Below are 144,179 nucleotides of genomic sequence, written 5' to 3' on the forward strand. Positions count from 1 at the left end.
AAGCTGCTGTTTCACCTCAACCTCGTGCTCTGTGGATTTCAATCAACCTGGACACCCTCCGCCGAGACTCGTGGTTCCAGACCGTGCTGGCGCGGTATTGTTTATTTATCTCTTCTCTGAGACGTGCGTATGCTTCCTACATAGACACACATGCATGAATTTGTTAAGTCAGATTTAAATTTTTAACTGGCCGAGTCACTGTTCTGCTGTTGTGAAGAGACACCATGACCAAAGCAACGCTTTTATTTTATTATTTCTTCATGTAGCTCTGCCTGTTCTGAACTCGCTCTGTAGACCAGGCTGGCCTCAAACTCACTGAGATCCACCCACCTCTGCCTACTTGAGTGCTAGAATTAAAGGTATATGCCACCACTGCCTCAAGAAAACACTTATAAAAAGAAAGTATTTAACTGGGGGCTTAGGTTTTCACAGGTTTAGTCCATTACCATCACAGTGGGGATATCAACGGCACACACGGTACCGGAGCAGTAGCTGAGAGCTACATCCTAATTTGTGGCTTATGTTGTCTTGAGTGGATCTCTATATTACAATTGTCTCCTTTTTTAAAGCTTGGCCTTATTAAGGCCAGACATCATATTTTTGCTATCCTATCAGAAAAGGTTGAAGGTCACTAATTCCTACAAATTGCTAATTTCTAGGTTATAAATTTAAGGCTAGTGACTTTTGCGTAACAGTACTTATGCTTTACCTATAATAAAGTAAGTTTATGGAATCTGATAATATAATCCCTACCTATCCTGTTTAAATCCAGTTCAATACGTTAGCTTGTTGGGTGAGTGAGCTGCTTGTTGGTTCCTGCTGCCCAGAGTTAAGATAATCACACAAAAACTATGTTAATTAAATCACTGCTTGGCCCATTCGCTCTAGCTTCTTATTGGCTAACTCTTACATATTAATTTAACCCATTTCTATTTATCTGTGTATCGCCATGTGGCAGTAGCTTACCAGTAAAGTTTCAGTATGTCTGACCCTGGCAGCGGCTCCATAGCTTCTCTCTGACTCTGCCCTTCTTCCTCCTAGCATTCAGCTTCATTTTCTTCACCTAGCTAAATTCTGCCCTGCCATAGATCCAAAGGAGTTTCTTTATTCATTAATGATAATCACAGCATATGGAGGGAATCCCACATCACCTCCTCTTTTCCTGTTTAAACAAAAAGGAAGGCTTTAACATAGTAAAATTGCATACAGCAAAACAGGTACCAAGCAAGAATTACAGTTACAATATTTATATATACTTTATCTTCTATCATAATTAAGAAAAACTATAACTATAAATTCTTCAACTCCATCAAAGACTCCAAAAAATATAATATTACCTAAGTAAACATGAAGTGCATTGTAAGCAACTTCCAAAATTCTAGAATTGACAGAGACATCTCGCTGCCAGGACAGTCATCCAAAGTTCTTCTGTACCATTGGTGCATCCACTGTAATGATGGCACTACTATGTGTACTACGGTACTATACGTGTAGTGTGGCGCCTGCACTACAGGATCATTTGCGAATTGGGCAAGGGCCTGGAGATTTAAACACACAAAGACACACAGACAGAGACACGGGTCATCCTTGAAACAAGAATGCCAACTTTATTGTGTACTAGAGTCTATTATATATGGATCCTTAACTGATAGCCATGCCCCAGCCAAACACACCAGAAACCGCTCCCCTGCCATCAGGAACTCCTGAGGGTCTCGTGCTCAGAGCAGCTGCAAACACAGGAAAACAAGTTGTTTTGCTCAGAGCAGCTGCAAGTATAACAAGTGAAAGACCCCAAAAGTCAAGGGGGTCTCACTTGGAGCCCTCTGCCCAAGAACAAGTCCACTGGATGCAAGAACAGGAGGCAGTTTATTGGATACACAGGGGCCTGCGGACGCTACAGCTACCAAGTTACTGAGCATGCCGGGCTGAAGGCACATTATGTATTTACAGGGATTTAAGAGTTACATAAGAGGCTGCATAGCAACAAGCATTTCATTGGTTCCCAAATTGGGGGGCTTAGCTCACCCCGGGAATGGCCCCCTGTCTATTCTCAAATTTCCCCGAAAAACCACAAAGCTAGATAGAGAACCCTGCAGCAAGTTGACAGTTTTGATAGAATGCCTCAAGGGTGGGGTACTCCCTCTCCTCAGCCTAGTCAGCGAGTCTACAACCCATAGATATCCTGTTTCAGCATCGGCTGGGAGGGGGGAACTTTCCTTCTATGGCCCAACTAAATTTCGCAGAGTCATTAGCTGAGCCTGGGGGCTTTCTTTCTATGGCTCAGTTAAGTTTCAGCACAATTTAACATAGTATGTGGACATGGGGGTCTTTCAAGTATGGAGGGCCCTTCACAAGTTGTTTACAGGAAATTCAGAGTCTGGGGCCACAGTCCCCAACAATACATCTTCAGCCTACAGGCCCATAGTATCTGGCAGACTTTTCAACGAAGCAGGAAATCTCAAAGACAGTTCTGACTATATTGACAGTTTGTCAGTCACTTTCTTTTGTGTCCTGCAGAATGTCTGGCAGACTCTTTCATGAAGTGAAAGACCCCCAGTGTGGGGTGACACTCACTCAAGTCTCGGGATAACACAACACCTCTCCCCCCAGTAACTCACAAGAGACCGTCCTTGCTGCAATCACAGGAGGTTTAATGACAGGAACCAGTGCACTGGGGCTGAGAGTCACAACCCACACAGGGGAGGAGTTCGATCCCAAGTAAATGGGAGAAGGGGTTTTTAAGGGAAGAAACCACAGCCCAGTAATCCAAAGGGGTAGGGAGGGCATCATAGAAAATTCCAAAAATATCAATGATAATCACAAGGGGGCAACTCCCTGTTTCTCAAGATTATTCTCAGGATTACAATCTAACTTTATCTCCAGCTAGTTCCTGAAACTGAACCGGCTAATCCTAGATTTCTGATTCTTCCCTCCCTGCTTAGATTTTTGGCTCTATTTTTTCCTGCTAGGGGGATCCGGATTTATCCAGGTCTTTCAGAAGCAGGAACCCCAAGGATCATTAGCCATCTAATGTCACATTATAAAAGTATTTTATTTTGTGCTTCATTCATTTTAAAAATATTTTTACATTTTTATTTTTAACAGGATTTTCTAAGATTTTTATTGTGTGGGATCCTTACCCCTATGCTCAAGGGGATGAGAAGGAATTTCCTAGCAGAATATTTTAAAATTAGAAACCCAGACTAGCCTCATGTTCCAAAGAAAGATAGTGGCTTTCCCTTCCCCCCTCCCACCTGGGAAATTCCAAAGCACAAGGACGCCGGGCCACCTGGTGGTAAAGATGGCAGGGTGACCTTGCTCTGAAAACAAAGAACAAGCTGATGTAGCAGGATGGAAAGGAGCAAAAGATTTTGCACCCCTGCCAAAGCAGCTCGGAAAGGCTTGCTTGTAGTTCTGCCTTTAAAAACTAGCCCCATAGAGGGCTGCTAACTTCTCTCTCTCCCTCTCTACTATGGGGAGTTGGAGATGGAAGTTCTGAGCTAGGTTGTACTTGCAATAAAAGAAACCTTGCTTTTTGCAGTCTGGTCTTCTCTGGTTCCTGGTGGTTTCTCTGAGGGTCGTTATCTGTGCACAACAATTGTTGGATTCATGTGTATATGCCTGCATGAGTCTATGTGCATCATAGGTTTCCTCAGGAGCCAAACAGAGATCGAGTTCCTGGAATGGAGTTATAGGCAGTTGTGTGCTGCCTGATATGGGCGAGACGGGAACTGAACCTAGGTCCTCTGCAAGAGCAGTAAATGCTCTTAACTACCCTATTTTAAAATTTCCAATTTTGTGTGTGTGTGTGTGTGTGTGTGCATTTGTGTGTGTATGTATGTGTGTGTTCTGTACGTGAGTAGCTTCAGGAGAGGTCAGCAAATTCCCTGGTGTTGTAGACAGTTGCTTTTGAGATACTTGATGGGGTACTGGAAACCAAACTGGGGTTCTCTCAAGAGTAGATGTACTGTGGTACCAACCCATCTCTCCATGCCCTGCTTTGGGTCTTGATATGACCTTTGTTGTTATATATTTATAATATATGATAGTCTTTAAAATAAATGTTGAAGAAAGTTTTAGAAGATTTCTTTCATGGTTCAGAAGTAATAAAAGTAAGTTGAAGATGGTGGCTCCAAGCTTGTAATCCCAGCCTGTGGTAAGATGAGGCAGGAGAACTGCCCACTAGTCTAAGATCAGCCTAGGACACCAAGACTCTGTCTTAAAACATAAACTAATGATCTCCAGCAAACAAGATCATGACTGCCTCTGTAGAAAGTCATGTTGGCACTCTCCCCGCACTTGGGAGGTTGAATCAAGGGGATCCCATGTTCAAGGCTCTCCTGAGCTACACAGTAAAAATCCATGTTAAAAACAATGTGTGTGGTTATGGTACACACAATGGTAGCACAACTGTAGGGTGAAAAGGACCAAGGAAAAAACACCCTGCCCCTGACTTGACCCCAGGCCAGTGATTGAAATCCCACCAAATCCTGAGTTTGCCCCAGAGCCAGGCTGCAGAATCCCACCAATCCCTAAGCATAAAATCTCACCAATCACTAAGCTTGCCTCAGAATCAGGCTACAAAAATCCACCAATCCCAAACCATTCTGCAAAGCTCCACCTCCACACCCCCTGCAAGAAACCCTATATAAGCTCTGTAACCTGTATAGTTTGCTGCTGCTGTAAGGACATGGAAAATTTTAAGAAATGTTGCTTGATCAGGAGCTGGTTAAGGCACTGGGCTAATCTGTGCGACATCAAGAGCTTGTCAAAAACAGCAACCTCTGCAGAAGTATAAACCATGAAATGCTCCTAGCAGCTAGCCACCTGTCGACACCCAGCTTTGTGATCTAGACAGAGCAGAGGTAACTGCTTGGTGGGGGTGGGGGGGCAGTGGCATGCACAGAAGAAGAAGTAGCTGCTTACAGGAGGAAGGGGAGGAAGGGGAGGAAGGGGGTATGCAGAAGTGGTCCACACCCTTTGTTTAGCAAGACCAACCCCTTTGACCGAAAATAAACCTGGCTTGCAGTTTTTGTCTATATGTGTCAACCCCAAATGAGGAACGGGAGCTCTCCCCACTGTGCTGCTTCGTGAGTGGAGGCTTTGAGCTCCCAGCTAGCTGGTTTGAATTTTGCACGCAGAAATAAACCTTACTTTTGCATTCTGGACTCGACTGGATTTTGGTGGTGGACTCTCTGGGGATCTTAACTTGGGCACAACACTGCTTCTCACCATAAGGCAGCCACCCTCCCGGATTCTTCCTTCCAAATAAGTCTCTTGAGTGAGGTTTGTTGTACAGTGTGACATTTTCACTGAAGCTGAGACAGAATCAATCAACTGTAACACCTTTGCTGGGGAAACCTTTCCCTGACAGAGCAGAGTTGCTACACTTGAATTGGAAAAAAATCTTTCCCTGGAGCAGAGACATAAACTGCTAAGCTTACAATGACTTTGTGGTATTCCTTGGCTCTTGACTGCCAGGATACCTTTCCATCCAAACTGCAAAGCTTACACTAATAGTAAATGAAAACAGTGTAAATTCCATAAGTGATATAATAAATCACAAAGAAAATCTATACAGATATGTTGTGTAACAAGACTTTTCTTGGGGAAACTAAATACACATGTCTACTAATCCCAATAGACCAAAGTACATGGATACCACCAAAGTCCAACTTATTGAACCGATGACTTTTATTGGGATTATTTGTAGGAATATGGGTGAACGTACAGGAGCAGAAATGACTCAAAGACAGCTGTATCACAAAAGCACATGCCAGCATGGGTGACAGCTCACAAAGCTGAAACCTGGAGCATACTATACAGCCTGCAGGCAGCTCAATAGGCTGGAGAGCAACCTTTCTAGGTGGCCTAGATAGCCTAAACCTCTTCCTAGTAGCTGGTCTGGCCTGAGAGCTGGCTTTGCAAATTGGCTTGTTTGCAAGAGACTCTCAGCAGCCTTCAGTGTTTACTCTTGGGAGGAAGGGACCTTGTGAATCTGATCAGTTTCAGGAACTTCCTGAAGCTATTTTGAGTTTGCCTTCTGTCTTAAGAAAACTTCTCTGCAAGATAGAACATTTCAATTACCGAGGAAACAACTACACAAAAAGATACAACTAACTGCATTAGTATAAATAAAACTGACAAACAAAAAGAAGCAAGTCACAAAATATAAATACTATGGGATTTTATTTATAAAACTAGAGTTTGGAAAGATGGCTCATCATTAAGAACACTGGTTGCTCTCCCATTTAAATAACTATAATTACATATACAAAGTAGTTTTTTGAGTGTATGCGTCATCCTCAAAAAATGAGATTATTACAAGCAACAGACTAGGACTTAAAATTAGAATACGACAGAACAGGGATAGTAAGACTGAAAGAAAAATACAAAGAGGGATAGGGAATCAGCAGGCAAATTCTCAGAGATTCATGCCTAAGAAGGAATAGGCTGTGTGTTTTGTTTTTTTTTTATAACCGTGTGGAAAGTTGCTTGTCCTGATTTCCTGTGACATTTATGTGGGGTCCTTACCTATATAGATTAGGGAGCATTTCATTCTCTGTTGAGCATTACCACGCCAGCACGGCAATTGTAGTTCTCTGAACCAGGGACGTCAGGATTAACACACAGCACAACTTCAGGTTCTGCAGACAAACCTTTATTCACTTTCTCACACTGTATATATAGCCCTCAGCAGGGAAGGCTGAGCCAGCAAAAGCAGGAAGCTCATCACCTTAACTCATATCCCTTAGGGGTAAACATCCTTAAAAAAATTGCTGAGAACAACGGATTGTTCCTGTTTTTGTTCCTGTTTTCAGAACAACTAACCACAAGATTGCAAAACAGATCAAGTGGGGGTATGAAAGCCTGTCCTTGAGGGAACCAACAGAGCAGTAAAAATTTTATAGCACCAGCTGTCTTTATTTTTTTTAAACAATTTTTTTAATTTATTTGTTTTTATTTTATTTGCATTGGTGTTTTGTCATGGGTGTCTAGTCCCCTGGAACTGGAGTTACAGACATTTGTGAGCTGCCATATGGGTGCTGGGAACTGAACCTGGGTACTCTGGAAGGGTAGTCAGCACTTTTAACCACTGAGCCATTTCTCCAGCCCCTAGTACCAGTTGTCTTTAAGATTAATCACTTGTGGCAGATCTCTATGAGTTCAAGGCCAGCCTAGTCCACAGAACAAGTTCCAGAACAGCCCTGGGCTACACAGAAAAATTCTCAGGACTGCCAGCATAAGCTCTTCTAAGGTACAGAAGTGGCCAGGCCCCTCCCCTGCCAGGACCTCCAACTGCCAGATTCCACCACAGAGCGCTCTAACTGCCCTAACAGCTGGACCCTGACTCCATCCTACAGAGTAAAAAGCCCAAGTTCTGGACTTGAAATCCTACCAATTCCCACCCATAAAACATCACCCTAGAAAGGTCTGTCCCACTCCACCCTCCAAGAAAAGGCATATAAACCCTGTCTTCTGTTCATTTCTCTACTGTTTCTCCTGAGGCAGAGGCAGCCACCCTCCTGATTTTTTCATTCCTAATAAATCTCTTGTGTGAGGTTTGTTGTGTGGTGTGACTTTGCTTGGCTCCCAAATGCCAGGATACCTTTCCATCAGAGGTGTAACACAGCCAAGGCTGAGTTACAGAACACCTTGAAAACCCCAAACCAAACAAAAACAGCATTGACCATTTGTAGGTAGAAGTAGGAGCATCAAGAAACCACCAAACACATTCGAACTCCATGAAAGGAAATAGCTTTAATAAAAAACAAATGAAAAAAACTGCCATGCCTCTTCTAACAGTAGAGAACAACAACCCCGCTGAGAAAGTTTGATAGGTTATATAGGGGCAAACAGAAGAGGGGCACACAGCTCAGATGCTGGAATAGGTGGTTATCTCGGGGAATCCGGAGACACACCTGTTGTGGGCAGGGTTCCAGTGCCAACTGTCGGAATTGGGAGCCATTACCATAAAATACATCATGACAGCATCACTCTGTCATTTGGGGAGCCCTGTCTTAGAGTCCTAATGGTGGTAAGATTCCATGGGTCATTAGGAGTTAGCCGCTAGGCACGTCCAACCTGTGGCATACATCCCAGGATAACTATTAATGTGGCTCAAGATATTTGCAGTCATGTAGCAATGTCAAAAGGTTAGACACTAGCTGGTGAGGTGGCTCAGTGGGTAAAATACATTCCACCCAACCTAACAATATGTGTTTGATCACTGAAACACATAGTGGAAAGAGAGATCCAAGTCCCACAAGTTGTCCTTTAAACTCCATAACATACCATGTCACAAGTGTACACATACACACACACACACACACACACACACACACACACACGCACTGTAAATGTAAAAAAAATTTAAGATGGTTGGACACGCCTGCTAGATGTTTGTATCAGACATAACAAATCATGAACTGGGTCAAACTCCAAGTAGTTTCTGTTTGGGGGGAATTTCAGTGTTTTTGTCTTTACAGATAGGTTAAAATTGGTCTTTACAGGTCATGTAAAGTTGGCATTTTCATTGTGGAAGGCAGAATAATCTAAAATCAACAAGCAGAATGAGGAGGATTTTCCCCCTATTTTGGATTAAAACTTTTTTCTATTTTTTTTTTTTTTTGCATATGGTATTTTGCCTTCCTGAATGCAATCTGTGCCTGGCATCCAGCAAGGTCAGAAGAGGGTATCAAATCCCCTGACACTTGAATTAAATACTGTTGCGAGCCACTATCTGGGGGCTGGAACCAAACTTGGGACCTCTGGAAGAACAGTCAATGCTCTTAACCACTGAACCATCACTCCAGACTCTTGAGACAGGGTCTTTCACTGTAGCCCAAGATGTCCCAGAACTCACTCTGTAGCCTCAATTCATGGCAAGCCTCCTGCCTCAGCCTCCCAAGCTAAGCCATTATGCCTGGGGTAGTTTTCCTTCTGTTTGTGTGAGTACATGCACATAAAATGAACATGATCATTCTGTATATTTATAATTATTATATATTTTCCATGTATATATCATATATTTAGTTCAAATATTACATGTATTACACTGAAGTGGTATTTCATTTTTATTTTAATAAAGTTTGCCTGGGGATTGGGAGAGTAAAACAGCCCCTCTGGTCAGTCTTACAACCAGGCAGTAGTAACACACACCTTTAATCCCAGTAGCCACACTAGTTGCCATAGAAACCAGATGGTGCACTCCTTTAATCCCAGAACTAGAGAGGATTATAAAATGGGAGGAAACAGCTCTCAGACACAGTCTCATTCTGAGATTCCTGGAGGCAGGATCACCATTTTTGGACTGAGGACGAGATAAGGGCCAGTGGCTAGCTGCTTTCCCTCTCAGGTCTTCAGACTGAACCCCAATTTCTCTCTGAGTTTTTAATAATGGTGCTTCATTACACTATAAAAAGCATACTTTAAGAAAAGTAATTTTGCTCATCTTATATAACCTACTAGAACAATAAAGTATAATAAAGTTATTTTCTTTTTTCTTTTTAAGGGTTAAAAGTTTTGCTGGGCATGGTTGTTTACATATTTAATCCTAACTCTTGGGAGGCAGAGGTGAGCAGATCTCTAGGAGTTCAAGGCCTTTCTGGTCTACCAAGTGAGTTCACAGGCTATACATTGAGACTAAGAGAGTTTAAACATTTTTATCAGCGTAGATTAATTACATTATCATTTCAGTCTTCACTGATGTTTTCACACACGTATATAATAAATTTTGATCATTTTCACAACCCCCACTCCCATTATCCTTGTCTCCTACTTCCACTGATTCCCTGCCAAGCTGACTTTGAGCTGTGGCCAGGTTCCCCACCCTTTTGCTCCTCAGAGAAATCTTACAATAGCAAGGGATTCTGTCTCCCTTGCTCTCTATTTCTCGGGTTGGCACACTCCCCATTTTGTAGGTACACCACCAAGCTGTCCTGATAGATACTGCCATGCCAGCAGGGCAACTGTAGTTCTCTGAGCGAGGGAGGTCAGGATTAACACACAGCACAACTTCTGGTTCTGCAGACAAGCCTTTATTCACTTTCTCACACTGTATATATAGCCCTCAGCAGGGGCGGCTGAGCCAGCAAAGGCAGGAAGTTCATCACCACAACTCACATGGCTCAGGGGTAAACATCCTTAAAAACATTGCTGAAAACAACAGATTGTTCCTGTTTTTGTTCCTGTTTTTGGAACAATCAACCACAAGAGTGCAAAACAGATAAAGTGGGGGTACAAAGGCCTGTCCTCAAGGGACCAAACAGATACCTCTTTTATTTAAATCCCCCTCTCCTTTCTCTTTGTGACCAGTGAGTTTAACTAAGGCTGCTTGCCAAGAGCATGTGTGAAAGGTTATTCACAGGAGCGTGGGCAATTTACCAGTGGGTATACCACAAGAGAAAATGTCTCTTCTTCCTCTAGCAACCATTAACTGTCAAGTTGGGAACATAGACCCCAGCCCCTCACATCTATCTCAGCCCCCAGGCTTGGTCTGAACTCCAAATCCCAGCAGGCCAGGTCCTGATACCTCCCTAGGGGTGGGGTCAGGACCACTTCCCCAGGGTATTTAAAGACGGTCCTGAAAGAGGAACACATGGTCCCCCTTTCTTCCTCCTGGGGTTGCGGTTTTTTTGGTTATTTATTTATTTTTTTTTTTGCAGCTTCCCTGTTTCCCCCTGGGGGTGGGGGGCACCCGAGAGTGCAGAACTCCCATTAAACCTAGATATAATTTGACTTGTTTTGATTTGGCTTGATTGGGAGTTTTGCGTCGACAGGGAGCTCACGTTAGGAAATATTCCTAACATTTTGGAGGTCCCACCATGCTAGGGCAGGCTCAGGGATTTCTTGAGTCTGGTTGTATAGCTTGGGCATGAGCTACCACCACCCCAAAAACATACCTGTCTTCACACCTCCTCAGTACTAAAACTAAAGGCATGCACCCTACACTGCAATAAGGTTTTCTTTCTATTGTACCAGTTGAAGAAAACAGAGAAGGTTCAAAGGGAGAAAAACTTACAGCAATATGGGCCAAACAGAGAGAGAGAAGAAAGGAAAATTGACATCTGTTTAAGGACCCTAGTCCTGACAACAAGTCCCTTACTATCCTCTAGAAGATTTCTAATAACCTTATATTCCAAGATAAACCATAAATAACATGAACTTTCTAAGGGCTTCCACTAACAGGAAATAATCTCGAGACAACTCACAACAAACAGTGTCGGGGGCCATGAGACCCAGGTGGCAGCTAGTGTTGAGATGTCAGCCCACCAGAGGCATAGTTATCTGATGGACGATTAATCCTGTCCAGACAAGGTTGTAGGACCATCGACTGTGAAAACTGTTGCTCACTTTTACTGAAGCAGCTTTGTGACTCCCAGAAACTTGCATTGTAGTATGTAATCTCATGTGATGTGTTTCCAATGTAATCCCATGATTGCATCTCAATCTTACAGGCACATATATCTGTGAGTGGTCAGAAGGATGACCTTTATTTAGTTATATAGTTTTGATATATGAAATATATACTGGGACATTCTTCATAACTGGATCTATTTGACCCACAAGGACTGTGAACACTGAAAAGTCTGCCTTGTTCTTTTGCTTAGTGGGTGACTTCCCTCACTCCACGAGACGAGACTTCGGTGAGAGAATTAGTCACACAGTCAAAAACTTTGATTATCGGCCTCCGCCAGCCATCCCAGCTTCCATCCAGAAGGCCTTCAGAGGGAGTCTTCATCTGGCGAAGGACGGCGATACAGTCGGAGACCCACATTGGAGCACTGGACTGAGCCCCCCGAGGTCCAAATGAGGAGCAGAAGGAGGAAGAACATGAAAAATGAAATCAGTACTGCGAGGGATGCTATCACCCACTGATACAAGGGAACGGATCTAATGAGAGTTTACCAAGGCCAGTTGGACTGGGACTGAACCAGGACGTGATCTAACCAGATTCTCGGAATTTGGCCGGATTCTCTGAATGTGGCTGGCCCGAAGTCTTTCTGAAAAGCCATTGACTATGATACTGGGACCTGTTTTCTCTGCATATACTGGATTTTGGGGATCCAGTCTGTTTGGATACTCACCTTCCTGGACCTGGAGGGAGGGGGGAGGAACTTGAACTTCCCACAGGGCAGGAAACCCTGACTGCCCTAAGGGACGAAGAGGGAGGAGGAGAGGGAGTGGGGGGAGTGGGAGGGTGTTGGGAAGAGGGGCGGAAATGGAAACTTTTATAATTTAATAAAATTTACTTAAAAAAAAAAAAGAAAAAAAAGAAAAAAAAACCTTTGATTATCACAGTCAAATCTCCACTTTGATCCCTGAGATAAACTTAGAAGCCAACTCAACTCTCTGCGACTATCTTCCATTTGGCAGGACATGCAATCAGGAAAGGAGTCTTTCATACAGATCACATTTGGAACTTTCAAAGATAAATGGGCATCCAAGCTCCTTTGAGATGGAGTGTCCTAATTCTCCCATAGCTGATCTAGGAAAGTACTAACCTCAGCTGACCCTCAGCTCTAACCCTGAAGAAAAGCTACTATCCTTCTACACCTACCCATTTCCCCTTTACATTTACTGACCACTAACCCATAGCTAATCAAAGCACACCCAGAAATGTGGTATTTTTACAAAACCCCTTTAGAATTTAGAGCCCATGAAATCAACCTTTCTGCCTCCTAGTGCGCTTGAGCATCTTCCTAACCATGCTGCCCCAAACCACAAAATGCTGAATGTGTCACCCAAGACAGCTCCTATCTGCCTTATGATGCTGAGAGAAACATTAGATCTGTAACCTTGAGATTACCAGAGAATTGCCTTTGTTTTGTGAGTGTACAAAGGAGAACAGAAAAAGAAGAATAAAAATATGATTCGAACAGCACAAATGTGAGCTCATTCACCTTTTTTTGTTGTTGTTGTTTTGTTTTTTAAGATTTATTATTATGTAGTGTTCTGCTTGCATGTATGCCTTCAGGCTAGAAGAGGGCACTAGATCTCATTATGGGTGGCTGTGAGCCACCATGCGGTTACTGGGAATTGAACTTGGGACCTCTGGAAGTGCAGCCAGTGCTCTGAACCGCTGAGTCATCTCTCCAGTTCATCAGCTACTTCTTAGACAAAAAATTTTCTAAGTCCTTCACTAAGCTGAGGCAACTGAGCTAAACCTGAGCAGGGAAGTCAGTAGGGCTGGACTCTGCTGGCCCCTGATAAAGCAGAACATCCTGTTTTCTCTGTCAACAGACAGCCACAGCTGGTTTTTATCCAATCTAAATCGTTAATTGTCATCTAAACTATAAACAAGTCATTCAATCTGATGAACCACTTCTGAGAGATTATTTTGGAAAAGGCAGTAAAAATGTTTCCTTGAAGTCAGGCAGTGGTGGCTTTAATCCCAGGGCTTGGGAGGCAGAGGCAAGAGGATCTTTGTGAGCAAGTAACAGGACAATCAAGGCTTCACAGAGAAAATCTCTCGAAAAACAAAAACAGGCAAACCAAGTATTTCCTTATGTTCACATTCATCTGTGAATTTTATTTTAACAAAAAAAAAAGCTGAATTTTGAGCAGCTGGTATGGTTTTATCCCAGAAGTATCAAGCTAGTTTTATAGATGGTGACATATATAGTCTTATGATCTTAATGTCCTTAGTTTTAATGTTCTATCATCACTGTGAAATGCAAAAACTGGCTTGTTTGTTATTTGTTTGTTTTTGGATTTTCTATGTGGTCCTAGTTGTTCCGAAGATTGTTATATATATCAGGCTGGTCTCACAGATCTACCTACCCCTAGGTTTTTTGAGTGATGGGATTAAAGGCGTACACTGCCACACCTGGCCTCAATATCTTTTAAAAGAGAGTTCCCCAAATTATATTGCTGATCTTGCATGTATGTGCATTAGCCTCTCTCGTGTGTACCAACAGAGCTGAAAGAGTGTGGTCTGGGGATTCTGGCAGATCTTTCCATTTTGGAAAGTGTTTAACTATTATTTATAACATATTATACTAACCTCATTTAAGAATTCATGAGATCATGGAAAGATTTTCTATATTTGGTACTTAGATCCTTCGTAAATAATAGCTCTACATACTTAGAAATACAGCTATGTCCTTGAGCAACTGTTCTCTTCTCACTGTGTCTGAATAGAAGGAGCATTTTCCCAAATAAAAATATCTGCCAGAGTCCGGGTTCTTTCTACTCTATTTGGGTACCCATGCATCCACAATCAGCAAGAAAACTTGGACATCCCCCTTTCAACAAGTTTATGGAAGTCTCTTTCCCATGTAAAACTTTAAGACAATTCTGGGTTTTTTTAAAAAGATTTATTTATTTATTATGTATACAATGTTCTGTCTGCATGTATGCCACCAGACCAGAAGAGGGCACCAGATCTCATTATAGATGGTTGTGAGCCACCATGTGGTCTCTGGGAATTGAACTCAGGACCTCTGGAAGAGCAGGCAGTGCTCCTAACCTCTGTGCAATCTCTCCAGCCCTTAAGACAATTCTGAAGCCATTTCTGAACCCTCTCAGTACTTATCCTCCTCCCCTGGGAACCAAGGACATAACAGCTATACATGCACATACTGAGAAGTTGGGAACTTTCCATCTCCCTGAATAGGGGCAAGATAACCCTTAGGTGTTGACTCGGTTACTGATGTTTTGACTTAGTCCCTGGGAAAGGGGCAAAATGACCCTCAGATGTTTTCCCTTACCTCAGCTGATCTGGCAACCACTCTCCAGCCAATTATTGATAATAGCCCTTTTGAATAAGCCAATCATAGTAGTTAAAAAACAACCCCCAGACACCCCTTCCTTCTGTGGTTTTTCCCTTTAAAAATAGTCTGTACCAGTCATTCAGGGTCTTCTAGTCTCCCAAATGCTGGAAGACCCTGTCATGACAGAATTAATAAAATCCTCATGCTTTCACATCAGCTGTGGTAGTAAGAGACAGTCGGGGTGGGGGGTGACTCCTCCTCAGTGTTTGGACTCTAGGATCCAACACCCAGAAATCTCCATCAAAACTCACTCCACATGTAGTTTCAAAATGAGTCCCTTGTCCGTGTGCCAGTTGTGGAACCAATCCTGTGTCTGAAGGTATACCATGATTTTGTTGTTGTTTTAGGCCTGTTCTTAAATTCATGTTTTCAGTTCCCGATGGCTAACTGTTCTAAAGTGAAAGATTCCAGAAATAAGCAATTCATATATCTCCCCTAAGCTAAGATCTTCATATATAGCCCACACAGGCAATAGAGCATGTAGCCCAAGATAGCCTCAAATTTGTGACAATTTTCCTGCCTCAGCCTCCCAAGTGATGGACTGATAGGCTTACTAGGTGATGAATATCCATGCTTGTACACAGCATAGATATGAGACAAAAGGAAGTTCATATCCCTGGCTGGCAGGATAGCATGAGTCTGAGAAAGATTCTATGTCTCTACCCAGATTAGCTTTCCAGCGGTCAACAGTCATGTGGGTGCTGGGAACCAATCTCTGGTCCTCTGTAAGAGTAATGAGAACTTTTAGCTACTGAGTCACATGTCTAGCCCATCTCTTACTTATCTGACAGAGAAAAGGAACCCACCTCCCGTCAGTATCCATATTACATTATAATGTCACTTCAGTCATTTGACTTAATGATGTAGGTGTAATGATTGTCCTGTCTCTTTAAGAGACAAGCCATGCTCACTCCCTCCCCCATCCACTGAGGCAAGCTGATCTTCAGCTTTCAGCCTGAGTTCTTGCTCTCTCTTTTCCAGCTTCCTCTCAGAGAGGCAGCTTTGATCTCTCCTCTCTCTCTTAATCTTTCTCTCTCTCTTTTTCTCTCTCTCCTTTTATCCCTCTCCCCCTTCCCTTCCATACTTCCATAATCCACTAAATAAATATCCAACCCCACTCTGCATGGTGTGCCTATCTGTCTGTCTCCCGCTGGCCGCTGCCGTCATGTCACATGGCTTGCCGCCAGGGATCAGCCACCTTCGGAGACCTGCAAGCATGGTCTCATGTGCAGTCACTGCCTAGGACTGGCTGCTCTTGGGACCCCCTGCCCACTGACTGCTGCCGCCGGGGATCCTGCAGCAAGCTACTCAGGGATCCGCAGCAATTTTTAATAATCCATTACAGTAGGTATTGTCTTACCCCATCACAGAACAGATGAGTGCAATAAAGTGTTTGAGAGAGACTACATTACATAGCTTTTAAATTTTCATTTTACATGTGACACATGCTTTTTGTTGTTGTTGTTGTTGTTAAAGTTTTTACCAATATCTTTCCATAACAGAACACTTTATCTTATTTAAGTCTGTGGTTAGTTGAGGTTTGGAGTCCTGCACACTCCCTTCTTCACATCAAAGAGAATGCATTTGTAGGTAGCCACATACTCATTGTTATTGTCCAGGGTAGGCTGGATCTGCTCCCAGATCCCAATAGTGCACTGATGGGAAATGTCTCCTAGCAATCTTTGAAAGTCATTAAGAGTCTGCAAACCATCTCTCATAATTTGCACCTTGGGGTGTCTACTTTTTGTAGAAAAGTTAACCACTTGTTAACCACTTCAGGCAAAGCATTCTGTGGAGGCCCAAAAAGGTCAAAGGTCAGAGAGTTGGACTTGTTTCTAGTTCCTTCAAGGTTATTATGCTTGGACAAAGGTTCCACCTAGTTGTAAATCAGAGAGTTTGGCTCTCTCAAGGTTATTCTCCAGGAACAGAGAAGCAGACCTGTTCAGACCTACCCAAACAAAAGTCTAAGAAGGCTCCAACTAAGTTCCAGTTCCCCTTATGGGAATAACTTGGGATTCCACCCAGGGAGTGGTTTGCCTTCAAAGTGTTTGGCCTAGTGTGTGAGCATGACTTGTTTTGTTCTAGCAACAGAATGTTTAACTGTGAATGTAGCCCGAGATCTTCAATTGGTAAGTTCATTTCCTTGTATCACGTCTTTTGTCTCACACCTACCTTTTGGGATCAAGGGCATTTAAAGCAGTTGGAAATTAAACGCGGGTGAATTTTCCATTACTCACATAAATTCCCTCCCGATACTATCCCATATGTTTCTACGTTTTATTATTTTCATTCATGTCTTCATATTTTTTACTATAGTTCTAATTCCCACACCCTCACCGTGGCGAGAAATAATTTTGCTGGTCCCCGATACATTCTTAGAGCTAGTGGTGCATCTTAGTGAAAGACCCCCGAAGAGTGTCTTCCCTCTGGAGAGACCCTTCCCAAGGATCAGCGAGACCACCGTTGCGGATGTAAACTGCAAGAGGTTTATTTCAGATACACAGGTACCTGGGGCAGCAGAGTCTCTTGGAAGACTTGCACGCCCTCAGGCTGTGGTAAGGGGTTTTTATAAGGGCAGAGAGCAAAAAACGCGGTTACAGAAGCAGATGCCATGGTTACAGGGATTTCATTGGACAACTTAATTTAGGCCAGGTTAAACTGGGGACAAATTCCCCCTTGGTACATGGAATCCAGTTAGGGCTGAGTTGGCCCTTTCATAACTGGCACTTCCCATTCTTGCCTTGCCTTAACGGCTGACCACAGATATCCTGTTTTGCTACCGACAGCCCGTCATTCTGTTTTGCAATGTATAACTGTCCTCTGTCTGAATTTCCCAAAAGTACAAGCCTTGTATAAAATGGCATTATTTTTAGCTATGGCTGAAGCGGCAGCAATTTGGGCTGGGGTCTTTCATTAGTCAGTAGATTGCTTTCTTAGCAGGTTTAAGGACCTTGGTTCGATCCCCAGCACAGCATAAACTAGACATGGTGGCACAAGACTATAGTCCCAGCACTCAGGAAATATAAGATCAGAAAGTTTAAGATCTGCATTCTCTGGTAAAACAGCACAATTCATTGCTTGAAACAGCAGCACTTTCTTCATGTTTGCAGGTTTCTGGTTACAATGTAAAATCACCATCTGCTTTTGTATGTTCATGAGGAACATAATTCACTGGAGTCTACTAACAACTGTTCTTGGGGCAATTTCTCAACATCTGTTTCCACATACAAAGACTCTTCATTAAGATCTTTTTTTTGGAAGTTGCAATGTAAACAATTCAAAGAGCCAGGCAAGATACATCTATTGGCTTAGAGTCAGCACTTCTTGCTAGTAATTGTTGTTATCGTTTCCTTTCACTTCTTTTCAATTTTCTTTCACCTTACTTTCTTTGTCTTCTCCTTCTATATGTTCCTTTGTGTCAGAACAGGTAGCTGTTATTGGTAAATAACATCACATTTCAGAACCTGTAGAATTAGCTTACAGTAGAGTACCAGATGAGAATATCTTTGCTTCATTCTAATTTGAATGTCTCCTTGAATTATAGGAATTAGAAGGTGTTCTTAAATTCTTTCTTCAGTGTAGTGTTGTCTTCTCTCTCTCTCTCTCTCTCTCTCTCTCTCTCTCTCTCACTGTAGTGTCATTTCCTTTGTATTTTAGTAAGTAAAGCTTGCCTGAAGATCAGAGAGTAAACTAGCTCCACTGATCAGTCTTACAGCCAGGTAGTGGTAACACACACCTTTAATCCCATTAGCCACACTAGTTGCCATAGAAACTGGGCCATGCATGCCTTTAATCTCAGTCATAGAGAGGATTATAAAACGGGAGGAAATAGCTCAGACACAGTCTCATCCTGAGACTCCTGGAGGCAGGATTGCTATTTTGAACTGAGGTCAAAGGTAAGAGCCAGTGGCTGGCTGCTTTGCTTTTCGGATCTTTAGGTTGAACCCCAATATCAGTCTGAGCTTTTATTAACTATGCTTCACTCTTACTCTTTCTCTCACTCTTTTCTGAGAGAGGATTCTTCTGTACAGCCCATCTGTTCTGGAACTCACTTTGTAGACCAGGCTGGCCTCCATCCGCTTGCCTCTGCCTCCCAAGTACTGGGATTAAAGGCATGTATCACCACTGCCTGGCTCATTGTAGTAGTTTCAACCCAACATCTTTTCTGCAAAATGCTTTCTCCTTTAGAAGAGCAACCCGTAGCTTAAGGCATTCAATGATTTTGTCTGCTCTTTGCTCTTTTACTCTTGTTGTCATTTTTGCTAAGAAATAGCAGAAAATAATGATGCAACAGCTGCAGAGCGCCTTCTTGTCTCTGAACTCTATACCTGTATACACAGGATTGGTGCTTCCTCCTGGGGACTAATTCTAATTTTCCTTTTTGAAGACTCCAAGAATAAGAATATAAAAAAACGTAGATTCCAAAAATAGGAATGTAAAAATAAAGAATATATAAAGTTGTAAGCCTGGGAGAATGAGAACAGGCTGTCAGCAGCTTTCTCAGTAGCTTAAGGGTTAACTATTAACAGTGGGCTACTCTGCATTACAACCCATAGCTCCATTTACAAGGCCAAAGCATCTCTCTACAAACTGAGAGCTAGCCTCAGATATGAGCTGAGTCAACTTTTAGGAACTAGATATATGGCCTCTGGGTTACACATTATCCCTGCTATGTGAAGCTGGCAGCATCAAAGGGAGGGCTCAGGGCTTCAGTAAACACTATCTGGAAGTACCAAGGAAGGCAATAGGTTAAGCACAAACATTAGTTTAACTGAAAAATGAAGATTGTAAAGTAAGGCAATCTGTATCTGAGTTTTACCTTGAGATTGTGTGAGAAGCTTTTTGCTGTCTTCTAAGTTCCCAGCCTAAGAACCAATTATTCTGATTTATTAACCTTCTGATACTACTAGCAGTCCCTTTTTCTGACTAATTGCTAAAAACATGTTTCCTTGCAATTAGTGGCTTTCACTGTAATCTCCTCTGGAACATATTTCATGATAGCTGCCTAGTTACCCATTGATGTTAAAACCCACTCCCTTCTTCCCATTACCATATATCTACTCCATTTACTCCCCTAATAAACAGGACTTGATCAAAATCCTGTCTTGTCTCCATCCCTTGTCTCCATCTCTTGTCCCTTTCAATTCTCACTCCTCCCCCTTAGGTCTCCGTTGACTGACCAGTGTGATCCATAGGTCAGGGCAAGGGGCAAGATTGTAAAAATTCCTTTGTTCAGACCTAATGCTTGGTGCATAAAAAGACGGGTTCAGAAACCGGCCTTTTGCCACAGCCTAACAAACACCATCTCTGGCTGTGGTCTCAGCTAGCTGATAAGCTTCTATGCCCCACGGTGTTTTTTTATTTTTTATTTTATTTTTAAGTTTGCTTCTGGTTTTCTTGGAATCTGGTTTCTGGAATAAAGCTTGCTTCTGGTTTACTAGACTTTGGTGGTCTGTCCCCATCTGTGCCCGATTTCCCTGGACCCAACACTTCTTTGTCTAAGGGAAGCGTGCACTACTGAACGCTCAGCACCCAACCCAATCCTGTGCCCTCATTCAGTATTTAATAAACATGTTGGTTAGCTAGGGTTATGCCCTGGATTCAAGCCTCAATATGAGAAATATAGTACTGAGCAGCATTCTGAAGAGATGCCTGTAATGGTTGCAACATTCAAGGTGTTACAAAGGAAGCTCTGATATAGGACCAATAAATTACTCCGTAAGAAAGAATGAAAAATAGCATTTAAAAGCCGCAAGTATTCTACAGCAGAACTCTAAGAAGAGAAACCTACCTAGGGGAGCCAGGCCCCTTTCATAACCCGTTTTGAAGAGACGGTCTCCCAAACAATGACATTCTGAGTTTATGTGTTGGTATGGAGTGTTCTAATCTGAAAAATAGGCTAAACAATTTCAATTTAGAGAGATTATAATGAATATGGTTCATTCCTGAAATCACACAAGAGTGCATGGCTCAGCTCTTGCTTTATGTGTACTCAGTGGAGATGACCACAGCATCCTGTAAAACTTGCGTTTGACATCGGTGGCATTCGTATCTGACTGGAGTCTCAGTGTGTATCACGGAGCTCCGGAACCTACTAGCAAAAGCAGTGACCTGCCAGCAACCTTTGCCTGGACAGTTTACAGAGTGCAGTTCGCAGGAGGAACGGTACCCGGCAAGCGCGGACAGGAAGAACTACAAGTCCCAGGAGGCGTATCGCGCAGCTCTCAGAAGCTCCGCCCCCGAGCTCCCTGGGCTTTCCTCCTCTCCAACCCCCAGACCCGACTTCGTGTGACGTCATCCGGGCTTCCGCGTCCTGCACGGCAGGAAGTTGGCTGTGAAGTCCCGCGGCGGTCCCGGCTCCAGAGGGCGGCCGCGATGCCTTCGTCGCAACTGGTCAGTCAACTGCTGGAACTGTGAGTCCGCCCCGGCCCCTCCGTCCATCCGTCCGTCCGTCCGTCCGCGCCAGCTCCCAGTCCCTTCCTTCCCTCACCTACTGTAGTCCTGGGCCGGGATGGGCGCCTGGTCGCTGAGGACCGTGGTGCACCGCGGAGCGGGCGGCTCCACCCGATGGGCGCTGAGTACCCAGGCAGAACAAAAGAGAGCACTAGCCAGCCGGGCTGGACAGACCTCAGCAAATGCGGGCGCGGTTCGCCATCTTTGGGACCATGGACAGTAACCTAACGCTCCCAGGGCAGGAGCGCTTCCTAAACTGCGGGTAACAGTTGGGCATGGCAGTCCCAGCCCTCTGGAAACAAGAGGGTTGCCACGAATTCGAGGCTAGTGGGGTTATGTTGTGAGACACTGTCCCCCTAAAACAAATAAATAAAATTTTGAAAATTTGTGTAATAGTACCTATTTCAGGGAGCCTTTGTGAGAAACAGCTTAATTTATGTAAAGCCCTTAGGAAGACACTGGCATGGTGGCAAAGACCACTTGGAGATGAAAGAGGATCACAGGTTCAAGGCCCTCCTCAGTTATCTAGTAAGTTAGAGGCTGGCTTCAGTGTTAGTTATCGTTTCTATTTTTAAAAATAGAAATAGCTTTGTTAAAATACAATTGAAATGCCACTACTACAGAAAAAAAGAACAAGAAAAAAATACACGAGCAAATGTTTTCTTGCCTAGGTTCCAGTATTTTCTTCTGAATTTCTTTGTTGCTATTTCCCCCCATGAGATAGTCTCATGGAGCCCATGCTGGCCTCAAACACACTGTGTAGTCAAGGATAACCTTAAACTTCTGATCCTTCTGTTTCTGTTTTCTGAATGCTGAGATTACAGGGATACACTTCTATACCCGGTTTACTTAGGCCTCCTGGGCACTAGATAAGCCTAACACCAACTCAGTTACATCCCCAACCTCTTCTTGAGACGGGATCTCATGTAGCCCAGGCTGGCCTCAGCCTCACATATCAAACTGACTTTGAACTCTTAAACTTTCTGTCCCAACCTCCCAAGTGCTGAGATTACAGGCTTCAGTTATCACCACCACCTTGTGTTTTTTGTGTTTTTTGCTTTTGAGGACAGGGTCTCATGTAGCTCATGCTGTGGCAGAGGATGACCCTGAACTTCAGATCTTTCCTGCCTGTTCCCACAGAGTGCTGGGATTGCAAATATGCATTGCCACACTTGACTGTGTGGGACAGAACTTAAAACACTATTTAGTGAAAATGAAAATAAAAGGATGCGCTCATGATCTGCATTGTCTTAACTAGATATTGTTCCTTTTGTAAAGGTCGTCTTTGTCATTAGGTCTAGAGTTTGCACCCCTTTGGGAAGGAAGTACAGCCTGAAACTAACAGTTGGTCAAGGAAGTTGTTTCTGATTTATAACAAAGTAAGGATCTTCTGTCAGAGTAGCATTCAGCTGTGCCAAAAAGCACAGAAGTCCAGCAGATGAGACTGTCTATGAAAGAGACAGGGCTTGGTTTCCGTCCTGCCTTCTGCTCCCTCCCTCCTCCCTGACCGGCAGCTGGAGTGTAGCACTTCTTAGAAGAACCCTTAGACCTGGCATCTGGTGATGGTCTTTGAATAGAGGCGCCAAGGAAGGAGAAGAATCATAAGTCACCTTCAAATTTTGAGCTTTGATCAGCTAGAAGGGGAGGGCGGTAATGAGACTCATGAGAGAGGAAATGTCTTAAGGGGGATATATATTACAACAGCAGGTAGAAGTATCAAGGAGACAGATGGAATATAATTTTGAATCTGAAAGAGAGTTGGGGGTTGAGACTAAGACTGGATTTAAATCAATATAGATGATAGGTAAAGGGTCAGGTATAAAGGGAAGAAAAAACTCAAGGACAGCTGAGTTTTTTACTTTGTGGTACTGAAGATCAAACCTAGAAACTTTCACTTGATAGTGCTCTGCTACTGAGCCACATCCCTACCCCGCAGTAATTTTTGAGGCACAAGACTGGCAAGCAGTGGTAGCTTCAGCATAAGACACATTCAGCTTTTTGTCTGTGCCCAGGTTATAATGGTGGATGCATTGCCCTTTTTGATATGAAGATGAATCTTGGCAGAAATGGCAGCTATCTAGATGGTGCATACTTGATGAGTAATGAGTTTCTAGTCTTTTCTGTTACGTGCATGTGTAATTGTCAGTTCCAGTTTCCATGGTTCTGATACCTAAGGAGGGGGTCTTTAACTATTGACTTAGTCTTTGTTCCTCTTTTGGCAGGTGGTGTAGTCTTTGTTCCTGTTTTGAAAGGTGTTTCAGGTTGCTGTTGGGTTTCAAGGCCTGAATGGTGCTTCTAACATCACATCAGTTGTGCTAAGGCCTGAGGACCTGTTACAGTCCATCTTCCATGTTTCTGTCAATATTCATTATCAAACTGTCAGATCTGGGATTTAGCTTATGTTACTTACAATAATAGGTTAGATTTTTACTTTCATAGAGGTTGGCAGAAGCTACTCTTCCTAGATTAAAGAAGAAAAAGTGTATTCTTCATAGCACTCCAAGCCACACAGGTGTTAGCTTGTTCCTAGAACTCATGGGGTGACACAGAGCCCAGGTAAATACCTGTACATATTGGGGTTTATTCTTAGAGAAATACACTTAAAAAAACAAGATGTGGTTTCACTACACTGGGCAGCAGGAAACATATTTTTGCCAAGCTGTATGCTTACACTTAACAGAATGACTGGCCCTTTCTGTTAGAAGTGATGTAGGTGGATTTTTCTGTCCCTCTTGCCAGATTCAAATCATGACAAGGAGACTTATTGTTAATTAGGGAAATTCAGCCAGTAGCTTAGGCTTGTTTCTAACGAGCTCTTGTAACGCAAATCAACCCATATTTTTACCCAACCTCTTTCTGCCTAGCTATTGACCGTTTAACTCTTTATTAAATCAATGAGAACAACACATCTTAACAGTGTACAAAAAGATTGTTCCACAATAGAATGACACTTAGAATTGCTTGGTGCTTAAAAGGATCTGTGTCCAAAGAACTGAGAGCCACGGATAAGGAAGTAAAGCAGGAGGATGAGCATGGGCGGCCGTCCTGTAATCACAGCTCTCTGGAGGCCAACAGGAAGATACTATGAATCAGAGGCCAGCCTGAGCTACTTAGTGAGCTCCAGGGTAGCTAGGGCTACATATCAAGACCCATCTCAAAGACCAAAAATATTTTTAAAATTAAAAAAAAGACAAAGGTGCCTATTGTTATTCAGCATCATGCTAGCAGTCTTAGCCAGAGCTATATGACATGGGGGATGAAATAAAAGGAATACAAATGGGGAAGGAAGAAGTCACATTATCCTCATTATTATTATTGGCTGATGGTAAAACCTTTACTTAACAGGCCTGAAGGACTCCACCAGAAAACTTTCACACTTATAAACACTTTCAACAGAGTAACAGAATCCAAAATCAACACATAAAAGCCAATAACCAGTTAGTGCAACTCACGAAGCAGAGGCAGGCAGATCTATGTAGGTTTGAGGATACCCTGGATTACACAGTGGATTCCAGACCTAGTCTGACTATATAGTGGGAAGCTATCTTTAAAAACAAGGTAAACAAAAGTAGCTTTCTATGTACCAGTAGCACCTGTGGTGAAAAAGACAGTGGGAACAGTCTCACAATAACCTCAAAAACTTTGTAAAACAAAGACTTCTCTTACCCATGGATTGACAGAATTAATGAGAAAGGGGCTATACTATAAAAACAAAAAGCAATTTACAAATTTAGTACAGTCTTAAAAATTCCAATGACGTTGTGGTTTGAATGAAAATGACCCCTGTGGGCAGTGGCTCTGTCAGGAGGTGTGGCCTTGTTGGAGCAAGTGTGTCGTGAGAGTGAGTTTTGGGCTTTCAAGTGTTCAAGTCAGGCCCAGTGTTGCCCTCTATTCCTGCTGACTGCTGTTCCTAATGTAGAACTCTAGGCCATCTCTCTAGACCATGTCTGCCTGCAGCTGCCATGCTTCCTGCTGGGATGATAATGGACTAAACCCCTGAACTTGTAAGGCAGCCCCAGTTAAATGTTCTCCTTTATAACAGCTGTCTCTTCACAGCAATAGAAACCCTAAAATAGGCGTCTTCATAGAAAAAAAAAATCCAACTAGGCGGAGGTGACGCATGCCTTTAATTCCAGCACTTGGCAGAGACAGGTGGATCTCTGAATTTAAGGTCAGCCTGGTCTACAGAGACTCCAAAGCTACAGAAAAACCCTGTCTCAAAAAAAAAAAAATGCTAAATTTCTTATAGAAGCATAAAAAAACCCAAAAGCCAAAGCTGTCTTGAGGAAAAAACAATGTTGAGGGCAAGGGAGATAGCTCAGTGCCATGCAAACATAAGGTGTGTTATTTTTGTGTATGTTGCATTTGTTTAACACTGTGAAGCTATGATTCTTTGCCTATAGAACACCTGATGGTCTAATAAAGATCTGAACGGCCAGTAGTGACACAGGAGAAAGAATAGGTGGGGCTGGCAGGCAGACAGAATATATAGAAAGAGAATCTGGGAGAAGGAGGAGGACGTTAGGGACCTGCCAGCCAGCTACACAGCAATCCACGGAATAAGAGTAAGGTTTACAGAAGTCAGAGACAAGGTAAATGGACCAATTTAAGTCAAAGCTGGCAATAACAAGGCAAGCTAAAGTCAGATGTTTCTAACTAAGAATAAAATTCTGTTTGTGATTGATTTGGGATCTGGGTGGTGGGATCCCCCAAGAGCAAAAAGAGTACAAAACATATTACTATTACAATTAGTACTACCACAACAACAAAAGCCAGGTTCAGTCTTGCTGGCTTCTAATCCTAGCACTTGTGAAGGCCAAAACAGGAACTGGGGCTTCCTGAACACCCAACCCAAACGCACTGGGAGACAACAGACTAATTGGAAACCCTGCCTCACAAAACAAGGTAGATGGCTCCTGAGCAGGGACATTCAAGGTTGTTATCTGGCCTACATACACAGACCTGTAACATGACGGGGCTGGCTTTTTGGGGTTTCTGTCCTGCCCGGTACCCCACAACCGGCAAGTCCCAAAGAAAATCAATCACACAGAGATCTCTATAAGATTATAAAGCTGATTGGCCCATTAGGTCAGGCTACTTATTAGCTCTTATAACTTATGTTTCCCCATTATCCTTATCTACGTTAGCCACACGGCTCAGTACCTTTTCCAGTGGGGCAGTTTACATCTTTCCTCTCTGGTGGTCTGGGCAGAATTGCGAAGAGACTTCCTGCTTCCCAGAATACTCCCAGTCTCTTTGCTCCACCCCTACTTCCTGTCTGGCTTTCCAGCCTATACTGCCTGCCTGGCCAATCAGCATTTTATTAAAATACATGATTGACAGAATACAGATAATTCTCCCACACCACAGACCCTTAATTTTTGGCAAAGGTGTCTTTGATGGCTGTTCTTGATTTTCAACTTGACTACATGTGGAATAAACTAGAACCAAATAGATGGGCACACCTGTGACAGACTTTTTTCTTAATTAGATCATTTGAAGTGGGAAGACCTGTTAGATCCTAGAGTCCAAACACCGAGGAGGAGTTGCCCCCAGACACTACTCCTCACACCACAGCTGATGTAAAAGCATGAGGATTTTATTAATTCTGTCATGACAGGGTCTTCCAGCATTCGGGAGGCTAGAAAGACTCCAAATGGCTGGTACAGACTATTTTTAAAGGGAAAAAACACAAAAGGAAGGGGTGTCTGGGGGTTGTTCTTTAACTATTATGATTGGCTTATTCAAAAGGGCTATTACCAATAATTGGCTGGAGAGCAGTTACCAGATCAGATGAGGTAAGAGGTCACTTTGACCCTGTTTCCCAGGGGTTGAGTCAAAACATACATGTATAATTGTTCAGGAACTGAGTCAACATCTTAAAGGTTATCGTGCCCCAATTTCTGGAGAACATTCACAAAGACTCAGGGAAATGGAAAGCTCCCAACATTTCAGTAGCTGTTAGGTCCATGGTTCCCAGGGGGGATGTGGGGAGCATTACCGCTGAGATTGAGAGGGCTCAGAATTGTCAAAAAATGGCTTCAGAATTGTCTTAAAGTTTTACAGACCCACTTCTAATCCAGATCTTCTGAGGTAGGAGGATCCACCTTTAGTCTGGGCCATGCCTTCTGCTTATAACCTATACAAAGGGTGTGTAAGAAGGAAGCTGGATCCCTCTTTGCCTGTTGCTTGCTCTTACTCTTGCTAGCAAATTTATTCCTTTACTGGCATTAGAGCTTACTTCTTAGGGATCCCAGTGTATACCAAAGACCAGCTAAGACATCTACCCTCATGGACTGAACAACTACTGATTCTTGGATTCTATTGATAGACAACCATTGTTAGTCTAACTGATACCCTGTGATCATTTTAATAAATTTCATGTATACACTGTAATTTCTGTTCCTTTTGAGAACCCTGACTTTACTGGGTAGGTTTTGTTTCTCAGCTTGACACAAGCTAGAGTCATCCAAGGAAGGAACTTCAGCTAAGGAAATACCTCCTGTAAAGCATTTTCTCATTTAGTGATCGATGGGAGAGGTCCCAACCCATGGTGGGTGGTGCTATCCCTGGACTGCTGATCCTGGGTTCTATAAGACGGTGGGTTAAGCAAGCCATGGGAAGGAAGTCAGTAAGCAGCACCCCTCCGTGGCCTCTACATCAGCTCCTGCCTCCAGGATCCTGCCCTGTTTGAAATCCTGTCCTGACTTCCTTCAGTGAAGAACAACAATGCTGAAGTGTAAGCTAAATAAACCCTTTCCTCCCCAACTTGTTTTTTGGTCATGATGTTTTGTCACAGCAATAGAAACCATAACTAAGACACTAACTAATACAAATTTTGGTGCCAGGGAGTAGAGTATTATTTGACAGTCTTGGTCATGCTGTTTGTTGGAGAAAAATGGAAGATTTTGAGACTTACTAGAAAAGTAAGTGGGGGTTACTGGGCTTAGTCCTGGTAGGAACATTGAAGACAGTGCTATTTGCAGGCAGTTTGAACTCTGGGGTGCCCAGCAAGAAGTTTCAGTGGGGAGGGATATTAGTAAGTGGTCTAGAGACCATTCTTAGAATATTTTGGCAAAGAATGTGGCTGCTTTCTGCCCTTGTCCAAAAAATCTGCCTGAGGCTAAGTTGAGCTTTAGCAAAAGAGATTTCAAGACAGCCTAGTAGTATTGATATGTCATATGGTTATTATAGATGTCATATGCACGTCTATAATGAAAAAGGAACAAGCTGGACAAAGAGAAATACCAAACATACAGTTTGAAGAGAAAAGGAGCGCCAGGAACTGTCATGGAGCTAAATCTGATCCTCAAGGAGATAAAAAGTTTAAGGAATAACCTGGCACTAAACAATAAAGAGAGTGCTGATGTCGGCAAGACCCCACTCACCCAAGCTTCCGACTTAGGAACGAAAGGAAAGCTTAAGCAGTGAAGGAAAGCATCCACACAGAAAGCCCATGCAAGTCATTGAAGTAGCCATGTTCTAACCCCAGCAAGCAGAACTCCGCAACTTCAGTCACGTGCTTCCGGCTTCAAGGATACAAGAAAGGAGTAATGGAATCTCCCTCTGTGGCCAGGTCACTAAGGCCAGGGGTGTCCCTGCATGGAGGGCCAGAGAGGCCATTGTGTAAAACTGTGAAGATGAAGCCTGGATTGTTTTGGAGACACCAATACATTATTGGACAAATGACAAATCTGTGAAATACCTGCCAAGAAAAGCTGTATACCAAGTGTGGAACCAGCCTAAGAAATAGAAATATGTTGCAGTCAACAAAGCAGAATTTGGAGTTTGCCCTGCTGGTTTTTGGTCTCAAGTTAGTCCAGTATTTCCTCACTTATGCTCTCTTTCTTCCCCTTTGGAATGGTAATGTATGTTCTGTGCCACTGATGGATGTTTGTTATCTGCCTTTTGACTTTGATTTTACAGGGGATTACAGTTAAGAGATTGCCATGAGTCTCAGAAGAGACTTTGAACTTTGATCTTTTAAAAGGTGTAGAGACTGACAAACTATAGGGACTTGTGGAGTTGGATTGAATGCATTTTTACATTATGCTATGGCTACAAGCCTATGGAAGCTGGGAGTGAGTAAGAATGGCCCCCATAGGCTCATAAAATTGAGTATTTGGTCACAGGAGTGGAACTCTTTGATAGAAGGATTAAAAAAGGTGTGACCTTGTGGGAGGAAGTGTGTCACTGAGGGGTGGACTTTGAGGTTTCAAAAGCCTAAGCCAGACCCAGTTGACACTCTCCCTCTCTCCACCTATGGTCAGGATGTAGCTCCTCGCTACTGCTTCAGCAATTGCCTGCATGCCACCATGATAATGGATTAAGCCTCTGGAACTATAAGCAAGCCCTAGTAAATGTGTTCTTTAAGAAGAGTTTCCGTAGTCATGGTATCTCTTCGTAGTAATAGAAGTGACCAGGACAGGCTCAAAAACACACACTGGAAAAGAAACAGTCCTTTTGGCAGCTGGTTCTGGAAAAGCATATAGAAAAATAAAACTGTATCTGTTTGTGCGATGTTTTACTCTTCTGGATTTTTGGGGGTCCCACCACCCAGCTCCTAAATAAATCACATATGGAGGCTTAGTTATGAATGTCCGACATTAGCTCGGCTTGTTTCTTGCCAACTTTTCTTAACTTAAATTATCCCTACTACCTTTTGCCTCTGAGCTTTCTCCTTTTCTTTTGTATATCTCTTTTAAACTCTGTGCCTGGCCCCTGACATCTTCCTCCCCTTGTTCTCTCGCTGTTCCTTCTCTTCCTGGTTTCTCCTTCTATGTATACATTCTACTTCCCAGCCCTGCCTGTTGTTGCTCCTGACTTGCTATTGGCCATTCCGCGCTTTATTAGAACCATCAGGTGTTTAAGACAGCAAAGAATCACAGCCTCCCAGAGTTAAACAAATGCAGCATAAGCAAAGTCACATACCTTAAAACAACATTCCCCAACATACATCCCTATCTTCCCATATAAAAATCAGCTCAGAGTGAATCAAAGGCCTTAGTGTAAGACCCAAAACTCTGAAATTACTTAAGGAGAGCATAGGCGTTTTAATGAAGTGTCTGAAAATGAGTGCAATATTCAGAGAAATAAATCCAGGAATTAGCAGGTCGGAGTGCATGAAACTAAAGAAAAAAAAAAAACACCTTTGCAAAGCAAAGGAAATGGGAAGAAATAGTTCACAGAATGGGGAGAGGATCTTTTCCAGCTGAGCATCTAATATTGAGATCAGTATCTAGAACTCAAAAGAGAAAAATATCAAGGGCTGGAGAGATGGTTCAGTGGATAAAGATGCATGTCTCCAAGCCAGTTCAATTCCTGAGAGCCACACAATGGAACAAGAGAAGTGCCTCTGGTCGTCTGTCCTCTGATTTCCACCTGTGTACCATGACAGGCATACCCACCACATATATTCACTCTGACATGTACACAAACAAATGTGTGTTATCCTCTTCCATAACCCACTGAATAAATATCCAGCCTCAAAAAAAAAAAATGTGGGTTAAAAATCTTTAAGGAAAACAAAGGTTTTTTTTTTCTTTTTCTTTTGGTTTTTTGAGAGAGGGTTTCTCTGTTTTTAAGGATAAATACTTTATCTCTTAGCCAGGCAACAATGGTACACACCTTTAATCTTTTAATCCCAGCACTCAGGAGGCAGAGGGCAGAGGTAGGCAAATCTCTCTGAGTTCGAGGCCAGACTAGTCTACAGAGTGAGTTCCAGGACAGACTCCAAAGCTACGCAGAAAAACTCATCTCAAAAAAACCAATGTAGAATATATATTGGTTTTCTATTTTATATATATATACACACACAATACACACACACACACACACACACACACACGTCTTACCCATAAATAATCCAGTGAGCCAGAGCCAGTGAGTAAATGGGTTCATCTGGGTTAACCTGGGTGTGGTGACACTTGTCCAGTCCTTAGGAAGCTGAGCCAGGTAATTTGCAAATACGATGCCAGACTGAACTTTTATAAAACAACAATAACAAAGGAAGTGCAACCAAGTGTGGTTGTTCTTGCCTATAATTCCGGCACTGGAAATACTGAAGCAAGAAGATTGTCCTGAGTACAGCTAACCTAGAGTACATAGTGAAACCCTGTCTCAAAAACCAAAAAGAAAAATAAAGTAGGGACTGGGGAAAGACAGTGCACAGTAAAAGAGAAGGGTATTCATTGTTTTTCTAGTAGTGTTGGGGAGTAGGAGATTTGCAGCAGTAGTTGCCTTGAAATTGAAACATTCCATCTTGCAGGGAAGCTCTTAAAACACAGGGTATCCAGAAAGTCCCTGAAACCCACCGGATTTGCCGTACCCCCCTAACTCCAAGAGTAAGCAGCAAAGATAGCTGAGTCACTCTCAGTTAAGCCAAGCTGCACAGAATTTGAGCCAGACCAGCTGCCTGGAAGAGGGTCAGAACACTAACCAATCGAGCTGCTTGTAGACTCTGTACTGTGCTTCAGGTTCTCAGCTTTTGTGAACTGTTATCCATGTTGGGGTGGGCTTTGTGATGCAGCTGTCTTTGAGTCATTTCAGCTCCTGTAAGTGACCCCTCACCCACATTCCTGTAATCCCAATAAAACTCATGGTTCTCTGTAGTAGGAGACTGCTTGTTCATTCCTGGCTTCCCAGACCCGAAACAATCACACAGAGACTATATTAATTACAATGCTGCTTGGCCAATAGCTTAGGCTTCTTATTAACTAACTCTTACATCTTAAATTAACCCATTCCTATTATTTTATATATTACCTACCATGAGTCTCATGGTTTACCAGTAAGGTTGTGGGGGGGGACACATCTGTCTCCTTCATAGCTACAAGGCATCTCTCTGACTCTGACTTCTTTTCTCCTCTATTTCTGTTTGGAATTCCCAATTTGATCTATTCTGTGCTGCCATAGGCCCAAAGCAGCTTCTTTATTAACCAATGGTAATAAAACATATCCAAAGCATACAGAGGGGAAGCCCACATCAGTTCACCAAGTTGGGCTTTGGTATCATCTATACTTTGGGTTTTTCATGAGCTCCCTATCTGGGGTAAGTTGTGTTGCATCTCCCCAGGGAAAGTTTTGACATACGATAGTAGGGAAAATGGTCATACATGGAAAAATATTCATTGCCAGAGGGATGCAGAAGAAAAGAACCCTCTAGTACTTCCAATAATGATATAGTTACAGATCTTAAAGAAATCTGACAGTATTGTTACCATACCCCAGAACAATATGGATGCTTTTCAAAAGGCAAATAACCAAATAAGATATCTACTGTGAGTACTGAAATGCCTTGAAGGGTTTTCACAAGAGATTGTTGATGAAAAAGAAGATATTGAGAAGAGAATATCCTGGGATGCTGTTCTAGGTAACTATTATACCTCCCTTCACAACACCCTTTTATAAGTTTGTGTGGGGTTGTGTATACAAGCACAGAGGAAGAAAGACTATGTCCTAGATTAACATAAGACACTAGTGGAGATCAGGTAATGGCAGAAAGGGGAAAATGGAAATAACCAAAAGAGGAAAGGAAAAAATTTTCACTAAAAAATGATAACAAGTATATGATCATTGTCATTCATGAATTAAAATTCTGTATCTATAGTGGTATTTGTAGACAGAATTTGTGGTTGCTTGACACAGGTATGAATTTATTAGATAGCTAGAATTTGAGGCTATAAGTCATGTTGGTCATATTGTTTTAAAAGAGGCTAAAGAAGTCCTCTACCCATCCTAAAGAGTCTTTATTCTTTCAGAGAAATAGCCAAAGTGGAAGGCTTTAGCACATTTCTGAAGAAGAGCAATAATGTGTAAAGGAGAGCAGGACAGAAGGCTTTGACCTAGGCAGTGGGAGCCTTAAGTGGGGGATGTAAAGTTTGCATGGACTTTGGCAGCTACACTGCCACTGCCCGGGCTCTAGGGTTAGGGTTATTTCTGGACATGGTTCAGGGAAGGCTTCCTGCTCAAAGGGATTTCTGTGGTTTGCTAGTGTAGGAAAGGATAGGTCAGAGAGCCCTTCCTGCAATCTGTGTTTATCAAGTGCATTTATCCTGAAATAATGTGACAAAATGAAAACTTTATTAAGTTGTCCTCAGCTGCTTCAGGGTCTTAGTTGTTACCACTTCCCATAACTGCATATGCAGGTAACTGATCTGTGCTCTCCATAGAATCTCTGTGGTTATAGTTTTTCCTCTAGTCATTATTGCTCACATATAGTCTTTGAAAATTGTTTTCTGTATATGGGTCGGGTGCTCAGTATGTATGTGTGTCAGTGCATCACATGCATAGCTGGTGTTTATGGTTGCCAGAGGAGGGCATAAGATCCCCTGGAACTGTAATTACAAATAAGATTCCATATGCATTCTGGGAATCAAACCCAGGTCCTCTGGAAAAGCAGCCAGATGAACTGTTTTTCCAGTCCTGGTTTTGGTTTTTTGAGACAGAGTCTGATTTAGCTCAGGTTAGTCTCCAACTCACTGAGGATAGCTGTGAACTCTTGATCTCCTACCACTTCCCAGGTGCTAGTATTACAGGCGTACACTAGCATGCCCTCCTTACAATGTATTTTGATAAAGTCAAGGATGGTGGCAGTATGCCTGTTACCCTAGAATTCTAGATGTAAGGTAGGCAGACTGGGAGTTCCAGGCCATCCTGTGCTACAGAAAATGAGCTGGAGGCAAGCCTAGGCTAAATGACACTCTGTTTCAAAGCAAAATTTTAAAATGCATATTGACAACGGGTATGCAGAGGTAAAGTGCTAAGGAAAATGTCTTATATAATTTTATATAGGCAGTGATTATGAATCTTGTCAAGCTAAGTTTGTAAATGTTAATAAAAATACTGTTTTATGAAAGGACTAACTGCAGACAAGCAATATTGATAGGGTTAGCTACCAGTGCAGATGCAATGTAATTTATTATACTGTGTTTTATATTTCAGATGTCTTCGGTGCCTAATAATCAATATTTCCAGGTACATCTCAGATATTAAATATTTGCCTCCCAATATCAAAGATAGACTGATTAAAATAATGAGCACACGGGGCCGGATAACAGATTTCAATATAAATGAGGTAAGAATGTACAACTATAAAATTTTACTTCATTGTTCAGATTTAATTTCATATTTTTTGAACAAAAAAGGAGTATATAGTGAGATTGTTAGTCATTTTAAAATAGGACTCTGATTGAGAAGTCAGTAACCACCCTTGGATGTGTACTATCTTCTACTATCCTTCTCTTGCTTTTCTTCTCCTTCCCTCCCCTTCTCTCCCTACTCTTAAGTATATATTAAAACCATTTTATTGTTGCCGCTTTTGAGACAGGGTCTCTCTGCCCTGGATGGCCTTGAACTCATGAAGATCTGCCTGCTTAGAATTTAGGCCATTATTTATTGACCTCAAGGAAACACTGAACAGTAGCTCCCCAAAACAACGGACATGTACTAACTACTCCAAACAATGAAGGACAGATGGACATGGTAGATTATGTGTTCCAAAATTCAGGAGTCAGAAGCAGTAGATTTGTTATGAGTTTCTAGTCAGCCTGGGCTATAAAGTGAGTTCTAGTACCACGGCAGCGGGGGCTGGAACCAAGAATCTCGGCGAAGGGTGTCCGGATTGAATGAGTGCACAGAGCACGAGGTTGAGGTGGAACAGCTTCTTTATTGTTCTGCTGGGGCTAGCTTTTACACCATGGCACCAAATGAGGAGGGGGCTGCGAAGGGACTGTAACCTGACCCCAGCAGGGATCAAGGAAGGGTCACTGTGCACTCAAAATTCCTTCCCTGACTCCAGGAGCAGAGGGAATTTATTATGTTTTCTTTGCAGATAAGCACCTCAAATGGGGGCAGGGATATCATAACTCAGGGCTACTGTTCCCACATTCTAGGCCAGTATGTCTCCAAAAAAAGAAAAGAAAGAAAGAAAGAAAAAGGAAATGGAGAGATGACTCAGCAGTTAAAAATGCTTGTGACTTTTCTGGAGGTCCAGAGTTAAGTAACCAATATCCACATCAGAAGCCTTACAACTGCCTGTAACTCTAGTTCGTAGGGATCCAATGCCAAGCCTCCTTAGTCACATATACATTAAAAAAAAAATCTTAAAAAGGCATGGTGAGGGAGCTGGAGAGATGGTGCAGGGGTTAAGAGCACTGGCTGTTCTTTCAGAGTTCCTGAGTTCAATTCCCAGCAACCACATGGTGGCTCACAACCATCTACAGTGAGATCTGATGCCCTCTTCTGGTCTACAAGTGTACATGTAGGCAGAACACTATATATAATAAATACATCTTTTAAAAAAAAAAGATTAAAAAAAAAGACATGGTGAGGCCAGGCATGGTGACTCACACATTTAATCCCAGCATGTAGGAGGCAGATCTCTGTGATTTTGAGGCCTGCCTGGCCAGGATAATAAATTCCAGGAGAGCCAGGGCTATGTAGAGATCCTGTCTCAAAACAACAATAAAAAGTCTTGGTGGTATTTACCTAGAGGTTGAGGCAAGAGAATCAGGAGTTTAAGGCCAGTCTTGTCTAAATAGTGACTTTGAGGATAGTCTAAGTTACGTGAGAGTGTTTCAAAAATTCAAAAAAGAAGCTGGGGTTCAGTAGAGGGAAACACTTGCCAGGCAAGCCCAGTGACCTAGATTCAGTCCCCAAAACCCACAATAGAAGGAGAGAACTGACTCTGCAGAGTTGTCCTCTGGCCTCTACATGTGTTGTGCCCAAGTTGAGATCCCCAGAGAGACTACCACTGGAATCCAGTCAAGTCCAGAATGCAGAAGCAAGGTTTATTCTGCGTGCACATAATCCAACTATCTGAGAGCTCAAAGCCACTACTCAAGACGCAGCGCAGTGGGGATAGATCCTGTTCCTCATTTGGGGTTGACACATATAGGCAAAAACTGCAAGCCAGGTTTATCTTTGGTCAAAGGGGTTGGTCTTGCTAAACAAAGGGTGTGGACCACTTCTGCATACCCCCTTCCTCCCCTTCCTCCTGTAAGCAGCTACTTCTGCTTCTGTGCATGCCACCCCACACCCCCACCAAGCAGTTACGTCTACTTCTGTCTAGACCACAAAGCTGGGTGTCAACAGGTGGCTAGCTGCTAGGAACATTTCGTGGTTTATACTTTTGCAGAGGTTCCTGTTTTCAACTAGCTCTTGATGCTGCAAAGTTCTTGAACCCAGTGTCTTAACCAATTCCTGATCAAGGAAAGTTTCTTAAAATTTTCCATGTCCTTACAATGTACTATCACACACACACACACACACACACACACACACACACACACACACCAATAATAGTAATAATAAATTATTTTTATTTTTTAATTTTTTAAAGATTTATTTATTTATTAAGTGTACAGTGGTCTGCCTGCATATGTCCCTGCAGGCCAGAAGAGGGCAGCATATTTTATTACAGATGGTTGTGAGCCACCATGTGGTTGCTGGGAATTGAACTCAGAACCTTTGGAAGTACAGCCCACTGTACTTAACCTCTGAGCCATCTCTCCAGCCCATAATAAATTATTTTTAAACAAAAGACTGAAAAACATGTTAAAAGAAGTAATATTAGGCCCAGGCATGGTGGTACACACCTTTAATCCCAATATTAAGAAGGCAGAGGCAGGTGGACGGCTATGAGCTCAAGGCCAGCCTGGTCTACATAAGAGAACCAGGTCAGCCAGGGCTGATACCCTGTAACTAAATACCTTACCTGTAATATCTAGTACCTAAGGACAAATGTTGGGACACAAGAATTTATTTAGTAGCTAAAGAATGAAGTGGGTGTTTTGCTCACAAATCAACTTCTCACCTGCAAGGGATAACAAGAGAGTATATATATTTTCTGGAAATAGGCAAAGATATTCCAAGAACTCAGGTGCCATCTCTTTTTGTTCCTTTTATGATCTGGGATCTCTGGTCATGGTGGCTGGTGGGCATCTTTAGCCCTCAGTAGGTCTGAGGAAAGACTAGACAACTCTAGGTCAAGTTAACCCTGCATTTCTCAGATGTTCAACTTGTCTGCATACAGAACTGTGTAACAAAGATGAAGGCAATAAAGGAGACAGACATACTCTGTAAACAGATATCAAGTGTTACTGAAAGACCACCCAGAGGGTGTCTTAAACACTTGGAGACCCTCGCCCAAGAACCAAGTCCGAGCCACTGGATGCAAGAGCAAGAGGCAATTTTTATTGTTCACACAGGACCTGTGGGTGCTACAGTCACATGGAGAACTGAGCACCCGGGCTGGGTTTTGGGGCAGATTATATAGGGTTGGGGTAGGCAGAAGCGAGTGTACAGAAGCAGATGCATGGTTACAGGGATCTCATTGGTCAGTTTGAATGAGGCGAGGGGTGAATTTGAGGGCAGGTCCCTTGGCCCCCTGGCCGGGATCAAAAAAACCAGATATCCCTTGGCCCCTGGCCGGGATCAAAGAAACCAGATAATAGCTGACCTGACATATATATATATATATCTCACATATGGTTTTCCCCGAACTTTCCGTTCCCCTCCCAGGCCAGGTGTCTGACCATAAATCTCCTGTTTTGCAGCCTGTGAGGCTGCCCTCGCCCTGACCTTCCATTATTTCTATTTGTTTGTGAAAGAGCCTTGCAGAATGGTGTTACTGCAGCTAAAGCTGGGTTGGGGTCTTCCATTACTTTCTGTTCCACACACCCATCAGAAACTTGTGAGCAGCAATGCTTGTCCAGTCCCTGCTCTGTAATCTAGGTGACTGCTAGCACAACCCACAGGGCAGAGGTGTTATCTTCCTCAAGGCTAGTGGTGTGGTGTTTTCTACCTCTTATTGCTCAGCTATGTGACCTCCAAAATTGGTAAATTTTCACTCAACTAAGAGCTGGCAATGCTAGAGGAATGTTTAGGTTTTTCAGTAACAGTAAAGGAGAGATATGTATCCGAAAAGGATTGGTTATCCCTGTACAGACTGCCTAACATTAGGCCATTTGACTGAAAATGGTTCAGAGGAGCAGGTCTTTTTCTTTGGAAGCAATACCTGCTGAACAGAACTGCATAGGTCCAGCTGAATGAGTTGGAGACATCAGTAGAAGATACCCAATACTGTGGCCTCCAGGGGTCCTTTCTCTGCACTAGCATTCTGTTTCAGCATTGAAGACTTTAAACACTGGATATTACAGTTCCAGCTAGAAGCTAACTTGTATTTTGTTATTTGTTTTTCCTGCTTTATCTTCTACACAAAGATTAAATCCTGTATTTTTGGCTATATTTTCCATCAGCCACTTGCCTGTTAGGATCATTAGATCACTAACTGTGGAATGAATGTATGTTTACAGAAAATTTAATTTGGAAGCTAGAGAGATGACTTAGAGATGCAAGTCTTTTTAAGAATTTTTTTTCAAAATCATATATTTGTTACAGGTGCTACATCCTGAAGTCCAAAGGCTAGATCTCAGGAGCTGTGATATCTCGGACTTGGCTCTCCAGCACCTGTGCAGATGCAGAAAACTGAAGGCACTAACCCTGAAATCGTCCAGAGAACATAGAAATAGCATAACTTCAGAAGGTATGTTTATGATCACCAAGTAATGGGCCACTAATGCTTAGTACCTGATACAATTTTGGAGCAAAGAAGAAAAAACATCTTAGAGGAGAATATAAAGGCTCCAGCAAAGTGGGGAGAGGTTATAATTTGAGAATATGAGCAAGGTACAATGGTATATATGTATAAAAATGTTAAAATAAAACATTATTTTGTATGTTAGTTAAATTTTTTAAAAAGAGAGATAGGGAATATGAGCCAGGCATATAACTGTAATTCCAGTCTACAGAGTGAGATCCAAGACAAGCTCCAAAGCTACACAGGGAAACCCTGTCTCCAAAAAAAAAAAACAAAACAAAAACAAACAAACAAAAAGAGTTTAAGGGACTTCCTGCGTATCTTGGCTTCCTGCGGAGTTTCCTCCCTCGTTCTCTCTTTGCTGCCAGACCTCCGCCATCATGGGTCGCATGCACGCTCCTGGGAAGGGCCTGTCCCAGTCGGCGCTGCCCTACCGCCGTAGCGTCCCCACGTGGCTGAAGCTGACGTCTGACGACGTGAAGGAACAGATTTACAAACTGGCCAAGAAAGGCCTCACTCCCTCCCAAATAGGTGTGATCCTGAGGGACTCTCACGGTGTGGCCCAGGTCCGTTTTGTAACTGGTAATAAAATCTTGAGAATCCTTAAATCCAAAGGCCTTGCCCCTGATCTTCCTGAGGATCTCTACCATTTGATTAAAAAGGCAGTCGCTGTCCGAAAGCATCTTGAGAGGAACAGAAAGGATAAGGATGCTAAATTTCGCCTGATTCTGATAGAGAGCAGAATTCACCGACTGGCTCGTTACTATAAAACCAAGCGGGTACTCCCACCCAACTGGAAATATGAGTCATCCACAGCCTCTGCTTTAGTGGCATAAGTTCCCTTGTGTACACGAGCAATAAAATCACTTTGAATAAAAAAAAAAAAAAAAAAAAAAAGAGTTTAAGGCAAGCCTGAGCTACATAGTCAGTTTGAGATCAGCCTGGAATACAATGAAACTGTCACAAAAACAAAACAAAAACTATTGTTTTGGTTTTTAGGGTTGGGTCTTAGTATGTTGCTGTTGGCTGGCTTGGTATTCACTTTGTAGAGCACCTAGTTTATCCTGGAACTCCTAGTAATCCTTTTGCCTCAACCTCAAGCGTGGTTAAGGTACTTGGCTAGTTATTCATTTGTTTATTGCTTGTTTGTTTGTTGATGGGTTCTCACTACCTAGCCCCAGCTGGTCTCAAACTCACAGACAGCCTCTTGCCATCTGCCTCCTGGGTGCTGGGAATAAAGGCTTTTACCACCACTGTTTTGATGCAGTATTATAATAGAAACAATCTTCACTTGAGAGTTGAAGACAGAGAGATCAAGAGATCGATCAAGGGCATTCTCAGCTACATACTGAATTTTAGGCCAGGTGAACTACATGATACCCTATCTCAAAAAAAAAAAAAAAAAAAAGAGAGAGACAGAGAGAGAAAGAGAGAGAGAGAGAGAGAGAAATCAGATAAACTAGGCAATCTTTATAAAACCAAAAATCTTAAGGAGGCTTTGACTTGAGAGATGATTCAGCAGTTAAGAGGAACCAAGTTCAGTTCCAGCACCCACACGGCTGCTTCCATTTGGTAGCTTCAGGTCCATAGGATCCAATACCTTTTTCCCACCTCTTTGGGTACCACATACTGTACACATGCTGCACAGACATACATGCAGGAAAAACATCTATACACATAAAATAAAAATTAAAAGATGACTGTGCAGTATGTTTTGTATCCAAACCATTTTCTTAGAATATTTACATGAAATGGTGGATTTTTATATTTGGTTAAGTTTTTTTTTTCCTAGTATAAATCATTTTTCAGTTTAGGATTTGAACTTTTTCCTTTTTCAGTATACTAAAGAAGTACTTAGCTGGATCTGGTAGCACTCACCTATAATCCCAACACTTAGAAGTCTGAGGCAGGAGGATCTTAAGTTCCAGGCTGGCTTGGCTGTGCAATGAGATAGTCTCAAGCAAACGGAAGGCAGGGAGGAAGGACTTCTCTGCATAAGTAGGTTTCTGAATAATTGTTTGGCTAGTTGACCGTATATCTCAATCATTTTGGTTATCCACTTGGGATACTCATAATACTGTAAACAAACATAAGTTTTGAAATGCTTACATGAAAAATAACTCATTAAAAAAGAGCTCTAAGAATGCATAGCCATTCTGATAGTAAATGAATATGTTTCTCTATACTCTCTGTATACCACCTAGATTTTTTTTTTTCATTTTTAATTTATTTCCTGCCTGTAATGTCCCTGTGGAGGTTTAGAGGACAGCTTGGGGGAGTTGGTTCTTTGTTCCCACATTCTGGATCCCAGGAATTCGACAGCGAGAATGTTTGCTTACTGAGCCATCTTGCCAGCCCCAGTTGTATTTCTTCTTATCATTTAATTCGGTTCTGTCCTTCCCTACTTGGAGTTAGTATCACATCCCACAGCTAAGTCTGCCTTGCAAGACTGTCTCCAGTTCATATGCCAGCCCCAAGTCCTGGCCTCCAGTAGGTACTTCTGACTAATCAGTGATATAAAATTTCTTCAAGTTATTCATTGTGACAAGGCAAAGGTTCCTCCATGTTGTCTCAGCTGGAGCCATCTTTGGTTTGACTGACCCCAGCCCCCTTTCTTATCCCTGTATTGGAAAGTAACCAATCCTGTTCCAAATTCAGAATCAAAGTCCCCAGCTAACTGCATGTTTCTGGCTTCTGTTAAACTGCTTGCTTGCTTGCTTTACTTCCCCCTGCAACTGCCAACCAGACTGTTGTTTTTCTATGATTTTTCTTTTTTTCTTTCTTTCTTTTCTTTTTTTGCCTTTATAAGCTTTAAAAGTAAAATGCATTTGAGAATGCTCTATGAGGACTGTTTCTCTCCAGCTAAATAAAGACTCTCCATTTCAGACTTTGGTGGTACTGAGTGGTCTCTGGGTCTCAACCCTGCAACATTCCTCAGAATTCAATAATTTGTCACCATGGCTCACAAAACTCAGGAATGCACTTTGCTTTGTTACAGTTCATGTGAGAAAGTTACAGACCATCACTACTATAAGGCCAAATAAGAGTCTTTTATTTAAGCCAGAGTAGGCTCCTGTCACAAAGAATTCTCAGCCAGAAGTTCAGGAATACACCATTGATACACACACACACACACACACACACAAAATAGCATTGTGGGAAACACCCGAGTCTGTATCACCACCCTCCTGGTATGGACCGCGGCTCCATACCACCACGAGTTGGACAAGGTCCTAGGGGTTAAACACAAGACATACACACAGAGAGAGTCAACCAAGAGGTGAATGCCAAGTTTTATTTTGTTTTCGCCAGGTTAATATACCTCTTTCCCCAGAAGAGAAGGACCCCCTCCCAGCCAAGGATGAGATCACAGTGTTGAGAGCCTGGCGCTGAGGGCAGGTAGTTCCCTGGCAGGGGGTACCGGCCTGGGAGCTGTGACAGACAGTTAAGGGGAAGATCAGGCACTGTGAGAGCTCCTCTGGGCAGGTGGGAAAATTACCATAAGATAAAACAAGGCCCTAGGTTAATTTACCAGGCTAGCAGAGCAGAGCACAGAATTTAGCAGGAAGCTTTAGCTGGTTAGTGTAAACAGTCCTTGCATTGTACCTCGAGAAGCAGGGGAAAGCCTGGGATCCAACAAGCATCATTGTTAGGTGGAAGAGCAGATAAAGAGGTTCAATAATCCCAAATTTATCTTCGGGTATACTGACATCAGCCTAGGTGTAAGTAGAGAATGAATTAGGGCAGGATAGCAAGATGTATGCCTAATTAGTCATCCTGGTCAAGGTAAGGTTCCACCTACCTCTGATCAGTTCTACTCTGGTACCTCAAGGTAGTTGAATGGTTAACTCTGCTATAACCCAAGGGAACCAATCTGTTCCCTACAACATGGTCACTTCCCCTATGGGATGAACCCTTCATGAGTACTTCTATTCTCAAATAGTTTCCCTCTGAGATTTGGCTCTTCTTTAAATCAAAGATGCCTGCAGGTTTAGGGCAATTACTTACTACTGTACTTTCAGTGTTTCAAGTAGGTCGGAGTCAAGTGTTTACAGATTCTTGGTCTCTCATTCAAAGAACTGAATGCAGGGGACAGCTCACACAGATTTGCAAAAGAAAGAAGTATGATAATTTTATTCAGAATGAAATCAAAGTACAAATTTTAGAGGGATATACCTTCAAGACTGACTATGAACCACTGAAGAATATTTAAGGGACCCAAGCTATAGCCTAGAGTTTCTTTTTATAGCGATGTAAGGGAAAGTTCCTAGGAAGAGCCACACCTTCCACTGCATCTAAACACTTATTAACCGATTAGAACCTCGGTGATTATGCAAAGTTTTGAATGTTGTACATCCAGAGGTAAATTACTCTTAGCTCTCTTATCAGACATTTATTGTCTTCCTCTGTGTGTGATCTAAAGATCAGGCCTTTGGAATGTAAAAACAGGCTCCTTGTTTCCAGCAATGAGAAAGCCGAGAATACCAACAGATAGCATCTGAAGCCTATAGGAATAATTTCCTTTTTTTCCCCTGTAACCACCTACATAATGTGTCCATCAGTGTATTTAAAAAGTATCCTAATTCAGGATTTTCTTAGTTCTATTACTATAAAAAATACTATGAAACTGTTGACTTGGAATGTGGCTTGGGAATAACTTGAGCCAGTGTTCAAGGGCCATGGTCATTCATATCATGCTCTAGAATAAACTATTTCATACCCCTTTGAGGTAAGAGTAATATTTTTGCATCAATTGAACCTAAATAAGGACTGATTACTAAAGGGCATAGTTTAGGTGATTCTCTATTTTGTTTGCTAGATTAAGTCATATATTGATTTTTTTCCTATTGTGCACATTCCTTCCCATAATTTCTCTTCTGTGCCCAGTTATGCATAGGCACAAAATGGTAAATAGGGGATTCTCCCTGAAAAGGAGGACTAAAGAACACAATTTTGCCTTACGGTGATATACCCCAAACCAGTAGTTTATCCTGAATTAACCCTTCTATTATTTGTACCTGGATACATTGGAAATACATATGTTACTAGGGTCTTGGAGAGGGTCTGTACTATTTTTCAAAGGTGGGCATACAAGTAGCCTGATGGAGGTTCTGAGGCTGCTAGATGTATATGTGCACAGTATGTGCAGATGAAGGAAGTAGGCTGCCAGATGTAGACATAAAACAAGGGCAAAGATTTTAGGCTTATATCCTGCTTTAGTTGCCTTGTCAGTCCAAGTGAATGGGCAATCATTTTTAACAAAAACAGTTTTAACAAAAGCCTATTTCAATATCACTAGAAGAATAAGTAAATCGTCCTAAGTATCTAACAGGGCTGTCCTTTGGATTTGCCCTCTGCTTCTTTTCCCTTTTGCCTATCCATTCCTTTTACCATTTGCTGAAAAGATGTCAATTGCCAAACCTTTCTCTAAAGCCTCAGAACCCAGAATATCTAGATTTCATAATGTCCTTCCTTAGTTTTTAGTTAATAATTATGAAACTTAACATACAGAATATGTCTATCTTAAGACAGGAAGCCAGTCATGCTGACTCACATCTGTAATTCCAGCACTCTAGAAGCTGGACAGGGTGATTGTTGTGAGTTCAAGGCCAGCCTGGACTACACAGTGAGTCCCTGTCTGAAAAACAAGAGGAAGGGGGATAAATTAATGAATGTATAAATAAAAGAAATAGCTACAGAAGGCCTATGTCCATTGTAATTTTCTGGTCAAAGAAAAAGAAAGAAAACACAGGATGATGCAGGATGACAAACACTCCCGTCCCTCCCTATAGCCTGTAAGTTATGATGCTCTCTTGAGGATCTTACACTTCCTGTGTGGTAAAACTTTATCCTGATTTATTACTTGGTCTCTGAATTCTTTGCTAGTGACAGTAACTTGGAAATACCTAGTAAAAGACTTCATCTGGGCTTTTACCTCTAAGAATTCCCCCATCACTCCTAACAAAACTGCAACCTCCACACATCTACATTCCTTGCCTCTACACTTTGTTCCAGATATACTTATCCTGTTGTGGGATAGACTACTTTAAAAATGACTAACATACAATTGGTTGGACTGGAGAGATGGGTCAGCGATTAAGAGCACTGACTGCCTTTCCAAAGGTCCTGAGTTTAATTCCCAGCAACCACATGGTGACTCACAATCTATACTGAGATCTGCTGCCCTCTTCTGGCATGCAAGCATACATGCAGACAGAACATTATATATAATAAATAAATAAAATCTTTAAAAAAACATACAGTTGGTTATTGTTAAAATAAAAATCTATCCTAGTCACATTTCTTACACACACATACACTCACACACAATACAGCTCAATGATAGTGCAGGTGCCTATTTTATATGTTGCAAAATAATGGCTTCACTTGAAGAAGATAAGAAAATATTTTATTCAGAACCAAATATGGGTAACCTAAGACACTGTATCCAATTTCCCAGAAAATAGTATTCCAACATAAAAGGAACTGTAATGAATTTTTAAAATATAGGACAAAAATACTGTATAGCATTGCATCCAGTGACTACATTTCGTGGACATAAATCATATTGCTAATCAAGATAAAGCAAGGAAACTCTGACCATTGGACTTAGATAGCATCTTACTGCATTCATAGTGTGGTAAGTAGTACAGTCAAGTCTGGAGTCTATTCTTTGTCAAGGTAGGTATGGCTAACATGCATCCACAGAGGTTACCTAAAAGAACAAAAGACAGCCTCTGGAATCTATTCCTGCAGGCTTCCTGTAAGCCTGCCTGTGTTTATAGCTCAGAGAAGAAGTCCTCGTCCATCTGATGCTTAAAGAAATTCTATTCTGATAATTTTGGGGCATTTTAATTTTGTGATAATTTATAACCATTTAGTTCACTGATAGTAACTGTGTTTCCCCTAGGAATAAAAGCTGTAGCTTCTTCCTGTTCCGACCTCCATGAGATTTCTTTGAAAGGATGCTGCAGTGTCACTGATGAAGGAGTCCTTGCTCTTGCACTCAATTGTCAGCTGCTGAAGATCATTGACTTGGGCGGCTGCCTAAGTATTACTGATATGTCCTTATACGCACTAGGAAAAAACTGCCCATTTTTGCAGTGTGTTGACTTTTCGACTACTCAGGTAAGTGAGATATAACTTGACACAAATTATGTGCTGTTTCTATTATCCATGACTAATCAGAATATCATAATTAGTTCTTTTATTATTGTTGAGGCTGTTGATCATCTCGTGATACAGGCAGTATGAGAATGATTTTTCTGGAATGCCTCTTGTAGCTGGCCTTCAGACACAGAGCATTTTCCCGACATGGTAGCCAATTTAGTCATATGCTTTGAGATCATCTAAAGCTATATACTGTGTATTCAGTTTAAATGTAACTTACCTTTAAGAAAAACAACATAATCTTTTTTTTCAAAGTTTATTAAATTATGAAAGTTTAAAACAACATAATCTTACTGTATTTTGTACTCTCCATGTAACTCAACTTTTAAAAGCTAAGGTGAACACATAGCTTTGATCTCAAACTATATTTCTTATTTCTTACCCATAACCACTCTATGCCGTAATTCAGAATAATGTATATGTCTCCCTTGTAATCCTTCAATGTCCCTAACTCAGAACAACGCGTGTGTGTGTATAAGGTATGATAACATGTTTTATGGTTTTGCTTGCTGTTCTGAGTCTATAGGGTCAGAGAAATTACTTCTTCCCTTGTAAAACTCCTGTAAGAGATAAAACAAAACTCACGCCTGTGTCATGCTTGCTGTGCTTCTCAACAGACAAGTGCGGGCCTTTGTTAGCAGGCGCGAGCCCACACTCAGACAGCTCCAGGAGTCAGTTTCTTTCATGCTACACTGCCACAGCTGGTTATAATTGTGCTAGAATTCACACCTTTCTGTTAACTACTTTAAGTAACAAAGATGGGAAGGATATGTGGCTAAAATGCATGTTTGCTGGATGAGAGGCAATGATTCTTCATGATTAACGCACTTGAGGAATTCTGTTGTCTCGGTCACAGGATGTATTTCTTTTCCCTTTCGTTCAGGTGTCTGACAGTGGTGTGGCTGCACTCGTTAGTGGACCCTGTGCCAAACAACTAGAGGTAATTTTTAAATTTCTATGAAAATACTAAAGTTGATTTATCTTCAAGAAAAAAGTTACAATTATTGGCGGGCAGGTGCCAGAGAACAACTTTGTACATTTGGTTCTCTCCTTCTGCCCTTACAAGGTTCTTCAGGTGTGCACGCCAGGCCTAGCTGCTGAGACATCTCCCTCTGGCCCTTTTGTATGTGTGTGTGTGTGTGGGGGGTGTTTATTAGAATGTTTGCTTTTTTTTCTATTTTGAGCCCACACTGGCCTTGAACTTGAAGCAGTCTTCCTGCCTCAATCCTCCCACAGGTAAAATTGCAGCGAGTGTGATTCCATTCCAAGCTTTGCATCCTATTTTCTTTCTTAAAAAAGTATTTGTGTTCTGGGGCTGGACAGATGGCTCAAAGGTTAAGAGCTTTGGTTGTTCTTCCAGAGGACCCGGGTTCAGTCCCCAGCACCCACATGGCAGCTCACAATTGACTGTAATTCAAGTTCCAGTGGATCCAACTTTACACAGACATACATACAGGGCAAACACCAAATGTACATTTAAAAAAAAGTGTGTTTGTGGTGGCTCATGTGCTTTAATTCCAGCATTTGGGAGGCAGAGGCAGGCAGATCTCTGTGAGTTCAGGGCCAGCCTGGCTTATACAGTAAGTTCCAGGCCAGCCAGAGTTACATATTGAGATCCTGTCTGAAAACAAACAAATTTATTTTTATTTCATGCAAATGGGTGTTTTGCTTGCATATGTATCTGTGCACCGCATGCATGACTGATGCTTGAGGAAGCCGGAAGAGGATATCAGATCCCCTGGAACTGGAGCTGAAGGCAGTTGTGGCCCACTCTGTGGATGCTGTTAATCAAATCCAGGTCACCTGGAAGAGCAGTTATTTTAGATTATATTTAGTTTACATAGACATCAGTTATTTTGGTTAATACATTTGGATCATGGTCAGAGTACTGGAAAACCCCAAATGTGTTGCCAAGGCAGACATGGCTGTTGGCAGGGCAGAGGGCTGAGAAGTGTCTACGCAGACACAAAGTGGAATCAGGACAAGATGAACTTACATTAGTCACCTTAGTACTTTTTTATATAAAATTATATTCCAGACCTTTTTGTGCTGTTATTATACATCTAGTTTTAATTTTTTTCTTTCATTTTGTTTTCTCTGTAGGAGATTAACATGGGGTATTGTACAAATCTAACCGATAAGGCTGTAGAAGCTGTCCTGACTGCCTGTCCTCAGATATGTATACTTCTTTTCCACGGCTGCCCCTTAATAACAGGTCGGTCTGACAGGTAGCTTGTATTTAATTTTGACTTCCTCTTTTACCAACTGTAGAATCTTGAGAAAATTCCTTAGTCCTTCAATTCCATTATTCATTGTAAAATGATGCAGCGATGTACCTCCTTCATAGGCTTTTACTCGTGGTGATTATCTGATCTCTCGGGGTCGCAAAACGGGTACCAGTCATGGCAGGGGTGGTGGTAATGGTGGTGGTAAGGCTCAGTGCTCCCTACAGAAGGATGATGATGCCAGCAGTGGTCATGAGTGCAGTGTCAGGATGGTGGTCTATGTAGACGATAAAAAAGTCAAGCTTATTACATCTATTAGAGACGCTAAATGACCAGTTGACTGCTGTTTCCTCAAGATGTAGAAAGTGAGATTAAGAGCAATTTAACAGTCAGGTGTTGGTTTATCAACAGCACAGTGACTGCACCTGAATCTACTACTGTTTCAGCTACTGGCTGCAGCTCCACCATCACGGCCCGCTGCTCAAGCCGAGGCCTGGCAGAACTTCTGCAGCCCCTAGAACTGTCTCTGCCTCTGAAGCCAAATATAGTCTTTAACTAAGTCTCTATCACTCTATTTTGCCAGTAAAGACTTGGGAGTAAGATACTGGGGTGAAAACCTGCTAGCTCAAACCAGTTGGCCTTCCTCCTTAGCTGTTGACCCAGCAAGAGATTATCTCTTCTGCAATCCCAAACCAAAAAGGACCACCACACTCTACTTCCTGTGTGTTTATCTATTTTCCAGACTCCCTCAAACTGTCGGTGACTGCTTCCGTCAACTAGTTGTTGACTCCATCTCTTGACTCAGGCTTTTATTTAATTAATGCAAACTTGGGGTTCATAGTGTAATCGAATAGCCCACAACAGAGGGGGTGGGGCTGGGTGGAGCACGCCTTTAATCCCAGGATTTGGGAGGCAAAGGTGCTGGATCTCTGTGAGTTCCAAGCCAACCTGGACTACAAAGTGAGTTCCAGGACAGCCAGAATGACACAGAGAAACCCTGTCTGGGGTGGGGTTTGGGGGAGAGCAATTTAACCAGGCATCATGATTTATCCCTGTAATCCCAACACTCATAAGGCGATGTAGGGTGGATGGCTTCTTGTCCAAGGTTAGCCTGAGCTACATAGTAATTTCTAGGCTGGCTCAGGCTACAAACACCCTGTCTCAAATATCACCATAACAAAAAGACTTTTCGGTTGAAAGCTGAGGAGATGGCTCACCAGGTAAAGCTGAGGAGATGGCTCACCAGGTAAAGCTGAGGAGATGGCTCACCAGGTAAAGCTGTTGCTGCACAAGAATGGGGCCCAGTGTTTGGATCCCCAGATTCCACCTGTGGTTCTAGCTTATGCACACACAGGAGGCAGAGACAGGGAGTCCCTGGGAGAAACTGACTAGCCAAACCTGGTAAAATGGCAACTCCTGGAGCAGATACATAAGGTGGAGAGCAATCAGGAAGACACCCAGTGTCAACCTTAGGCTTCCATACACATCCACCTACACACACACACACACACACACACACACACACACACACACACACACACCACATATGCAACAATAACCACAAAAAATCTGTCTTTCCATTGAGTTATGTATGCACTTGTCCTATTTAATGAATAGGCAAAGGTGCTTATAAAGTAACTCCTACGTCTCTTGTACACTATTATCATTATGATTATCATTGTACATATAATCATTATGATTATCATTGACCCTAGGCTTGTCCGGAACTCTAGACCTGGGGCAAAGTAGTAGAGGGCATTCTTGTAGCCCTCAGTCTAAGGATTTGCTACCTAGGCTTTCTGTGTGATGTGACAGCTCCACAGCAGTTCCCTTCTGCCTATGGGAAATCTACGCTCGGATTGTAAGAATGTAGGTATTTCTCAACCTGGGTCCTCTCTTCTTCCTAGACAGTATATAAGGACATACTACCGTCTCCAAGGGAACTTAGAGTCATTCTTAATAGACTTCAGGTAAAATAAAAACACCTTCAGAATTCTCACTAATACTCCAGTCACAGCTGTCTCCAGGGCACTGGATCTCCTGACTGGACCTGAAGGCAGCTGTAAACTCAAGTGTGTGAAAGAGCAGCAAGTACTCTTAGCCTCTCCAGCTCCCTGATAGTTCTGATATCAGGAAGTTCTGATACTTCCCTTACTTTAAGATCGATGAACTCCTGTGGACTCTACAATCTGAATGCTGAACAAGAAGACTGGCATCAGATTGTGAATGAACTCTGTGGACAGAGGTTTCTGGTTTTCAGCTGTTAGCTGAAATAGCTCTGTCTTAATATGCTTTGTCTAGGGGTAGCTTGCATATACAACATGTTATAAAATTCATCTCTGCTAATTCTGATTTAAATATTGCTCTGGTTACGATCTGGAAATAATCAAACTGGTATTTTCCCTTCTATTTTTAATAGAAACCAAGTCAGGAAAAATATATACAGTCAATGAGGAAAATGATTTATTGATTTGTGTATGTGTTCACATGCCATGGTAGGCGTGTCAGGTCAGAAGGGAACTGCTGGAGTCAGTTCTCCCCTCCGGCATATGAGTTCAGGGGGTCAAACTCTGCCAGGCTCTTGGCAGGTGGCAAGGAAATTTATTCATTGAACCATCTCACTGGCCCCCAACAGCTTAAAATAAATTCCATACCAAGTAGAGAAATAATCCAATTATGTGACAACCTTCATGTAATAAAATTGTGTTTAAAATTTAAAAAATGAAATAAATATCGTAACACTTAAGAATAATGAAAATGTTAAAAGTGTACTGCCTGTTGGAGAAGGACACTCGTTGGTTCCCAACTGCTCAGCAGCTCAGCCTCCCAAAATAATCACACAGAAACCATATTATTTGCAATACTGTTTGGCCAATAGCCCAAGCATATTTCTGGCTAACTCATATCCTAAACTAACCCATCTCGATTAATCTGTGTATCACCACATGGCTGTGGCTTACCCGTTAAAGTTCTGATGTCCATCTCTGGCAGGACTACATGGCTTCTCTCTCTCTGCCTTCTTCCTCCCAGCATTCAGTTTAGTTTTCCCTGCCTAGCTCTGTTCTACCCTATCAGGCCAAGCCAGTTTCTTTACTCATTAATCAATAAAAGGAGGAATACATAAGGGCAGTGGTGGCATACACCTTTAATCCCAGCACATGGGAGGCAGAGGCATGTAGTGATGAGCTGCGGGCAGGCCTGCTTTTCATCCCACCCGGCTCCCACACAGCTAGCTTAACCCCGGAAATAACAACACACAAATTGTATTCATTTAAACACTGCCTGGCCCATTATCTCTAGAGAGTTAGTTACTGGCTAACTCTCACATCTTGATTAACCCATTTCTAATAATTTGTGTAGCACCACGAGGTGGTGGCTTACCGGGAAAGATTCAGCATGTCTGACCTGGTGGCTGGCTCCATGGCATCTGCCTCATTGCCCTCTTCCCAGCATTCTGTTCTGTTTACTCCGCCTACCTAATTTTCTGTCCTATCAGAGGACCAAGGCAGTCTCTTTATTAACCAATGAAAATAACACATAACAGAAGGCCCACTTACATCAGAGGCAGGTGGATCTGTGAGTTCGAGGCCAGCCTGGTCTACAAGAGCTAGTTCCAGGACAGGCTCCAAAGCTACAGAGAAACCCTGTCTTGAAAAAAACCAAATAAATAAATAAATAAATAAAAAGAAAGCTACACATAGACAAAAGGACCTCCCATGCCAACTACCCAAGGGTGTGAGTGGTAATATGCTTGTGGAGGTGAAAAAAAAAGGACTACCCCCATCCACCCAAAATGAGTTTGGAGACAAAAAAAAGTACTGCCCCCTTTTTGTGAAACTGTTGAAGTTAAGCCTGCGTTACATTGGAGAACCCAAGATGTTAAAGGGACCAGAGCTGCAGACAGAGTGGAACCAGCCCTTAGAGGGAGAAATAAGTTGCAGGAAGCAAGGCTAAAGAGATGGAGCCATCTAAGCCCTGACACCTGACATGGAGCTACAGGATTTGGAGTTGTCCCTCTTTGGTCTAGTGTTTCCCCACTGTGTGACCATTCCTCCCTTTTAGAATGGTAATGTATATTCTGTGCCATTGTAAGTAAGAAGTATAAAATTTACTTTTTTATTTTATAAGGCTTACAATTAAGAGTATGATCTAGGTGCACAGACCTTTAATTCTGGAACTTCAGAGGCAGAAGCAGGAAGTTTGAGTTTGAGGCCAGTCTGGTCTATATAGCAAGTTCCAGGACTTCAAGCACTGTGTAGAGAGGCCCTGGAAGGGGTAGGGTTGGGAGATTGCTTTGAATCTTAGAATTGATTCTGGCCTTTGAACTTTTAAAAAGTGTTGATACTGAAAGACTGTGGAGATTTTTGAAATTGCACTAAAAATATTTTGCATATGATATGGTCACAAACCTATGGGGCCAGGAAGTGGAGTGTGGTGGTTTAAATGAGACCGACACTCATATGTTCATGTTCATATGTTTGAATAAGTGAGCCCCAATGGGTGGAAATGTTCAGAAAGAACTAGGAGGTGTGGCCTTCTTGAAGGAAGTGTGTCACTGAGGGCAGGCTTTGAGAGATTTTTGGTTTTGTTTCTTCAAAACAGGGTTTCTCTGTATAACAGCCATGGTTGTACTGGAACTCACTTTGTAGACCAGGCTGGCCTATCTGCCTCTGCCTCCCAAGTGCCAGGATTAAAAGTGTATGCCACCACCACCCAGCTAGGTTTCGAGATTTAAAAGACACCGTTTCCAGGTAGACTCTAACTCTCTGAACCCATAAGCCCACTTAAACACTTCCTTTTATACGTTGCCATGGTTATAGTTATGTCACACCAGTAGAAATGAAACTAATACACATCTTATCAATAAAAGACAAGACCATCTCAACAGAAACAGAAAAACCATTTGAGAAAATTCAAGCACACATAATACTCTATATCCTGGTAAGAGGCATCTGTTAAAACACACACACACACACACACACACACACACACACACACCTAGTTAACAGCCAGATGTAGTGGCACAAGATACTGACCACTTCCTGCTGCCTGTGAGTCAGGAACTCTCCAGCTTCCTCTCTAACACCATGTCTGCCTGCACGCTGCTTTGCTTCTCACCATGATGTTAATGAACTAAACCTCTGAAACTGAAAGTGAGCCACCACAGTTAAGTGCTTTCCTTTATAAGAGTTGTTATGGTCATGGTATCCCTAGCAATAGAAACCCTAACTAAGACAACCCCTAGCAGAGGTGAGAGTAACTGAGACATCATTTGTCTGCTTTTATCATGTTCTAGTCTGTACTTCCAGAGGACACCTGAAAGTTGCCAGTTATTGTTCCAAAATTCCAGTCATCTTGGATTCCAAGAAAAACAGATTTCTAATGTTGAAGTGTTATTAGTGACTTCTCCTTACACCTTCCAAAAGGAATTACAGACAAGCCAGATGCTAATTTTAGTCTAATCAGACCCATTTTAGAATACTGTCCTTTAAAACTGTATAATAATAAATTGAAAATGAATGAAATTTATGCCCTTAGCAATGCTAAAGAATGCATGGGCAGCAGTATATGGCGGGTCTGTTGAACTTGTCCATATTGGGTTTCAAGATCTAAGTTGATGAGGACAGCTGACCAGGTCAGTGCCTTCCTCAAGAGGGCGCCAGATCTCATTACAGATGGTTGTGAACCACCATGTGGTTGCTGGAAGTTGAACTCAGGACCCTTGGAAGAGCAGGCAGAGCCATCTCTCCAGCCCATAATAATAAATTGATGCTGATTTAAACAACTGAATTAGGTGATTGTTAGAGCAGCAATAGGAAACTAATACAAGATAAAAATATTGAGTTTTCAAGTTTTCTGATGTTGAAACCCAGGCAATCAAGATATGTGATCCTTTTTTAGTTGCTAGATTTGGGTATTGAAGGTTTTGTTGACAATTTTTGAGTCTATATTCATAGGAGATCTTGATTTGTTTTTTTTTCCTTCCTAACTTCTTTTCATCCCTTCCTCTTTTTTTTTTTTTTTTTTTTTTTTTTTTTTCGGTTTTTCAAGACAGGGTTTCTCTGTGTAGTTTTGGAGCCTGTCCTGGAACTCACTCTGAGGACCAGGCTGGCCTCAGACTTACAAAAGTCCACCTGCCTCTGCCTCCCGAGTGCTGGGATTAAAGGTGTGCACCACTACCACCCAGGTCTTTCTTCCTTTCTTTTGTGATGTCGTTGACTATATTTGATGTCAAGGCAGTAGTGGCCTTGAACAGAATGAGCTGAGAAGTGTTTCCCTTCCTACTACAAAGTCTCTCCAGCTTTGTGCAGTAGCTCTTTGCATGCTCTATATTTGACCACTTCACTACTTATAACATGTGCTTCTGTTTGTTTGTTGGGGTGCTGGAGTTGCACACAGGACCTTGCGCATGCTAAGCAAGCATTGTACCATTGACTTACACCCCTAACCTGTAATCTGTATTTTTTCTTTTTAATTTACATTTTTAAACACGTTGTGTGTTCCTATGTGTGAGGTGCACATGTGTGTGGAGGGTATATGTACATGTTTGTGTGCCTGTGAAAGCAGGAGATAGCCTCAGTTGTCCTTCAGGAACCCCAGGGATCTTCTGTCTCCACCAGCACTGGACTTAGAAGTGTGCAAATCTTTTTTTTTCTTTTTTTAAGTCAGTGTTTCTCATTATGTTGCCTTAGCTGGCAGGAAACTTAATATGTATACCAGTCTGAGCTACACAGAAAAGAGCCTATCTCAAAAGAAAGAAAAAAATAATCCCATTGCTAGACGGGCTAAATCTAATGAAAGTGAAGAGTACCATTAATTAATTATTAGAGACTTATTCAGTTGTATACTACGCTTTGCATTTTAAAAGTACATTTATTTACCAGAGCTGGCAGTCTAGCACTGGCTGCTATTCCAGAGGAACCAGGTTCAATTACGAACATCTGCATGATGTCTACAACTTCAGTTCCAGAGAATCTGATGCTCTCTTCTGGCTTCTGTGGGCACCAGACACACAACTGGTACACCAGGATACACTCAGGCTAAGCACATAAAATTTAAAGTAAATAATCTTTTGTTGTTTGTTTTTCAAGATGGGTTTTTTTTTTCTTGTAGCCCTAGCTTTCCTGAAATTCACTCTTTAGACCAGGCTGGCCTCAAATTCATAAGAGATCTGCCAGCCTCTGCCTCCCAAGTCCTGGGATTAAAGGCACACTCCACCATGTCCAGCAAAATAAATAAATTTTATAAATTATTTATTTATGTGTAGATGTGTCATCTAATGTACGTGTAGAGGAGGTCAGACTATTTGTGTGTAGATGTGTCATCTAATGTACGTGTAGAGGAGGTCAGACTATTTGTGTGTAGGTGTGTCATCTAATGTACGTGTAGAGGAGGTCAGACTATTCATTCTGCCATGTGACTCCCAGGGATGGAACTTGGGTTCTCAGTTGGCAGGAAGTGCACTTCCCTCTTGAGCCATCTCACCAGCCCCACTGCACTTTACAGTTCATGTTATTCTTACTCCTGCGAATAACCCTGTAATGGCTATCATCACACCTCGCTTTTGTCTGTCTTTTCTTTGTTTATGCTAAGAGCATCTTATGTAGCCAGGCTGGCCTTATGAGCTGGATCTGCCATACATTCCTGACTCCCCTACCTACACCTCTCAAGTACTAACTTACAGGCATGCATTATCACACCCAGCTTACATCCAGTTTACATATGAAAAAACATGAAATATCTTTTAGTATTATAAATTGATATATTGTCATTGTTTTCTTTTATAGATCATTCACGAGAAGTCTTGGAGCAATTAGTAGGATCAAGAAAACTAAAGCAAGTGACTTGGTCTGTTTATTGATCTTCACTGAGGACGATTATAGGAGCCTTTCCAGGAACTTATAACACTAATTTATTACTTTATTGTCTTAGGTAAGCTGTAACTCCCAGAGAACCAGTTCAATCTTAATGTGAATGTTTGTGCTTTTACGTTAACCAGACTCAGCATTTAACACTCCTATCATGCCGTATTTGTTTGGTGAGCCATCTTTTTATTTTAATGGTGACTCTGGTGTGAACTGTATTTGATCGAGAGGAGGCTGGGTTTGTTTCTTTAATAACAACAGTTTCAAATGATTCATTTCCCTTTATAGTCCTTTCTCTGGTGTAGGTATCTGAGCTGTTGAATTCTAAATAAAGATGCTTTTAAAGGTGTAATTACCTTCTGAGTTGATTTCTAGCTTTTACATGCATGAAATGTTCAGCCAGAAGCAAGTGGAAGATAAAGCCTCTTCACAGAAACAGATATACCTGTTTCACTGCAATCAGTGGTAATAATTCACCAGTTAAAATGAGACATTCAGCCACAGCAGTGACTCAGTGGTAGAGCCCATGCCCAGCTTGCATGATGCTAGGGTTGAATTGTCAACACCAAAAAATTAAAATTTACAAAAAGAGGCACAGCCATTCAACATATTCACATTACTGAGGCTTTTGCTCAGACGCTCATTTCATTGATTCTTACCCCCCTCAGTTCTAGGGCTTGGTCTCAGGGCCTCATACATACTAGGCAGACATGCTACCACCGAGCTGTATCTCAGGGCAACTTCATTGGGTTTTACAGCTGCTCTTTCAAAGAATATTTTATCTATGAGCTTCTTCCTTGGCAAAATCGAATTCATAAACGTGTGTGTGGTGTTTTGCTGAATATTGAACCTAGGGTTATGTGCATGCTAGGTAGGTACTGTACCATTAGACTGTTACCTCCAGTCCCATAAGTGTGTAAGTGTGTAACAATTAAATATGACAGACCATTATAGACCTGGGTGTGGTAGTTGTAAGTATGTAACAATTAAATACGACAGAGCATTATAGAGCTGAGTGTGGTAGTTGTAAGTGTGTAAGAATTAAATACGACAGAGCATTATAGAGCTGGGTGTGGAAACTGTAAGTGTGTAAGTGTGTAAGAATTAAATACAACAGACCATTATAGAGCTGGGTGTGGTAGTTGCCCATCTTTAATTCTAGCTCTCAGGAGGCAGAAGCAGGCAGATATCTGTGAGTTTGGGGCCAGCCTGGTCTACATAGCATGTTCTAGGCCAACTAGAGCTACAGAGTGAGACCTGTCTCAAAAGTAAATAAATAAAAAGGAAAAAGGACCATTACAGAGATTGTTTACTGAAGCTCTATTGATTTCACATCATGAAATACACAGCAAGTTCATTCCTAGCAGTGCCCTAGCAGGCAATAACCAGACCACCCTTCTTTTTTAATCAATTATTGATGTGGGATTCCCCCCTCTGTATGCTGTGAATACAATTGGTTAAAAAAGGAACTGTCATGGGCCTGTGCAGGGAATAGAAGAGGTAGGCTGGGAAAACTAAACCAAATTATGGGAAAAAGAGTCAGAGAGAAGCCATGTAGCCCCACTGGACCAGACAGAACTTTACCCAGTAAGCCACAGCCATGTAGCGATACACAGATTTCTAGAAATGGGTTAAATTAATATGTAAGAGTTAGCCAATAAGAAGCTAGAGCTAATGGGCCAAGCAGTGGTTTTTTTAAAATACAGTTTCTGTGTGATTATTTTGGGGCTATGTGGCTGGGTACCTACAAGTGGCTTCCTCCAACAAGTTATAGTATTAATCTGTAGTAACTGCCCCAAACTTGCACTGAAAGCCTAATCCATCCCCAATGCAGTGATGTTCGTAAGTGGATCATGAGGTCTCTGACCTCACCAATGGATTAGTTCATTAATGGATTCATAACTGAATGGACTACAGCAAAGACAGGGTTCGAGAGAACAGCCCTGAGCCAATTTTTCACACCTCTTTTATAGGGCAAAACTGCAGGGTGGGGGATTTTGCAAGCAAGCACTGTTACAGAAGCAAGACTAGGCAGTTGGCCCCTTCCTCTCTCTGCTTCCTGGCCACCATGTGGGAGGCCACTTCTACTGCACAGTTTTTGCCCTAAAATCCCACCTTGCCTCCACACAAAACAATGGAGCCAGCAGACCAAGGAGGAGCCGAAATAAACCACTTCTCCTTTTAAGCTGATTTTTTCAGTTATTTTGTTACAGTAACAGAAAGATAACACTCCAGATCCTTATCTTTCCAGAGATATTTTATTAATACTGTAGCAAATTGTATATGTTATATCCATACATATAAGATATACCTTCTACATAATCAGTTGTGTGTGATATGTATTCACATTATTTTTGCTTAGAGTATTTTGTTCTTATAAAATCCTGCCAACCTGGTATGTGAAATGGGAGCATAACCATTACTAACTTTAGTAAACCATACAGAGTTATTCAAGGTGGAATAGCAAAGGAATGTGAAATTTTCTTTCTTTTTATTTACTTACTAATTTTTACTTGTTCATTTTGAGACCAGGTCTCACTGTGTAGCTCTGCTGTCCTGGAACTCACTCTGTAGACCAGGCTGGCCTCAAATTCAGAGATCCACCTGCCTCTGCCTCCCATGTGCTGGGATTAAAAGCGGGCACCACTATGTAGGGCTGAACAGAGAAATTTTAAATAGTTCCCTCCATTAGAGTCTCACTATGTAGTTCTGGCTGTCCTGGAACTAATTCACCATGTAGACTATTCTGGCTTCAAATTCAGAGAAATCAACCCACCTCGTCTCCCAAGTGGTGGTATTTAAGCCTCGAGCCACCCACCCTCACTGAATTGCATTCTTTAAACTATGTCCTACAGAGGAAATTTTTAGAGTTTAATGCAAACACTTGAAAGCACTCTGACAAATCAGGGATGAAAATCCCACACTGCACTTGTGGTCAGTCCATTGTTATCCTGCTGAGTTGGCTCTGGAAGTGTGTATTCTTCTAGTTGGTGCAGCTGATGCTGAATGCTGTGTCCACTGAACTGGGGCCTCCCAGGGTCACCAATCAAAATTCGGGCTCTGTGGGTCCAAAAATACTTCTCCAGCCACAAATGAAGATTGTTTGCAAGGTCTTCATCATAAAACATATCTCCAAGAACAATGAGATCAAACTTACTTGGTTGCATATTCAAAATGTTTTTGGTTAAAATGGGAAACGGGTTCAGTCCATTTAATTTGCAGTTTAGTGTAATCGCCATTCCTGCAACTTTACAAAACAGGATAAATTGGTCTATAAGCATATATTAGTAAGCTATTTAATTTCTTATTATTTAAAGACACATTTTCCCCCACATAAGCTCTATATTTTATTTTCTGTTTCGGCCCAAGCTTTCTTAAAAGAGCAGTATTGATCAACAATGATTAATATGAATTCTGCATAAAGAGTTGAACTTGGCTTAGAAACAATTTTATTATCTTTGAATGAGATTAAAAACTTTAACAGACAATATGCCTCTTTCTCTACTCCTTAGGCAATCGTATTTAGAATTTTTTCCAATTTAGTAATTATTAATTTATTAATTATTAAAAACTCACAAACACATCCTGTAACTCCATGATATGTAAGCCTTGTGTACAAACTCTGTATCATTTGCTATTTAGACTTCTTAACCGAGACTTTAACACTGATGAGAGAAGTAATGTGTTGCAAAAGGTCACCTTTTTGGGAAAGAGAATGTCTTTCATATCATACCCACAAACCTTGCATAAATATTTGTATTCCCAGAAATTGCCATTTTTATGGATTGCAAAAGTCATAAGTCTGAGTTTCTGTGGTTAAACACCTTTTTAAATCTAACAATAGGGGCCAGTGAAATGGTTAAGATGCTTGCTACTAAATCTAACAAGAGTTCAACATCTGAAGGCCAAGCATGGTTACACACTACTTTTCAGCACACAAGAGGCAGTGACAGGGAGGTCTCTGTGAATTTGAGGCCAGCCTGGGGAGTTCCAGGACACAGGGAGTTCCAGGACAGCCAGAACTACACAGAAAGAACCTATCTCAACAAATCAAACAGAGTTCAAAGCCTAAAATACACATAGTGAAAAAAGGGAGTCAAATCCCACAAGCTGTCCTCCTCATATCCCCATGTGGTGTGCACTGTGCACACACACAGATGAATAAATAAGTAACTGTAAAAATAATCTTATACTTACCTTCTTTGTTAAAAGGGATTTTTGGTTGAATTTAATTTAACTTTATGTGCACTGGTGTTTTGTCTGCACTCGTGTCTGTGTGAGGGTGTTAGATCCCTGGAACTGTAGTCACAGACAGCTGTGAGCTGCCATATTGGGGCTGGGAATTGAGCCTGGGTCCTCTGGAATAGCAGCCAGTGCTCTTAACCACGGAACTATCTCTCCAGCCCCTGTTGTTGTTGTTTTTTCAGCAAAGAAGTCCAAAGTTTATGTCAATATAAACTATATACTGGCTGGGCATGATGATGCATACCTCTGACTCCAAGATGTGTAGGATCTCTGCAAGTATTAGCCAGCCTGAGCTACAAAGGGAGGTACCAGGCCAGCTGGGTCTACATCAGAAGACCTTGTCTCAAACAAACAAACTAAAAACAAAACAAAGAAGCTGTGTGTGGTGGTGCATGCCCATAACTGTGGCACTTGAGAGATCAAAAATCCAAGGTCATTCTTAGCTACATAGGTAGTTGAGGCCATCCTGGGCTATATGAGACCCTGTCTCAAAAAAAGAAAGAGGGAGGGTGAGAAGGGGAATTGGTCTAAGAGAGATCAGGTTATCCTGATTCCATACCCACCTCCCAGAACTACATCCTGCTAGACAGAGCAGTTTCTCCCTTCTGAGAAATCAAATGATGCTTATAAAATGTTTAACAGATCAGTGTTCCTTTTTCTTTGCTGGGAAATGATCCCTTGTTTAAAGTAAAACTCCCCTAGCCTGCACCTGGTGTGATTCAATTGTGGTCTTTTATCCTTATAAATTCTGTAGTGTTTAATATAGGGGCCGAGAGTTCGCTGTGACGAAAGCCAGCTCTTAGACGCTAGCTTAAATAAAAGACTCTTATTTGATCTTATATTCATGGTGGTCTACTGCTTTCTCACGTGGATTATAAGGAATTTTTTAAAGCTATATAATGAATATAGAACAGCAATGGTAGGATATTTAGGAACACTTTCTGGTTATTTTTTTTGTATGTTTGTTTACTGTAGACAGACAAAAATGTTGAACTTAAGTTATAACTGAAACCTCTTAATAAAATAAGACTCCTGGAGGGCTCTACCCTAAGTGAAGACAGGATCATGAAAAGAATCAGATAAAATAAAAGCTTACTTGTCACCACGCAGGCCTTTGTTCGCCCTCCCTCCCTTGTAGCCCTAGCTGGTTCAGAACTCTGGAGTCCACCTGCCTCTGCCCGTACCCAACAACTTGGGCAACTTTGGTCCTAATGAAGTAAAAAAATATCCACTAAAGACACAAGCTTATCTTTACTTGAATTTTGTGTCAAATAAACATTACTTACACATGTCAGGGAATTCTCAACCAAGAAGCTAGCATACATGTCCCCACGTTTGTATCCTTCTGCAAACACATCAGATCCTCTTGGGGAGATGCACTGTCAGTTAAGACCCCAGATCATGCCCCACTGAACATACCTCACAATATCAGATTACAAACAAGGTAATAAGATATCTCGATATATCCTGAAAGGGAAGTGGTGAGCTTTACATGTTTTAAAACGCGCAGTCCTTACGGGGGTCTATGTCATTGGCCAAGATCTCTGATGCTCCGCTCATCTTAGCAGCAATTGCTGTAGCTCCACATCCACTCCCAAGATCTAAGACCGACTTTCCTCAAACAACATCAGGGTTATCCAAAAGATACCTAAATTAGAGAGAAAGGGAAAAATACCTAAAGGATGGAAAAGGGCAGTGAGGAGTATGAAAAATAATTAAAAAGGCGAAATGGTTCAGCAGGTCAAAATGCTTGCTGCCAAGTCTGATGACCTGACTTCAACATAGTGGAAGGAGAAAACCAATCCATGAAAGTTGTCCTCTGACCCTTCACATGCACACCATGGAATGCCTGTGCTATCACACACAAACACGCAAAGCAATTAATTGTAATTTTTCCCCAGGGTATAGAACATACCTGACCTAGACCAGGAGTAACAATACTATTCCTGGGGAACAGGAATACCTTTTGTTTGACCGCTACATCCCCTTAAGACATAACCAGATGAAATCATGATCATTGCTACAGCAAAGTAGAAGTACTTGCCTTTGTTTCAGCTACTATTTCTTAACAAAAAGCCCAGTTACAGCTATATGAAAAACAAGATGAGAGAGCTTAAAAATGAAGATTCAAACCAAATGCAGGGTCCACCTAAGATGTCTTTGAGCTGCCATAGAGAAAACCCCAACCACTCATACTTCCTGTGTCCCGAAGAGGCAGTTCAAGGAGAGGGTGGGGCTTACAGTATTAATGCAGGATCATTGAAGGGTTGGGTCTTTAGGATCCACCTAGGAACTCTGTCCTAACTGATGATATGTACGTAAGGCATATGAATCTTTCATGACCAGGTAGGTTCTTTAACAGCTGACATTAGTTTCTTATTGTTGTAATGAGAGGATTGTTGTAGTGAGGGGCCCGCTTGTTCATCCCGGTCGCCCGGCTAGCTTAGCCCCAAAAGAACCACACAGAAACTATGTTAATTAAATCACTGCTTGGCCCATTAGTTCTAGCCTCTTATTGGCTAACTCTCACATCTTGATTTAACCCATTTTTATTTATCTGTCTATCACCACATGGCAGTGGCTTACCGGGAAAGATTCTAACCAGCGACCGTCTCAGGTGGAGGATCCATGTCTGTTCTCTCACTCCGCTTTCTTTCCCCCAGAATTCAGTTCTGTCTTCTCTGCCTACCTAAGTTCTGGCCTTTCAGGCCAAGGCAGTTTCTTTAGTAACCAATAGTAGCAACACATAGAAAGAAGGACCTCTACCATCTTATAGGGTAGATGCTTTACTTATGGATATTTTCCTTACTTATCTTTACTTATGAATGTAACATGAGGGGGCTGGTTTGTTGGGGTTTCCGTCCCGCCTGGTACCCCACAGCTGGCAAATCCCAAAGAGAAATCACACACAGGACTCCATAAGGTTATAAACGGATTGGCCCATTAGGTCAGGCTTCTTGTTAACTCTTATAACTTATGTTACTCCATTATCCTTATCTACATTAGCCACATGGCTCTGTACCTTTCTCAGCTGGGCAAGTTACATGCTGCCTCTTCGGTGGTCTGCGCAGGAGTGACGGAGGGAGCTTCCTGTGTCCCAGAATACTCCCAGTCTCTTTGCTCCACCCCTACTTCCTGTCTGGCTTTCCCGCCTATACTGCCTGCCTGGCCAATCAGCGTTTTATTAAAATATGATTGACAGAATACAGACAGTTCTCCCACACCATATGGATACTTAAAAATCTTGTGTAAGTGTAGTGTTATTTTTTTCATATTTTAATAAATAAAGCTTGCCTGAGGATCAGAGTGCAATGCTAAACTACTAGGGGCCAGGCAATGGCAGCACACACCTTTACTCCCAGGACTCAGGAGACAGAGGCTAATGGATCTCTGTGAGTTCAAGGATCCCTTGGGCTACACAAAATCAATCCAGAAACAGATCCAGGTGATAGTGGTTCACATCTTTAATTGCAGCACTAGGGAGGTAGATACAGGAGGAATATGGCTGGGCAGAGAGAGGGATATAAAGGGGAACAGACGCACTGGAATGTGGAGTCTGAGGATTCATGGAGCCAGAATCTTGCCCTTTTGGTTTAAGGTTTGGTAGAGGTAAAAGGTCTCTCTAGTGATTGGCTGCTTTGCTTTTCTGATCTTCAGCTTGAACCCCAATATCTGTCTCTGGGTTTTTATTATTCATGCTGCATATAAGGGGTAAAGCTATGCATTGAAGCACCAAAGCACTACTATCAAAACAATACCTTGGGGGTGAGTTAGTGTGAGGGTTGGAGAGTTGGCTCAGCAGTTAAGAGCACTTGTTGCTCTTGTAGAAGATCAAGGTTCAAGTCCCAGAACCCACATGACAGCTCACAGCTGTCTATTACTCCAGTCCCAGGGGATCTGATGCCTTTTTCTGATCTTCATGGGCACCAGATATACAAGGTACACAGACACACATTCAGGCAAAACAGTCATACACAAAACAGATTTTTTTAAAAGTTGCTTAGTGGTACATGCCTTTAATCCCAGCACTAGGAGGCAGAGGCAGGTGGATCTCTGAGATCCAGGACAGCCTGGTCTACAGAGCAAGTTCCAGGACAGCCAGGACTGCAATGGTGAGACCTTGTCTCAAAAAAATTAAAAAATTTAAAAAAAAAGTTAGTATGATTCATTGCTGTAACCAAGTACCTGACAGGAAACTTGTAAGGTGTGAGGAAGAGTTTCTTCTGAAGGAACAGTTTGGAGATACTGTCTGTCATGAGGAAGGAAGGTCTGGTAGGAGGGGGCTGTGACAGCCAAAGTGTGAGAGTGCTTGCTAACATCAGTATAAATTAGGAAGAAGAGAACTGTAGGACTTGTAGGCTCATATTTCTACACAGTGCGGTAGCCAGGCTCTCAAGTCATAGCACACCTGAGGTGGTCACGTAGCCTTAGGCAGGCTGTCCCTACCTAACAAGGGGTCAGGATGTTGTTTTGCTCCTTCTCTGTAATTTGGAGGATGCCTGAATAGAGATGCTAATTCAGCCTATGTGACAGAGCTGGCATACGGAGCAGGAAGATGTGACAGAGCAGGCATAGGTAGATGTGGGCGTGAGTAAAGCCATTCACCTGGTTACTTAGGAAACAGAATGCTAATGTATTTCCCCCTCAGTTTAAGTTTTTGGTATAAAGGCTGTTTGGAGAATAAACGCAGAGGAATTTTCAGGAGGTAAACTCAGGGTTTCATAAGGGATCTCTGAGAATCTCCCTCCCAATAAAGCCATGTGAGTTGTGCCTTTACTCCCGCGCCTCCACACCAGTCCAAATAGATAGTTTATGTTGTGGCTGGCACATGGATCCCGACAAGGACCCAGGTAGCTTTCTTCCCTTTTCTCTTTGTATTCAGTGAGTGACCCATTCCTGTTAGAACAATGTCACCCACATTCAAGATGGGCCTTCCCTCTGTTAAGCCTCACTGGAAACAGCCAAGCTTGTTCAGGTTTTTTTTGTTGTTGTTGGTTTTTGGTTTTTTTTTTTGGTTTTTTTTTTTTTTTTTTTTGTCAACTTGACACTAGCTAGAGGCAAGTGGGAAAGGCTCTCAGTTGAGAAAATGCCTCCACCAGTTTGGCTTATGGACAGGCAAGCCTAGGAAACATTTTCTTCTTTAATGTTTTGCTGAGGTCCAGCTCCAGCAGGGTCCAGGTCCCAAAGAGGAGGTATGGAGTTGGTGAGGACTGAGAGGATCAGAGGGTGAATCTGGATGGCTGCCACTTTACTTTAAAAAAAAAAAAAAAAGGCTACACACCTTTTAGACTCTCTAATTGCAGAGAGGATTAAATGGAAGAAAGGAGGAAGTCAGTACTGACCCTGACAAGTTAACAGTCACCATAGTCACCACAGTTACGTGTTAAGGGAAGGGCTACAAGTTCCTCTTGTCAGAGATAAAAATTATGCTCTTTTGAGCAAGGAGGAACTTTCTTCAAGCCCCTGAGGGGATGGGATCTGTCTTTGGGTTTTTATTGCTGTGAAGAGACACCATGACCATGTCCGCCCTCATTGGGGTGGCTTACAGTTCAGAGGTTACATCCATTATCATCATGGTGGGAAGCGTGGCAGTGTGCGAGCAGACATGATGGTTCAGGAGTGAGAGTCTGACATCTTATGGGCAACAGGAAGTGAACTGAGACACTGGGTGGTATCCTAAGCATAGGAAACCTCAAACCCCACCCCCACAGTGACACACTTGCTCCAACAGAGCCATACCCACTCCAACAATGTCATACCTCTTAATAGTGTGACTCCCTATGAGATTATGGGGGTCAATTACATTCCACTCCCTGGCCCCTATAAGCTAGTAGCCATATCAAGATGCAAAATGTATTTAGTTCAACTTCAAAAGTCCCCATGGTCTATCACAGTCTCAACAATGTTTAAAAGTCCAAATTCCGAAGTCTCTTCTGAGAGTCATGCAATCTTTTAACTGTAACCCACTATAAGTCAAAGTAAAAAAAGCAGATAACACACTTCCAACATATAATGGCACAGGACATACATTACAATTTCAAAATGGAGGAAAGGGAACACAGTGAGGAAACACTGGACCAAGGCAAGGCCAAAAACCAGCTGGGCAAACTTCAAACTCTCTCCATGACTGATGTCAAAATGCTCTTGAGATCTCCAACTCCTTTCATCTTTGCTGACTGCAATACATTTCTTGGACTGGTTCCCCTCCCTGTTAGCAGCTCTCCTCAGCAGGTATCCCATGGTTCTGGCATCTCCAACATTTTAGGTTCTCTAAGACACTCCAGGCTTCACCTTCACAGCTTCACACAATGGCCTCTCCAGGCTTCCACTCAGGAACACCTGACACATGCCTGGGCTCACCGGCTTGCCTTAGTCTTACAGGAAAATTTCACAGCCTCTTTTTCTATACTTAATTCCAGAAGCTGACAAGTTCTGCGGCTTGTTGGGGCTAGAATATGACCCCCTTGTTTCATTACATCTTCACCAACTTTCTGTCCTTCGCTGCCTAAGCATAGCTATCCTGAAATTGGATCTCTAGACCAGACTGACCTCAAACTCAAGAGATCTACTTGCCTCTGTCTCCTAAGTACTAGGATTAAAGATGTGCACCACCATACCTGGCTCTAAATTTTCTTTAACTCCTTTTTACTAATTGAAATATTAGCTGGGTGGGGTCTTACCCTGAGGTCACCACTCCCTTTAACTTCATTTAATATCCTGTTCTTCTTTAATCTGTTGATCTCTTTGAGCACAGGACTTAACTCCATTCCAGTTCCTGGTGCTCCTTTTCTCCTTGAACTGTACATTTTGTATTGTTCCACCTCAGCGTTCTCCTTTTCATTATAAACCTTCACCAGGGTTTTCCTCTGCCGACTTAAAGCAGACTTTCCTCTGCTTTAGAATTAATCTAAAGCTCTTCAATTTAGCCTCAGACAGACTCTTCAGACAAGGACAAAAAACATTCACATTTTTCACCAAAATATCACAAGAACAATTTCTAGGCAACATACTAAAATTCTTCTCCTCTGAATCTATTGATCTAGCCCTAGACAGTCAAATCATCAACAGCACCATTGTCTTCCATGTTCTTTCTAGAATGACCCAGTAAGCAGTGTTTACAGTATTCCACTGTTTTCCTAACCCAAACTACCAAAGTCCAAATTCCTCCAAACAAAACACGGTCCGGCCTATCACAACAATACCTCAGTCGCTGGTACCAACTTCTGTCTTAGTTACGGTTTCTATGGTGGGGAGCATGGTGGTATGCAGGCAGACATGGTGCTAGCCACATCTCGATCAGAAGGCAACAGAAAGTAGACTCTGACACTATGCAAAGCTGAAGCAAAAGAGACCTCAAAGCCTGCCCCCACAGTGATACCCTTCCTACAAGGCCACACCTCCTAACAGTGCCGCTCCCTATGAGATTATGAGGGCCAATGACAGTCAAACTATCACAGGTGCTTTGTCTAAATGCCTGACCTTGGGAAAAGGACTTTCTTGGGGGACCAGATATTTCATTATAGATTACAGTTTTTTATGTGGCTTAATTTATCCAACTAGCTAAAACTTAAAGTAAGCAAAGATGAAGCTAGAGAAATGTTACTGTGAACCTGAGTAGACCTTAGGAATTCATAAGTCTTGATTATCAAATATACCTTATTTATCAAGCATATATTATTTATCTAAACTTTCTAGTTTGGTGTTAACCTGTATGGGAGCAGGCAGAGTTATCACGCTATATGGTTCCTTGGTGGAAGGGAATTTTTTCCAAAGAACTATTTTGTTTTAAGAAGCTGCCATTTTATACATTTTCATCCTTCAAAGCCCACACAAAATTTCCCAAAGGAAAATGCATAAGGGAACTAACTCCCACAGAACATAGTGAGAATTATTAAAAATGAAAGTAAACAGGTACTGGAGAATTGTGATTCGCAAAGTCGAAATGCTGGAACTTTGTCAAGCAGCAATGGCCCCTATACGGTCCACACCAGTGGCTGATATGGGAGGGCCCAGCCCACTGGGGGAAATGCACTGCGCAGGTAGTCCTGTGTGGTATTAGAAAGCAGGCTGAGCAAGCCATGAAGAGCAAGCCCAAAAGCAGGGCTCCTTCGTGGCCCCTTCTTCAGTTCCTGCCTCCAAGTTCCTGACTTGACTTCCAGAGGGTGAACTGTGACCGGGAAGTATAAAATGAAACAAACCGTTTCCTCCCCAAGTTGCTTTTGGTTGTGTTTTTTATTACAGTAATTACCTAACAAAAGCACACCCTCATAGCCATTCTCAGAGGTGTGTCTTGTAGGTAATGTCAAAGTCAAGTATGTAAGTACACAAAGACTATTTAAATTTCTAAAGAAAACTATGTATCACAGGATAGCTTCAAACTTTCAACCCTCCTGGTTCAGCTACCAAGTGCTAGGATTACAAGGATGCACACAACATCATGGATCACTACAGGACGATGTTTTGGAGGTGACTTTGTCTTCCCACAGGACAAATCTTCTAATTTTATGAGAAGGATAGCAATCCACACCATACACAAGCTGGGATCTGCACAAGCCCCAGGGATTTTCTGGGTTTGCTGTAATGTTATAGGGTCAGAAAAAAAATGGAATGGAGGTGGGGGCGGTGCTGAGAGGAGAAAGGGTCTTCTTCAACAGCTGTAAAGATTCACATTTAATGAGACATACCTAGAGAGGGCCTGGCCTCCTGGCCAGTAGATTGCCCAGTAGGGGTCACTGTAGGGCCACAAGTCAGCCCTTTCCCACCAGAACTTGCACCTGGGGGTCAAAAGCCGTAACTGGATTTCAGGGGTAAGGCTGCCACTGCTGGTGACTTCAGTATTCTCCTCCAGGTAGGCTTTCATCTCAGGGTCCAAACAGCTGCCTGCTGTCCTCCAGGGAAACAGAGGGACCCCACTGCTCACACTCCGCAGCAAACGCCATTGGCTCCTGGAATTTTTCCAAGCCAGGCTGAAAGCCATTAGTACTTTTCCAAACCTCAGGTTCTGTCAGTGTCGGTACTAAACAGACTGCTCCCCAAGCAGACAGAATGAGGGTCTGCCTCTCCACTTAGTGGACAATGGAATTTTGGATCTCTGTAACAAACAAACAAACAAACAATACTGAAAATTCTTAGTCCATACCCTTCAACATGACAAGAAAATAAGCTAGTGTATGCTCTAACAACTCACAAACGTATGTTCATGTCAGAGGACAGTTTTCACTTATCAATTTGGGTTAAAAAAATCCTTTTTTTTTCCTGTGAAATCCTTTTTGTAATCCATAATCACAAAAATACACAGGGCTTTTTATTTCACAACAATCTTCAAGAAAATGAAATAAGCTCCACCTTTTTGTTTGTTTTGTTTTTAGGGTAGACTTGAGCTGAGGCTAATGCGCTGGTTCAGCAGTTAGGGGCACCTGATGCTCCTGCAGAGGACCCAGGTTCAGTTCTTAGCACCCCCGCGGCCTCTCACAACTGTAACTCCAGTTCCAGGGGATCTGGCGCTCTCTTCTGGCATTGCTAGGCACCACGCAGACAAAACACTCATCCATCAAATACAGACTTGGACTGTAGCCCAGGATTGTAGCTATGCTGACCAATCTGACATCAAGTTTGCGGTTATCCTCCTGCTTCTGTCTCTTAAGGACTGAGACTACAGGTACACGCCATCACACCCGGCGTGGACTTCACTATAATACAAGGACACCAACTTCCAGGGCTGAGACTACAGGTATACGCCATCATACCCGGCGTGGATTTCACTGTAATACAAGGACATCAACTTCTAGGGTTGAGACTATAGGTACACGTCATCATACCCGGTGTGGATTTCCCAGTAATACAAGGACACCAACTTCTAAATTCCTGTCAATACTAAATTCCTGTCAATTACCAAACCTAAACTTAAAATATTTATAACCCAAAGTATACCTTAGAAAGGAAAAGTGACAAATACCATTTTTTGTTTGTTTTTTGGCACGGGGTCTCTCTATTATGCAGCTCTGGCTATCCTGAAACTCACACCTTGAACTCACAGATATCCACCTGCATCTGCCTCCAGAACGCTGACACTAATGGCATGTGCCACTATGCCTGGCTTGTTGTTGTCTTAAAGATTTATTTTAATTGTGTCTGAGTGTATGTGACCGTCTGCAGAGGCACCAGCTCCCCTTATAGGCAGCTGCAAGCTGCATGACGTGGGTACTGGGAACTGACCTTGGTCCTCCGCAAGAGCAGCAAGTGCTCTTTACTTCTGAACCATCTCTCCAGCTCCTTTTTGCTGTTGTTGCAGGCATTAAGAGAACTCGCTTAATTAAGAGAGCACACATAGCTTCTGGTAACACATTCTGAGAGAGAGAGAGAGAGAGAGAGAGAGAGAGAGAGAGAGAGAGAGAGAGAGAGAGAGAGAGAGAACGAACCATGCAGGGCACAGTAGTACCTATCTGTAATATCATCACTTGGGACGCTAAGTCGGGACTGCCTCTAATTAGAGTCAGTCTGGGCTGCTTTGCGGGCCAAGGCTACAAAGTGAGACCTTATCCTCAAGCAAAGAAATAAAAGTTAAATTCCAAACAATGCTTGTGACCACGTTACTTTCCTAAGAAAAAAAAAAAAAGAAAAGAAAAAGAAAAACGGACAGGACTCTACTTTTAAAAGGATAGTGCGGTCCTTGTGACCTTACCTGACTCTGCTAGAGCTTCACGCGTAGAAGAAAAAAAAAAGCGCACCGAGTTGGCTTTCTCCGGACAGGAAGTCTGAACCGGCAGCAGGAAAAACAGAGCGGCCGGAACGTGGAGGCGGAGAAACCCGGACCGCGCAGCCGCCAGGACACACCAGCTCCGCCCCGCTTCTTAGCTGTGTTTTGTTTTGGACCTCCCTCAGTTCTCAAGGCAGCTGAGAACGGTAAAATACTTCGGTTAACTTTGCAATCTTCAGACTAGGGGCCGCGTTCTCAGGTCCGTCTCTTGAGAAGCATCTGCACAGCTTACATGCGCCGTGTCTGGCGAATTCTGATTTATAAAACCTGCAGGACTACATGCCAAGCACTTCTAAGAGTCTGAATCTGGAGAGGTGAGTAAACCTCTAATAACACATTGAGTTGCGATACATCGTAGTATATGGCTCCCCTGTTGTAAAGTCACAGCATGAGGTGATTTTCAGTCTGTAGGACTCAGATTCTGAATCTCTTATATTCACCTTTCTAATGAGTTTAGATTTCCCACTGGTCCCTCAACTCATGACTCCAAAATTAACCGATGTCACTTTCATTAATGAAAGTCTGCTGTGATATAAAAGAAAGAAAATTATATCCCAAACTAAGAAAATGACCAGCTATGTTTCTGTGTCTAAATTTACAATTAAGAGAAATGCTCTTCAGATGCTTGGTCAAAATCTGAATTGGGGCCTGGCTCAGTTGTTAAGAGTTTTTAATGTAGCATGAGACCTGGGAGCCATCTCTAATCCTAGTTAGTACTCAGGAGTGGAAGGAAGATGTTCAAGGGCATATTCAGCTAGGACTCTGGACACCCAGTCTCAAAAGAAAAGCAAAAACCAAAGCTGTACCCTTTCAAGTGTCTCAGTGTGTTAGGCCCACTGCCAAGCCTGACAACCTGAATTCCACAGAGCCTACAAGTGTTCTCCAACAGCACACACACACACACACACACACACACACACACACACACCACAGCAAATAAATGTAATAAAAACTTTAGTAGTCTATATTTAGGGGCTGGAGAAATGGCGCAGTGGTTGAACATGTGTGGTGCTTGTAGAGGATCTGAGTCTGCCTCTCACACCCACACAAGGTGGTTCACAGTTGCCTGTGACTCCAGCCCGAGGGGCTCCAATGTCTCTGACCTCCTTGGGCATCTGTAGTCATGCACGCAGACACATACAGATGCACATAATTAAAAGTAGACATGAACTATTCTAAGCACCAGGTGTAGCGGCTCATGCCTCTAACCACAGCACTTGGCCAGCAGGAGCAGGTGAAGCTCCAAGGTCCCAGCTATAACAGTAAGACAACAAAAGGGATACAAATGGAAAAAAAGAAGTCAAACTCTCACTATTTGCTGATGATATGATAGTTTACACAAGCAACCCAAAAAAATTCTACCAAGGAACTTCTACAACTCTTAAACACTTTCAGTAGTGTAGCAGGATACAAGATTAAGTTAAAAAAAAAAACAGTAGCCCTCCTTTACACAGATTATAAATGGGCTGAGAAAGAAATCAGAGAAGCATCACCCTTAATAATAGCCACAAATAGCATAAAATATCTAGAAGTAACTCTAACCAAACAAGTGGAAGACTTGTATAACAAAAACCTTAAATCTTTGAAGAAAGAAATTGAAGAGGACACCAGAAAATGGAAAGACCTCCCATGCTCTTAGGTCGGCAGAATTAACAGTAAAAAACAGCAATCTTACCAAAAGCAATCTACAGATTCAATGCAATGCTCATCAAATCTCAGCAAAATTCTTCACAGACCTTGAAAGAACAATACTCAACTTCAAATGGAAAAGCAAAAAAAAAAAAAAAAAAAAAAAAAACCAGAATAACCAAAAAAATCCTGCACAATGAAAGAATTTCTGGAGGCATCACAATCCCTGACTTCAAACTCTACTACAGAGCTACAGTACTGAAAACAGCCCAGTATTGGCATAAAAACAGACAGGAGGACCAATGGAACCAAATCAAAGACCCAGATATTAATCCACACACTTTCAAAAACCTGATTTTTGACAAGCAAAAAATATCAAATGGAAAAAAGAAAACATATTTAACAAGTAGTGCAGGCATAACTGGATATCAACATGTAGAAGAATGAAAATAGACCCATATCTATCACCATGCCCAAAAGTCAAGTCCAAATGGATCAAAGATTCAACATAAAGCCAGTCACACTGAACCTTATAAAAGAGAAAGTGAGAAGTACACTTGAACGCATTGGCACAGGAGACCACTTCCTAAATATAACCGCAGCAGCACAGACACTGAGAGAAATAATTAATAAAAGGGACCTCCTGAAACTGAAAAGCTTCTGTAAAGTAAAGGCATGGTCAACAAGTCAAAACAACAGCCTACAGAATGAGAAAAGATCTTCACCAGTCCCACATCAGACAGAGGTCTGATCTCTAAAATATACAAAGAACTCAAGAACTTGTTCATTAAAAGAATAAATAATCCAATGAAAAATGGAGTACAGACCTAAACAGAGAACTCTCAACAGAGGAATCTAAAATGGTTGAAAGACACTTAAAGAAATGCTCAACATCCTTAGTCATCAGAGAAATGCAAATCCAAACAACTCTGAGATTCCATCTTACACCTGTAAAAATGGCCAAGATCAAAAACACTGATGACAACTTATGCTGGAGAGGTTGTGGGGAAAAGGGAACACTCCTGCATTGCCGGTGGGAGTGCGAGCTGGTGTAGCCCCTTTGGATATCAGTGTGGCAATTTCTCAGAAAATTGGGAAACAACCTTCCTCAAGATCCAGTAATACCCCCTTGGGGTATATATTCAAAGGATGTTCAATCATGCTACAAGAACATGTGCTCAACTATTCATAGCAGCATTGTTTGTCATAGCCAGAACCTGGAAACAACCTAAATGCCCCTCGACCAAAGAATGGATAAGGAAAATGTGGCACATTTACACAATGGAGTACTACACAACAGAAAAAAATAATGACATCTTGAGTTTTGCAGGCAAATGAATGGAGCTAGAAACCATCATTTTGAGTGAGGTAATTCAGACCCAGAAAGATAATTATCATATGTACTCACTCATAATTGATTTTTAAACATAAAGAAAACCAGCCTACAAATCACAATCCTAGAGAATCTAGACAACAATGAGGACACTAAGAGAGACATACATGGAAGTAGATAGAGACAAGATCTCCTGAGTAAATTGGGAGCATGGGAACCTTGGGAGAGGGTTGTTTCCACAGGAGAAGAAAAGCTATGGATACCATCAAAATTAGTAAAGATTTGGTTTGAAAAAGACAAACCTCTTGAGAAAGAGAAATGACAGCTCATCCACAGAGATGACAATCATACAGGTGGTAAGAAAACCTCATAAGGGTTGGGGCAGGGTTCTATTCTTATCTTTGCAGGAAAATATTCATCTTCAAAGAGTTGAGAGACCTTGGTCATCTAGATGCCTAAAGAGGAAAAGATAACTATCCAGAAAGGATTACCAAGCAAAGAGAAATCTGACTTATGATGCTGTATCATCTGCATGATATAATTTGATTACCTGGACATGTATACATCTCTACCTAAAAATAAGAGCTGGCTTTGGAGTTGGACAATGGCTATCCTTCTCTAAGTCTAACCATGTTGTTAAAAAATTTAAAGTTTCTGTCTCATGTCAGCAGCCATCTGGTATGGAACAGAAAGGAGATAGATTTTAAGGAAATATTCTACTTCTTCCTTTGCCCATTTTGTCTAGATCGCATCTCTCATTGAATATATGTCTATACAAATAATGCTTAAGTTTTCCACAATGAACAGTAGATTTTCCTGCAGGAATCTTTGAAGTTTCCAGGAGGAAGATGGGGCCCCATAACAACGGCTCCACCTGGTTGATATGATGTCATGATGATGATAGCGCTACTATGAGACTGATTTTTGAGTACCAGGTGTGGAAATAGTGTACCTTCTTATAACATTCTAGCCAGAACTTTGAAAAAAAAAAGCCTATCAGCTACTCTGAGACCATTTGCTATTATACAAAACAGCAATCTTAAAACTTGATTATCATTTAACTTTTACAAGATCCCATAGAAAAACATTACCCCCATGACAACTGGAAACAACTCTAAAAGATGACGTCCCCTCTCCCAACAAAGTTTGTCCTCAGGGTTAGGGACACCATTTTGGGGTTGATTATTACTCATATAGGGTTGGGGGTTGGGATGGAAATTATGCAGTCCCAGAGATCTCAAAACAAGAGGGAAAACTAGAGCCTAGTGGTGGTGGTGCATGTCTTTAATCCCCAGCACTTGAGAGGCAGAGGCAGGCAGATCTCTATGAGTTCGAGGCCAGCCTGGTCTACAAGAGCTAGTTCCAAGGACAGGCTCCCAACCTACAGTAAAACCCTGTCTCAAAAAAAAAAAACAAACAAATAAACAAAAAGAGGAAAACTAAATGGGATGATAGGTAGATTAGTGTGAACTTACAGTAATAACAATGATAGTGAGTAATAGAGTGAATACTTGTGAACTATTATTTATGGACAATTTACATTGGTATAGATTTTTGTATATTGATACAAGTTCAAATGATATTTGTTATATTGAATATGTCCCTATTTCTGTTTACAATATTTGCATACCTATGCAAAGTTATTTTGTCAGATTGTATTCATGCATGCATGTTTCTACCTCTGTTTAAGATATTTTGTATATTGATACAATTTCAGGATATATTTATCATATTGCATTATATATTTCTACCTCTGATTAAGATAGTTATACATTGTGTACATTTTGGGGACATTACTGCACAATTGTTTAAAGATTGTTTAATATTCTTATATGAAGCCTTAATCGTTAAGTTATACAGGTATTAAGTATTATAGTATAGGTCAATAGTCTTTCATGTTTGTTATACTTTTAGTCAGACTAATTAGGTTCTTTAGATACATAGAGATTGTATTCTGTATAGATAGGTAACCTTTAGCCACTTCAAATATTTGTAGAACATGGCATTTAAATAACTTAGAATTCTGTTTGCAGCACCGATCTACTCCTGAGAGAGTGTTGAGCACCAAAGACACTTCACTTGAAGTTTGTTTTCTTCTTGTCGCAACTGGCCTTTAGGCAAGAAACTGCCCATGCCTTGACCACTGACAAAGTGCTCAATGTCTGGACTAGACAAGAGATACAAGAAAAAAGACTGCCAAACCTTGCCAAGACAGGGTAAGACAGTTTTGAAAATTTTCCTGCCTCTAAAAATGATCTGTTAGGTACTCTAGGCCTTAACCAAAGTTGGTTGCTTCAACATTGCAAATGAGACTTTGGGTGATTGCTCAGACAGCCAGTTGTCTCTGTCATCTACTGCACATTTTGGAAGCTGCTTGATTGTACTTCCTGTCTACTCAAGTAATATTATCTCCCTTCTCAGGCCTTTGATGGGGTTGAAGATTAGATAGTTATAGTTACCATCCTTTTATGATCTAGCCAAGCCATTTCCAATACAAGACTTAGATTCCTTAGGGTAGAATGTTAAAACATTAGGATATGTTCCTTGCTTAATATTGTTAATGCTAGTTGTAATTCTAGCTTTATATTTGATTTCTGGGGTACATAGTTTTGTATTGGGTTTGGAACTCTCTTATTTAAACAAAAGGGGGAGGTGCTGTGGGAGCTCCTTTGGCCAATAGCCTTTAAAATATCAGCCTACTTGGGTGTGCTCTCCTATCCTATACATGCAGCTGTAAAGCTGTTGTGATATGGTGCAGCGGCCCCCGTCCCGCCGCCCGGATAGCTTATACCTGAAATAATTACACGGAAACTGTATTCATTTAAGCACTGTCTGGCCCGTTATCTGTAGCCTCTTATTGGCTAACTCTCACATCTTGACTAACCCATTTCTAATAATCTGTGGTTTACCGGCATGAGTCTAGCCAGCGTCTGTCACTGAAAGACCTGGATAAATCCAGATCCCCCTAACAGGAAAATAGAGCCAAAAATCTAGCAGAAAGAGAAGAATCAGAAATCTAGGATTAGCCAGTTCCAGGGTTCCAGGAACTAGCTGAAGATAAAGGTAGATTGTAATCTTGAGAGTAATCTTGAGAGACAGAGAGATTCCCCCTAGTAATTATCACCCCCTAGTAATTATCACCGGGATAGGAATTAGCTGATTAATGATCTTGAGAGGCAGGGAGTTGCCCCTTTTGTAATCATCACTGGAATTTTCGGAATTTTCTGTGACACCCTCCCTGCCCCCTTTCGGGTTACTGGGCTGTGTGGTTTCTTCCTATAAAAACTACTTCTCCCGGTCACTTGGGGTCGAAACTCTTCCCCTGCGTGGGTTATGAGTTTTGGCCCCAGTGCACTGGTCCCCGTCTTGTCGTCGTCTCATCTTGTCATTAAACCTCGTGTGATTGCAGCAAGGACGGTCTCTCGTGAGTTACTGGGGGGGTTCGCATCATCCCGAGGCTCGAGTGAGAGTCTCCCCTAATCGGGGTCTTTCATCACGGGAAGGGGAATCATGGCATCTGCCTGACTCTGCTCTTTCTCCCAGCATTCTGTTCTGTCTACTCCATCTATCTAAATCCTGCCCTATCAAAAAGCCAAGGCAGTTTCTTTATTAACCAATGAAAGTAACACATAGACAGATGATCCTCCTACATCATTTCCCCTTTTTTGTTTAAACAAAAAGGAAGGCTTTAACTTTAACATAGTAAAATTGCATATAACAAAACAGTTATCAAGCAAGAATTACAGTTACAATATTTAGATCTATTTTATCTTTTATCATAACAATGGAAAACTATAACTATCCATTTTTTAACTCCATCAAAGACTCCAGAAGGATATAATATTACCTAAGTAAACAAGAAATAAGCAACTTCCAAACTCTGGAAATGACAGAGACATCTCGCTGCCTGTACAGTCACCCAAAGTTCCTTTGTACCATTGGGGCATCCATCTTCAGCCTACAGGCTCATAGTATCCAGCAGACTTTTCCATGAAGCAAGAAATTTTAAAGACAGTTTAGTCACTTTCTTTTGTATCCTGTAGAATGTCTCGCAGACTCTTTCATGAATCAGGAACCCCGAAAGGCCATCTCACCTTTAGGCAAGTTCAGCAGTCCTCTCTCTGTGGGTTCTTTGTGTCCAATTTATGTATCAGTCCAGGTAAGAGCAGTTTCTTGCCCAAATGGCTAACCAACTCCATAAGGAGCCTCTTTGATGTCCATCTTCCTCTTGAAGTAGATTGGTGCTGTCACGAGCAGACGTGTCTCATTGTCATGAAAAGCCTTAAGTTATTAAAACATTTAAAATGCCATATTCTGTAGTCTTTGAAAGATATGAAGAATACCTATCTAACTGCCGGAAGCAAAGACCTGTATTTTGAGATCTGCATTTTGGTTATAGCCATCTTAAGCTCACAAGTTAAAAAAAAATATTTACCTCTATTCCCTCTGCAGGGTCTAGGAAATCAACCTGGTGTCTTATCTCCTAGCAGAGACCTGCAGGAACCAGGCTCCGGAACTCATTAGCATTTTCCTTTGTTAGTCAATAATCACAGACCTTCAGTATTTACTTATCAGCTGGGGATGTCTCCAGGCCTGAATTCCAGCTGACCTGGGCTTCCTGACACCCTTCCCTTCCCCCTGACACCTTTCCCTTCCCCGCTTTGCCCATTTGCTATATAACAGCTTCTGAGGAAATAATAACTAGACGGCTTGATCAGAAATCCTGTCTTGCCATCATTTCTTGTGTCTCTTGTCTCCTTTCATTCCTCTCCACTAGGTTTATCAGGGACTCCCGTTCGTATCCCACGGGTTGGGATATCTAACTGAAACATATCTCTATATATCTAGAAAATCTAACTAACATGACTACAAGCCTGACTATTATTGATGATTATCCATTAACAATCTATATTTTCTAATTATACATTACATTTTTAAATGAACTACACAATCATAATACCTTAATCAAGATCAGAAATACATATACATATAACAAAATTGACCTTAAAATCCATACCAATGCAAATTATTCATATCTATATCATATCCCCCTTTAAATGTTAAAGAACATTTATAAACAACATATAAGCTTGCTCTCTTGCTTCTGGCTCTTGCTTCCGGCTGCTAGACTCTGTTCCTGTTCCCTGTTTGTGCAGAGGACTGTGATCTAGGATAGTGATCTGTGAGTCTCTCCTAAGTAAATATCCCTTTTATTATACATAATTCTGAACTAGTGTGGGATTATTTTGTATCTTCCCTCATCAGAGGCACACCTGTCTCTGCCTACCAAGTGCTGGGATAAAAGGCATATGCCACCATACCGTGTGCTAACATCTTTATGTGACATATACATTGCAAACTTACTTTGATTTCTGATTTTGATCCATATTTTTGTCTTAATCATAATCTTAATTTCTTCTGCTACCTGCCCACTACCCTTGCAAATCATTTATCAGGTTGGGAACAATGAGTTAATGGCACGTAGGCAAAATACTTTCCAGACCACAATTGATTTTAAAAAATTTAATTAAGAGTAGCTGGACAAGCCAGCGAGATGGCTCAGTGGGTAAAGATTGGCTGCCAAGGCAGATGATCTGAATTTTAGCCCCTCCCTACAAACTCTGTTGCATGTGCCCCTCCTCCTAAAATAAATAAAATATAATAAGAAAACATTTTAAAGAAGTGCTGGAAAATGACTCTATAGTTAAAATGGCACAACATTCCTTTATTGTATTTTATTTCTTGATTGTTTGAGAGAAGGTTTCTCTGTGTAGTCATGGCTGTCCCAGAACTCAATCTGTAGACCAGGCTGGTCTCGAACTCAGAGATCTGCCTGAAAGACCTGAATAAATCCAGATCCCCCTAGCAGGAAAACAGAGCCAAAAATCTAGCAGGAAGAGAAGAATCAGAAATCTAGGATTAACCAATTTCAGGGTTTCAGGAACTAGCTGAAGATAAAGGTAGATTGTAATCTTGAGAGTAATCTTGAGAAACAGAGAGATTCCCCCTAGTAATTATCACCCCCTAGTAATTATCATTGGTATAGGAACTAGCTGATTACGACCTTGAGAATGATCTTGAGAGGCAGGGAGTTGCCCCCTTGTAATCATCACTGGAATTTTCAGAGTTTTCTGTGACATCCTCCCTGCCCCCCTTTTCGGATTACTGGGCTGTGTGGTTTCTTCCTATAAAAACTACTTCTCCCAGTCACTCGAGGTCGAACTCTTCCCCTGCGTGGGTTATGAGTCTCGGCCCTAGTGCACTGGTCCCCGTCTTGTCGTCTTGTCGTCTTGTCATTAAGCCTCGTGTGATTGCATGATTGCAGCAAGGACGGTCTCTCGTGAGTTACTGGGGGGGTTCACGTCATCCTGAGGCTCAAGTGAGAATCTCCCCTAATCGGGGGTCTTTCATGCCTGCGTCTGTGCTAGGATTAAAGGTGTGTGCCACCACCACCCAGCACATACAACATTCTTACAGGGGCCCTGAGTTTGGTTCCTAACACCCAAGTTGGGTGGCTCGGCTCACTCACTACTGTCTATGACTTTAGTTCTGGGGATCTAACACTTCTGAGAGCCCAGTCACAAGCATACACTCATAATTTAAAATTAAAAAAAAAATCTTGAAGACAAAATTTTAAGATTTCTTCTTTTAAAAAATTATACTGCAGGTAAGCCAAGACGGCATTGACTGAGGGGGGCAGGGGAGCTGAGGAGAAATGGGAGTTCTTTTATTCAGAAAAGGGAAGCCATTTGGTTTTATCTTATGTGCCATGAGCCAGCAGGAAGATGTCTGCAATGAAATATCCCAGGGAATGAAAAAAAGGTATTTTATAAAATATTCCATGGTGGAGGAACTTGCTAATATATATAATATAATATGTGGTCTAGAATATGCCTGGGGATTATACAAGCCAAGGGGGCGGGGGTTGTGGATCACAGAGACAGCTGACCTGAGCTCATGGGAGCTCATGGACTCTGGATCAACATTTAGGGAGCCTCCATGGGACTAACCTAGGTTCTCTGCATGTGTGTGATGGTGTAGCTTGATCTCTTTGTAAGGCTCCTAGCGGTGAAATCAGAACCTGTCCCTGGTGCATAGCTGGCCTTTGGGAACCTGTTCCTCATGCTGGATTACCTTGTCCAGCCGTGATGCAAAGGGAGGAGCTCAATCCTACCTCAACTTGATGTACCCTGCTGTGTTCAAGCCAGTGGGAGACCTGACACTTTCTGAATGGAGATGGAGAAGGAGGAGAAGGGGAAGGGAAAGGGATTAGGTGGGAAGCAGGGGTGGGGGGGGAGAATTTAGGGTAGAGGGGGAGGGGAAATTGTGATCATTATGTAAAATAAATGAGAAAAAAATTTAAATAAATAAAAAGAATATGCCTTGAGATAAGGATATTGGGGTATTGGCTATAACTCAGCCAAGGACTTCAGAGATAAGGAGAAAACTGATCTTCACTTGTCATTCTAGCTGCCTGTCAATGTAGGCTTCAAGGCAGGTGTGGCTGTGTCTCTTTCATCTCTGCTTTCCCCACCTGAGGCCTCTGCTCTTGGAGAGAGCATGGCTTGATTCTTCAGACCATGAATTCTAGTCTTAAAAGGACAGACTCATGCATGACCTAACAGAGGAACTCACTGCACATTTCTGCCTGTTATGCCAGCAAGGTACACTAAAAATAGGAATTTGTACCTGTTTTATCCAGTTTGTGGATGAATAGTTCAGGGAACTGGTTATGAAGGTTACTGGCCTGACTAACTCCATCTTGTCCTTCTGGTTCTATGGCTTCCTTTCTCTTTCCTCTGGAGTCACCTAGATTCCATGACTGATAAACATCTTTGAAACTGGGACTCAAACTACCCCCGAGTAACGTGAACCTGGAGGTCCTGCTTTATCCAGATGGGAACTATTATCCATCACTGGGAGGCCTTACCCCAGAGCAGAAGGAATCATCTCAGGAGAACCAGACTGTTCCCTGAGGAGATGACAGAGATGACTTCCTCAGGACCAAACCTGGGACACTGGTGACCAGAGTACACCTTCAGTGCCAACGCCAAGCACCAAGGTCTTGGAGGCACTTTGACAAAGACTACCTTTCATGGATGACCTTGACTGACCCTTCACTACCCTTTGGTGGAATTTGCTACACAGTTTTTGCTTGTTCTGCCTCAGAAACATGGAACTAGCATGGACAGGGAAAGATTTTGATTATAAAACTAATAACAAACCTTGATACCCTCTTGAGGGCAAATAAGCCATTTTAGGCATCTTGATGTTCTTCTGCCTTTTGCAGGGTCATAGGGATTATATTGCGACAGAGTTTATGAGGAGGACACAAGGACACGTTTACCACCTGTCTTCCTGAGCAGACTTGTCAGATCAGGACTTTTCTGGAATCGTAGGAAGAATAAGGAACAGAACACAGCACTTCAAAGTCAAAGGAAGGAGATGGTCTTAAAGAGTCCAGGAATAAAATATAGAAATAAGAGATTCAGTCCAGGAATATAGAAATATAAAGTTGCAAGCCCAAACACATTTTGGAAAAAAAAAATAGATAAATAAAACTGGAAGCCAGTGTTAACCTTTATCAAACACTTTCTGCCTTAAGAACAGACACCCTGGCAGCCACTGTGTACAGAGGTAAACTTTTAACAATTGTCTGCTGCCTCCCAGCTTCCCATTAGGCAGGAACTGCAGACAAAGGTTATCTTCCAACTATTGCCTCTAGGGGCCCCTCTGCTCCTATTCCCTTCATTTCTAACTGTCCTCCGATGTGACTCTGCCTTGTTTCTTTCAGGGGCAGTGAAAACTGCCACAGGCCTTCACAAACACTCTAAGTTAACATTCTAATGTCCTAAACAAAAGTTGTGAAACCTAAAATGTAATGTGACTTTCAGCCTGACCTCAAGGATGTAAAAGCTCTTTGATCCACACCTGGTGCTTGATTTTACTACAAGACGAGGCCCAAAACCAGCCCCATAGCCACAGCTAGAGAAGCCCGGTCTCTGGCTGTGGTCACAGTTATAGCTGAGAAGCTTTGTGTGCCTCGTGGTGATTTTTTTTCTTTTTCTGGGCTAAAGTTTGCTTTTGGTTTAATAGACTTTGGTGATCTGTCCCCCATCATTGTGTGACACCCGGACCTGACAGTCTTATGTCAGATATAAAAGAAAAATAGGAAAAAGAAAAGAAAAAGGAAGAAGAAAAGACAAAACTAAACAGGGGACTGAGGGATTAGGTTTCCGTAGAAAGATCAGATACTCATCATAGTAGATTAATAAAATAATACAGGAAAAGCTTGATATAACAGGTGGTAGGAAATGACTTCTGATCTATTAACTTAGTCAAACTTAGAGAAATCCTGTCTAGCATGTCTGTAACCGCAAGGTTTATGGCACTGATTTTAAGAAAAAAGACATTGGGTTAAAAGAACTGATTTTATCATGTTAGATTTTAGTTCTCGTGAAATTGGCTGTTTGCCAGCAGCAAGAAACAGCAGCTGCTCAGCTGAAAGAGAAAGAAGAATCCCTTCAGCTTCATCAGGAAGCTTGGGAGCGGCCTCAGTCACAAAAGGAACTCCGCAGCAAAACCCAAAATGCTCCAGACAACCGACCAGAGGAAAAGTTCTTCAGCCGCTTAGATTCGAGAGTAAAGAAAAGTACTACTTTAGACAAAAAAAAAAAAAACAAAAAAAACTAAAAACAATTACGGAACAACAGAGAGACTCCTTGTCTCATGATTCTAATGGCCTGAATTTAAGCAAATATATTGCAGAAGCCGTAGCGTCCATTGTGGAAGCAAATTTAAAAGTCTCTGGTGTGAACAGTGCAGTGCACCTCTGCTCTCTATTTCACCAGCAGTGGCTGACTGCCTGCCCTCACTTCTTCCGGTGTGGAAAAAGCATCTGAAGCAAGGAAAGAGGAGAAAATGCCTAACATTACCAAGCTAAGAACTGACTTGTGTTTCATTGCAGAACTGATAATAGTGGGGATTTTCACTGACAAGGAAGGTCTTTCCTTGATCTATGAAGAGCTAAAAAGTATTATTAGTGCTGATCGAGAATCCAACACTCATGTTTCTGTGGTGATTAGCTTCTGTCGCCATTGTGAAGATGATACTGTTGGACTCATAACAAGGAAAGTCAAGAGTGCTGCAAAGAAGTTTAATTTGAACTTTCCTCCTGAGTCCAGAGAAGCAACAGCCTTTCCAGGATCTTAAAGGAGCACTTTATGTCTTTGACCAAACACCTGAAAAGGGAACACAGGGAGCTTCAGAATACTGAGAGGCAAAACAGGCGCATTCTGCATTCTAAGGTGCGCTAAGTGAGGATGGGCACAAACAGTATGAGGAATTTGCAATGTCTTACCAGAAGCTGCTGGCAGATTCTCAGTCCTTAGCAGACCTCTTGGATGAAAATATGCCAGATCTTCCTCAGGACAAAACGACACCTGAAGAACACGGACCTGGAATCGATATATTTACACTTCATAAACCTGGAGAATATGACGTAGAAGGTGATATATAGGAAGATGAAGACACTTGAAATTTTTATGAAAATCTCACTGATTTGAAAGCATTTGTTCCAGCTGTCTTGTTTAAAGAGAATGAGAAAAGTCAGAACAAAGATGCTGATTCCAAAGAGGCAAAAGAACCAAAGGATAATAAGGAGACATCAGGTCCTGATGACTTGGAACTTGAGTTGGAGAATCTAGAAATTAATGATGATATGCTGGAGTTAGAAGATGGAGATGAAGCTGAAGACCTTACAAAGAAACTTCTTGATGAACAAGAACTAGAAGATGAAGAAGCCAGCTCTGGATCTCACCTCAGACTCACAGAAGATGCCTTCCTCCAGCAGCTGCCTATGTCAACTGAGATCTAATTGACAAGGCAGCCATGAATTTTTGCATGAACATGAACACAAAGGCAAACGGGAAAAAGTTGGTACGAGCACTCTTCATAGTTTCTAGACAAAGGTTGGATTTGCAACCACGTTATGCAAGATCGGTTGCTACATTGCATCCCTGCATGTCTGATGTAGCAGAGGATCTTTGTTCCATGCTGGGGGGGGGGATTTCAGATTTCATGTACGAAAAAAGGACCAGAGCAACATTGAAACAAAGAACTAAACAGTTGGTTTTATTGGAGAACTAACCAAGTTTAATATGTTCACCAAAAATGATACACTGCATTGTTTAAAGATGCTTCTGTCAGACTTTTCTCATCATCATATTGAAATGGCATGTACTCTACTGGAGACCTGTGGACGATTTCTTTTCAGATCTCCAGAATCACACCTGAGGACCAGTGTGCTTTTGAAACAAATGATGAGAAAGAAACAAGCAATGCATCTTGATGTGTGGTATGTTACAATAGTAGAGAATGCATTATTACTATTGCAACCCACCTCCAGCTGGAAAGACAGTGAGAAAGAAACATCCTCCACTTCAGGAGTGTGCCAGAAAACTTTTGTATACGGATCTCTCTAAGGTCACTACTGAGAAGGTTTTGAGACAGATGCGAAAGTTGCCCTGACAAGACCAAGAAGTAAGAGACTATGTTATTTGTTGTATGATAAACATCTGGCATTCACTGTGTGGCCAACCTCGTAGTAGGACTAGTACCCTACCAGGAGGATGTGGGAATCCATGTTGTAGATGGAGTACTTTAAGATATTCGACTGGGGGTGGGGGTTAATCAACCTAACTTTAGCCAGAGGCGTGTCAGTAGTGCCAAGTTCTTAGGAGAACTTTATAATTACAGAATGGTGGAATCAGCTGTTATTTTCAGAACTCTTTATTCTTTTACTTCATTTGGTGTCAACCCTGATGGTTCTCCAAGTTCACTGGACCCTCCTGAGCATCTGTTCAGAATTAGACTAGTACGCATCGTTTTGGATACCTGTGACCAGTACTTTGACAGAGGCCCCAGTAAACAAAAACTTGACTGCCTCCTTGTATGCTTTCAGCATTATGTTTGGTGGAAGAAAAGTTTGGAGGTTTCGACAAAAGACCATCCATCTCCTATTGATATCAATTACATGATCAGTGATCAGTGATACACTAGAACTACTAAGGCCAAAGATCAAACTCTGTAATTCTCTGGAAGAATCCATCAGGCAGGTACAAGACTTGGAAGGAGAATTCTTAATAAAACCAGGCCTAGAAAATGAGAAGGAGTCCAAAGATTCTAAGAGAGAAGGGGAAAATCTTGAAGAGGATGATGAAGAAGAAGGAGGAGGAGCTGAAACTGAAGAACAGTCTGGAAATGAAAGCGAAGTGAATGAGCCAGAAGAAGAGGGTTCCGAGGAGGAAGAGAGGAGAAGGAAGAGGAGGAGGAGGAGGAAGAAGAAGAAGAAGAGGAGGAAGAGGAAATACAAATGACCTCACAGATTCCAACAGGAGAATGAGACTGCTGAAGAGAGTGCTGAGGGGATGGTTAAAGGGAGTGGACTGATTGTTCCTCATGTAGAAGATGAGGGTTCCTTCAGTCTCTGGACAACGATTATAGAAAACCTTCAGCAGAGAAGTGGCGAATCTGTTAAAGTCACCACCTTGGTGTCGCTATTCCTTTGCATCTCAAAAGCCAGCTGAGGAGAGGGCCCCCACTTGGTGGGGAGGAAGGAGAGACTGAGTCTACAGACACTATGCCGTTTGTCATGTGAACAAGAAAAGGCAACAAGCCGCCGTTTCAGATTCTTAATGTGTCCTTGTCATCCCAACTTGCTGCAAATCGTGGGAACCAGCAGCAAGCAGAACAAGGATGAGAATGAAAAAGCTCACATTAGAGATCAATGAGCAACAAGAGCTAGAAGGTTATCAAGAAGTGTTGCAGTCTCTTACACAGCGCCCAGCTCCAGCAAACACCAATCGTGAGCAGCAGCCAACATCCAAAGGGAGCACCTAACACAGACCTAGTCTTTAGGACTGGAGGGAGGCAAATGGATAAATCTAGAAAAAAAAAAACATATTGAGTGAGGTAACCCAGACCCATAAAGACAAATATAATATGTAATTACTCATAAGTGACTTTTAGACATAAAGCAAAGAAAAACCAGCCTACAGTCCACAACCCCAGAGAACCTAGCCAACAAAGAGGACCCTATGAGAGACATACATGTATCTTCCTAGGAAGGAGAAAAAGTCAAGATCTCTTGAGTAAATCAGGAGCATGGGAGTCACAGGAGAGGGTAGAAGGGCAGAGGGGAAGAAGGGAGGGGAGTAGAAAAAAATGTATAGCTCAATAAAACAATTTTTTAAAAAAGCAAAAAAAGAAATTTGCTTTTTGCTCATTTTCTTTCTTTTACTTTAATATGTTTGTCGAATCAAGGAAGACTTTAGAAAAAGTAAAGTACCATGAAGAGGTTTTGTAATCAATGATTAAGATCTATGAGGAAATGATTTTGTGTATAAAGCCTGTGAGAGATGCAGGCTGTCAGAGTAGGGCACCATACCTAGATGTGCTTCCTTTTGTCCATCTCTCGTACAACTAAAAAGTGTCCTCTCTCCGATTTCACCCCCTCTTCCATTCTCCTGGTTCAGGCCCTGCCCTTCTCTGGAGCTGGACTCTGGCACTTCATCATGAATGCTTTATTGTGCATGCCTCTTAACCCCTGTCTCAATTTCTCTACCAAACCTACGTCTCCATTGGCATCTAACTTGGGGGGGTCACAACTTGTTTCCCAAGTCAGGTCCAGGTACCCATCCTCAATAAGCCAACTAAAGGAGCCAAATTAAACTAGAAAGCAGAGAAAGGAGATTTATTTGGTGTGGCTACGTTAGGAAGAACAAAGAGATGTAGTGAACTACCTCAGAGTCCTTCTTCCGGGTCCTAAAGTGAGAACAAAGCTTAGCAGTATGGACATCTGAGCAGCCCTGGTCAAAGAGGGTTATCATTTGACCATCATTATCTGGACTTTTGTCTTGTCCTGTAAAATGGTCTGGCAAATTATTAGAACTGTGTGAAATCTCTGGCTGGAAACTTTTCCTTCTCCGACATGAGATTCCTAGGGACATTACCATGTCTTTTGTACCCACTGTTTAGTAGTCTGATAGGTTGGGAGACACAGTGTGTCTTTCGAATATCTGCTTTCAGGCAACCCAGTAGAGGACAGGGTATACCAGACATACGCTATAACAATTAGGGACCAAGGGATGCTGGGAGTACCTGGTGACCAGATCCTCTTTGATAGTTAAATAGACACCTCGGCCATTTGACCCAGGGCTTAAGACTTAACATTTACACTATCTGTACTATTATTTTATACCCAAAGGGAGGCCCAAATAAGTTAAATTATATGGATTATATATATTCTCCACCTACTGTCCCATACAGGATGCAGCCCTGCTAGGGTTTGGATAAGTCTGTGAAAAAGGGTGCCATGCAACAGACCTAATGCAAGAGGTTTATGGGGGGGGGGGGTGTGAAAGGCTATCTTGGGAGTGGGGGAATGAGACAAACAGAGTGACTGAGTGACAGAGAACAAACAAGACAGAATGATCGGGGTGGCCAAGATCTTTAAAGTGGGTGCATGTTGCTCTACAACTCGTATTGCAACAAGACAGTGGAAATGCACTGCACCTGGCATAACTTAGCTGCTGCTGCTGTACCTGCTGCTGATGCTGCTGAAGCCACTGCAGATTAGCTAAACCACGATTGTGTGACACACACAGAAAGCCAACTGTGGCCACCTGCAGGAAGCAAGTGTTGTTTACAGAAGCAGAAAGATAGCAGTTAATTGATCCGGTTGTTCTCATGACCTTGAATTCAGGGACGCAGTGTATAGAAATCTATGGCTGGTCTGTGTGACCAGTAACTGGTTTACCCAGGATAATTTACCACTTAAAGTTTTTCTTATGAATACTTTAACAAGATGGCTGCCACCATGAGGAAGGCAGCTGCAGAAGATGTCGATATTACTTCCAAAGATCAACAAAAAAAAAAATAAACGAAAATGGGCTCAGTGGTTAAAAACACTGCCTGCCCTTCCAAAGGTCCTGAGTTCAGTTCCCAGCAACCACATGGTGGCTCACAACCATCTGTAATGAGATCTGGTGCCCTCTTCTGGCCTGCACGCATGCATGCAGACAGAATACCGAGAATACTGTATACATAATAAATAAATAGATTTTAAAAAATAAATAAATAATTTGCTCAAACTATGAGTTGTATCACAGAGCTAAAGGAGGACATAGAAGTAAAGAAGAAACACCTCCAGTGTTTAAGAGATGCTTGCGACGACATCTTGCTGACAGATGAGGACGGCCTAATGACACCATACCAGACTGCAGACGTTTTCGTTAGCCACTCTCAAGAAGAAACCCAAGAAATGTTGAAAGAAGCAAAGAAAACTTTTCAAGAAGAGACTGACGCCTTAGAATCCCGAGTGATGTCCATCAGCAGGTATTAGTCGACTTGAAAGTGTAGTTATTTGCAAAATTTGGCAGCAACATAAATCTTCAGGCAGATGAAAGCTAAAGATCTCATAATACTTTTTTTCCCTTGTTTAATAAACTTGAAGACTGTCCAAAAAAGAAAAAAAAATACTTTAGCGAGATAAAGTAGCCCACTTGAATTCCCTAAAAGCCAACTAGAAGTCACTGCATTTCATTACTGGATGAAAAAAAAAAAGAAACAAAAAAGGAAGGACATGAGGTTCCCTGGTGTGGTAGAGTGGGGAGAGCTTTGTAGATAAAAGGGAGAGCGAAGCCAGAGGCCGGAACTTCCAGGAGAGTTCGGAGTGAACGTGACCCTGAGCCAGGCCACGTGGTGAGAAGGCAGAGGGGAGAACCAGAGAGTAAAGGGTAGACAAGAAAGGACAGGTAGCAAAAATGTCTATATTGTACAGAGAAGGGCAGCTGGGGGAAAGGACAGCCCAGTCCCTGGGCTGGAGAAGTTCGGAGGAGTGGGCAGGGTATGTCAGCCATACCTTGTAACAGGTAGGGGATGAGGGATACTGGGAGAATCTGGTGGTCTGATTTGATGTATTAAACAGACACCTTAGTGCACCATTTGCCCTGGGTCTGAGACCTAACAATCATCTGTTTCTGAAATAACAGATGCATTTAACCCATCTAGAAGTTGCTCCAGGCCAGGTGGTGGTGGTGCAAGCCTTTAACACCAGCAATCCAGAGGCAAAGGCAGGCAGATCTCTGTGAGTTCGAGGTCTACAAGAGCTAGTTCCAAGACAGGCTTCAAAACTACAGAGAAACCCTGTCTCGAAAAACAAAACAAACAAAAAATAGTAGGGGCTGGAGAGATGGCTCAGCAGTTAAGAGCACTGGCTGCTCTTCCAGAGGTCCTGAGTTCAACTCCCAGCAACCACACGATGCTCACAACCATCTGTAATAAGATCTGGTGCCCTTTTCTGGCATGCAGACATATGTGCAGACAGAATACTGTATACATAATAAACAAATAAATCTTTTTTTGAAAGACAAAGTCGCTCTAAGCACCCAGATAATGGGAGAAAGGCTTTATTGAACTCCTAATAATTGCTCAAGGAGGCTTGACTGGAGCAGAAATCTTCCAGACCCTTTTCAGGTTTGTACTATCACTTTGTAGTCTTATATATGCATTTACCTGTAAATTGTGTATGGGTTCCTGCCCCCAAATTACACTTTCAGCAACCAAACATGTTGTTGTGGTGTTCGAATCCACTGGGAACCAAAGACTTAGGCTCAATTCAAATTTAGATTAAATGAATTTATTCTTACTGCAGAAGGATTTACCTTAGAGCCAAACAGCATGCAGGTGCAGAAGAGGGATTAAGATGGGGTTTTAAGGCAGAAATCAGAAAGGTGTGTATTACAGCTACAGCTGGGCAGGAAAACTTTCACTTCTCTCAGTTGTTTCTTACTTCCCTGCTATTTTATCCTTTTCCCATAGTAAAAAGCAAGTTCTACAGAAGCAAAGGCAGCTGTCAATACCTCACAGCCATTATCCTCTTCTTACTTCACCTGTAGGCCATTAGGATCTCCCACACATTCCAGAGCAAAAAGTACAGCCCTTAGGCACGCTTGGCTCCATACTAGGTTTCTTTAGTCATCACAGGGACCTGTGTAAATTTTTTAAGTCTGACATTCTAATGACTGGGCTAGAGCAGTTCATTTCTGGGCAGGCAAAAACACAGAGCCATCAGGTTAGGGCTGGTTGTCACATCCTCACAATATTTTAGAGACAAAACCTGCAGATTTGGGTCATTTGGACAAATGGGCAATTGTCATTGAAGGACCCCAACTCGTCTTAACCACAGTTATGCCGTTCTGCAAAGGTTTTCAGATAGCAAGCTTAAGTAAGGACCTCTGGAGCCCAAGACCTCCGGAGTGCTGAGCAAATAACAGGCTTAATTAAAGGCCTCCGCTGAACAAAGATACCTGAGGTTAGAGCAAGGACAGCCTTATCAGGCTGCAAGACAGGGAATTTATGAACTGGCCATAGAAACAAAGAAAGAAAGGATTGCGAGGCCTGAGTCACGTATAAAACGGGGCTCTCACGAGTCAGGGGCCGTACAATCAGACATCTGGTCGCCAGCCAGGAGAGGGGGAGGCAGGATAAGAGGAACAATAAACCGTTGAGTATTCCCCTCATTGTTATCCAGGTTAAAAATTTATCACCCTGCATCTCGCTTCTGTAAACCTTGCTTTTTGCTCTCCTATAAAAACCTCTCACCCCCAACCGGTGGCGCGCAAGTCCTCCGAGAGACTTGGTCGCCCCGGGTATACCCGTGTATCTCCAATAAACCTCTTGCTATTTGCATCCGGCTGCGTGTTTTTGACTGATCTTTGGGCATGGGGTCTCTCCTGAAGGAAGACGCCCATGGGAGTCTTTCAGTCACAGTTATCTTGAAACAGTGCAGGCCAGAACCGCACCTTGGGCCAGCTGTTAACCTGGACCATTGTCTGCCAGGCAGAATTCTGCTCTTCCTGATAAGAGGCACAGGGCTTATCAGCTCAACAGCAGCTGTTAGCCAGGCCATCTCTGCACTGCCAGGCAGAAGCGTGCTCCTTTCGAGTGGGAATAGGGCCTAATGAGCATGCAATCCTGGACAATAGACTTTAACAGAAACGTCCTCAGTAACTCTAAGTTCTAATGATGTTTGAAGAAAAATTCTGGAGAGCTGTCCCAGCCATGTTCAGATCCCGAGACAGGGAAGGAGAATTGGTTGGAAAAAAAAAAAAAAAAAAAAAGTCTGACCACCAGATGGAATTTAACGTGACAGCCCCAAATAGCTCAAGCCGGCTTTATTTATACTTCAGTAATAAATATGCCCCCCCATCGTCAACCTCAGGCAAAAATAAACATGTGTTTCCCAACTTTTAAACCAAAAACAATGCCCAGTATTTTGCTAGCTTGGCTAAATACCAAGCTCGGCCGTTCGGTCCTCACAAAGCTAAAAGATGATAGACGGGGGTACACATTCTCAAGACAACAATCGGGCCAGGCGGTGGTGCCCACCTTTAGTCCCAGCACTCCGGAGGCAGAGGCAGGAGGATCTCTGTGAGTTCGAGGCCAGCCTGGTCTACAGCGCGAGTTCCAGGCCGGACTGGTTCTGTAGGAGCCAGCCATGATAAACTAAATGTGAACAGATCACCAGAAGGAAGTTCTTACCCCCAGCCATTGTCACCTGCCAGAGTGGAACTCAGCCCTCCGCGGATTTGGTGGGGGCCTGAGTCTCATTAATTTGCCCTGGAGTGCTGCCTGGTTGCAGGAAGAACACAAGCTGAGATTACCTGAGCACCACCCAAAAGTAGACCATCCAAATAAAATGCCTAGTATTCCAACTGCCAGCACACACTCCTCAGGACACCCCAGACAAATGTCAGCCAATCAGGGATCCTAAACCTCAAAAAACCCTCACCCCCACCTTTACTACTTTAAAAACCCAACTCTAACTGAGCCCGGGCTCTCCGTTTATTTCAATACGTTGGGCATGCGGAGAGACCGAGTTTGCAAACTTGAATGAATTAAAAGCTCTTTGCTTTTACATATGGGACTCAGTCTCCTTATTGGTTTGGGGGGGACTTCGTAGAAAAACTTAACAAACCATATATGCAGAAATAGGGGTGAATTGCCATAAGGTGCCTGCATACAGTTAATTTAGCTACCGCTCAATAATAAGCCTGACTCAGTTCCTCGTGGCCTGAGGTTATTACCCATTATTTCCATAACAAAAAGGACAACCTTGATTTACAACTGGCCATTCGGCTCCTTCCCTTATTAAAGAACACACCTCTGCTAGGCCTGGAGAGCGGTGGTGTCACAGCCATGATTAAGCCTGACACTAAGTTTCCTGTGCTTTTACCAAGAAAAGCATAATTTTATCAGGTAGGCAAGATGAACCTGGGTGACAACTATATGAAAGAATAATACTGGGGTACCTAAGAAGTGATCCTGGCAGCATCTTTGCTGTGTAAATCTCCCTTCTGCCCAAGTAAGCAGACTTGCAGCGTCCTGTCTTTGTTTAAATTGTTCAAAGTGTGACCTGGGTCCAGGTCCTGAAAGAGATTTAAGGATGACAGTGTCTGTGGGACACATAAGCTGGCAACATTTTCTATTTAAGACTGGTTCCTTTTTGTGCATTAGCCAGAACCAATCAAGGGCTATTATTAAAGAGACTTTTCCTTATTAATCTCTACGTGTGGGGGACAATTTCTCACTGGGAAGACATATTACTTCCATGGCAAAAACTCTATGGCACTAGTTTGGCATTTTTAATTTTTTTCTTCATTGCCAACGTAGCCACATTGATAAATCTCTGCTTTTCACTGTCGGGCGGGCGGGGGTGGGGGGGGGTGGGGGGAGAGGTCGTACAAAGATGGGGACAGACCACCCAAGTCTAAACCAGAAGCAAACTTTATTCCAGAAACCAGATTCCAGGAAAACCAGAAGCAAAATTTAAAATATAAAGGAAAAAGACCGCAGGACCCAGAAGCTTATCAGCTGAGACCACAAACAGAGTTCGGGCTTCTGTCTGACACTGTGGCCCAAACCGGTCCTTCTTACAGTAAGGAGCACCAAGCATCAGGTCTGAATAAAGGAATTTTTACAATCGGGAGTAAAACTCAGATACAGATCGCCTTACTTTACAGTCTTCGCTTTTTCAGTTCCTTGGTATTTCCAGACAGTGTTTGCTGGAGCCCTGTGGTTTCCCTTGGCTGCTGCAGGTTTCCCGTAGCAGGGACAGTGCCTAACTCAGAGGTCTCTGTGTCCTAAAGGTTAACGTTGATCAAGGATGGCCAGGAAACTACTCTCAGTTTGCAGAGAGGAGCTCCGGCCTTGTAAATAAAACAGCTAGTTGTAAAATAAAATACTTAAGCTTATAGAAGCTGCTTAAGTATCTGAGAAATTAGTTCGCTGTGAATGATTGATCTTTGAAAAGCTGTTGGTAGTCTGCCTGAGTTTACAGCTTTATATGTCTTTCTTCCTATATCCTAAGCTCCCATATTCTAATCTTTGGTGTCTATATTTCTATTCCTATATTTTCATTCTTATTTCTAGACCCTTCGTTCACCATAAATTGTTTTCTTTTTTTTTTTTTTTTTTTTTTTTTTTTTTTTTTTTTTTTTTTTTTTTTTTTTTTTTTTAGAATAAGGATAAACATTTATTACTTAGAGAAAAAGGAGAGAAAGAAAGGCAGAAATAGAAAAGAGAACAGAGAGAGGAAAACACGTGTGCACACGCCAAGAGATGGAAAACAGAAGAGAGAGAGTTAAGATGGCAGTGAGGGAGGTCAGAAGTGGCTGGGAGTGGGTGTGGTTAGTCCTTAAAGGCACCGCAAAGGAATAACATTCTCGGATCCTTGTTATAATAAAAAGTAGAAGGTTAGACATTACAGTTTGAAGGAATTGGGGCGGCGAATTCTCAAGACTGCTTCTGGCTGATTTGTGGGCGTTGTCTTTGGGGGATGGGGGACATCCGAGAAAAGGCTGGGTGGTGGTCACATCCTGACATAGTTGTGGTTGGTCTCTGCTCCCAACAGGTGTCTGTGGCATGGAAATGTCTGGTGTCCCTTGTACAATTAGAAGCTGGTGTTGTTTGTAGGAATGAATCCAGGCAGTTGGAACACGTGGGTCAGTGTTGAGAAGTCCTCGGTCCCGATTCAGTCCCGGAAGTTGGTGCTCAGAGTCCCAGACGAAAGGTGAAGCTGGGACCCTGGCCCTTGGCGGGTGAATCTCTCAAGTCTGCGGCACCAATTTTGTTCTTTAAAAAGATAAGGCAGGTGTGTTCCCTGGCAGGCTCGCAGAGCAGCCGCTAGTCCGACAAGGATGGCTGTGGGTCCCTGCAAGATCTCCAGGGTGGCAGCGCCATGTGACCGGACGAGTCAGGCGGGTGGTTACGGCAGATAAAAGGCTCACAGGACATAGTATTATTTAAAGAAGAGGGAGACAGAGAAACAGAGAGAGAAACATAGGGAGAGACAAAGACACGTGTACACATGCCAAGAGACGGACAGAAGAGAAGCCATAAATTGTTTTCTTAATTGGTATGTCTGGACGGGATGTGAAGCCGACCAGTTGGGATTGGGAAAGCGGGGGGCATTTGCCCTAACTTCTCCTCTATCCTGTGTCCTTTTTTGGGGAGTAGGGGTGGGTAATATTACTTAGATTAGTAACTATATTCCTAATAAATAACTCAGTTCAGTTTTACAACTGAGTCCAGAAGCAGGCAATGAATAAATCAAGTTGTACCTGTTAAGTTTCAATCCTGGGTCAAAGGCTGAAGTGCGAATTTAATATACCAAGCCGGATCTGGTTTGTGCCCTCAACACTGAACTCTCCAGCCCAGAAGCTGGACTGCCCTTCCCTCAGAGGCTCTTCCCTATGCAATTCAGACATTTTGGTTACCCTCCCTTTTTGGACCTTTGGCCTGTTGGCTGCTTCACCAGCTTCCTCTTTCTCCCTTCTCCCTTCCTCTCTCCCTCTCTGCACACGGTCCAACTGAGCCTGGTTATGTCCACTCTGGACTCTCCCAGAAGTCCCTGCCTCTATGTTCTTTTATCTACAATAAACTTTCTCCTCCACCATACCTAGGAGCAGTCCGAAGCAAGCGATTGCCTGTGCAATGCAACAATAACCTCCACATCAACTCCTGCGGGGAGTTTGGTTTTCTAGGACTTCATTCTTCCAGCTTCTCTCGCTAGCTAACAACAAATTGCCTTATGACAAATCTCTAACACCAGCTTTGTGGGTATCTGTGAATTTCCCGTATTTAGTTCCTGGTCTGCAAACAGTGCAGGCTCACACCTTGCTGCAGAACAACTAAACCCAGCCCAATCTGGTGGTGTGGTGCCACCTAGTGGTCATTTAATTTAATGAGCACTAAATCCTACCTAAAAAGATTAAAAATTAAAAAAAAGAAAAGAAAAGAAATAAAGAAACAATGTGATGCGTAACGAATTCCAGCCAGCAATATTACTACAGGGTGCATGTTCCTTTAGTGGTAAGAAATTGCAGAAATATTTATTACTGATAAGTAGAAATGCCCTAAAGTTTAAGAACAATTTGATATCATCCATATCACATTATTTTTCCCTCTCTCCTCTCCCTCTTTTACCACTTCACCTGAATTATTAAAATTGTACCCTAGCTCCTCAATTTCCACCCTTCCTCCTTTGGTCAACGTGAAGAACCAAAGTTCCTCCATTTTGTCCTCTGCCTCCACCTGTGTCTCCTGTAAAACACTCCAGTCCTCAGAAATGGCTGGGGCAAAAGTAACTGGGTAGCCACCTGGAGAGTACAGAGAACCACAGAATGTCCCCACCTGAAGGTCAGCTGATAAGAAAACTTGACAAGTAACAGGCAAGGTTTGAAAATAAAATTTCTGAAAAGTCTCTAGACACGAGCCAATCAATACTGAACCCATCACCCTGCACCCTGCTAATGTAACTTTTCTGGGTTTTGCCTTTAAATAATGCCCTCTAGAAGGGCGGGGTACCTCCTCCTCTTGCTGCTGTGTCTATTACTTTAACAAGGTTCCTGCCAGATAGTATTGCGCACGCAATAAGCTTTGCTTTTCCATTTCGGTAAGCCGTCTCCCTGGTGGTCTTCTGGGGTCCCCACGGACTGGGCATAGCACTACCCTCTACAGAAAAACCACAATGACCCTTAAAAAAATGTAGAGCCCAGCAATGGAAGGTCTGAGGCTCAGGAATGGAGACCTAAAGATTAGTCCTGGCAACATAGCAAAAACCTATCTCAAAATAAAAATTTCAAATGTATCTCAAAATTCAAAAAATTGTCATTATTAGGTCACAGAGTAGGCCCCAGATTGGCAGTGCTGCTGACAGCATCCTAAGATGACAGACAGCCTGGGGCCAACACAGGCTGGATGCTTATCAAATAAATAGAAACCTAAATTCAGCATTTGGACTGGAGAGATGATTCAACAGTTAAGAGCACCCACATGAGACTCAACAACCATCTGTAGTGGATGGAACGCTCTCTTCTGACATAAAATTATACATGCAGATAGAGCACACACACACACACACACGCGCGTGTATATACATATAAATACCCACATACACAATACATATATACACATAACATACACATTGATACATATATGTAAGATTATATAATGTAAGATTATATAAAATATGTAACATATAATAAATGATGTAAGGTTATATAATCTTATATAATCTTAGAACCAACTTCCTAAAGTAAAATCTTAAAAACAACAACTCAGCATTCCTCAGAGACCTTGTGATGGGGGTTTCTGTTTGTCAGGAAAGCCAGTACTTCCTTTCTCTGTCCTCCACCTAGTTCCTGATTAACCCAGACCGCCTGCAGTGGCTTACAGACCCCCTCCACCAGCGGCTTACAGACCCCCCCTTCTGATTATCATATCAATTCCACTTGTTTTCCCACTGAGCAGTTTCTCTCTTTTCCAGGAGACAACTCAGCGGTCCCTTATCCAAGAAGCCCTGGGTCTAGTTGGTCTGGTTCAGTGGTTTCACTTTGATCATCTCTGTGAGGCAGCTCCGGGCAGAATGCTCAGCAAGCACAAGGCCCCAGCTTTTACTTTGGTATTATAGATTTTTTTAATAGATATTTTTTAAGTCTTTACATGATAAGAGAATTCTCGCCCGCATCTGCAGTGGTAAACTTTAAAAACATGAAAACAAGCTGTCACCGTCCCTAACACTTTCCTCAGATCAAATTGAGACCCAACCGGCGATGCTAAGCACACCCCTCAAAGCAGTCTCAAATAAGTGCCTCCCTTTAGTAGGCCCCCTGATTCCCATTCTCCTCCCCTCCAGAGCTTGCCAGTGCTAGCAATGGTGGGGACTTCCTTGCTAGAAGAAAGCCAGTTCTCATGTGGGTGTCTTCCACTTATTCACAAATTGATTTATTTCACTAAGGAATGATAAGACTTATTGTTCTCCAAAACCTGATGATTCATTTCTCCTTGTAGGACCCAGTCATATGAAAAGCTCAATAGAGACCTAAGTCTCAGTTGTTTACCCAAAGACAAACCCTGGTTCCAAGAAAAACCACTATCCAGGTACCACCCAGGAACAGAGCATCCAAAGGAAATTCCTAACCTTCCAGCCATTGTATCCAGAATCACCTGCCAGCACACACCCATCACTTTTCACCAGGACCCCCACTATCTTTACTATTATAAACACCCAACTCCAACTGAACTCGGGGCTCTTTGATAAAGCCAATACCTTGGACACATGGAGAGTCCAAGTTTGTGAACTTGTGTAAGAATAAAGGTTCCTTGCTTTTACATACAGGAACTCGGTCTCCAACTGGTTTTGGAGGGGGACTCTGTGATCTGGGTATAACACTTCTAAGGTCAGAAAATTGTTAGAAATTTCAGAGAGATGGCTCAGTGGATAATGGTGCTTGTTGGGGAAGCTTGGCAACCTAATCTTGGTCCCCAGATGCAAGCAAAAGTAGGAGAGAACTGAGTCCACAATAGTTTCTTCTTAACATATACAATATTTTTTTTAATTTAAAAATATTTTTCCCTTCTAGAAGAGAAAATGGAAAGTACACTTGAACGCATTGGCACAGGAGACCACTTCCTAAATATAACCCCAGCAGCACAGACACTGAGAGAAACAATTAATAAATGGGACCTCCTGAAACTGAAAAGCTTCCGTAAAGCAAAGGACATGGTCAACAAGACAAAACGACAGCCTACAGAATGGGAAAAGATCTTCACTAACCCCACATCAGACAGAGCTCTGATCTCCAAAATATACGAAGAACTCAAGAAACTGGACACCAAAAGATCACATAATCCAATAAAAAATGAAGTACAGACCTAAACAGAACTCTCAACAGAGGAATCTAAAATGGCTGAAAGACACTTAAGAAAATGTTCAGCATCCTTAGTCATCAGAGCAATGCTAATCAAAACAACTCTGAGATTCCATCTTACACCTGTAAGAATGGCCAAGATCAGAAACACTGGTGACAACTTATGCTGGAGAGGTTGTGGGGTAAATGGAACACTTCTCCATTGCTAGTGGGAGTGCGAGCTGGTGTAGCCCCTTTGGATATCAGTGTGGCAATTTCTCAGAAAATTGGGAAACAACTTTTCTCAAGACCCAGTAATACCCATTTTGGGTATATATCCAAAGGATGTTCAATCGTGCTACAAGGACGTGTGCTCAACTGTTCATAGCAGCATCGTTTGTCATAGCCAGAACCTGGAAACAACCTAAATGCCCCTCGACCAAAGAATGGATAAGGAAAATGTGGTACATTTATACAATGGAGTACTACACAGCAGAAAAAAATAATGATAGCTTGAATTTTGCAGGAAAATGGATGGAGCTAGAAAACATTATTTTGAGTGAGTAGATCTCCTGAGTAGATTGGAAGCATGGGGACCTTGGGGGATGGTTGGAGGGGGGAAGAGGCAGGTAGGGGAGCAGAGCTCAATAAATATAAAAAAAAAATTTTCCTAAAAAATAAATTCTCAATATGAAGTCAGACAGAGAAGTTCTTGAATAGAGATCAAGGGTTGAATTCTGAGCTCAACATGGTTGAGCACTCAGAAAGCTGATGCAAAGAGATTATCTACCTGGGATTACAAAATGAGACCCAGTTTAGGCCAGAAAGATAGCCTATCAGATAAAGGGGCATTGCATGAATAAAATATGTTTTGTGAATTCAGTCCCTGAAAATCACAAAGTGGAAAGAGAAAACCAACTTCCATTCTGTCCTCTAATCTTGACACACTGGAGTAGGAGGCCGCTTGTTCATTCCCAGCTGCTCAGCCCCAGAATAACCACACAGAAATTGTATTAATTAAATTACTACTTGACCCATTAGCTCTGTCTTCTTATTGGCTAGCTCTTACATATTAATTTAACCCATTTTATTAATCCTTGTATTGCCACATGGCTGTGGTTTACCAGGTAAAGTTCTGCCTGGCTTCTGTCTCTGGTGGGGCTACATGGCTTCTCCCTGACTCCACCTTCTTTCTCCCAGCATTCACTTTAGTTTTCCCCACCTTGCTCTACTTTGCTCTATCACAGGCCCAAAACAGCTTCTTTATTAACCAATGGTATTCACAGCATACAGAGGGGAATCCCACATCAGACACAAATGTACAAATACACACACACAAAATAAAAACAATTTTAAAAGTTACTAATTATGTTTTTATCTTGTTTCATTCTTTGTTGTTACTACAATAGAATAGTCTATTAATAGTTTGTTAACTTGCTGAGGGTTTAAGTCCTCATGCTTTTTCACGAAACATTTTGTTAACTGAGCCATCTCCCTAGTTCCTCAACTTGTTTGTTTGTTTGTTTTATTATGTACACAGTGTTCAGCCTCTATGTGTCCCTGCAGGCCAGAAGAGGGCACCAGATCTCATTACAGATGGTTGTGAGCCACCATGTGGTTGTTGGGAATTGAACTCTGGACCTCCGGAAGAGCAGTCAGTGCTCTTAACCTCTAAGCCATCTCTCCAGCCCCTGTTTGTTTGTTTTTAAGATATATTTATTTTTATTTTATGAGTCTGGATGTCTTGCTTGCAAGTGTGTCTGTGTACCATGGGTATGTAATGCTTGTGAAAGCCAGAAGAGGGCATCAAATCATCTGAAACCAGAGTTCAATACAGTTATAAATTTCCATGTAGGTGTTGGGATCCAACCCTGGTCTTCTGAAAGAGCAGCCAGTGCTCTTAACAACCAAACCATCTCTCCAGCCCTTCACATTTGTTTTTAAACTGCAAACATGCAAGTCTTAGGTGATAGCATGATTTTGTCATACACACACACACAAACACACACATACCTGTAAACCAAGTATCATTTATAACTGTTTCTGTTTAAAGATATTCTCCAAGCCAGGAGCCAGGCTTGGTACTGCAGGTCTGTAATATTAGCGCCAGTGGTACAGGATAATTGTCTGTATTCTGTCAATCATGTATTTTAATAAAACGCTGATTGGCCAGAGAGGAAGTGTAGGCGGGTCAACCAGACAGGAAGTAGAGGCGGGACAATGAGAATAGGAGAAGGCTAGGGAGGAGAAGCTCCCTCCGCCATTCCCACCCAGATCACCGAAGAGGCAACATGTGAGCTGTCACACTGAGAAAGGTACTGAGCCGTGTGGCTAACATAGATAATGATAATGGATTAACATAAGTTACAAGGACTAATAAGAAGCCTGACCTAATGGGCCAATAAGTTTATAACCTAATGTAGACTCCGTGTGGTTTTCTTTGGAACTTGCCGGTTGTGGGGTACTGGGCGGGACAGAAACCCCAACAAGCCAACCCTCATGTTACACGCCAGAGAGGCAGACACAGCAGAATTGCAGCAAGTTTCAGGACATGAATAAAACACACACAAAAAGATGTCTTCCAATTCTTGATAGAGCGTGACCTCATGGCTCAATGGTAGCGCGTCTGACTCCAACTCTTGATAGAGCATAGAATTTCTTAATATAGCATGATATGTTCTGGCTGATTTGACTCATGAAGAAACATAATATTTATTTGTAACATATAATGATTATTAGTAATAGGTATCGAATGTTCCATGTTCTCCTTACCACAAACCTGCATGGACCTCATCTCATTTACAGACAGGACATGGCCCAGTGAAGCCAAGTGACTATAGCTCATGGAGGTCTAGAGACTGAGACAGCTGAGCCTGTGTTATACTATTCAACAGAATTTCTTTTGAAAGGTAATGAAGACCTTCCTTAGATCTCATATGCACACTTTAAAACAACTTAGATTCATGCAAAACGCTTGAAGGGAGACTCTAAAACCTTACACATTTTGTTCCTCCCAGAGTGCCTACTTTTAGCTGGGTCTCAGCAGGTGACTAACAGTTGACTACTGAGCTAATCATAAGTGTTTTCTATCATCTTAAAAGTAAGATTCCTGCCAGGCGGTGGTGGCGCATGCCTTTAATCCCAGCACTCAGAAGGTAGAGGCAGGTAGATCTCTGTGAGATCGATTCCAGGCTGGTCTACAAGAGCTAGTTCCAAGACAGTCACCAAAGCTACAGAGAAACCTTGCCTCAAAAAAACAAAAACAAAAACAAAAAAACAAACAAACAAAAAAGTGGGATTCTCAAACTGGGCAGTGGTGGGACACACCTGTAATCCCAGCACTCAGGAGGCAGAAGCAGGCAGATCTCTGTGAGTTTGAGGCCAGCCTGGTCTACAGAGCAAGCTCCAGGACTGGCTCAAGAGCTACTGGGAAATCCTGTCTCGAGAAAGAAAAAAAAAAGTAGGATTCCTGCTCCCAGCCCTGTGTGGGGGAGTCACTCACTATGTTGCCCAGGTTGGCTTAGAGCTCAAAATCTTCCTGCCTCAGCCTCCTTAGTCCTAGGATTACAGCAAATGACACCAAGCTGAAGTAAAAACCCACAAAAGTCTATTAGACAATTTACTAAGGGATGCAGTGCAAAAACAAACTCACAAATACAGAACAAAGTAGATGCCCTCGCTGATCCACCTGCTGCTGTCCCAATGCTCTACCAAGGGTGATAAGGACCAACTGCAAGGCTTGCTCCAGCTCCGATCTCCCAAGAGAGCACATGCAACCCTTATCCTCTATTTTATCCAGTCACCTCTCCAGAGAAAACAACACCCACGGCAAGTTACCCCAAAAATCATTGGTTAAACAGATCAAGCTCCCACAACACCAAGCCATATTTTGTGTTTGGTTCTTTGATTGTTTGTTTAAAGACAATCTTTCTAAGTAGTCCATGCTGGCCTTGAACTCACACTGTAGCCCAGGCTCTTCTTAAACTTGAGGTGATCCTTTATGTCAGTCTTCTGAGTGACATGATTTCAAGTTTTTGCCTCTGTGTCCAACTCTATGTTTGTTTGAAACAGGATCTCACTATGTAGTCCTAATTGTCTTAAAAGAATTTGCAATGGGCTGGAGAGATGGCTCAAGGGGTAAGAGCACTGGCTGCTCTTCCAGAAGTCCTGAGTTTAATTTCCAGCAACCACAATGGTGGCTCACAACCACCTGTAATGAGATCTGGTGCCCCCTTCTGGCATGCAAGCATACATGCAGGCAGAATACTGTATATATAATAAATAAATAAAATCTAAAAAAAAAAAAGAATTTGCTATGTAAACCATACTAGTTAAGATGTGATAGTTTCTTCCTCCAAAGTAATGAATTAAAGGCATGTCCAGCTTTGTGGTCTTAATATACCTCTGAGGGACATGCTTTAGTAAGTGGAAAAAATATCAGAGCCACGAATGTGGTTTGAAGAAGACTAAGAGTTGCCACTGGCCTGGTGATGCCCCATTAGCCTAACGAGTGGAGAGAGTTAGGGTCCAGAAGAGGTCCCACAAAACACCACCAGAACATATGCTAGAGCATTTATTTACTATGTCAGCATATGCAGGATCGCTCCCCAGTACAAAATGGCGACTACCCTGAGTGGCACTTTTAGGGACAGATAGGTTATCCTGTCTATGATAGTCTAAGTCTATATATGTCTAAGCAAGTGACAGTTACGTTAGTATATTTCTGATTGGCTAGGGTTAACATGGGCTGTCTAGGGCTATAATTCTTACAACTTTGAGCACGAATTGACGTTTCCCAGGATCTGTCTGTAGCATGAATTCTAATTGGTATTAATAGTGAAAACCCCAAATCAGATATGAGGCTTAATACTGAAGGTCAGACTAGCAAAGTGGCCAGCCACTGCGGTCTGAGCATTGGAGACCACCTTTTTGTCCCAGCCACCCAGCTCCAAAATAATCACAAAGAAACTATATTAATTAAAACACTGTTTGACCAATTAGCTCTAACTTCTTATTGGCTAATGCTGACATCTTAGTTTAACCCATTTTTATTAATCTGTGTATCGCCATGTGGCAGTGGCTTACTGGCTATGTTTCGGCAGCATGTCTTACTCTGGCGGTGGATCCATGGCGGCTCTCTGGCTCTACCTTCTTCCCCCCAGCATTTTGTTTAATTTTCCCCACCTACCTAAGTTCTGCCCTATGAACAGGCCCAAAGCAGTTTCTTTATTAACCAATGAAAGCAACACATATACAGAAGGACCTCCTACACCAGTAGAGGTTAAAGAACTCCTAGATGTCTCAGTAGTTAAGAGCCTGTCTGATCTTCTAGAAGACCTGCGTTCAATTCTGTACCAGAACCCACATGGCAGTTCACAACCATCTGTAACTCCAATTCTGGGGTATCTCATGTCCTCTTCTTGTTTCTGTGAGCAATGTACACAGGTGATACACAGATGTACATGTAGGCAAAATACTCATACACACAGAATAAAGATAAATAAAACTCATGTTGATCTGCTGCCTCTGAGTGCTGAGGCAGAGTGCTGGGACTAAAGGTGTGTGCTACCCCTTCCAGCAAATAAAATCTTCTTAAGAAAGAAGGGGAAGACTGGGGGCTGGAGAGATGGCTCAGTGGTTAAGAGCATTGCCTGCTCTTCCAAAGGTCTTGAGTTCAATTCCCAGCAACCATATGGTGGCTCACAACCATCTGTAATGAGATCTGGTGCCCTCTCTGGCCTGCAGGCACACATGTAGGCAGATATTGAATGCATAATAAATGAATAAATATAAAAAAAAAAAAAAAAAAAAAAAAAGAAGGGGAAGACTGGAAAGACGGCTCAGCAGTAAGAGTTCACCCTGTTCCCACAAAGGACTGTCTGTTCCCAGCACCATGGTGGGGCCATTCTCATTCAAAACAGCATAATCTCAACTCACAGCTATCCTGCCTTGTCCCCTAAATGCTGGAATTACAGGCCTGTGCCACTACATGACCTTAAAGTTTCTTTTCCAGACTAATATCTGTGATTCTAGGGAAAAATAGAGAGACACACACCACCCTCTTCTTTGGTTTCCTCTTCTGAATGAGCTCTTGGACAGATCAAAGTAGAAACTGGAAGGAGCATACGTTTTCAGGTGCTTGCAAGTGTGGGTACCTTCACTACTAACAGTGGCAAATTATAGCCTTTAACCTCTTTGTCTGTCGGAAGCTGGTGACCGTGGCTGGGTTGTCTTTTCGTCTTCCCACAAGACGTCACGACAGCACAGCGTAGCTTGAACTTGTTGACAAGAAAGCTTTTCTCTCGCCCTCACAACACTCCATATTTTGTCTACTTTATTATTAGAGCCATTAGATGTTGACAGTTACTGAACTGCTACTTTCATTTAAGTCCCTTGATTGTACCATGACTCTCAATTAAAATTCCTAACCGAATCCAAGCGTCTAAGCCTGGCGCCGGAAGTCCTGAATCAGCTGGCCGCACCCTATCCGTTTGGTTTCATCTCCCATTACCGGCCCCCAGAAAGCTCCGCTCCAGTCAGGCTGAGCTCTTTATTCTATCCACAGCGACCCTATGAATTCCTGTGTTGGACCATGTGCTGGAAATAGCTCTCTTTCTCATTACTGGGTTTAAGTCCGGTAATGGGATATGACATGCTGCTCTTGAACAAATGTCTACTTAGCTTTACCGTGAATTGTTGTTGCTGTTTGAGATACGATCTCACTATGTTGAACTCATCCTTGAACTCCTAGACTCAAGCAACCATTTGAAATTACGTGGTGCGAGTGATAAGGAAACACAGAACACGCAACAAACTCGCTTAGGAGTTTATTAGGGGGGCGTGTACAGGCCTGGGGAAGTCAGTGTGCAGAGGGAGAGAGAGAGAGAGAGAGAGAGAGAGAGAGAGAGAGAGAGAGAGAGCACCTCCAGCTTTTAAAAGCTGCCTAGTGCATGCACACAGGGGGTTGACATGACTACATCATATGCAGCTGATGGGGCTCACGCGCAAGGGCTTAGCTGAGTCATATATGGATGATGCAACCACACATGCACACAAGGGCTTAGCTGAGTCACACGTGGATGACGATGCAACCACGCATGCATGTGGGTCACACGGGATCCCAGGACCATTAGGCACTTCTGCCTGAGGGCTTGTCTGTGCATACATGGCCCTAGAACCCCAAGTGTCAGCCTTATTATGGCTGAAATCATAACACCACTCATGATGTATTGTAGTCTCTACAGAAGCTGGAGCTTCGGGCTTGGGCTATCATTTCTAGCCTACTGCAAATTAATGTCAGGCAAATTACTTAACCTCAAACTCAGGTTGTCAGATTTGGCGGAGAGTGCCTTTCACCTCTGAGCCATCTTTCCAGACAATGACTTCTTATTTATTTTGAAACTTGGCATTAAAAAAAAAAACAAAGTGGACTTTAAATGGATTATGATGAATTTAACAAGGTGAAATGAGAAATTTGAAAACTTGAAAGATGTTGGGAGTTGATTCTCTAAGCAGTGATTCTCAACCTTCTAGCTGCAATGCTTTAATACAGTTCCTCATACTGTGATGACCCCCCAGCCATAAAATTATTTTCATTTGTGCTTCATAACCGAGATTTTGCTACTGTTATGAATTGTAATGTAAATATTTTTTAAGGTAGAGGTTTGCCAAAGGGGTCGTGACCCATAGGTTGAGAACTTAACTAGATTTTTGTTGCTTTATCTTGATTTGGTTTAATAAAGCCCTATTTCATCCATCATTGTGTGTGACCTTTTTGTCCTCCATCCATTATTAGAAGTGGTTTTTCATCTATGCATGAAATCATAAGAGAAACATAAGAAGGCAAAAGGAAGATATGTTTTATTTAAAAGGTTGTATAAAACTGGGGGACATAGGCCAATGGCATAGTACTCGCTTGGCAAGGTCCTAAATCCAGCCCTCAGCACAGCTATTGCAGTTTGAATGAGAATATTCCCGAAAGTTCAGATGTTTAGATAGTTGGTTTTTAGTCAGTGTGGCTCTTCAGGTAGGTTTAGGAAGAATGGCCTTGCTGGAGAAGGTGTGTCACTGAGGGTGGGTTTTAAGGTTTCAAAGACTTGGGTCATTCTCTGTTGACTGTCTCCGCTTGCTGCTTGTAGTTCCAGGTGTGAACCCTCAGCTCCCTGCTCCAGGTATTCCACTCTGCCATCGTGGGCTCTAACCCTTGGAACTAAAAGCCAAAGCAAACTCTTCTCTAGGTTGCCTTGGTCATGGTGTTTTATCAGCGACAGAAAAGTACCTAATACACTAGCAAAATAAAAAAAAAATTACACACACACACACATGCACACATACATGTAGGAGAAACAGACATCTAGATTGGAATTAATGAAGATTTATAGCATAGGCATTAGTGGGACATGGTGGCATGACATAATTCCAACTATTAGGAAGGCTGAGATAGGAGGATTACCTTGAGTTCAAATCCAGCCTAGGTCACAGAGTGAATTCCAGGACTACTGGGGCTACAGAGTGAGACAGGACCTTATTCCTCCCACCTATGTATGTATGTATGTATGTATGTATGTATGTGCACCTGTGTGTATGTGTGTGAATGAGTTAGATGACAGTATACATGAACCTAGCTTGCATAAGATGTCGGGCCATAGACCCAACACTGAAAAAATAAATAAACAGCAGGTGCAGTATCGTTTACAAAAGGAGCTGTGGACTATCCTAGGCAGTTCTGGACCTTCTGCCTCTAGCCTTTGTCAAATCTGCGTGACGTGACGTACCTTAGTACCCAGCAAGTGTTAGCTTTTCTAGTCAACAGTACTAATGAAGACTTTATGTAATGCTGTTTCTCCAACAGTTAGTTAGTGTAAGCTAACACTTCATTTTCTTTTAATTCAAAATGAGAAGGTTTAGGGTTGTGGCTCAGTGGTGGAGCACCGATTTAGTTTGTTTCAGGTCCTGATTTCAAGCTCCAGCACAGAAAAAAAAAAGAGAATAAATAGTGTAATTATTCAGCCACAAATAAGGCTGCACTTCCGGGTTCTAGAGTCATGCATGTGCAGACAAACCCTCAGGCAAAAGTGCCTGAATGTCAAAGCTCCCCTCACCCCCCCAACCCACGTGACTCACGTGCACGCATGCGTGGTTACATCCACTATGACTCAACTAAACCCTTGCACGCATGTGTGAGCCCATCATCTGTGTCATCTGCATATGACGTAGTCACGCCAACTCCCTGTGCACATGCGCTAGGCAGCTTTTAAAGAGGGGACGTGCCATCTCCCTCTCTCTCTGCACACCGATTCCCAGGCCTGTACACGCCCCCAATAATAAACTCCTAAGCGGGTTTTTGCATGTTCCGTGTCTGTGTTTCCTTCTCACTCGCGCCCAGGTAATTTCAAATAGAGCTTACGAAAATGAGAAACTAATTTACAAACGAAGGCAATATGTAAGCCAGCCCTGGTGGTGCAGGCCTTTATCTCACTGACGCCAGCTTCTGAAGCAGGAGAGTCCAAGCGCAAGGCTGGCCTGGACTGCAGAGTAAATTCAAGGCCACCCCAGTGTGACTTGTTTCAAAATAAAACATTAAAAAAGCCATAGAGATGACTCATCAGCTAAAAGTGTTTGTTGCACAGACCTGATGACCTGAGTTCCATCAGAACCCACAGCGGAAGGTGAAAACACAGCTCCCGGAAGTCGTTCCTCAGCTCTCTGCGTGTGCACCCACACACGTGTACACGGGCACACGTGTGCACCCTCCACATACATGGGCACACGTGTGCACCCCCACACACATACACGGGCACACGTGTGCACCCCCCCCCACATACACGGGCACACAAATCAGGTACAATAACAATAAAAAAATAAAATTTAATTTTTTTTCTTTTTTGGTTTTTCGAGACAGGGTTTCTCTGCAGCTTTAGAGCCTGTCCTGGAACTAGCTCTTGTGGACCAGGCTGGCCTCAAACTCACAGAGATCCGCCTGCCTCTGCCTCCTGAGTGCTGGGATTGAAGGCATACACCATCACCACCCGGCCAAAATTTAAATTTTTCAAGTGAAAAGGGAGCAAGACTGTAACTCATTAGTAAGACACTTATCTCACATGCTTGAGACACTAAATTCAATTCACACACCCCCCCACACACACACATACATCCTGATTGGTCAGTGGTGGCACATGCCTTCAATCTCAGCACTCGAGAGGCAGAAGCTGGTGGATCTCTGTGAATTCAAGACCAACCTGGTCTATAGAGCAAGTTCCAGGACAGGCTTCAAAACTACAGAGAAACCCTGTCTCAAAAAACATAAAAATAAATAAATAAATAAATAAATAACAAGCAGCCTGGCTGTTTAATCCTTTAATCCCAGCACTCAGAAGGCAGAGGCAGGAGGATCTCTGTGAGTTTGAGGCCAGTGTGGTCTACAGAGTAAGTTCCAAGACAGTCAGGATTACACAGAGAAACCCTGTCTTGAAAAACTAAAGAAAAAAACAAACAAGCAAAAAATTAAATAAATAAATAACAAAAAGTGGCAGCAACTATTAGCTATTACAAATATTTGAAGATTGTAAAATAAACTTATGACCTTGATTATCCATTTATTTCTCTGGGAATAAAAGTTTTCATAGCAATTCATGTCTAGTTTATGAATAAAATTTTCCACTCTTATATTTTCAGAAATGATATACATACATTTCTTTCCTTAAACAGAGATGCCCCTTGTTTCAACAACTCTGTACAGTTTTGGAACAAAGTGGGTTGTTCTGCCTCCATGACTCTGCTCCTCTACCTAGCCTGTAATGGTCTGCTCTGTCTCTTTAAGAGACAAGCCACGCCCTCTCCCTATTGTCTGCGGAGGCAAGCTGATCTTCAGCTTCCAGCCTGAGCCCCTTCTTTTCATCTCTCTCTCAAAGAGTCAGCTTCTGTCTCTCCCTTCTCCCTACTTTCCCCTTTCCCCTCTCTGTCTCTCTCTCCCCTTCCCCTTCTCTGTTTCTCTCTCTCTCTCTCTCTCTCTCTCTCTCTCTCTCTCTCTCTCTCTCTCTCTCTCTCCCTCCCTCTCTCTCCTCTTCCCCCTTCTCCCCTTACTCCCTCTCCCCTTCCCTTCCATAACCCACTAAATAAATATCAAACCTCACTCTGCATGGCGTGTCTATCCATGTCTCTGTCTCTCGCCTGCTGCATGGTACCTGCCCAGGACCAGCCACCTTTGGAGACCTGAGGCGTGGTCTCATGGCGTGCCCATCTGTCTGTCTCTCCTTGTGGGACTGGCAGCCTCATTGAGGTCTCTCACCCACCATGCGTCTCCCTGTCTAGGACTTGTTGCCCATTGCTGCCACTCGGGGACCTGCACCACCCCTGCCTGGGACTGGGGCTGCTCTCAGGACCCGCTGTCTGTTGCCTGCCACCACTTCGGGAACCTGCGGTCTCATGGCCCCGCTGCCCGCTGCAGCCACTTGGGGACCTGCAGCATTTTACTTAAACCATAACACAGCCTTTGGTCTTTAATGTGTCCATCTGACTTCTCTGAGAACTATGATGTGAAGCTGCAGGAGGAAGAGTGTTTCCATGACCACCTTCTTTTAGTCGCTCCAATAACTTTCAGTACTTTTACTTTTCATCTTTTTGGACACCACAGAAGAAAGCAGGACTCTACGTGGCTGATCTTGGGTCATGGTCACGCTGATCTTTCAGCATGCTGTTACTGGATCCAGAGCCCATCAGTTCGCAAAACGAAGAGCTTGAAAATTCCTCTTCTGCAGGGGCCACCTTCCGTGTTCCATTACAAGCAGAAGACATGTTCCTCGGCTGGCAAATATGAGCAAGGTGTTGCTGGTGATCAACATGTCAAGTCATCTGCTCCATCAAGTATGGAGCTCACTTTGTGTGAGCTACCCTTTTATATGTAAGCAGCACTTTCAAATTGCGAATTACTCGAGAAGATATCCAGACCTTAAAGACCTATCAGTGGCTCAATGATGAGGTCATTAATTTTTACAAGAATCTTCTAGAGGAAAGGAGTAAAAAGCAAGGCTATCCAATCAGCACTTTATGCATTCAGTACATTCTTCTATCCCAAATTAAAGTCTGGAGGTTACCAAGCAGCAAAAAGATGGACCAAAGGGGTAAATCTCTTTGAACAAGAGAGTGTTCTGGTACCTACTCATCAAGAGGTGCATTGGAACCTGGTGGTAATGGTATATGTGTTCCCGTGTATTCACTCACTCACTCATTTGCAAACATTGGGCAGTGCCCTTTCTCACTGCTCTTTTATAATTAATGATAAATAATTCGTTTGAACTATTTATTTCTGAAAAGAATGTTAATCAAACTTGCCACTCCCTGCTGCAGAGGGGCATCAGCAGGGAGTGGGTGTTCATCAGCTTCTCTAATGCTGGAGTAGGAACTGCCCACATGAAGCTAAGTTTCTTTCTTTCGAGACTGGAAGATGCCAGAAGAAATGACGATGCTGTGTTGTAGGAATCTGCTGCCTTTTAGAGAAGCACAGTTCATGGAAATGTGGCCAAGGAAGTCGGTCTGTGGAGCCTCAGAACAACACGTGCTGGTCTCAGAGACTTCCTTTTCTAGAACTGAAGTAGCTTGGCTTCCTCTTGAAACTGGATTCAAAGTAACTGTGACCATGAATGCTTCATGGTTGAGTATGAACCTCACAATGGTTAAGGGCTAGTCTGAACTGTCTATTTCAGAAGATGCTCCCCAATTTAAGCCTATTTTTCCTCAGAATTTTATATATATGTGAAATTAAGTTCTTGGCTCATAGCATGCCCTATTCCAGTTCCACTGAGCCTGAGAGAGATTTAGTACCTGGCTCTGAGGTTACTCATTTTACACTCATCTGTTTTGCATAGGAAAGTTTGTACTTAACTTTTTTGTTCATTAAAAATCTTACAGATGTGTAAAAAATGATAGTGTTAGCTTAAGTAGGATTTTGAAGGTATTATGATAGAGGTTAGTTTAGTGGGAAAATTCACATAAGCAAAGGTAGGATACAATGTTGCCCCTGCCTCTGATAAGTAGAGACTACAGAGGATAAAAAATAAAATGAGGAAGTGTCACAAAGTTAGAACGCCTGAGCTTCTACTGAGGAAACAAATAGACTGTGGTTTAGGTTACTGGTTAAGGAAAACAAGTGAGTCCCAGTATCCCAGCCACCTTAACTCATTTTATCTTAATGTTGGAAGATGTGTTCACAGGTTTCAGAGTGTATCATAGTTGAAACAAAGCTTTGAAAATAACTTAAAGTTAGACTAAGATGTTTTTTCAGCTTTGAGGTGAAAAACCCAAGAAGACAATCTAAAATTCACAAGGACACATAGCTGAGTGATGAATTCATTAAGGTTAGGGAACAAAAATGAAGCAGACTGATTATTATTAGTGATGTACCTTCCTTGCTAGGATTGACAGGTGATAATTCCTTGTACCTATTTCTGCCCTCAATCTCCAGATATAAAAAAAGTGTTGATGGGTGGGTATGCACCCTAAAGATTTAAAGTAGAGTTGACTGACTGTTTTTCATATATTAAAGTTTAGGTGTATGATTCTTTTAAAAATCCTTATAAGATTACCTTTCAAGATAAGTAATAGAGTGATTTATATCTTCTTTGTAACTGCAGTATGCTCCCTGCCAGTAAAAGAACTGGCTGAGAAAAATACCCTGCTTGCTCTCACTCTGTTAATCCACAGCAAGTTACAAGGTTAAAATGTCAGTCTTGATGATTCAGATTGAGAAATCAGAATTCTCAAAATTCTCAGCGATTCTAGAACCCATAAACTCATCTTAAAATACTACAAAAATTCTTTGTACTCTTTATTTTTATGTGCATCCGGAGTAAATTCACTATCAAATTTATACTTGTAATCCCAGCAGGAAGCTGAGGCAAGACGACCAGGCTAGCTCTGGGTATGTAACAAGATCCAGGAGGAAAAAAAGAGGGAGGTGGCAGAAGTTAACATGATGTTAATGTGCCTGTAATCCCAGCACCGGGGATGCAGAGGCAGGAACATCAGGAGTTTAAGGTTGCCCTCTGTTACACAGCTGATTCATTACCAACCTGGGCTATGGGATCTTTTCTCAAAAATAATAATAATAATAAAATAAAAAATATACACACATATATTATGTATATGTTTGGAGAAGAAGAGTAAAAGGAATTGGAAGAGAAGGAAAAGTATAAGGAACGAAGAAACAAACACTTCCAGGACGACCAGACATTCAGAGCTCCTGCTAGTTCCTGGTCCATCCAGCTGTTGGGGTGGGGAGAAACAAGCTGTGTTGAAGGTCGCTGCCCAAAGTGTGCACAGCTGTAGTCAATAAACTGGGTTTAGCCGTCACTGTAGCAAGGCTAGGGAACTACGGCACTGAGGTGAAAAGCACTATGAGACGTTTGTAATGGGAGTCAAGTTTATTTATGACTGGAGGAAAAGACTGCTTTGGGTGCTGACAGAAAGCGGGGGCCGTCTGGTGGTTGGGCATCTTTTAAAAAGTTTTCGTTCGTTTATTTGTTTGTACGTGTTTGTAGGGGAGTGAGTTTTCTACGGAGGTCAGAGAAAACTTGTGGGGATCGGTTCTTTCCTTCCCTCTGGAGCTCGTGGATGGAACGGGCTTGTTCGGGTTTCGTGCGGAGCACTTTTTCCTACTGAGCCTCTAACTTGCTATGTAGCCAGGAGTGATCCTGAACTTCTGATCGTCTTGTCTCGGCCTCCTGAGTGCAGTATTACAGGCTAGCACCTTCATGACCCTATGATGCTGGAACTCTAAAATACCTAGTCTGTGGCAGAGATCAGACCTAACCAAACCATCGATAACAAGGCAGCTGCAATGTTCGCGATCGCCAGCAGAGGGGGTGTTTTATTCATGTCTGTAATTCACACTGTTTTGTGTGCGTGTGTGTGTGTGTGTGTGTGTGTGTGTGTGTGTGTGTGTGTGTGTGTATTGGTTTATTCTCACTCCAGGGCAGTGGCAGCGTGGCCTGGCAGCCTCTGCGGTTGTAGCGGTTCTAGGAGGTGGGTTATGTTCAGCAGGTGGACATGTGCCCTCCTTGTCACCGACCTAGATCCTAGCGGAGCCGTCCTTTTTCGTGTGCTTGTCTGTGGTGACACTATCACCCAATCAACACCCAGGAAGGGCCTCAGTACAGAATGAAGGGTCCCGCTGCAAAATATGTATAAGATGATTAATTTCTGATTTTTGGCTACTGTCACAAAAACATCTTCCTTCAAACTCTGATGCCAAGAGACGAGATTCAGTCGGTCTCCACTGTGGAGACTGTTATCTGCACAGTCAGGATCTGTAATAAATGCAATGAAGATATTTTCCAACATTGAACAATTGCGACCTCAGACTGATCCAGATTTACATCCAACTCTACCATTCACTGGCTGGGTGAGAATGTTTTGAACTCGTCTGCACCTGTGAAACAGCTGAAAAATAGTATTTACCTTTTGTGCAAGTTGGGGAAATTAAATACAATAATATGTAAGACGATGGAAACCGTATATAGGCCATAGTAAGCGTTTAACGTGATTATCTGTCTTCATCATCATTTGGCTGAGTTCATTGTTCTTGGCAACACTAGGTAATCCACCCAGGCAGTTGAAGAGTCCAGTATTAATAGTTCGTACACTAGATGGCGCTCAAAAGAGGAACGGAAAGATTGTCTAGTACTTCTGTGTCTTTAAACTTAAAAATCCAATGGCCAAGCGGTGGTGGCACATGCCTTTAATCCCAGCACTTAGAAGGCAGAGGCAGGTGAATCCCCATGAGTTCGAGGCCAGCCTGGTCTACAAGAGCTAGTTCCAGGAAAGCTAGGACTGTTACACAGGGAAACCCTGTCTCAGAAAAAAAAAATAATAATAGGGGCTGGAGAGATGGCTCAGAGGTTAAGAGCACTGGCTGCTCTTCCAGAGGTCATGAGTTCAATTCTCAGTACCATATGGTGGCTCACAACCATCTATAATGAGACCTGGTACCCTCTTCTGGCCTATAGGCATACAAACAGACAGGCTACTGTATATATAATAAATAAATCTTTAAAAACAAAAATAAATAAATAAATTTAAAAATCCAGACTTAGTACAAAGAGACTTTCATCTAAAGGTAATATTTAAAGGTCAGAGAGCCCCTGCGAGGGTAACTATTTCAATGGAGAATACTGTGGTCTTTGTCTACAAGCACTTTGTGGCTTAATCAAGCTTTCTGCGGTGTCAAAGAGCAACCAGGGCCAAGATGACACGGGAAGAGTGTGTGGGCTGATCTGAGAATGACCCCGAGGTCAGCTGTCCTCTAGGGGACACTTGTTGACTCAAACTGAGTGTGGGCCAAGGTTCAGGGACCTGGAAGGAAAAGAGATTGACTAAAGTTTGGCTAACAAGCCCTTTGCTCCTGGTGATCACTGAGAACAAGCAGCTGAGCTAATCATTGATCGTTTATCAAGCAAAGGCCTCGTGTCTGTCCCTGTCCTCGGCAAATAAAAAGGGTTACCTGGGAGACTTTTTAAAGTCCGGCAGGAAAGGCGGGGCTTTGCAGTAAGCTGTTTTCCAGAAACACAAGAACTAGGTAAAACTGAACATTGGCAGTAGTAGGTTTTCTATTTCCTGTTCTGTGTATTGTGTTTCAGATAAAGGAGGAATGGCGGTGTTCACTGGACCCGGAGACTCCAGGGTCTTTGTGCCCAGGAGCAAGCCTCTGTGGAAGGCTCATTCATCTCTGGCAAACTGCCTTGTTTAGAACAAACTTTGCTTGGTCAGCATGGCTTTTATTATTTCTTTCTGACCCAAAATTAGATCAATGACAAATAAAACTTTTTTTAAGTCAGGGTATCTCAGGTTGTTCTCAGATTTACTGTACCCAAGGATGTCCTTGAATGTATAATCCTGCCTCCATTTCCCCAGTGGTGATTACAGGAGTAGGAAGTGTTGGAAATAAACCCAAGGCTTTGTTCTTGCTAGAAAACCACTCAGGATCAAACAAAACCTAAAATGAGCAACGTCAGCACAAATGTTGAAACTTCAATTTAATCTCAAATCAAGTAGCGTGGTGGTGGCACACTGCTTTAATCCCAGCAGAGGCAGGAGGATCTCTATGAGTTCAAGGCCACCCTGGTCTACAGAGTGAGTTCTAGGACAGGCTCCAAAGCCACAGAGAAACTGTCTTGAAAAGCATATATGTACATATATATTTGAGACTATGTATATACATATAGTCTTGAATCAAACTTGGGTCCCCTGGGAGAGGAGCTTTAGCCACTGAGCCATCTCTCCAGCCCCCAAAATTAATTTTTTAAAAGATCAATGAACCAAAAAAAGCCTTTGATTTTATTTTATATTTTGTGTAGTGCTAGAAATTGAACCCCAGTTCCTTGATATGTTACATAAGTGTCTTGTTTAGTGTTCTGTTGCTGTGAAGAGACACCATGACCACAGAAACTCTTACCAAAAAAAAAAGTACTTAATTGGGGCAACTTATAATTTCAGAGGTTTAGTCTGTTACCCTCATAACAGGGACCTGGTGGCATGCAGGCAGACACAGTACTGGAGAAGTAGCTGAGAGTTCTAAATCCAGATCCACAGGCAGAGAAAGAGAGAGATGTCTACTGGGTCTGATGTGGGCTCTTGAAACCTTAAAGTTCATCCTCAGTGATACATCTTCTCCAAGAAGGCCACACCACCTAACTTCTTCCAAACAGTGCCATGTCCTGATAACCAAGCATTCAAATATATGATCCTATGGGGGCCAATCTCATTTAAACCACCACAGCAAGAGATCTCTCACTAAGCTAGACTGTTAGACTCTAATAGTTGATTTCAAATAAACTAACATGGAGGTTATAAATGAAATGGATCAGTCATATATTGAGATATATAGATATGTCACACTAGATGCTTGAAGGCTCATTAGTCTATTATTTTGTGTGTGTTTGGAATTTCTCCAACAAAAAGCAAGAATGTGTTTAATGTTTTGCCAGTGTTTGGGGTCTTGGATGATGTTCAAAACAGACACACAAGATAAAAGATTGTGAACTGTTTCCTATCTCTCTTGCTTTGGAATGTCTTTTTTGAAAAAAAATTGTCAAATTATACATTTAAAGATGAATATAAAAAGTAGCATGTATTTAACCATAACCTCATTTATCTAGATCCTGAAACTCATAAACACCCCAACCATAGCAAAAAGAGGAAATTATTCCCCCTAATTTGGCCTCAGCACAATGCTGTCACACTAATTGGTACTCTGTGTAGCCTAGTGCGAGCTTGGTGCCAATGATGACATTGAAAACATTATAAGACAATACTTTAATGTCTGAAATTCACACACACATTTAGCAACATTTCCATATCTTAGTAACATTTTTAGCCAAAATGTTTAAAATTGATTTGGTCCTTTAACCCAGCTAAGCCGTGTGTTGCTTTAGAGGAGTGTCCAAAGCCACTTTGACTCAACTGTGTTGATGAGGTAGTTGCATATATTTTTAAGTTTCTAGCTGTAAATTATATAGTGTGCATCCCTATCCCTGGGATAATACTAATTCTCTCTACTGGTACTGTAAAGTACTGATTACAGCTACTTTATAAATAGCTCTAATGGGCCAGCATGATATCTCAGCAGACAGATGCACTTGCTGCCAAGACTGATGATCTCAGTTTGAGCCCTAAATCCCACATGGTGAAGAGAAATCTCGCCCGGTTGTCCTCTGACTTCCACATAGATATATTGTTTCACATATTAATCCACACACATAGACACACACTAAATAATAAATGTGGAGTTGGAGAGACGGCTTTTGCTGAGCATTGGAGTTCGGTTTCCAGTACCCCGTTAGGGTAGTTCACAACTGCAGGCCTTTTCTGGCCTCTTAGGACACTTTTCTCCTGTGCAAGTGCACACTCTTGCACAAACACACTCATAAAAAATTTTTGGCGGGTTGGAGTTTATTATGTCTGTAGCATACAATAGTAGAACAAACAGCAAGGCACAAATAAATAAAACACAAAATCAGACACAACATCCCTCAGAAACAACTGGAGGATTGAGTCCAACTGACCAGTCCAGCTGGAGTCCTAGTGAAGAGTAATTTACTGAGTTGGGATTTCCCCTGTATGCAGTGATTACCATTCATGAACAAAGAAGCTGCTTTGGGCCTATAGCAAGGCAGAACAGAGGTAGGCAGGGAAAACTAAACTGAATGCTGGGAGGAAGAAGGTGGAATCAGTGAGAAGCCATGTAGCCCCACTGGAGACAGATGCCGGAACTTTACCTGGTAAGCCACAGCCACATGGTGATATACAGATTACTAGAAATGGGTTAAATTAAGATGTAAGAGTTAGCCAATAAGAAGCTATAGCTAATGGGCTAAGCAGTGACTTAAATAATACAGTTTCTGTGTGGTTATTTCGGTTCTGGATGGCTGGGCAAACAAGTGGCCTCCTACAACAATTTACCCATAGGTAAAGTCTCCATATTTTCATGTTTTACTTGCATGTATATAATATGTATGTAATACCCAGAGGCCAGAAGAGGGCTCAGATCCAGTGAAACTGTAGTTACAGATGGCTGTGAGACACCCTTTGAGTGCTGGGAATTGAACCCCAGACCTCTGGAAGAGCAACCAGTGCTCTTAATTGCTGAGTCATCATCTCTTCAGTAACCCCTCCTCCCCCAAAGCACAGGCATTTTTTTTTTTAATATCACAGGATGATCAAATAGTAACGTAATTTGAAGTGCTTGGCCTTATCAGTGTTCTCAAGGGCTCAGGATCTTAAACATTCTTGGACACACACTAATAAAACTTTGAAAAATCTTTGAAAACCTCATAAAAATTAATGTAAAAATTTATAAAATGAAAAGGTAAATAGTTCTTATGTGTTTATGGAAGGAAGATTGCTGAAAGGGTTTAAATGGGCATTTTAAGCATAAATCTTATTGTCTCTTTTTTTAAAATTAGATTTATTTGTTTTATTTCGTGTGTATGAGTGTTTGCCTGCATGCATGTGTATGATGACCCGTGTGCTTGGTGCCCAGGGAGAACAGAAGAAAGTGTCAGATCCCCAAGAACTAGAGATAGTGGGTGCTGGGAGCTTAGCCTGGGTCCTCTGCAGGAACAGGTGCTCTTAACCACTGGTCCATCTCTCCAGTCCTGACCTGTATGTTCTGAATAACTTAAAACTTAAGAAAAACAACGTATGTTTGAGAGCTGTCTATTATTTCCTCCACTGATTTTTTCCCCGTTACCGGGATGCAACCCATGGCTTCATGTGTTCTAGGAAGGCTTTCTACTGCAAGCTACATCCTTAGACTTACAACCTTCTGTTTTATTTTATATTATGTTATAATTTGGGGTTCTGGCTCTTTGTTTTGTTTGTTTTGTTTTTTGAGACAGGCTTTCTTTGTGTAACTCTGGCTGTCCTGGAACTAGCTCTGTAGTTTAGGCTGGCCTTGCCCTCACAGAGATCCACCTGCTTCTGCCTCCCAACTGTTGGAATTAAAGGTGTGCACCACCACCACTGCCCACTGAGTTCTGGCTCTTTGAGACAGATCTGTACAGCTCAGATCAAGCCTGTCATCATTCTGCCTCACATCCTAGGTTCTAGAATTATAGGAATGGACAACACCTGGTTCTTTTGCTTATTTTATTGTCTATGTTTTATATGTATGCGTGTTTTGCCTGCATGTATGTAAGTGCACCATGTGCATGTATCCAGTGTCCTCGTAGACCAGAAGAGGGCATCAGACTCCCTGGAACTGGAGTTACAGACATCACATAGATGCTGGGAACCAAACCTAAGGCCTCTGTAAGAGCAGCAAATGCTCTTAACCATTGAGCCATCTCCCTAATCCTTGCTTTTGTTGTTTATTTTTTGAGGCAGTGTGCTACCATGCAACTCTGGCTGGTCGGGAGCTCATTATGTGGACCAGGTTATCCTCAAATTCACGGGGTCTGCTTGCATCTGCCTCCTGTGTGCTAGGACTAAAGGCCTGTGCCATCACGGCGAGCTGTTTGTTTTATTTTTAATTGTTTTGTTTGTTTCTTAAGAAAGTCTCATGTAGTCCAGACTATCCTCAAACTAGCTGTATAGCCCAGGTGGCCTTGATCCTCCTGTTTCTTTTCAAGTGTTCGGATTCTAAGAGGAACCACAATACTTGGTTTAAAGCTTTTTTTTTCTTTTTTTCACTGTGGTCCTAGGGACTGAACCCAGAGCTTTCTGTGAAGCAAGCAACGTACTGCTGAGCAAAAACCAGGTACTTAATGATGTTTTTTGAAGTGAAGAAGATCAGGCAAACATGTAAAACATTTAACTTTTTTCAGTCCTTAGGTAATGTTTGTAATCCCAGTACTCGGTAAGTAGAAGCAGGAGGGTAGGAATTTCAAGGTTATTCTCAGCTACAAATTGAATTTGAGGTCAGCTTGGACTACCTCAAATATGACCCCATCTCAAAAGAACAACAACCAAAAAAATTAAATAAGAGTTCATGATGGGGGTAGTAGTCTGTAACCCCAGCATTCTGGAGGCACAGACAGTTAGTGGCCCCAGTTTCAAGGCTCAGCATACCAATTTTAATTAAACTCACACTTTTGGGGTCTGTAGTCAGTCTTTCTTGTACTGCCAGCCAGCAAACAAATCATGACATGGAGACTTATTACTAATTATGAAGGTTCAGCCTATAGTTTAGGCTTATTTATAACTAATTCCTTATATAATTATATATAATTATATAATTATAATTTTTTTTTCTTTTTTGGATTTTCGAGACAGGGTTTCTTTGTAGCTTTGGAGGCTGTCCTGGAACTAGCTCTTATAGACCAGGCTGGCCTCGAACTCATAGAGATCTGCCTGCCTCTGCCTCCTAAGTGTTGGAATTAAAGGTGTGCACCACCACTGCCCAGTCTAACTAGTTCTTATAACTTAACCCATTTCTATTAATCCATGTCTGCCACATGGCTATGGCTTGTTACCTCAGTTCTTGCTTTCTCTGCATCTGTCTGGTGACTCCACCCTTCTCTCTGCTCCAAAAATCCTGCCTAGCTATTGGTCATTCATATTTTTATTAAACCAATCAGAGTGGCACATATTCACAGTGTACAGAAAAATTATTCAACAACAGGGTACTCTCTCAAGAGAATGCTCTCAGGTATGTTTTCCTTCTTATTTCTGAACACTTGCCTTTCTCTTAGTTCTAAAATTTATTTTAAAATATCTTTAATAAATTCCAAGTCTGCTTCATTCTTTTAAAAGGAGAAATTCCATATTTGTGTAAGGTGCTTTGTTTAAAAAGCAATTTCTTTGATTGTTTTAAAAATGAATTTACAAAGGCAACAATAATTAGGGGTCAGTCTAGACTACATAGTAAGGCAGTCTCAAAAACAACAAAGCTGGATATGATGGTACACAGCTTCAATCCCAGCACTCAGGAGGAGGAGGCAGGCAGACCTCTGTAAGTTCGAGGCCAGCCTGGTCTATCGAGTGAGTTCCAGGACAGCTAGGTGAGCCCGTCACCCCAAACCCTGCTAATGTACACTGAGAAACCCTGTCCTGAGAAACCTAAAGACAAGTTTCCTTGCAGCTAACTACAGGTCGATGGACCTTGAAGAAATGGGAGCGTATCTGACAGGCTTGATTCACGCTCCTGACCTTACCATTAGGTGCTGTTCCTTCCCACCCTTGGTTAATAGCATGGATCTTCAGAACTAAGCCTTTTATATTGCCTTAGGTTCTGTTACTTTAAATAGCCACCTACCCGATTATAATTTTCATTTGTTTGAAGATTGTTGGAGTCTAATATTTTTTTTCTTGACAAAATAACAATGAACAAACTAGAAGTAAGGAACAGCTATTGAGATAGCACAGTTAGCTTGGCTTTTCTCCCAGCATGTTTCTGGTTGCTCTTTTTTCTTCTTAAGAAAGAAAGGGTTTATTTTCCAAAGAGACAGAGTTCATCTTCAGTGGAGAAGGGATAGCAGGCTGAACGGGAAACAGGCTGAACACATTTTCATCCACGAATAGGAAGCAGAGAGCTCTTTCTGGCTGTTTTTAATTATTGTCAAAAGTTGAAGTGAAAGGAAATAATTATGGAAATAATTTTTGTTTTAAAGTGGGAATTTCTCCCCCTTCCCTTTTAAAATGTGTATATACAAGCACCGTTGGAGGCCGAAGGAGGGTGTTAGATCCCCTGAACCCGGAACTGCAGGTCCCTTGATGTGTGTGCTAGGAACCAAACTCTGGTCCTCCGTCAGAATCAGACAGAACAGGACCATTAAGAACTCTTAATTGCTGAGCCACCTCTGTAGAAGCAGCTTTTAAAACAGTTCGTTGGCTGGCCATGGGGACTTGCACCTTTAATCCCAAGATTTGGGAGGGAGACAGGCAAATCTCTGTGAGTTCAAGGCAGCCTGGTCTACATGAGTTACAGGACTGCTAAGGAGACCCAAGTCTTAAAAAGAATTTTAATTTAAAAATTAATTAAAAATTTATGAGGACGGGTGTTTTGAGTGCAGGTGTGTCTACACCACACGTATACAGTGCCCACAAAGGCCACAAGAGGACACGGGAGCCCCTGGGACAGGAGTTCCAGAAGATAGGGAACCGCTGTGTAGGTGCCGGGAACTGAACCCGGGTCCTGGGAAAGCAGTCGGTGCTCCTAACCACTGAACCATCTCTCCAACCCTTCTAGCCCCTGCCTCCTTAAAAAAAATCTCACTTTGTATCACAGGCTGGCCCAGATCTCACTATGCTCTTCCTGTCTCAGCATCCCGGGTATTATTATGGGCATAAGCCATGTGCTCGACTAAGAGAGATAGAGAGACAAAGATAGAGTTTTAATTTTCTTTAAAAAAAAAATAAGACCCTTTCTAAAATGTTTTTTATAAACTATCATTAAACTAAAATTACTCCCTAGAAATGGAGCAAGAGGATGGGGCCAGTAACATGAAGGTTACAGACTGCTTAGAAGTAAGCGAAGGCAAATAAACACTCTGAAGGTTTCAATATTTCAAGCCAAATTCAACAAAGGGACTGTAACTAAGTTGCTAAACTTAAAACAATTGCCTCATGAATAATCATATTGAACTGATGAAGGAGCACGAAGGTATGTGTTTTATATTTAGTCTGTGTGTGTGTGTGTGTGTGCGCGCGCATGTGCGTGTGCGTGCGTGTGTGTGTGTGTGTGTGTGTGTGTGCGCGCGCGCGCACGCGCGCTCTTCACTGAGGAAGCCGAGGAGTGAATTTAGTGAAAGAGTAAACTGTGGATATGAGGAAAGAGAGAAGAGTTCTCAGACCCTGGAAAAGTTTGGCTGCACAGACTGAGAAGAAAAACTGTCTTTTGTTTTTGTGGCAGGGTCTTATGTTTTCCAGTCTGGCCTGGAACCTGCTATGTAGTTGAGGAAAACCTTGAAGCTTTTTGCTTGCTTGCTTGCTTTTGGATTTGTTTGAGACGCAACCTCACTAGGTAGTACTGTCCGACTGTAAGCCAGTATATACATCAGGCTGGCCTTGAACCTGTGCTCAGTACAACGTCTCTGCCTGCTTACTTCCCAGTCATTATGATAGTGGACTAAACCTCTGAACTGTAAACCAGCCGTAATTAAACATTTTCCTTTATAAGAGTTGCCATGGTCATGGTGTCTCTTCACAGCAATAGAACACTGATGAAGACAGAAGTTGGTACCAGGAGGAGGTATTGCAGTGATAGGCCTGACCACACAGGCCACACACAGGAGGACTGTGTACAATGCTAGCCTCTCTAAACAAATAATTACTTTGGAAAAATATTCTCACCACCGAGGAACCAGGAATTCCATTGTGCCCTCCTAATTATACGAAGAACAAACAGGAAAGTTAGAGATTTACTAGACCTTGATCCCAAAGATGAAATGTCTATAATTCAGATCCAGAGCCTGAGGCCATTAAGGGCAAGAGTTCAGTGAATAAATAGAAATCAGAATGGTATGGTATAATGGGAAAAGACATCAGGACCTTCCCTTTGGGGAGCGTTGTGAGAGGAACAGGCCCATATAGAAAGACTAAAAAACTGTAGTATGTCTGCTACCCAGGAGACCTTTTCCTAGGGTTAGGCATTTAGATAAGAGTTTCCTTTCCTGGTGGTTAAAGCAGTTCTTCTCCTTATCCCTGGCCAGGGGAACTAGTGTGACTGGTGCCTATTGTCAAGGGGAAGGCTAGCTTCCTCAAGCTGTGATTTCAAGATTTCAAGCCAGTTCACAGGCCTCTTGTCTCCCATGTAATACTATGTGCAATTATAGAGTATAAAAGGTGTAGTCTTTTTTTTCTTCAGTTAAAGGCTGCCAGCATTTATCATCATGGTGGGGAGTATGGGAGCATCTTGATTCACCCTCAGATGGTCTCCTCCTTCTCCCCTGACTCCCCAACCCCCACCCAAGCAGGTCTTTGGCAGCTACATCTTATGCTCAAGGAGATGAACAGATTAAAGAAAAGCCTGGTGTTAAATGAAAAAATGGGAGTAGTGACCTCAGAGCAAGACCCCCACACGCAACTAAACTTCCAATTTGTAAAAAGGAATTGGATAAGCTTAAACTGGATGCGGTGATTCACACTTTAATCCGAGCACTTCCAGAGAAAAAGGCAGGCAGATCTCTGCAATTGAGGCCAGCCTGGTCTATAGATTGAGTTCCAGAATAGCCGAGATCAAGCAGTGAAAGGAACTACCGAAAATAGAAAACTGGTGAAAATGTATTTGAACGAGAGGGTTGTGTTTTCAGCCCTAACAAGCAGCAGACAGAATTTGGCAGCTTTGGTCATGTTGTTCAAGGACAAAAGAAGGGGGCTATAGAATCTCCTTCGTGGCTATGGAAAGCTTCTGAGTCCAGGCATATGTCAGAGATGTCCCTGCATGGAGGCCCAAAGAGGTCACTGAATGAAGCTGTGAAGTTGAAGCCTGAATTGCCTTGGAGATCCCAAGATGTTGGAGATGGCAGAGTTGTGGGGTACCTGCCTGGGAGAGCTGCTGTTAGGGTGTATAACCAGCCCATCTCTAACATCTTGGGTTCTCCAAAGCAATTCAGGCTTCAATTTCACAGCTTCATGCAATGGCCACTCTATTCCTCCATTCAGGGACATCCCTGACTCATGCCTGGCCTCAGCGGCTTTCCTTCCTTAGGCATGGAGGCAAATTCTTCTATCCTTAACTCTAAAGTCAGAACCTCATGGCCAAAGCTGCCAAGTTCTGCCGCTTACTGGGGCTGGGACACGGCTTCCTCATTCAATTATATCTTCACCAACTTTCTGTTTTCTACCTTCACTGCTTAAGTTGGCTGTTCTGAAACTGGATTTCTAGAGCAGGCTAACCTTGATCTTGAGATCTGCCAGCCTCTGCCTTTCAAGTGCTGAGATTAAAGGTGTGCGCCATACTTGGCTCTAAGCTTTTCTTTAATTCACAAATTGGAAATTTAGCTGAGTGAAATCTTGTCTTGAGGTCACCACTCCCTTTATTTCTTTTCTTAATCTGTCTCCTTGAACACAGGATTTAGTTCCATTCCACTTTTTGGTGTTTCCTTTCTCCTTAAATTTTACATTTTGTAATTCACCCTGCTCATCATAAATCTTCATTAGAGTTACCACTAATAACCACACAAGTCTATACTAGGATCCTTTGAGATTTTCTCTGCCAACAGAATTAATCCAAAACTCTTCACTTTAGCCTCAGGCAGACTCTTTGGACAATGGCAAAAGGCAGCCACATTCTTTACCAAAACATCACAAGACCAGTCTGTTGTAGAACATTAAGGTTTCTTACTTTTGTTTATACTGTAGAGCATTTGTTTCATGACTTAAAGATGTGATTCTTTGCCTACTTAAAACATCTGATGGCCTAATAAAGAGCTGAGCAGCCAATAAAGAGGCAGGAGAAAGGATAGGCAGAGGTGGCAGGCAGAGAGAATAAATAGAAGAAGAAATTCAGTGATTTAATTAATACAGTTTCTGTGTAAATATTTCGGGTCTGGGCAACCAGGAAAACAAACAAGCAGTCTCTGCCAACAGGTAGATCTCTATGTTCAAGACCAGCATGGTATGCATAGCAAGCTCCAGGGCAGCTAGGACTACATAGAGAGACACCATTGCAAAAGAAAAATTGTCTTGTAGCTACAAAAATAGCGCAGTGGTTGTATGCACTTGTTCTTGCAGAGGACCTGGCTTGATTTTTAGCATCCACACCAGGCACCTCACAACTCCCTGTAGTTCCAGTTCCAGGGAATCTGATGCCTTCTTCAAGGTACTGCATACATACAGACAAGCAGAAACACACTCATACAAATGAATAAATAGAAACACAGATTTAATGTATTGGTTGGCAGGCAAAAACAGCTCAGTGAATAGTGGCACTTTCAAACTTGAAGACCTGAGTTCAGTCCCCAGAACCCACGTAGTAGGAGTGCACTGACTCTTGAAAATTGTCCTTTGGCCTGCTCATATATACCTGTATTTAGAGCACTGTGAAGACCCCGTGCTCAATCTCCAGCATAGCAATGGTTTGTTTTTGTATTTCTGAGTTGTATGAGTTCTTTAATAAAGTCAGTTATATATAGGACAAACATTTTAACATCTCTTCAGCTGAGGATACTTGAGAATAGAAATATATAAGTAGAAAACAATTTAAACAAAAATTTAAACCAGCAGTTATTCACATAAATTGACCCCTTTTCTAAAAGCATAATGCGATGTATGATTAATAAAAGTTCAGGGTCAGAAATTGGGGTTCAACCTGAAGATCCAAAAAGCAAAACAGCCTGCCACTGGCTCTTACTTCAACCTCAGTCTGAAATGGTGATCCTGCCTCCTGAAATCTCAGAAGGAGACTGCATCTGAGAGCTGTCTCCTCCTGTTTTATATTCCTCTCTAGGGCTGTGATTAAGGGCTTGCTCCATTAAAGGTGTGTGTTACCATAACCTGGTTTGTAAGGCTGACCAGTGGGACTGTTTTACTCTCAGATCTTCAGGCAGTCTTTATTTATTAAAATACAATTCAAATGCCACTACAATACGGGTCTGCTAAATGGCTCATCAGGTAAAGACACCTGCTGCCAAGTCTGACTACTTCATTCATTCCCTAGGACCTACAATGGTGGACGGAGAGAAATGACTTTGACAAACTGTCCTCTGACCTCCTCAAGCATGCCTACACACACACACACACACACACACACACACACACACATGCACACACGCACACACACACACCACAGAGCTCACAAAAGAAATACAAATGTAATAGAAATATAAAAAACCAAAATATGAGGAATACAGTTTCTGGCTTTCTAAATAGCCTTTGTTATGATAAGATTTTCCTAAAAGTCAAAATCTTGGCATAGGAAAATGTCACTCCAGATTTCCGTGTGGAAATTGGAACTGTGACAGATTGGCATGTTTTTGTGCTAATTATTGGTTAAAGCTGAGATGTCTGACTCCACTGAAGGTTTTTCATTCAGGCAGCAATTGCACTAAGGGGCCCCAACAGAAAGGAAGGCAGTACTCTAACAAATGGCTCTGGCTGTCCCAGAACTCACCATGTGGACCAGGCTGGCAGCAAACTCAGGGAGATTCACCTGCCTTTGCCTCCTGATTGCTAGGATTAAAGGCGTGCCCAACCACATCTGGCCTTTAAGAGAGAAATCTTTTGTGGTGCAGTTACTGACAAAGTGCCCATTCCCCTTATGCAGCTCTAATGAAACTCACAGATCAGAAAGTGGATCAGCAAGTGAGGAGACACTTGCCACCAAGTGTGGCCACCTGAGTTTGATCCCTAGGATACACATAATAAAATGAGAAAACTGAATCCTGAAACTTGTCCTCTTACTATACAAGCTCTCTCTCTCTCTCTCTCTCTCTCTCTCTCTCTCTCTCTCTCTCTCTCTCTCTCTCTCACACACACACACAGCCATTTAAAAAAAATCTTTAAACAAAAAGTATAGCACGAATAATAAAAACCCAGAGGCAGATATAGAGGCTAAAGCTGAAGATCAGAGAAGCAGAGCAGCCACTAGAGACCTTTTTCCTCTGCCAGTGCTCAGACGGAAGGGGCGAGCCTCGGACTGCCTAGACTAGAGGTCCAGGACAGTCAGGGCTGTTAGAGAAACCCTGTCTCAAAAAACAAAACCAAAAAAAGTGCATGTATGGAAATGCCATAATTAAATTTGGTGTTATATATAATATATGCTAATAAAAACAAAATAAGTCATTAATGCTTACAATCTTATAACCAGTTACTGCTCAAATGAACAAAAAGTGGTTCGTTTGTTGCCTAGCACAAAAAAATATTAATTTTCTGTTGTATTTGTTCGACTAGCTTAGACTCTAACAAACATTCTACAAAAAGCACCAACAAAATTAGGACCACACAGTAAAATATTTGTGTGCATACCCTGTTTTAACGGAAGCAATAATTGCAAACATTGCAGATATCAAACTTTGCCAATTTCCCAGTAGCACCAACCTCCTACTAACTAGATTAACATCATTCTTTCATTCACAAATGGCAGGCAAAGAGAGAACATGGTTCTGTAGATACTGGAAAGGTAATAAACCAAGCAGCAAAACTATCCCCCACCCCAAGTACAAGCCAGCTAAGAAGGTAAGAGAAGTCATTACAAGAGCTTACTGAAGGGTAGCTAAGGGTCAATTACCCAGGTTGTTAATTTACTCTTCCTGAGGCCCCCCCGCCCCCCCGTGTGTGTGTGTGTGTGTGTGTGTCTGTCTGTCTGTCTGCCTGCCTGCCTGCCTGTGTGTCTGTATGTATGTCTGATCTCCCAGTCTCCCACACCGGATCCCTCCTGCCTCAGCCTCAAGAATGCTGAGATTACAGACAGGAGTCACCATGCCCCGCCAGGGACTAAGATCTTAAAATGTTTTAGGCGTCCGTCTGCCGGTTTAAGAGAATGGTTCAGACGTTGTGGGAAATGACCTCAGCGTGCTGCCTCCCTTCTCCAAAGCCCTGTTATTGTTCAGGTTGGGTTGGGCGACATCCCCTGGGGGAAAGACAGGATTCCGCTCCGCCGCGACTGGGGGCTGCACCCGGACGGGGACGGACGCGCCCGCGAGCCCTCCGAACTCGCAGGTGCGCGCCCGCCCGCCCGCGACCGCGCGCCTCCGAGCTCGACGCGCGCGCCCCTCGCGCAGCTCGGCTCCGTTTGACCCGCGGGCGCCAGACGCCGTGCTCCGGCGGGCGCAGCCGCGGCGGCGCGGGCCTCCCGAGCTGACACTCCCCCTGCGCGCCCCTCCCCCGCCGCGGCGCAATCCCGCCCGCCCGCCCGCCTGCCTGCGCGCGAGCCCGAGGCCGCTTCCCCCGGTACCGGCCACTGCGCGGCCCTGGGCGCGCCGGGGTCGCCTTAGGGTCCGAGCGGCAGCGGTGGCCTCCTCGGCGAGCGAAGCCTGCGACGCTTCTGAGCCCAGCTCCCCATCGATTCACCCCCGAGAGCCTCCTCCGCGAGCCGCGGCGACGACCGCACAGGCGGCGGCGGGATGAGCGGTAGCGGCGCGGCGCCGGGCCCGGGCTCGGGGTCCTCCCCGGCCGCCTGTCGCTTCGCGCACTACTTTGTGCTGTGCGGGATCGATGCGGACAGCGGACTGGAGCCTGACGAGCTGGCGGGTAAGGCCGGGCTGGCTGTGGACGCGCAAGGGAGGCGAGGTGCGGGCTCCATAGACAAAAAGTCGGCGGCTGCCGTAGCCGCACTCGGGCTGGACGGGCGCTCGTGGGCGATGTAATGACATTGTTGTTAATTCCGCGCTCTGGCTGAGCCCGCGGGCGCTGGATCCGCGTAACCGGCGCGGGCCGCCAGAGGGCCGGACCCCTCCGCGGTTCGCGGCGCGCGCGACCGGGCTGCGGCGCGGTTCGCCAAGTTTGGCCCTGGAGGAATTGTGTCGGGACCCCGGGGCTACGACGTGGTCCGCTCGGGCGAGAGGCCCAGCAGCCGCGGCCCCGACCGACCGCTCTCGGCCGGCGCCGCCCCTCCCCCCGGGTTCTGCGATGACGGCCGAGTCACCCTTTGGAATCCGGTGGATTTGGCAGCGCCGGTGCCGCGCGCTGGCGAGGACCTTTGGACGCTGGAGCGGGATGCGGCCCGGTGCTTTGTTGATTCCCCCTCCCCCCACCTGCGCCCCGTTCCTGAGTTGACGTAGTGGACGATCCTTCCCGAGAGGGGCGCACCGTGAGTCATCACCGAGGTGTCCCTGTAGGAGCATGGCCCCCATTTGACTGGTTCGGTGACGCAGTGCGAGACTGAGCTGGGGAACCTGCACTGGGAACCCGGGCCGTTGAATGATGATGGAGGGGGGGGGGGATGCGCAGTGTGGAAAGCAGAACGCGAGAAATAACAGATTGCATTTTTCACTCTCCTTTCCTCCGTGGGATCTGAATCGTGATTTTTTTTTTAAAAGGGTGAGACACGTGACACCTACCACCTGAACTTTATCTGTGTCAGTGCTAAACACTTAGATCATAGCCTTTCAGAACAGCGGCTTTGGAACATAGCGGCCCTCATTGATTGCACCAGTATAGATTTTTCTCTCTCCATTGAGGAAAGGATTGGGAAGAATGTACTAAATAATAAATGGTAGTAAACAAAACTGTTCAGTCTTTTAAAATACAGTTCCACGTCTTAGCCGAGAATCTTTTTATTCAGGCACCTTCAGAGAAAATGTTTTCAGCAAAAACTAAGTGTAGTTTTGTTTATTTACTGAAGAGAGGATAATAGAGTGCCAGGTTTCCCCCGTGTGTGTAATTATGTAACATACTATTTCTTCAGCTAAGATTTCGTGTCCATGTTATGAATGGCATTGCTAAGGGATATGAAGAAGGGGGGAAGTGTCTGCAGAGTGATTTTGGGGAAAGATTTCTCTTGGGCTAGTAAAAGAATTCTCTTTCTAAGATCCCTTCTCTAAACAACTGGGATTTCTTGGAGGCCTTCTATGCCAGGTGACTGATGAAAGAAGAAAGCCTATGTTTGTCCTCTGTCTCCTAACGCCAAAACAAAGCCTTTTTTAAAAAAGTGTGTTCTGGGACTCTCCAAGTGTGATGCAGATGGTGTAAAACATTTTATTTTAATGTAATTTAAATTTTCTCTCTTCATCACCACTTTTTGTCACAGCTGGATGTCGTCTCAGTACTTAGCAGGCTGAGGCAAAAGGAGTGGTGTGAGTTTGAGGCCAGCTGGGGCTACAGAGGGAGAGACCCCTTTTCAGAAACAACAAAGGCAGGGGAGGTTGGAGAGACAGGACTGGAGAAAAGGCAGTACCGGAGGAAGAGACAGCTACAAGCTGTGTAGAAATGACAAAATGCGAGGCATACACACACACACAAAGATTTTGTGCATTTTTATTACTTTGTGTGTATGCCCTGTGTTTTGTGTGTGTTGGGGGGGTCATGGCGCATGTGTCACAACATACATGTGTAGGACAGAAGACAACTTTATGGAACCAGATTCTTTCATTCCTTGTTTTTGTGGGTTCCAGCAATTGAAGTCGGCAAATGCTCTTGCCTTCTGAGCCATCTTGCAAACCCTTTAATGCGTTTTTTTTTAAAAGATAGATAAATACACATATTTGTTTGTGCACACTTATGTGTACCTGTGCAAAAGTGCAGGTGCCAGCAGAGGACAGAAGAGCATATTAGATCACCTAGAGCTATAGTTAACGGGTTTGTGAGGCACCTGATGTCTGGGAACTGAACTCAGGGCCTTTGGAAGAGCAGCAAGTGCATTTTAAAAAAATTATATCTATTTATCTTATGTGTGTATGGATGCATACTTGTTTTCTGTGGCGTGAGTGGAGATCAGAGGACACCTGTGAGACCCAGGAATTAAACTCAGGTCATCAGATTTGGCAGTAGGTGCCTTTGCCTGTCGGACACCTCATTGGCCTCTTTTATATATTCTTTGGGGTACAAATTGTGTTTTCTTTTTTGCAGTATCATGTAATTGACCTCTCTTTTCACAATATTTGGAGAGCTCAAATAATATATTTTTAAAAGGTTGGTGTAGATTGTCAAGCTCAGCGAACATCTGTAGAGAGAATAAAGTCCCTTCCATAATGGAGCTACATCCTAGTATAAACAAATAGTGAAGACATATCCTTTCTTTTCCTTACCTTTCCCCCCTTCAATACTGGAGATTGAAAATAGAGCCTCATTCGCCAGGCACTGAACTACTTCCCCGCCTCTTTAAAACATCTTTTAGTCAGGGCCTTATTAAGTGCCCACACTGGCCTGAAACCTACATTGTATCCTAGAAAGGCCTTGAACTTGGGATCCTCCTGCCTCAGCCTCCCCAGTAGCTGTGATTGTATGCTTTCCACAACAGGTCCAATTTCTATGTTCAAATTAATAAAGAAATACGAGAAAAAATGGAACAGGAAAATGGGATCAGAATTGTGGTTATTTTATGTTGTTGTTGGGAGTTATGCCCTGGAAATGTGCAGGCCTGTGCTCTATCTCTGGGATAGCTCAGCCTTTGGTTTTAAATAAGATAATTGGAGAAGACCTCCCAGAGAATGTGGCAGTAGCACAGCCATGAAGGAGGCGGAAAAGCAAGCAGTATGGACTCTAGGGCAGTGAATCGCAACCCCCAGGTGTCAAAGGACCCTTTCACGGGGGTCACCTAAGACCATCTGCATATCAGCTATTTACATTATGATTCATAATAGTAGCAAAATTAGTTATGGAGTAGCAGTTAAAATAATTTTGTGGTTGACAGTCACCACAACATGAGAAACTGTATTAAGGGGTTGCAGCGTTAGGGAAGTTGAGAATGCCTGGTCTAGGGAATGAGTATTTAGGCAGAACAAACAGCAAGATACCCTGAGGTGGAACATTGACTGGTTTATGTGGGTAACTGTAGCAGGCTTTTTCCTTCTGAAATTGTGACATTGAGACTTATTAGTTATGAATGCTTGACTTAGCTTTGGCTTGCTTCTGGCTAGCTCTTTTAACTTAAATTAACCTGTTTCTCTTTATCTACCTTTTGCCTAAGGGCATTTTACCTTTCTTTCTGTGTATCTTTCCTGCTTCCTTCAGTGTCCATCTGGTTGGCAGATGCCTGGTTTCTGACCCTGGGCTTTTCCCTCTTTTTCTCTCTCCTCTCTTCTCTCTGTTCTTAGATTCTCCTTTATTCTCTCTGCCTGTCAGCTACTTTTCCTTCTCCTGCCTAGCTATTGCCCACCTGTTCAGCCTTTTTTTTTTTAATTAGACCATTCAAGTGCCTTAGGCAGACAAGGTGAAATAGCAACACATCTTTTCATGATTAAATAAATGTATAAACAATGTAACACACCTTTACATAGTTAAAGTTATAGTCTACAGCATAAACAAATGTAACACACCTTTACATAGTTAAAGTAATATTCCACAGCATAAACAAATGTAACACACCTTTACACAGCTGAAGTAATATTCTACAATAGCTACGATACCAATGTGAATAGAATGGGCAAGATCACAGAGACAGGTTAAAAGAAATATGGCAGGGCTTCAAAGACATTGCTTTTTGTTTTGAGTTGGGAAGATGCTTAGAGATTCTTTAACAGAATAGTTGTATCATCTGACACCTTCTGAAAGGATCACTGTCTGCCAGTGAGACAGCTCGGCTAGAAAAGTACTTGACACAAGGCGGACAATCGGAGTTCTGTCCGAGACTCCCCTAGTAGGAGAGGACAGACTCCCCCAAGTCGTCCTCTGATTTCCGCAGGTGTGTGCCTGCCCAAGAGCACATGCATTACACACATAAATAAATACATGTAATAGACTTAAAATTGTTTTAAATAAAGTTATCATTTTATATGCATCCTTGTTTTGCCTGCATGCATGCCTGTTACCCAAGGAGACCCAAGATGGCATTGGATTCCTTGGAACTAAGCTTATAGATGGTTATGAGCTGCCATGTGGGTGCAGGGAGTTGAACCTGGGACCTTTGAAAGAGAGCCACACTTTTAACCACTATGCCATCTCTTCAGCCCCAGTAAACAAAATTTTCTAAAAATAAAAGACCTCTGTGGCTGCCAGGTTACAGATGTGAGGGAAACAGTGGAAGCAAGAAGCTCGTTGTACTGTTTCATTATTGGATGTGAAAGTACTGTGGGAAATTTGTGGTAATGAGTCGGATAGTGTGTGTGTGGTATGCACACATGAGCGTGTGCATGCGTGTATATGTACATGTGTACCATCGGGAGTTATTAATGAATTGGATGATTGTGTCTGACTTTTTTCTTTTGAGACAGTTTTGCTATATAGCCGTGGATGACCTTGAACTTGTGGCAGTCCTCCTGCCTCTTGAGTTTATAGCTGTGTACCACAACCACTTACTCTGATCGCGTTCTATTAATTTAGTACTCATAGTTCAGTTTCATTTTAGACATGTTAAGGTGGCAGTGCCTGTTAGACTTTAATGGAGTTACTAAATAAATAAGACATCTCTCAGAGGAAAAGTCCAGATATAAATTTAAAACCATGAAACCACTTATGTGTTGAGTAAATAGAATAGAGGAGGAGACTTGATTGAGTCCTGGGAAGAGAATGGGGGTGGGGGTAACCCCACAGGCACAGATGGGAAGAGAGAGGAGGAAATGCCCAAAGAGATGAAATGGTATTGACAGTAGGTGGGAGTATCGTTGTTTCAATTAGAGCTACGTTTGGAGATCAGGAAGCTGGGTATTAATTGGTTTTCTGTTGCTGTAACAAAAATTCCTTATGCTTGGTATGTTGGTAAGGTAGGAAGTTTGTTTAGCTCATGGTTTTGGAAGCTGAGAGTCCAAGATCCAGGCGATCCTACGGTAAAGGCCATATTATATAATCCTACGGTAAAGGCCATATTATATAATCCTTCGGTAAAGGCCATATTATCTACTAGCATGGAAATGGTGGAAGAACTTACAGATCACATGATTAGAGAAAGCAGACATCCAGGGTCTCACAAGTTGACCAGTCTGGGCTAGAACTCACTTGGTAACACAGCTAGGCCTTGAATTTGTGATCCTCCTGCCCTAGCTTCCCAAGTAGATGAATTACCTGTCTGCGCCACTAAACCCAGATCCATTATGTTTCTATAAGAGCAGAAAACTTCATATGTACAGTAAAGCCATCTTAATTCATATATACACTAGTCTTGACTATGAGTGAAGTTGTTTGAGACAATGCTCATTGGTGTTTGGTGGCAAGACATCTTGTGCATTGCAAAAATGTAGTTCTTGTGTACAGAACCAAGGCTACAATGCAATTGTACAATGGAGCCAATAACACTTGGATTCCTTACGCATTTAATTTTTGATTAATTTTTAGTTGTCTCTCGTCCATAATCCTTTTAGTGTTTGCCCAGTATCTGTGACCCTCCCCACATCCTGTTATGTGACTTCTGGTAGTGTGGTGACGTAACATTTATGTAGCACAGCTCTGTAACCCCAGGAGACACAGGGTTGTACAGACTGGGTCAGAGACCTCACAGGGTCTCTTGTACGATTGCACAACCTGTTTACTGAAAGTTTAACAAAATTATGTTTGCTTGTGAAATTAAATCTCACTCAACAGGAGTAAAAATTTGACATTTTCTGAGTGAGGACATATAGCCGTTAAATAGACATACCTTATTGAATCATTAGGGGATGGAAGCTCTGAAATGACATGTCTGTTGACGTGTGTGTGCACATGAAGTGTGTTTTGTGCCTTACGGAATGCTTTAGAAAACATCAGATGACAGCTTTTTCCTGATTTGAGGAACACTAGTGTGTGCTTGAGATTGTCCAAGTACAGGTGAAAAGTGATTTTAATTTCCTTGCTCTTAATCATAAAGTCTTAATATTAAAGCTTCCTTGAGACTTAAAGCATAAATGATTGTATTGCTTTTGTCAATCCAACTAAATAGCCTTTAATGCCCCTAAAATAATGAGATAGTCTACTGTCAAGTGTGGGAGCTACTTTGCACTCCATTCCCCTGTTCCCTGACCTTTGACTTTTAACCCTGCTGCTCTGTGATGGGCTTATGGGCCTTTGAGCTTCTCTCCAGTCTGCCCAGGTTCCTTCCACAACGGAAAACCTAGGCTTCCTTAAAAAGTTGTTTTTAGAATTGAAAAAAAAAAACTTAGATTTACATGTGGATGGGTTTTTTTTTAAAGGTTTCTTTCTTAATGTCCAAATTATCATATTTCTAATAGTAACATTTTGTTTGTGAATGACTTAATATGCCCACTCCCTTCATTGAATAAAATATTCTTGGAAAGTTTCATAAAATAAAATTACTTATTTAGGGAGAAGCTAGAAGTTAGAGCTTTCAGGGACACAGCGCTCAGAAGAAACTCTGCAGAGCTTATTCCCCTAGTTGTCCCTGTAGGCATGGGACATTAGCATGGATTGAAAGGGGATCAGAATATCAGTTGTTACTTGTTATTAATAAGTTGCTTTTGGGGGGAAAGGGAAAATTAATGACAAGTGTGAGTTTGGGATGATTCCTGATGACCTGACCCCTATCCCCTGGACCTGACCCCCATCCCCTGGATCCACATAAAGAGGAAAGATGAGAACCAACTTCACAGAGTTGCCCTCTGACCTCCCCAGGTAGATGTGAGAAACACACACAATAATAATAGTAATAAAAGAGTTTGAACTCAACAGGTAACGCCCTTGCTTCCAGGCCTAATGACCTGAGTTCAATCCCAAGACCCATATGATAGTCAATAAATACAATAAATATAAAAAAATTAAAACACAGTAAGAGTTTGAGGATTCTTTATGTTTTGTTATTTTGCATCCTCTCTCAGATTTATTTAAAAACTGAATGTTTGTTTCAATTATCTGCTTGCTCTTTTTTGGTTGTTGTCGTTGTTGTTGTGAGAGGGTCTCTTGTAGCCCAGGCTGGCCTCAAAACCCACTAAGTAGCTAAGGAGATGGCTTTGAACTCTGGATCTTCCTGCCTCTCAAGTGCTGGGATTACGTACCCAGTATGTTTCAGTAATTTTAGTAGGGTTTTCTGAGGAAAGTCTGTTTTAAATACCATCTGAAGGTTTACAAAGTGAAGCAGTTAGACTTTGGCTCTCATGGGTCTTTATTATTATACCATGAGAAAGGATAAATAATAATTGATTTGAAATAGCAATGGGCAGTAAGTGCTTTTTATTTTTGAAGAATTGTGGATTTTCACTTGTAACAATGATAACACACTCAAGTTTACCCTGGAGTGAGTGTAACAGTGCTTTAAGGAAAATAGCCGCCTGTTGTTCCCCAGAGACAGAGTGGAAAGTAAAAATAGAGCTCCTCGTTTTGTGTGCTGTCCTTTGTCCCTCAGTTTACCTCTGTTCTCTTTCTTTTCTTTTTTTTGGGGGGGCGGTGTTTTGTTTTTTTATTTTTGTGATACAGTCTCTCTATGTAGTCCTGGCTATTCTGGAACTTGCTATATAGACCAGACAGGCCTGTTCTCTCGAGTGTCGGAGTTAAAGACATGTATGTTAAAGTAAGCTGGCCCTTACTTCTATTTTCATGTGAGATAAATACTTAGATTTATGTATCTATATAAAAATCTAGGAATGATAAATGAGAGAAAACATGATTTTTGTCTTTTTGAAATTGACATAGTTCATTTAATTATAATTTCTAGTTGCATCAGTAAAATATTCTGTTCAAATTATTACTGTTTTAATTTGTCATGTGGATTTGTAAAGATCTCAGTGTATAGTTGTTCAGAGAATAAGAGGGAAGTAAAATGGAATTCTCTCAGCTGTTTACTCTGTTCAGATTTCCTCCATACCATCATATTAAAATACAGTGCAGAAAGAAAGAATAACTAACTCTCAGGAGTTTAACACTAAAGTAATCTACTCTTTAGGTTTTTTTTCTTTAATGGAGAGGAGAAAGAAAAACGCTATTGCTAAATGGGAAGACAGAAAAGCTGAGTGAGCAGAATTCAGTGAGAAGATAAACTCTTGATCTGTGTCTGTAGGAAGTGTCGAGAAACATTTGTTGTTACAGCAGAACCCCGTGTGGAGATGTTATGAGAAGCTTCTGAGGAGCACTTGGCTGTCCCTTCCTTACAGGTTGCCTTAGACAGTACTTGGGGAGGCTGGATCACCCAGCAATAGCAGCAGGCCTTCCTAACTCCCCTCCTAACTCTCAAGAGGTTTGTAGGAACATTTCGTGATCAGTGCTGGGCACTAGCTCTAGAATGGAGAGAATGTCTGCTGTTTCCCTTTACAGGTAGAAGGGATAAGATGAGAGACAATGTTTTGGTTGTTTTGCCTTTTTATTTATTTATTTATCTATTTATTTATTTATTTTTGGCTATTGGTGCTTTTAAAATGCTCAGGCCATGTTGTCTATATAAGGACGCTCTGATTTTTGATCCCTTCTGTGAATGACTTTCCTACTAAAACACAATATGAGTTTCAGATGAAAAGATAAACCTCACAGTTTTGTGTGCCAGCCTAGAAATTTAATTTAAAAACACTCAAAAATAATCGAGAATTTAAAGAGGTTCATTTGTCATAGTAACTTAGACAAAAATAGATGTTTATCATTTTCAGTAAATCTGTCAGTTTACTGAAAATTAATAGGCGTTTTAAAATTTATTTTATCTATTTAATGTGTATGGGTATTTTGCCTGTGTGTATGTCTGCATACCACTTGCATTCCTGATCCCGGAACTGGAGTTAGAAGACAGTGACCTGCCATGTGTATGCTGGGACTCCAACTTAGATCCTCTGGAAGAGCAGCCAGTGCCCACAACCTTGAGCCACCTCTGTAGGTTGGTTTTTTTGTTTTGTTTTGTTTTGTTTTTTTTTGTTTTTTTTTTTTTTTTGAAGGCAGGGTCTCACTGTGGTTCTCACTTTTGGTTAACCTGGAACTCATGATGTAGACCAGACTAGTCTCAAACCCATAGAGATTTGCCTGCCTCTGCCTTCAGAATCCTAGGACTAAGCACCATCACACCTGGTTCTGAATGTTTGCATTAATATAGTAGTGCCTTCTGGGATTTGTTGGTTTACTTATTTATTTTGAGTAAATGAAGCAAAACTCCTAAAAGAAAAAAATAAATTAAAAATGAGGGGGAGCTGGACCTGAATAGTCTCAGCCCTCAGAGGCTTAGAGGGAGAAGCTCTAGAGGTCAGGACCAAGCTGTGCTACATAATGATTTTGAAGCCAGACTGAGAAACAAACTGGAGAGATGGGGGAGAGGGAGGAAGGGAAAGAGAAGATGAACAAACACAGAGTGGTTAGCTTCTATTTAGAGAGGTAATATTTGCATTTTTTTTCTGAGAGTAACTCCACATGACAGGTTTTGGGTTTAAGCCACATAGACATGGTGGTTTCTATGAGGAAGGAACGCAGGGAGGTAGTTTCAGGCGGTGCGTGTTGAAATCAGTTTTGGTTTTGTGATGGTAATGATAGTAGTAATAGACACCTTTAAGTTTTTCCCTCTTAATATTTTTTGTTCCTTTATAACAGTGAGAATTAGAATCACCTCCACATTTGTCTTGATAGAATTGGTTAACTGTGTGTGTGTGTGTGTGTGTGTGTGTGTGTGTGTGTGTATGTATGTACATATCTGAAAGCAAGTGGTGGACTAGAGTTTTATTTTTTAAGATTTATTTATTTTATTTGTATATGTGGTTTTTGCCTGCATGCATGTATATTTTATCTTAATTAAAAGCTTTTTGTCTGTTTTTTTTGTTTTGTTTTGTTTTTTGTTTTTTTTTGAGACAGAGTCTCACTCTGTAGTCCTGACTGGCCTGAAACTTGAAATAGACCAGTCTGGTTTTGTTTATGTTTTTTCAAGACAGGGTTTCTCTGTGTTACTTTGGAGCCTGTCCTGGAACTCATTCTGTAGACCAGGCTGGCCTCAGACTCACAGAGATCCGCCTGCTTCTGCTTCCCAGGCGTGAACGCACAGAAACCTGTTTCCCTGACAGACACCAGTTCAAATGGTGTCGGATGCTTGCACTGACATTTCTAATGCCTGGATCATCTGGAACTACTCTAGAATGTCTGCCAGCTGTCTGTGTGGAAGGATTTGATTAAATACTTTCTTTTGGTTGGCAATTCAGGAATAGTGCTTAGTATGGAGTTGATTGGGATATAATTGTTCATAAAACACTAGCTATATTTTCATAATCATAGTTGCTTGAAGTATCCTCAGATTCTTTGGTGGGATTTAAAGTGTTCTTGGAACTCTTGTGTAGACATCCAAAAGTAAGTTCCTAACGTTGTGACCACTTTACCTGCTGACAGTGTGCGTGCAGTTGTGCAGGGTGCTTGTGTTCAAGTGTTGAGGTCAAAAGATAACTTTCTGAAGTCAATTTTTTCTTTCACCATATGTGGGCTACTCGCTAACTTCAAAGTCACCATGGCCTACATAGCAGGGACTTTGTCTCAATCAAAGGAAAACGAATCTCATATCTGTCATTTACTTTCTTCAGAAGTAGTTACCACATTCTTGTTTATTGTTTATATTGCCATGGGTATTTTGTGTACTGTGACATATTATTAATCTTAAGTGTATTTGAGCTTTTTTTTTTTTTCAGAAAGACAGTTTTTATTTCTAAAATCTGTCATTAACTTTTAGTGAGTGACAGTAGTCTCCTCCACATTCTCTCCAGGTTGTCTGTAGCCAGTAGGGTCTGGCCGTCAGGAGACAAGGCTAGAGAGGTAGGTACCCTAGGGTAGCTCTGCCTTGCTGCTGGTGCTGGTAACAACTTGCTTCAGTTCATCTGTAGTGATCTCGTCCAGGCCAGATATTGATACTGGAGCCTGTGGCAGGACGGAGCCAGTAGCAGTTGGGGCTGAAGCAAAGGCAACAGCATAGCCTGGCCTCCCTGCCTCCAAAAGCACAGAGGGCTCCATCTGGACAGACCATTTGAACCTTTTTTTAAAGTGAGTCTCGTGTAGTGCAGGGTGGCCTTGAACTCTATGTAACCAAGGTTCCTTAGTTGTATGCAGTACTCACAAGTGGACCTGAGACTTTGTGCAATGCTAGGCAGTTTCTCTGCCCCCCTACTGTAGACCCCAGCCCTGCTTTTAATGTTTCTAAAGTTAGGTTAACATGTAGATTTTGAGAAATCAACCAGTTACCGAAAGTGGATTATTCCATTTTTTTTATTTAAAAATCTTAGGATGTTCTTTCTTTTAACATCTGCATTATAAATAAACTTGTCATATGGATGTGGTAGGGTATGCCCGTAATTTAAGTATTCTGAGGATGATGGATTGCTCCGAGTTCAAGGCCAGTCTGGGCTATAGAGTAAGACATTCTCTCTGTCTCTGTCTGTCTGTCTGTCTCTGTGTGTCCCTCTCTCTTTCTCTGTCTGTCTGTCTCTCTCTGTGTGTCCTTCTCTCTTTCTCTGTCTCTCGTAAGACATTCTCTTAAGGAAAAAAAAACCCAAAAAGCAAAAAAGCGTAAGCAAACTTGTCAATGTGGTTTCTTTCTTTTATTAGTTTTCTATTACCTTATCAGGTAATTAATTACTCTAAAATTTAGCACTCTCAAGTATATGCTGTAGAACTTGTGCTTAGCATGAATGAAGTGCGGGGTTCAATCCTGAGCATCAAACCAGTTCACCTGCAAAATTTCTTCCAGCTCCCCTCCCGGAGGATCCCTGCATCCCCCTTGACCTAATTAGGCTTTCTTAGCACTTCCTTTGTCTGCTTCAAGCCTTTGTGAAGACACCTGGATTCTCATGTTTTAGAGAGCAATTAGGCATGGATTTTTGTTGCTGCCGTTGTTACTTGTTTGTTTTTATGGTTTATGATGATCTTACTTGAGAGAAGAGTGATGGTAGTATTGGAATTTAAACATAAAAAGGAGAAAGAATAGGATAGTAGCGGGGAGGACTGGAAAGTGCCTGATAAATTATGTAAGGGAAGCATTTGGCTTTGGTCAGAAATTTAGTTGCTAGTCAGCTGCAAGGGAACCCATCTGGCATACTTTTTCATTATTCTTCTGAAATATTCATGGGCTCCCACAGTCCCTGCCTTGTTTCCATTAGATTCTTACATGGTCTCATCTTCCCGAGACTGCTGTGGATTTACAGTAGGTTGGCCTTGTTTTGTTTCCATGCTGCTTCGGATATAATCGATAAAACGTAGACACTCGAGGAAAAATTTGGATATCTATAATTTCTTTTTGGCAAACTAAGCCATGGAGCAAAGTAAATAGCATAGTTTTTAAGACTAGGAAGCAATGACCAAGGTAATCGCCATAGTTTATTGTGCTTTAAGGTGTATTTAAAACTTAAACATCTCTATATGAATCTCTTCCAATCATTAACATTTCTTTTCACTTTGTCTGGCATATACAAGGCGATCCCTAGCAGTACAAGAAAAGAATATATAAATAATAATAAATATGGCCTTCAATGAGTAAATCTGTGGCTTAAAATATATGTACTTTTTAATCTGTGGACAGATAATCATTTGTATTTGTCACTTAGACTTCTGGTCAATAAAGAAGTAGGACTGTCCAGATACACCATGTATTTAAATGGTGCTGCTCTGACGGTAGGCTGTGGACAACTCCAGCCTGATTGGTCTAGGATGTACTTAGAACCTATAGCTAGGTATCAAACCGACATGTCAGCTACTGGATGGCAAAATTGTCAGTGCTGGTGTCCTGACAAACATAAATGAATACTATACAGTCATTTAAACTACTTGTTATATTGACAGAGTGAGGGAGGTCACATCTGTACATGTCATGTACAGATTACATGGTGCTAATATAATGGTCAGAGAACAACTTTTGGGACACTTCTTCCCATCCACGTTTATGTAAGTTTTGGGGAGGGAACCCAGATCTCCAGGCATGTAATGCAAGTGTCCCACTGGACTATCTTACTGGCCCTGCCTGTTGTTTTAAGATAGAGTCCCGGGTACCACAGTTTGGCCTTGAATGTGCTTTGTAGCCAAAGACAAAAACTGATATTCCTGCTTCTGCCTCTTCTAATACGGTTTAGTTAAAAGTATCTTCAGAGGACAGATTGGAGACCTCCTCAGTTCACAAATGCCCAAGTGTAGCTTAGCCCCAGAGGTCTTCTTTTACCCCTTACTATGAAGACTTGATAACGTTTTTTAACCATAGATGTCTTTCTCTTTTCTTATAAACAGGGAATGGAGTAAATTCACTGACTGGTAGAATAGGATGGTAAATTCGTTACTTGTTTCATTGCTCTGCCAAAATACCTAATAAAGCTTGTCTTAGCCACATTTCTATTGTTGTGATACAACACCATGACCAGAGCAACTTATACAACATTTAATTGGGCTTGTGCTTTCAGAGGGTTAGAGTCCATGATCATCATGGCAGGGAGCATGGCACAGGAACAGTAGCTGATCCAGTAAAGTGCAGAAATAGAATCCAGAATTTAACACATTTTAATATTGTCTGCCTGGGATGTAATAGTTGCTAAATATTATACCAGATGTTATGATGTACCCTTGTAATCCAAGCATTTGGGAGGTGGTGGATAAAGGATCCAGAAGTTCAAGATCATTCTCAACTACAGAGAAATTTTAAGGTCATCCTGTGCTACGTGAAACCTTGTAACAAACAAACAAACAAACAAACAAAAAGATATGTCTGAATATCATCTTAGACCTCTAGGTTAAAGGTGATTCAGCTTTGGAACTGGGCCGATAGTTCATCAATTAAGAGCACTTGTTGCTCTTCAGAAGACCTGAGTTAAACTGCCAGCACCCACCTGGTGGTTCACGACCATCTTAGCTCTAGTTCCAGGTGACACAGTCTTCTGACTTCTGTGGGCACCATGTGATGCAGATATATATGTTGCACATGCATGTGGTACACATACATGTATGTGGACTAAACACTCACATATAAAATGAAAAAATTTTGAAAAAGATTCAGCTTTAAGGTGCTAA

The 144,179-nt window shown here is 42.3% G+C and overlaps 5 protein-coding genes and 1 pseudogene across 8 annotated transcripts in view; 5 read left to right on the forward strand and 1 right to left on the reverse strand.

Moving 5' to 3' along the window:
• Window positions 1-21,049: 21,049 nt before the first annotated feature.
• Window positions 21,050-56,441, forward strand: Amn1 (antagonist of mitotic exit network 1 homolog). 2 transcript variants are annotated; one of them, XM_048432735.3, is made up of 7 exons: window positions 21,050-21,190; window positions 34,173-34,305; window positions 38,631-38,775; window positions 45,740-45,957; window positions 46,883-46,939; window positions 48,103-48,214; window positions 56,012-56,441. In XM_048432735.3, exons 1-7 carry the CDS (start codon window positions 21,153-21,155, stop codon window positions 56,083-56,085), a joined length of 777 nt encoding a protein of 258 aa, XP_048288692.1. In that variant the 5' UTR covers window positions 21,050-21,152; the 3' UTR covers window positions 56,086-56,441. The 2 variants fall into 2 exon arrangements, with proteins under 2 accessions (XP_048288692.1, XP_048288693.1); XM_048432736.3 differs by having other exon boundaries at window positions 21,063-21,170.
• Window positions 39,170-41,714, forward strand: LOC148122526 (small ribosomal subunit protein uS15). Its single transcript, XM_087903935.1, has one exon. The coding sequence runs from the start codon at window positions 39,210-39,212 to the stop codon at window positions 39,663-39,665; it is 456 nt and encodes a 151-aa protein (XP_087760061.1). The 5' UTR covers window positions 39,170-39,209; the 3' UTR covers window positions 39,666-41,714.
• Window positions 56,442-58,328: 1,887 nt separating the features above from the next.
• Etfbkmt (electron transfer flavoprotein subunit beta lysine methyltransferase) lies at window positions 58,329-71,159 on the reverse strand. Its single transcript, XM_087903936.1, has 4 exons — window positions 71,016-71,159; window positions 69,019-69,425; window positions 61,852-61,982; window positions 58,329-59,336 (listed from the first exon to the last, which is right to left on the reverse strand). Exons 3-4 carry the CDS (start codon window positions 61,892-61,894, stop codon window positions 58,993-58,995), a joined length of 387 nt encoding a protein of 128 aa, XP_087760062.1. The 5' UTR covers window positions 61,895-61,982; window positions 69,019-69,425; window positions 71,016-71,159; the 3' UTR covers window positions 58,329-58,992.
• On the forward strand, window positions 68,277-87,148 carry LOC125399366 (regulator of nonsense transcripts 2). The gene is given in 23 exon segments (XM_087903907.1): window positions 68,277-68,373; window positions 69,979-70,097; window positions 71,029-71,236; window positions 78,830-78,861; window positions 83,225-83,261; window positions 83,525-83,715; window positions 83,718-83,904; window positions 83,907-83,948; window positions 83,951-84,227; window positions 84,229-84,255; window positions 84,257-84,354; window positions 84,357-84,908; window positions 84,911-85,110; window positions 85,113-85,433; window positions 85,435-85,631; window positions 85,633-86,089; window positions 86,091-86,342; window positions 86,345-86,413; window positions 86,416-86,443; window positions 86,446-86,589; window positions 86,592-86,801; window positions 86,804-86,930; window positions 86,932-87,148. Coding segments are annotated over 23 exon segments (3,960 nt in total). The 3' UTR covers window positions 87,020-87,148.
• Window positions 87,149-88,918: 1,770 nt separating this feature from the next.
• Window positions 88,919-89,523, forward strand: LOC125399442 (prefoldin subunit 4-like; annotated as a pseudogene).
• Window positions 89,524-129,623: 40,100 nt separating this feature from the next.
• The window catches only part of Dennd5b (DENN domain containing 5B), a 126,882-nt gene continuing 112,326 nt past the window's right edge, over window positions 129,624-144,179 (forward strand). For 2 of the 3 annotated variants that reach the window (XM_085687412.2, XM_085687413.2), the window contains exon 1: window positions 129,624-129,926. In XM_085687412.2, coding sequence (XP_085543538.1) covers window positions 129,800-129,926 — 127 coding nt within the window. In that variant the 5' untranslated portion in view covers window positions 129,624-129,799. The remainder of the gene's footprint in view (window positions 129,927-144,179) is intronic. The other variant, XM_085687415.2, reaches the window with a different exon arrangement.

Source organism: Myodes glareolus, chromosome 3 (assembly GCF_982192425.1).
Source record: "Myodes glareolus chromosome 3, mMyoGla1.1, whole genome shotgun sequence".
NCBI classification, from domain to species: domain Eukaryota; kingdom Metazoa; phylum Chordata; class Mammalia; order Rodentia; family Cricetidae; genus Myodes; species Myodes glareolus.

What these genes read in the sequence shown, in the direction of transcription:
- Amn1 (XM_048432735.3), top strand. Translation starts at nt 21,153, where the DNA reads ATGCCTTCGTCGCAACTGGTCAGTCAACTGCTGGAACT. An exon ending in CAGATTTCAATATAAATGAG is followed by an intron (nt 34,306 to 38,630) that starts GTAAGAATGTAC and finishes TATTTGTTACAG; the next exon opens with GTGCTACATCCTGAAGTCCA. An exon ending in CGGCTGCCCCTTAATAACAG is followed by an intron (nt 48,215 to 56,011) that starts GTCGGTCTGACA and finishes TTTCTTTTATAG; the next exon opens with ATCATTCACGAGAAGTCTTG.
- LOC148122526 (XM_087903935.1), top strand. Translation starts at nt 39,210, where the DNA reads ATGGGTCGCATGCACGCTCCTGGGAAGGGCCTGTCCCAGTCGGCGCTG.
- Etfbkmt (XM_087903936.1), bottom strand. Translation starts at nt 61,894, where the DNA reads ATGAGCGGAGCATCAGAGATCTTGGCCAATGACATAGACCCCC. An exon ending in GGCCAATGACATAGACCCCC is followed by an intron (nt 59,337 to 61,851) that starts GTAAGGACTGCG and finishes TGTTTTGTAAAG; the next exon opens with TTGCAGGAATGGCGATTACA.